The sequence below is a fragment of the Labrus bergylta genome, chromosome 21, assembly GCF_963930695.1.
Source record: "Labrus bergylta chromosome 21, fLabBer1.1, whole genome shotgun sequence".
Classification (NCBI taxonomy): Eukaryota; Metazoa; Chordata; class Actinopteri; order Labriformes; family Labridae; genus Labrus; species Labrus bergylta.
Genome location: NC_089215.1, coordinates 11,212,452 through 11,325,828, shown reverse-complemented (window position 1 = coordinate 11,325,828; position 113,377 = coordinate 11,212,452). Strand labels below are relative to the sequence as shown.

The 113,377-nt window shown below is 40.1% G+C and overlaps 6 protein-coding genes across 8 annotated transcripts; 4 read left to right on the top strand and 2 right to left on the bottom strand.

Moving 5' to 3' along the window:
• Positions 1 to 2,348: 2,348 nt before the first annotated feature.
• dclre1a (DNA cross-link repair 1A (PSO2 homolog, S. cerevisiae)) lies at positions 2,349 to 13,029 on the bottom strand. The gene is made up of 9 exons (XM_020651185.3): positions 12,387 to 13,029; positions 9,526 to 10,875; positions 9,130 to 9,263; positions 6,990 to 7,108; positions 5,678 to 5,821; positions 5,259 to 5,404; positions 4,261 to 4,415; positions 3,546 to 3,687; positions 2,349 to 2,888 (listed from the first exon to the last, which is right to left on the bottom strand). The coding sequence occupies exons 1-9, from the start codon at positions 12,772 to 12,774 to the stop codon at positions 2,722 to 2,724; spliced, it is 2,745 nt and encodes a 914-aa protein (XP_020506841.2). The 5' UTR covers positions 12,775 to 13,029; the 3' UTR covers positions 2,349 to 2,721.
• A 249-nt stretch (positions 13,030 to 13,278) lies between these two features.
• nhlrc2 (NHL repeat containing 2) lies at positions 13,279 to 34,445 on the top strand. The gene is made up of 12 exons (XM_020651214.3): positions 13,279 to 13,455; positions 15,548 to 15,700; positions 20,664 to 20,713; positions 21,384 to 21,789; positions 22,856 to 22,977; positions 23,066 to 23,195; positions 25,620 to 25,713; positions 26,046 to 26,277; positions 28,624 to 28,746; positions 28,907 to 29,116; positions 29,335 to 29,548; positions 32,519 to 34,445. The coding sequence occupies exons 1-12, from the start codon at positions 13,293 to 13,295 to the stop codon at positions 32,779 to 32,781; spliced, it is 2,160 nt and encodes a 719-aa protein (XP_020506870.2). The 5' UTR covers positions 13,279 to 13,292; the 3' UTR covers positions 32,782 to 34,445.
• A 7,074-nt stretch (positions 34,446 to 41,519) lies between these two features.
• On the top strand, positions 41,520 to 42,713 carry adrb1 (adrenoceptor beta 1). The gene has a single exon (XM_020651218.3). The coding sequence runs from the start codon at positions 41,520 to 41,522 to the stop codon at positions 42,711 to 42,713; it is 1,194 nt and encodes a 397-aa protein (XP_020506874.2).
• Positions 42,714 to 52,395: 9,682 nt separating this feature from the next.
• ccdc186 (coiled-coil domain-containing protein 186) lies at positions 52,396 to 81,685 on the bottom strand. Of its 3 annotated transcripts, XR_002278520.3 has the most exons (17): positions 81,528 to 81,685; positions 78,211 to 79,201; positions 77,720 to 77,846; positions 76,097 to 76,225; positions 73,335 to 73,547; positions 72,909 to 73,028; positions 71,990 to 72,094; positions 70,038 to 70,136; positions 68,147 to 68,233; positions 67,911 to 68,053; positions 66,079 to 66,334; positions 65,332 to 65,521; positions 64,014 to 64,112; positions 63,603 to 63,831; positions 57,732 to 57,951; positions 54,764 to 55,275; positions 52,396 to 54,684 (listed from the first exon to the last, which is right to left on the bottom strand). XR_002278520.3 is itself a non-coding variant. In XM_065949476.1 (16 exons), the coding sequence occupies exons 2-16, from the start codon at positions 79,146 to 79,148 to the stop codon at positions 55,192 to 55,194; spliced, it is 3,039 nt and encodes a 1,012-aa protein (XP_065805548.1). In that variant the 5' UTR covers positions 79,149 to 79,204; positions 81,528 to 81,685; the 3' UTR covers positions 52,396 to 55,191. The 3 variants fall into 3 exon arrangements, 2 of the variants coding, with proteins under 2 accessions (XP_065805548.1, XP_020506871.1); XM_065949476.1 differs by having other exon boundaries at positions 52,396 to 55,275; positions 78,211 to 79,204; XM_020651215.3 differs by having other exon boundaries at positions 52,396 to 55,275.
• A 1,212-nt stretch (positions 81,686 to 82,897) lies between these two features.
• tdrd1 (tudor domain containing 1) lies at positions 82,898 to 96,257 on the top strand. Its single transcript, XM_020651211.3, has 26 exons — positions 82,898 to 82,954; positions 83,287 to 83,451; positions 83,744 to 83,781; positions 83,892 to 83,952; positions 84,466 to 84,580; positions 85,205 to 85,271; positions 85,387 to 85,467; positions 85,556 to 85,735; positions 85,846 to 85,989; positions 87,095 to 87,260; positions 87,371 to 87,451; positions 87,810 to 87,986; positions 88,072 to 88,179; positions 88,485 to 88,655; positions 89,993 to 90,259; positions 90,353 to 90,484; positions 90,696 to 90,803; positions 91,424 to 91,591; positions 91,698 to 92,042; positions 92,118 to 92,234; positions 92,804 to 92,932; positions 94,328 to 94,495; positions 94,614 to 95,027; positions 95,274 to 95,339; positions 95,499 to 95,542; positions 95,676 to 96,257. Exons 1-26 carry the CDS (start codon positions 82,903 to 82,905, stop codon positions 95,745 to 95,747), a joined length of 3,636 nt encoding a protein of 1,211 aa, XP_020506867.3. The 5' UTR covers positions 82,898 to 82,902; the 3' UTR covers positions 95,748 to 96,257.
• A 272-nt stretch (positions 96,258 to 96,529) lies between these two features.
• On the top strand, positions 96,530 to 113,092 carry vwa2 (von Willebrand factor A domain containing 2). Its single transcript, XM_020651199.3, has 14 exons — positions 96,530 to 96,739; positions 100,237 to 100,298; positions 104,885 to 104,959; positions 105,612 to 105,745; positions 105,823 to 105,932; positions 108,216 to 108,413; positions 108,498 to 108,631; positions 108,848 to 108,977; positions 109,222 to 109,277; positions 109,392 to 109,499; positions 109,621 to 110,199; positions 111,070 to 111,621; positions 111,837 to 111,959; positions 112,687 to 113,092. Exons 2-14 carry the CDS (start codon positions 100,247 to 100,249, stop codon positions 112,815 to 112,817), a joined length of 2,382 nt encoding a protein of 793 aa, XP_020506855.2. The 5' UTR covers positions 96,530 to 96,739; positions 100,237 to 100,246; the 3' UTR covers positions 112,818 to 113,092.
• Positions 113,093 to 113,377: the final 285 nt, after the last annotated feature.

Below are 113,377 nucleotides of genomic sequence, written 5' to 3'. Positions count from 1 at the left end.
AGCTTGTTTAGCTTTTCTAGTCTTATAACTACACAAAGCGCTTTTACACCGCAGGTCCCACCTACCCATTCACACACTGATGGCAGAGGCTGCTGTGTAAAAAATAGAGAAAGACTCACACAAGAAGCAGCATCCATCAGTATTAAATAATCCATTCATATACATTCACACTGAGCAGACAAAGCGGCGACAGCAACTTGAGGTTAAGGACTAATTTGACATGTGGCTGCAGGGGCTGCAGAATCCCCCCGACCTTCCATCTGAGACAACCGACTCTACCAACTGAGCCACAGCCGCCCCCAGGATGACAGGCGTATAAAGTAACTACTCAATCTTCTCCCTGATGGTCTCGTGTGTTGTTACAATTCATTCCAATTCACTTAGCAGACGTTTTTATCCAAAGCGACATACATCAGAGAGTAAGTACTAATCCATTCATACACCGCCACTGAAGCAGCGGGAGCAATGCGGGGTTAAGTGTCTTGGCACACATCGGATGCATGTTGCTCAGCTGGGGATCAAACCCTTGACCTTCTGGTTGAGAGGCGACGACTCTACCAACTGAGCTGACATATTAGGTCATGTAAAGGCAGTAGTTTACATCTCATCCTGTTAAAAAAAAACTCCTCTCAGACGGAGGTCGCAAAATAAGGTAAAGATGCATATTTTTTTACATTAAAATCCCAAAATGAGGCAGCGATAAGATAAGCCCACTGATTGAATTAAAAAGATAATTTAGTCTGTCCAATTTCTTCTTCCAAGAGTTAATCAATATACCGTTAATGCCAAAGGGAAAAATACATCATGGTATTATTATTAGAAGTGACTCCCTGGAACAGACATGTCTGTGGGCACACACACAGTCATAGATAGTCGAGTGTGTGATAATGACATCTGCATGCCGGGAGATGGTTTCAAAACAGAAACTTCAAGGGGAAAACTAATCATTTACACTCTGTGGTAAAAATGAAGTAAGTGTGATGGAATTTTAGGCCAAGCTGCAGGTTTACATATACTGTATAGAAGAGCAAATAAAAAGGAAATGACATTGTACAACTTGTACTGCAGTGGCTGCACACCCTGGCATATATATATTGCTGGATTCTACAGAAAAAAAAAACATTGTCAATGTGTAGACTTAGATTGTATCACAAACATCCTGCTCCCTCTGGCCTCTAAGTGAGAACACGCTGCTCAGGCAGATGGGATAAGCTGAAGTCGTTCTACATAAAAGAAGAGATCAAGCTGTGTCTCTGTGAAAAAGCCAGTTCCACAGAGATAAAGATTCAGAGAGCTCAGTCTCTGCTGCCTCAGAGATAAACCGCTGACAGATCCGACAGCACTCTGCCAGACACTTTAACCTTTTTAGAGCCACCACAGAACAGCGATTCTTACTTCTTTAAACTGCCTGAGGAGAGTTCAGTGTTTTTCTTACTCATTCATCAATATAAAAGATTAGAATGGCGGAGGTGTCATCTTCAATTGCTGATATTATAACCCTGAGTTCCACTAAGTTCTACGTTTTTACATTTTTAAAGAAGAATATGCTAATATTGAATTTCATCTCTTTCCGTACGTCTCTCTCTCTCTCTCTCTGCCCACTTTCCCACCTTCTCTATATTTATTTATCTATAAAGCTCAGCCTGATCTCATCTCTCTTTAAAATCTGAAGATATATACACACAAGCACACACATAGCTATAAAGTTATATACAGTATGTCTTTGTGTTCACATATCTCTCTCTCTGAAGCTCACCTTGATCCTCATCTCCTCTTAATAAAAGAAAATCAATCTACATTTGTGTCTGTACCTTAAGGGGTCCTAAGCAGACATACATCTAAACATTCCATTTACTCTTTTCCCGTGATAAGTCATTTCTTGTTTTTTTTCTCAAGACCTTGAATTTCTCTCATATCCCTAAATCTGCAAAAGCACAAAACAAGCAGAAAAAGGCCTAACTCACCTCATTAGTGTGGGTAATGGCAGCGTGGCATGTCGGGGTCTGGTCTATTAGAGTGACCAGCATATGTCCAGAAAATGATCCCGTTATCATGAGAGAACTAGTGTTGTTATCTTGCCGCTTATGAGATAAATAAATCAGTTTAAATGGTAGAATTAGCTTGTTATCTTGTGACAAATAAGTCTGAATCTGAAATAAAACAATAACGAAATTACTCAGTTTTATGAAAAACAGTGTAAATATACAAGGTATGAATGTCCACATAAGGCTTTTGAAATACCATTCACCATCTTCCTCTGTTCATATCGTGCTAACTTTATAATACATCAGGGTTTTTCTTGACATGAACAGGTTAATGTTGCAGACAAAGACAAAGTGGGAGATGTGTTAAAATAATGTTTTAAACATTTATTTACATTTAAAATACTTTACAGATAATTAGGAATTTGCACAGTTTTAAGCAGCACTTATTGGAAGTACAACAGGCAGTGACACATCAGCTCCCACAGTATGTGTGATACTTTGATGACCCTGGTCTAATGGTTCATGAAAAACCTTTATAATGAAGTGGATCACAGCATGTATATAACCTTTCATAATAACACTGGATGTATTTCATGTTCACCTGCTTCATCATAACAGATTGCTCCATATTTTAAAGCAAGCTTCTTCAATCAAAGAGGTAAAAAAAAAAAGTAGTGTTCATATGTAGCAGCATTTCAAGTATTTAGAGGTGATCTTGAGGTTTTGTGTGTAAAAGTCAAAGGTTAGCTTTAGTTTCCGTCAGCCACTCACTGAAGCACCTCTCCATGGCCTTCCTGCTCGCCCAGCTGCCCACGTTGACGGTCGGGATGATCTTGAGGGGCTGAAGCCACTGGACAAAACGTTTCAACTCCAGAAAGCCGCTGTGTTCACTGTACGGGATTCCTGTTAGGACGACAGAGAGGTGGCCTTAAAATGTAGGCTTCTGTTTAACCATACTGAAAAGACTGATAAGCATGAATGAAAATGTGAACTTTTGATTTTCTCAAGCAGCTTTATTTTTTGTCGCTCATTCCTTCAATTTTTTTTTCTTCTTTCTACTTTCACTTTTAAGGATCATCAGGCAGTGAGAACAGAGCTGATTTGAAATAACAGGAGGAAAGAAGCCATCTGTCTATAAAGCATGAGAGAATCAATCAGACAAGGGCGAAGTCTAACAACAAAGACTGGAGCTAACCCACTCAGATATTACAGCTCGTCTCCCCCCCCCCCCCCCCCAAGTAGAAAATCAGAGACATCTTTTGGTCTTTATTCAGATCTAGCTGAGATCCTTAATTCAGCATCAATGCTGCCACGTGCTGAGAACAATATAAGGAGCGAGTCAGGGAAGAGCATGACACAACCCCGTCATGTTCCACTGCCATATGATAGACTACTAAACATCGACTATATCTGCCAATAGAGGGCACTGCAGGCTCGGTACAACAATGAGATTAACAGTCAACTTTTTGTTAGGAGAAAGATGCTGCTCTTGTGATCAAGGGTTTGCAGTGTTTGGTAAGGGGACACTTTACATGTAATTGAAGAAGGATGATTTTGTACCGTAGATAGAGATGTTGCCGCTGATCTCAGGCTGAATATCTTCCACCGAGTCCACCTGCTTGCTGAAGGTCCAACCTGTGGGCTTGAAGGCCACCAGCTGATCGTACAGTGAAGAAAAGCGGGCCAGGTAATCCCGCAGTTTCTGGAGACGAGATGAAGGCAACAGGGAGAAATTACAAATTAACTTACAGTTTGTCAAATTTTAGGAAGGAATTGAAGTAACATTTATCATGATTACACACTGCTGCTACCAAATCAAGCAGCTCAATGTGTTCATTGAACTCCCAAAATAAATATTGATAGCACTCTTGTTTACAGGTGACTGTACACGTTATCAAAGCTTTCTTTGCAGAAAGACCCAAAAACAAAGCTCTTAATTCAAAACCTAAACAGTCTAAATTATCATCCGGTCAGCCTCTCTGTTTCAAGTGATGCTTAAAAAACAAACCAACTTCCGTGTTTATCTGGGATTATACAGATGGAGAATTTAATGCTTTAGTCCCTCGAGGGAAATTTTGTGCTTCGCCAACACAATAAGCAAATCCTAATAATTGCATCCCCTGACCTAACTGCTTATGAATTAACCATGTGCAGAATAAAAATAAGAGTCAAATACAAATATACTTAAATAAGCTAAATATATACTTTGTTTCCTAAATATACTCTCAAAAAAGACATTTGTTGACGGGAAAAAAAAAGAGGCCGCTGCACCTACATTGAAGTTGAGTTGCATCATGGGTAGCACGTGGACCTGTGCCGCCTTCCAGTCAGTGGTTATATGTTGTCTAACCTGCTCCGACTCCAGACAGCACATGGTGTTGTATTTGTCTCGAGAGAGACACACTTTCGAGCCCAGGACTTCTGCCAGAGCTGCGGATAAAACAGAACACCGTCTGTGTGAGAAATCCAGCCTCTTCATTTTCAGACCCATTACTTATCCCGTCATTATCCTGCGCTAACTATGTGTTCATTCATTCAGGATTCAGTTGATTTGTATTCTGTTTCACACCAGAAAATACTTCAATTAAAAGTTGAGTACAGTTCTACAGATATTAAAGTTGGCTGAAGTTTTTCCTTGAGTCAGTCTCATGCAGGTTTAAACTTGATTACAGGATGAATGCATGTTGTTCGCTTCCTGTGAGGACATCGTCGCTTCCGATTACTGCACTACACCGAAAGAGGAACAAGAGACCATTTCTCCAGCCTCACCAGAGGACCGACACATGAGGACAACACAGATCGAGATTTCTCTTTTCTCAAAGCAAACTAATCCTCAAGTCTGCTCCCGTTTCAGTGACCTTTAAACAGGAAGGAAAGGTCAGGACTGATGCAAGGATACAGACGGCTCTTTGTACCTTAAGGTTTAGACACAAGTCACATGGATTGTGGTGGTGGTGATGCTTTTCTTCATGACATTATCATAATGAAATGTAAATATTGCCTTGTCAATTTGAATGATATAACTGCTATATCAAAACTTCTTTTGTGACAGCGTTATCAAGTCCAGACATTTTCCCAGAAATTTTGTGGAGTCATCATCATATCATCATGATTAAAACCCACAAAAGGCCACACAGGCAGTAGCTCAGTCTGTAGGGATTTGGGCCTGGAACAGGAGGGTCAAACCGCCGGTTCAAGTTGAGACGATGTTGCAAATATAAGATATTTCTTATGATGCAAGACTGTGAGAATAATCCTGACACAAAAACTCACCCAGAAAGACCTTCTCTTTCCCTATCGAGTAGGACCCACACACCACAAGTGTTCGTGGGTTGAGCGTCACCAACTCGAACGCCGTGTTGGCAGCAAAGTTGATGACTTCTTGCTGTTTGGGGAAGGTGTACTCAGGGCTGCAGTAGCTGTAAGGAGAAGAGAGCTGAGAGTGAAAATCAGAGTTCCCTCAGGGTTCTTTGCTTCAGAGAGCTGAGGACATGGACAGAAAACCAAGCGTTCACATTATAGTGAACACTGATCCACATTGGCTGAGGAGAGGAATATAAACAATAAAAAAACCACAAAAGGTCACACACACACACACACACACACACACACACGCAATATAACCGTTAATCCTCTGTATTAACCTCACTGGTTTATTCAGTGTGAATGAGAGGAAGCAGACAGGTACTAACGTGGTGTCCAGGTAGAGCGTCTGAACCCTGCAGCTGAGCAGCTCGGGGTACGTCTCCATCGAGGGATCGGCTCTGAAGTCTCCAGTGTGGAGGACTGTCTGTCCATCAGACAGGAAGAACAGCAGCATGGCAGCTCCTGGACAACTGAAAATAGAGACGCAGACCAAGCGAGGAGCTGGATACATGATATGAGAGGAAACACTTGTTTGATGATCTAGAGCAGTGGTACTCGGCCTTGTTCGACTTAAGAGCCACATTGACCAAAAAAATAGTTCAGCAAGAGCCACAATCAAAAAACCTCTTTCTTTCCTAAAATATGTGTGGGAAACACAGTGACGTGACTTGCAAAGAATCATTTCTGCTGACAATGTTTCCCTTTGTATAAAGAATATTAGTATATCATAAAATAAACAGTCTTGTTTGTTTGCTTGTGGTTGTGAAGTTAAAATGTGTCAAGATATTGGACTAGAATTCAATCTGCTTCAGTGTCCAAGCTCCTCGCCAGTTTTAAACTTTTCATAATAATGGTTTCCTAACAGACTCTGTAAACCAGTCATCAAATCTATGAACCTAAAAACCAAATCTGAAAGTTGTCTTAAATGTTCAATCTGTAGAAGAATGATGTAGATATGGAAATCAAAATGTTCCTATCCAGGATCAGGTAATCCATCTCACTTTTGTCCCATTTTTTCCAAAGAAAAACTGGACAGCATCAACCTTAACCAGATACAGACTTTTCTGAGGACTACACCGTTTGTCCACAGGGGGCGCCAACGTTCATACAACCTGAAAGCTGCTTAAAGTTTAAAACTTACAGTTTGATAATCGCAGGTATTTGGTGAAAGGTTTCGTCTAAACCTTATACTGAGTGATTCAGCAATTCAACGGCAAGATATTAACATAAATAACTCTGATGTATCAACATTTCCTTTGCATCGTTTGACCTTCTTAAAGGTTTTCTTACACTTTGTTCCTGTTATCCAGCCCTCTGCTGGGATCAGGATTATCCAGATTTTTTTTAAATCAAAGTTATCTTAATCCTACTCTAACGTTTTGAGTAAGATTGGAGGTTTTATCAGGATTAAAAAAACAAGAGTAGAGGACCTGATCTTAGAAACCGTTTTATGTCTTTTGAACAAATCCATTTCAAGACTTGATCCAATACGATCCAATCAGATTACCTTTGAACAATATGGCCCAGTGGCTGCTCAAACAACATCCTCATAATTTAAAAGAAGCACTCCTATGGCAAACAGTATGGCCCTTAAGAAGCAGATCTGTGAAATACATCGAGGGCTGGGTGTTGACTCACTGGTTGGCTTCCAGGAGGATGACCTTGACTCCCTCCACAGTGACCTTGGTGTTCATGGGGAGGATGTGGACGTACTGCTCTGCCACCTTCAGTTTGCTCTTCACCAGGTTCCCTGTAATCTGACAGGAGAGGCAACTGTCAGTCAATCTGTGTGGGTTATTTACATACAGTGATGCAGCATCAGTCAATGGAAAATGGACTAGAGCTTGCAAAGCACTTTTCTCGTCGTCTGACTACTCAAAGCGCTTTTACACTGCAGGTCACACAAACCCATCCACACACTTGATGGTAGAGGCTGCTATGTAAAGAGTCCATCAGTATCAGCTAATCCCATTCATACACTTTCACACGCCACTCACGAAGCAGCGGGAGCAACATGGGGTTAAGTGTGGCTGCTGGAGCTCGGGAACGAAGTCCCAATTTGAATTAAGATTACAATATGTTGTTGTTTATTTGAGTGAGTCCCCAAAATAAAACCCCTAAAATCTGATTTCCTCTGAGATTCTGGTCAAACAGACCCACCTAAGATCAAAATTGAATGTGTGAGACCCACCAAATAAACAAACCCCAACGGAGTCCAAATCAGTACTTGCAATTCTGTTTTTAGTTGTCGGCCCAAGAGAACACTCACTCAGCTGTGATGAATCCCGACCCATTTGACAGGAGAACCTACATTATATCTAGACTCTTTCTAGACACTAAGTGTATGTCTTCGGCTGTTTTGATGTTATATCAATATTTTTGCAATATCTGTATTTGTGGCAGGAATCGCAGGGAAACTCACAGTACAATTGCAAACCAATCATATAATGATACATCACAATGCCTGATTAACTGAAGACTACAGAATGACTCTAAAAAGCTAAAGAGCAAGTTTCAGTTTCAGCTCTTATCACGCTTCAACCTGTCAGACAATATCCTGCTGTGCTTGTCTTCTATCTCGCTGTTTTGGGCCAACTAACATCTGCTCATGTTACCCTCATGTCATAAACACCGCTGTGAGAAGTCATGTAGTAGTGACGTGGTGAGTCCCATTGTCAGCGAAGTCTCTCTAGATCGTCGTTATTTAAAATCATTCAATCAGTCTTTATTTGTACAGACCTCACTCACTGTTATGTTACAAACACCCAACGTTAATCCATCATGAGCAATTAAATCTATATTTTGCACCTGCAATCACTATTTGTATCTCATGAGTCAGGACGACGATATATCGCTGAGTCCACATTTTGTTCCACCACTTAATGAAGCTAATTATCTTTAATGTGCTGGAAAACAAACATGTATACTTGTTTGCTTATAGACCTTATATATATATATATATATATATATATATATATATATTTTATTTTTTTTTAAATATATAGTTACACATATTTTGTGCAACATTTGCACATATACAACAGCGATGATGTTATCAAATAAAGGACCAACTGAGACAAAAACTAAACTAGTTTTTATAGATCTGTTTTTGTTCAGATTTGTGTCAAAAACACAAAAGTCTTTGGTATTCAAAGCGCTCCCCCTTGTGAGGTATTTTTCATTAGCCTGACTCTATGCACAGCATTGAGATAACTGGGGCATTCAGGCATTCACTGTATAAACTCTACATTAGAGAGCAGTGGGAAAGCTTTTTAAGGGAGGTGCAAATAATAGGATTGGAGAAAAAAATAAAGGGGGCCTGTAGCACCTTCAAAGAGTGATCCCTTCGTTAGTATTCAAGGACGAGCAGGCTCTGTGTTCAGCTTTCAAAACTGCACACATATCAAAAGTGACACCATTGTCCTTCCTTTTGCTGTATGCAAACGAAAGGAGGCCAGTTTATGGAGGATACTGATTTAGTTCAGTGGTGGAGTAACATGAAATCTGGGTTAAAAAAACACCATCGTTGACTTTTTTCTCCACTTGACTGAATATGAATCTGTATATCATTATAGTGTTTTTTGGCCTATCTATGGAGAATGGTATAAATCTTTAGCTTTAAGCTAACTCTGGCTTCTTCTTGTTTTACTCTTCTGTTGCTCTTTTATATATTCTGTCATTAGCACAACAAAGAAATCAGCGAATAAAAAAGAACTTGTAAACAGGAGCTGAAGTCACTACAAGACACACATTCAGTACGAGACAGATCCAGACTCACTTTGTTACAGTAGATTGGAAATGTGGATTTCTTGGTCAGCCCTCCGTAGTGGTCTGAGTGGAAATGTGTCAGGAAGTAGGCAGTGATACCTGGAATGTCTCCGTAGTTAAAAGCATCTATTGCAAACTTTGTTCCTGAGAAAACACATTAACAAAAAAAGATTAAATTCATAAAAACACACAAACCTTCCATTTTACGCAGTAATAGCACCCAAAAATATAAAAGGAGCACATTTAAACCTCTGGTTTAATGTAGAATTTTGAATTCATAAAGTAACAGGATGTTTTGGGGATGGAGTGTTATCGCGTTATGTCTTTAGACTTCAATTGTAAAAAAGATTATAATAATAATACAACTATGCATTGTTTGTTTTTTTTTGCCGGGCAATTTTCTCACCTGGAATTTTCTTGTAGAAAGGACAACGTGGCCGCTCGACTTCTCCATCAGCGTTCACTCTGTTCCACCTTCCTCTCCATCCTCCTCTCCATCCTCCTCTCCTTCCTCTCCCTGCTTCTCCCTGAGCCTCCCCTGCATTCTCATTGCCTACAGCATGTGAGGTGCCTGCAGATGCGTCTGTCTTACTTTTTCTTTCTCTCCTCTGTCGACTCCGTCCTTCAGGTAGCGGAACAGAGTTTGTGTTGAGTCCGTTTGGTCCACTCTCAGCCTCCTCCTTCTTCTTCTCCTTCAGGGGTTTGAGGCCAAAAAACACTCCGATGTCCGTCTGCTTCAGACCGGAGGCCTGACCTGCCTTGCTGAGGTCCTTTTGAGGCGGCATGCTTTGAGATATTTGCACACCGGCCGCTTGTGATGATGGCACTTTTTCCGACTGAGCACCGATGTTATTCAAGTTTTTTAAATGCAGGTTATCTGAGCTGCAAATAGTTTCTCTCAGTCTATCTAAAACAATACTTTGTGGAGACTGAATGCAACTCTTGACGGCACTGGTGGATGCACGGGGAGTTACTTTTTCACATGTGAAAGCAGAAGCAGCAAGCTGATTGGTCGGTGACAATGAGTTAACTGATTCCAGCTGTGTGTTTAAGGAGGAAGGTTCCTTTACCTGCTCATTTTCAGATTCCAAATGGTCGATGAATTGAGTGAGGAGCTCGTCTTCACTTGAGAAATCGTCACTGAAAAGATCCCTGGAATTTTCAGTCTCATTTTGAGATGTTTTATTATTAAAAAGGGATTTTTTACATTCGCTAATGTTGTCATCAGTCTCTGCAGGGAACTCAGAAAGTGGAGAATAAGATATATAATCATCAATGTCAGGGAAAGGTTCACTTTCAGGTAAATGTTCACAAGCTTGTGATCCACTTTCTGACTTGTCAGGGGTGGATGAAAGCTCTGCTCTACTTTCCTGGGAAGAACTGAGAGACTTTTGGCTTTTCGTTAATCTGGACCAGCCTTTCTTTTTCTTAAAATCCTCGGGGCCCGGTGAGCGCAGGAGCAGAAGGCCATTTGTACGTCTAGACGGAGGTGTTCCAAGATGATTATTGATAGGGGAGATACTACGATTTGACAGAGCGGAAAGACTGAGAACACTGTCCTGAGAAGACTCTAAAATAAAGCCACCTTCGTTCTGTTCGATCATTCCTGGGAGAACACTGAGGCTTGTCTCTGCCTGCTGGGACAGACTGAGGAGTGGTGTGTCACTGTTTGCACGACTGTGAGCCAGGAGTGAGTGGTTAAGTTTCTTGTAATGGTTTGGAATGGTGGAGGAGCACTGGAGGCCATCTGGACATTCTGCGTAAACAGATAAACACATAACTCAGGTTGAAAAGGGGCATGAAATTAAAGTAGTTTTAAAGGGGATAAAAAAACAAACATTTTTAGATGCCTTGACATTATTCATTACCTGAGGGTACCCCCAAGATGCTCAAGGTTTAAGACGGGCAAATGTAGGAGGTTACTCAAGACTTTTAACATCATAATTTGAGACAATTCAATTTCAGACCTGAAAGACCCCTTTTGGGTACCCAGTACCTGAAGTAAACCATCATTAAAGTAAATTAAGTTATTAAATTCAGTCTCGCTGGGGCTGGGGAGGGTCAATGTGATGGGGGGGGGGCTTCTTGCGTAACTCCCCAAGGTCCCTGTGACCCCCTCTTCTCGGCTTCTTCGTAACAATACCATAAACCAGATTCATGTGCATGTTTGTATGTATGTCTATATAGGCGCACATTGTTCTTCTTATTATTCTTCTTATTAATTATTATTATATTATTATTATCTCCCTGTTCTCTTCTTTTCCTCCATCTTTTTTATGATGGCCACATTAACACCAAACATTTTAGTTTATTATTTCTATATATATAAATTACAATTTTAAATGTTCTTCTTTCCTTTAATGTTGACACATACATATCTTTTTTTTTCTACCCTCTTTTCTCTTCCTCTCAATTAGCTTCAATTTTGTTGCTATTTATTATTTAGCCGCTCACTTTAATGTATTATACTGCCACACACACATTCACACGCTTCTTACACACTACTTCAACTTCCTACTTGACTTTTATTATATCTACTTCAATTGTATTTGTCTTTGCTAATGTTTGCGTGTTTTGATTTTGTTTTGTTTATTTCTGTTTTTGTTTATTTGCCGTCGCTTTAATTGTCATGTTTATATGCACATTTTTGTTTTGTACTTGTTCACCTTATCACAATAAAAAAAATAAAAAAGTAGTTCTTAAATTAAGTAACCCCCCGTTTTGACCATTGGTTTATGTGTTTGTTTAAAAAAAACAAAAAAAACTGTCCTCAGTCAGTCCGAGAAACAGAAAGAAAAAAAGTACTCAATCACTGGAGTTCTCAGTGATTTATTTTGGATTCATGAGTTCCTCTTCCTCCATTTGGAAGGGACAAAACAGAATGATTACGACACGGCATTGCCTCTACATGAAGGCCATAGCTCTACAGTAACTTAAGAAACACGTAGATCAGGGATGGGCAACTTTGGTCACAGCAAGGGGCCACATTCATTTAATTCTGACTGCCAGGGGGGGGGCAAATTGTAGGATACAAAAAAAAACAGTTGATCATGTCTCAAATTTAACTCAACGTAAAGCAGTGATCAAATATTATTATGGAAATATTTCTGGTTTTCATGATTTCATGGCAGATTTTGTCATGTTTTGATATGTAAAAATTGACCTGAGGGCCACATGTGTCTGATTTAGATGCTCTATGTTATTTACAAGGAATTGAAGAGGAACCTAATCTTGTTTAGTTACACAAAGTAGAATTGGTGTCTGTACCTTTGTAATTGTCCCTGGAGGTGTCCAGACATTCAGCAACATGCCATCTCTGAGTCTGAACCACCAGAATGGAAAAGGGCATCTGACACATGGGGCAGAAGTCTCCAGATGATGATCCCTCAGCTGCAATGTCTGTACACACGTTATCATGAGGAGGATTATTCACTTCTCCACTGCTGTGTCCCTTATTCAAAGTACTGTCAGCTGTCCCGTTTGTCACGTCAGGTGACTTGACAGAGACAGAAATGTCTTTCTTGGAGTTTTTTTTGACTGTGCATCTTCTTTTAGTGACAGCTGCAGACGAAGACGGTGATTCGTGTCTCTTCTTTTTCTTCTCAAGTGGTTTGTAATCCCAAATGTCATTTTCAGAGTCACCCCTTTGTGACATTTGGAGCAAAATGAACGCAACGCAACCTCAGCTTAACCCTCGTTATAACACACGATAATAATATGTTACAGGACATTAACTACTGCTGGAGTTACCTCTATAGCGTGAAGGAAATATGTCCATGTTTAAATAGTTTCTCATCACTTGTGTTTTTCAAATTGCTCTCATGTCTTCCCCGGCTAAAGACTGTTAGTTAGCAAATGCATCTTTACGCTTACCGCCCATAGACTGTAAATACCGCCACAGCACAATGAATGCAGCCAGCAAATGCAGCTGAAGAATCAGAGGAGCACATTCCGTATATATTTATTTTCGAGATTATTTACTTATTAGCGACAGTAACAAACAAGATAAAATATGATACATTTTTTTCTCGATGATTCACTCACGACATGTAACAAAATAATATTTAAAAAGTAATTCTTAAGAAACTTTTTTTTTTTGTATGTGTGTGTCGAAATGTGCGGCACGAATCTTAGTTGAGTTTCACTTAAACGAGGTTGGTTGTTGCTGGAAAGATGGCGTCCCAGTCTAGTCTCTCGACTTTATTTCCCGTTCAAAGTCAGCTGGATTGCGACTTAGATGAAGCCACGACGCGACAAGGGAAAGAAAATCTCGTGTACCAGTATTTGAGCAAACTAGACGAGGAAGAGGATCTGAAGATACCCGATTTCCAGACAGGTTAGATGATGTTCAAGCTCTATGTCGCTCGGTAGAGAGTTGCAGTAGTTCAAGAGTTAAACCGGAGTTCATGTCGCGACAAGTCTGCACTGTCTGAACATTTTTTCCTCAATTAACTAAATTAAGTTTTTTTACTTCCTTCCTATTTGCCGTGCACCTTTAACAGCCTCTGCTTTATCTGGTCTCATGCACTACATCACTTTATTCTATCCTTTCTATTTCAGTATTCATCCAGTTCTGGTTACTTTATTCCTGTTGCTTCTTATCTATCATTGCACTACGGTCACTTTATTTATCTCATATTTACCTTTACAGTTATATTGTTTATATTAGTGCTCTTGTTCCATTATTATTCACCATGCACCTTAATAACTTATCATTTAGTATTTAGCCTACTTGCACATAGCTCTGTGTATATATATTTATTTCTTGTTTACTGCACATAGTTCTGTTTACATCTGTCAGTCCGATCACTGTCCACTTATATCTACTCTTTTTATATTTTGTATTTTTAAGTTAAGTCTAAGCTTTAAGTTGTATTTAAATTGACACTTTATATTTAGGTTAAAATGTTTCGTTTACTTGCACTTGTTGTTATTTTACTGCTCTGTGTGCCTTTGAATTGCCCTCCTGGGGACAAATAAAGTTTTTTGAATTGAATTTGAATTGAATTGAATTGAAGCCACCATGTCTGAAACAAAAATTCGAGCAAGATTTTGCCTGGTCGTTGGTAAAAGCATGCACACAACTACAGACTCCAGTTTCTTATTGTAACAGTACTAGATTATATGAAGCGTTGAGAACAGTTGTCAGTGTTTACCAACACTACTGGGAACTATATTACAGTCAAAATAATATCATGATTCTGAATCCAACACTACACCTTAGCTACTCATATGAAGCATGCAGCCTGTTGACTATATCTCATCACACCAGTAGATGGGGGTCTGCAGTAGAACAACAAACAGGAGAATCAACAAGGCTGTGTGGGATCATAACAGGACACCAAACCTGTTTACAGTCTACGCGCCAACCACAACCCACCGACCATTCTTTGAAGTGCAGTAACGACACACGTTTTAAACATTACCCGTCTATAAATAGAGACAGTTATTGGGACATGAAAACAAAAAGATGTGATTTGCCTTAATTGGAAAAACGTCGCTGAAAGTTTTCAAACCCTTCAGAGCAATAATAAGGGATAGGTGATTAAACTCTTGTTTATATTGTGTGCTTTGATAAATATATTTGTATTTACTGTATATAGCACTTTTCACGCACAATTTAGAACGTGCTTTACAATCAAAACAAACCATGAATTAATAAGACACATTATTAGGCAAATGATCAAGCATTTGGAATAAAAACAAGATACCAGTAAAGACATTCCCCATCCCAACCACGAAAAGAGAAGAGGGACAACGGTAAGGAGAGTCTGCAGAGAGAATGTTAGAATAGAAAGAGAACAGGGAGGGCTCAAGATATTATGTTAACAGTAAGTTTTCCTACATGTAGACTTTACATTTATACAAGCTCAGTTCATATCATTACAAAAAGGAAGGGGATTATCAGATATTATTGCCACTCTATTTACAAGTTATATTTACAGCTGCATATGATACCAGGCTGTTTAGGGTGCCAGACATGACCCATCATTAATCTCTTGTAAAGATGATTAGATATTAAAATCAGAAGAGCAGGTTTTCTTCTTCTGCCTCTCGGTTTTTGCGAAGGTCAGGGTCTTGAATGTGAACTGTTTTTGATTTTTGTTTCTAATTATGCTGTAAAATTTCAAATTAAAGTTTCACTAAGTGCATGTGCACGGCAAACATTATGAATTAAGTTCTTAAGTGCATATCAGACACGAATCTAGATCCATGGAAATTAATTCATGGCAATTAATGGCTTAAAACTCTTCTGAAGTCTTGAGCGTTTCCATGACGATGCTTTAATCTATCAGCTTTTTCCTCCATGTGACAGAAATTCAGAATCAGGCCAGACAGATAGACCCATTAAAGCGTTTGCCTCCACTGTGACTAAACATTCATTATGAGGATGACAGCATCATTTTCCACTCTGTGATTTGCTCCAGGCTTGGAATGGCTGAACACGGAGGGTCCCCTGTCTCTGAACAAGGAGCTGGCTGGGAAAGTGGTGCTGCTGGACTTCTTTACTTACTGCTGCATCAACTGCATGCACATCCTGCCTGACCTGCACCAGCTGGAGCATGAGCACTCTGTCAAAGGTATGGACTTAAACTGGCTTTAAGGCAGAAGCCACGTGATCCTGAAGGGCTTGAGAGACTTTATGGAGGCGTAGAGTTCAATTTCACGACTGAAAATGTTGTTTATTAAACTTGCAACGGATAATCTTCCTTTTCATAACATTATTTGACCTCATTTCATGTGGGAAAAATGAGATGGTACAAACCAAATTGAAGTCACGCACTACAGAAACAAAAAGCCTTGAATGAATAATGTGTCAATAAATACAGTTGTAGAATGATCATAATGAGAGGTGACATATGACATTTATAAAATCTGCTGTTACAAGTCACCTGCCACCTTGTAAAGCATAGTTAGGTGAGGTGAGATTGTTTTAAGCTGTTTGGCAGAAGGGAAAACAAGTCACCTCAAGTTTCTCATTGGTCTACTTCTGGTCCATCATATTCTGAGATTAACAGTTTTTTATCACAAAGAAATAAAACTTGGGGGGGAAATGTCATTGTAAAGCGTGTTTGTAATCGTCTTTAGCGGTTTATTAGCTTCAATCTGTGATAATAAGCATTGTCAAAATGAAAGTGGAAGGATAGGACTGATATTTTTCTTCCTTTCTTATTCTTATTTTTTTATCTTCCCAGCAAATGCATAAAGAAGACCCCAAAACCACGTACGAGTTAGTCCTTCTCTTCATTCACACTAGCCCTTCCTTACATTGTCTGCAACTTGGGTTTCCATTACAAAATCAGCACAAAATCCATTATTAAGCCTGTCTGCAAAACCCATTCTGTGAACGCCTAAATACTAAACAAAGACTGAGTAGTTCCAATTGAATGAGAGCTAAGCCACTTCATGAAACAGTTGGGCAATGTAGTGTTTTGCAAACATAAATGAAACAGTAGTCATTCATGTATTTTGTTGGGACTTTCTTCAGCTATGGATTTTACACATCGGTGCTTCAGCGAATACTTAGGTCTAACCAAGAGAGAAGTGTCTGTAGGAATGACTTGAAGAAGACCACAGAGTTCATGGGCATGCAGGGAGAGGTCACTAAGTGCATAAATGATTCATCGATTGCCTCGATATTACTTTTTTTCAGTTTTTTTTTTTTTAGAGGTCCTGGATAGTACACCGACAATACTGTCATAGTTAGCCTTCTGCGAGGACAATAAAAACAGCCAAGGTCAGGTCCTTGATGACTTTATCAAATGGTGTGAGGAATCTTATCTTCAGTTAAGCATATCTAAAACTAAAGATGTGACCATTGATTTTAGAAAAAAACTCCCACACACATGAAGTCTCACTTGTTAATGGTCAATCAGTCGAATGTGTACAGTCATACAAATATCTCGGGACAATTATCGCCTCAAACTTTGACGCAGTGTGTGAAAAGGGGCATCAGCGTTTGTTTTGTTTGAGGAAATTGGCCCGTTTCCCCTTTGACTAAACCACAATAAGAATTTTTTATGGTTTTGTTGAGTCGATTTAACTTAACACTGTTGTGTTATGGAAACCTCTCTGTGAAGAACAGAAACTCTCTGCTCCAGATCGTGAGGTGGTCCCGTAAGCTGATCGGAGAGCAACAGCTTAGTCTAAAGACCTTGCTGTACATCAGGCAGCGTTGGAGCGGATCAACAGCACATATTTAAAAGATGAATCCCACCCTCTGAATTGTGAGTTTCAGCTGTTTCCTCCTGGACAATTACTTTCCGTTCCAAAGTGCAGAACAAAGCACTGTAGGAACAGCTTTGTCCCAGCAGCCATCATTGGGCGGAACAAGTCGTAGGATATCTGCGAGTATCATGCTTTTCTTCTTTGCTGCTTGATGAGGTTGTTATAATTTCATGAAGGTCTTGTAGGGACAGAGACAGCAGGCTGGGAAGCTGGTTCATTTATTTATTCATCTAAATCTTCTCCACCCTGTAACCTTTACAGATCATCTTGTTTATGGAATTTTAGGTTAGAACTGCACACTTTATGCACTTCTGCCTATGTACCGTGCATTTGCACTTAATATGTTTTCTGTATGGTCTGTGCTTTGTCAAGTATATGTGACTCTCTCTTCAGCCAAATGTACCTACGTGGGTACAAAGAAAGTAACCTGAACATCTGTAAAGAAGCCTTCTAGCCTGGGCCCAGACACTTGAGTCCACAAACTCCACCTAGTGGACTGATTTGTTTTGCAATGTGATGCAAAACAATGTTTTTTGTCTGGTTACATATTAAGTGATCTGATAGGGACCTCTGATCAGCTAATCAGCTGTTTTCAAGCTGTTGGCAAGATGTAGAAGAAGACATAACAACAATGGTGACCACTGTGGACAAGTGACGCTTATTGAACAATGTCTACTCAATAAGGCCTGACATCGTAATTGGTCATTCATTGCTACATTGTCATGGATCCTCTTCCGTGTCCACTTTCTTTGAATCCCCTCCGCCCCCCCACAGGCAGTGTCAGAGGACATGTGGAGTACCAAATCTAAATTCTGTCGGATATGACGAAAATAAATCACATCCAGTAATGTCACTTAAGTCAGAGTCAACTGGAGCCAAAGACTGCAAGTTAGAAACGAAGCAACAACACAAAAAGGAAGAGGTCTGGATTAAGAGAGAATTGATCATTTTAGTCCTCTGTTGCCCCCTCCTGTTCAAGTTCTACTGCATGTCATTCAGGCTTTTGTTAGCAACAAAGAATCTGAAAAAGAAACATAAAACTAAGCGTATATGTGTTTTATTCTTCTGCAATATATCCTTGTCTCCACATAAGTGCTATGCTGAATTATATGTGATGTCTTTTAATATATTTAGTATCACTATACAGTGGAGTCCCAAAGGTATAAGTTGTTATTGGATTTACACCATAGGCAATATGTGTTTGTAGGAGCAATTCATCATTGATGTTGGTGCTTTTCATGGGATTTATCAACAAGAAGAAAAATATAGATCACAGCCAGATTTTGTCTTTAAGGAAGCTTTAGTTTACCGTTTGCCAAATAAAAAAGAACCAGCAGGAAAGACAAGAAGCTGATTACAAGTCAAGACTACAGGTACAGTGGGTCCCTGAGGTGGCAGCAGCCCGGCAGGCCTTGCTGAGGGAACACCAATTTCACAAACATCGTATTACATGTCACCCTGTGTCATAGGATTATGATGAAAGTTCAGTGGGGCGGAGAAGCTGTCGTACATCAACTCCACTTCTCTCCTTTTTCATTTCCAAGTCAAAGAGGTCTCTTATCTGCGCTTTGAAGAGACAGTAGCTATAAATATTCACAAGCCACTGTGTCATGGGGCCCATATTTGTCCCTGGATGTACTTTCACTGTATGGCTCTTTATATAGCCGCTCCTTGTAAAGCGTAATCACATCCGACTGACTCTGGCATCCTGCTGACCCATTCAAGGGATCATCTGAGGAAGCTGTACGGCCTGAAATTCAGTTCCGAGCGAGGCTGGGGGCACAAACACACACACACATACAATGCCGTGCCACCGCACATTATCTCACTCCCCTTATCTTTGGCACTGCTGTGGGTACATTCTGTTTGCTGCTCTGGTCAGTGAGGTGTGGGAGCCACCCAGTCCAGTCACTCCCACAGTCCACCAAACCACCCACCCATCGTCACTGCAATCTGTGCCTGTACCATACTGCTTGGCAGAGGCCATGGGTGACGAAGTACACCACAGATAGTGTGAGTTTTAAAGGTTTGGAAATGAGTGTTTTAACTTATGTTGAAGGACGCCTCGATGATGTGAGCAGAAATGCCCGGTGGTGTTTTGTGTCTAAAAATCATGAAAAGATAAAAAGATAAAAAGTCCTCACAGTAGCTTTAAATAAACTTAATAATGCATGTTTGTGCTGATTTAAGGATCAAAGTGGGTTTAATTTTATAATGGAAAATGATAAATGAAAAATACCTTCAATCCCTGTTTGTTCTGCATTCCTGAAACTGGCAATATAGCATTTATACTGCTATGCAAAGTAACATGTATATGAAGACTTAGTATGTATGAATAGATGAAAAGGCTGCTTTTGTTTTTTTTTAAATATGCTCATAAATCTGCTACAGAAACTTGTTATAACAGGGATAGAATTGAAATTTGATGATTTGCTTTAATTGGCATTAGGGTCAAATGCTTAGCAGTTACAAAGTATGACTAAGTTGTGGTAGATAACATTTTATTTTTATGGACCGTGTAAATCTTTCGGCCAGCGATCATTTTTGAGAAAAATGTCTTCTCTGAGCGACAGGTCAGCGTTGGCTCTTCTGCTGCTCCACTCTGTGTTTCCTGCAGCATTTTGAATTGAGAAATGCAACTAGATAACAAAAGAGATTCGCACGCGCGCGCTTCAACAGAGCGTCGGGCTGATGGCGGGGTTAAGAGGAAGTAAACTTATCAGCACATCTGCTAACACAAGAGAGTCTTATTTAAAAAGAGCAGCATCACAATCATTTTGTTGTGACACTGCTGGGTTGCATAAACGTGGAAACATCCGCTGGCATGGTTTAAAGTCGTACACTCTGAAGGGATTAGTTCCACTGTCTTGTCTATACAACAAGCATAGTGTTAAAAGTCTCTGATGACTTCAAAGAAATATCTGTGATCAACATTTAAACAGCTAGCAGCACTAAAACGTTTCCTAGTAACTTCACATAATAGAAAGACCCATTAAAACTTTTGTTTTAGTGTGGAAAATCACATAATTTCCCTTCTTCTACCCAGGTCTGTTTGTGTTTGTGAATGTGTGTGATCATTGTCTCTTTGTGGCCTTATTGATCATGTTTATGTAACTTGTTGACACAGTGATTTAGAGGGAGGTATTTATTAGGATATTCATTGGATAGTTTTAATGGACACACATTTTCAACTCGAGTATTTATTGGGTCTTTCCAGTTACTTTCACAAACTCCGTTTTGATGAGTCTAAGCTCTCAATCGACTGTTTTTTTTCTTCTAATCTTTGTATCTTCATGTGTTCCTCTCCTCCCTCAGATGGACTGGTGATCGTCGGCGTTCACTCGGCTAAGTTCCCCAACGAAAAGGTGAGTGTTTTTATTGAGCGTCATCAGTTAAACCATCGTGTGAGCAGCTCATTGTAAATGAGAGAAACCTCAGTGATTTTCGAGGCTTAAATTAAGGTTGATGATGAGGTGCAACTTTAAGAAATGCTGTTAGGTGTGATGCAGTTCGATCCTTTCTATACATGAGCCTTTGTCCTCCAGCGTAAATCTGAAGTCACCTGGGTTTGTCAGATGCTCTTTATAGGTGTCTTTTAGTTTGAATAACATCATTTTTTTTTTTATCAGTATTGTTAATGCAGTATTCTTTTAATCTACAAAAAGAGCTGTACAATGTTTTTTTCGTTCAGTTTTGGACTTTTGGTAGAAGAAAAACGGCTGATGTTACCTGGAGCACCATTGAATTATAATATTTAATTTTTTCTGACTGAAAATTAGAAGAATGATCTGGAAACGGGCAGATCATGAAGTAAATGCATTAGTAAAACTGCTCTTGTGTTCTGCAACAGATTCTCAGCTCTCACTGATTTCTCTGTGTGTGTGTGTGTGTGTGTGTGTGTGTGTGTGTGTGTGTGTGTGTGTGTGTGTGTGTGTGTGTGTGTGTGTGTGTGTGTGTGTGTGTGTGTGTGTGTGTGTGTGTGTGTGTGTGTGTGTGTGTGTGTGTGTGTGTGTGTGTGTGATGGACCCTTCAAAGGTTCTAGACAACATTCGCAGCGCTGTGCTCCGCTACGACATCTGCCATCCTGTGGTGAACGACAGCGAGGCCTGCCTCTGGCACGAGCTGGAGGTGTCCTGTTGGCCCACGCTGGTCCTGCTGGGCCCGCGTGGAAACCTTCTCTTCTCTCTGGTTGGAGAAGGCCACCGCGACAAGCTGAAGCTTTTCACTGACGTGGCCCTCCGTTACTACGGGGAGAAGGGTCTGCTGAAGGCACACGCGGTGGGGATCAAACTCTACAGAGACTCCCTGCCTCCCAGCGTCCTGTCTTTTCCTGGGAAGGTGGCCATAGACGACAGCAGGAAGAGACTGGCCATAGCAGACACCGGGCATCACAGAATACTGCTGGTTACCGTTACTGGACAGCTTGAACATGTCATAGGAGGTGAGAAGTAGGAAACAGAATTTAGAGATTCTGGACTACTCAAGACAGGACATAATGTCCCAAAAAAAATGCATCTTTTCTTGGATTGGTTTTTTTTTAAATAAAAAGGAAGCTAATGTTTTTGCTTGTAATCTGTTAGAAAACAACAACATGAAGGCAATACTAATATTTTTAGAATACTCACATGCTTCAGTAACCCTCAGAGGAGCCACATGGTACTCTGTGTAATCCAAACAGAGAGGTTGGCAACAGCCAGGACTAGAGCATGCTGGGAACTGGCACTGACCTATGTGTGGACAAAGTAAGGGGGGGAGGGAAAAAAAACATATCTGTAGGTTGACCATTTATCACTGCTCACACATATTATGAGGCGTTCCTAACGTGTATTTGAGTTACAGACGTCTAGAAAATCTGTATGTAATTTATGAGGTCTTCATTTTGTTTTTCTTTTGATATGGACTGACAATGACCTTTGTCCCAGAAATGTTATAGGCCACAATTCCCAGAGCAAGAACACTGGGTTAGATAGACCAAAGTCACAAAAGGTTAAGGGGATACTTCACCCGTCGAAACATGAATCTGTATTGACATTGGGTCATATATGTAGTAGAAATGTGAAATACATTTTGAAGTTCTTGGCCGAGAAAAGGCAGAAAGTGTCTTTTTGGCTCGTGGATGAAAGACACCAAATCCCAGAATGCACAGCACCGCAGGCCAATATGGCGGACGCTAAGTTTCGATTCTGGGAGTGAGTTCCCACCCACTGATCTGTGATTGGTCTGTAGCTTCAGTGGGCGAAAATATGAGGAACTAGCGTTGTAGTTTCACCCCGCTAACCGCAACAGCTTCCAGTGATGCAAAAATTGTCATTTTGCATCACTGGAAGCTCCTTTTCAGACTTAGAAATACAAAGATTTCCCATCTCAGGGGAAAATGAGGACGGGATGCACCACCATTCAAAAATACTACCAGGTTTCTAATAATACAAAGCAAATGGGTGAAGTATCGCTTTAGTAAGGTTTGTAGGTGAGGTATTTATTGTATGTATTTATTATATGTTTCAAAGGGCCTGAAAGTGGAAGACAAGATGGCGACCTGTCCAAAGCTTCCTTTAACTCCCCTCAGGGTGTGGCCATTAAAGGAGACACTGTATATGTGGCTGACACAGAAAACCACCTGATAAGAAAGGTAGCACCTTTAACTTTCACTTTAAACATCTGCATGTTGACCTTCTGTTTCTGCCTCTTGATGTTTTTATTTTCTTTGTGTGTTTCAGATCGACCTCTCAGAGCGGAGAGTCAGCACTCTAGCAGGAGTAGGCACTCAGGGCACAGACAAAGAGGGCGGGGCCGTGGGACCCGAGCAGCCCATTAGCTCTCCTTGGGATGTGACTCTGGGCTCTGCCGGTGAGTCTTGTGGCGCCTTCAAACCGGAACGTGAAGGACGGTGTTTCAAACATGTCCTCTTCTTTCCTCCTCTGTGTCTTGCCGCCCACACTGTTTTTCTGCATGCTGCCATACGATCAATAAATACTGAGAGGCCGCTCAGCTCCTCCCTCTCTGTCAGATTACCTGGACATGGTTAGATTACAGTGAAGGTTGAAGGAGAGAAAGGACTTTTAAAACACTTCAGTCTGCAAACTTGCGTCTTTATAAAATCCAAAAACACACATCGATACATGACAAGATAAATGTTCTTAAAGGAAACCAAATTACTTTTTAGTGCAAAAGCAATTTTCTTATCCTTCCAAGTGTTTAGCATTTCAGTTGATAACAATTATTTGGATTTAATTAAAAGATGTAGACAGTAGTTGTTCAAATCTGTGTCTTAAAATGTGAGAATATATCCCAGAACCTGAGTGTTTACAACACCCAAAAAAATCAGTTAGTTTCTGTGCAGAATTCAAACATCACATCAAAGGAAGCTTCAGAAGGGGAAAGAAATACTGAACAGACTATTTGAATTCCTTTCCAAACCGTGGGATTGGCCTTTTTTTTTAATTATAATTTGTTGTAAATTTGCAACCACTATTTATTGTGGACTGTAGAGCACGTTGGTGAACACTGCTGTGTTTTAAAACGGGCTCTATAAATAAAGCTGGACCGGATTGTGGGATTCAATTTGCCAGAAATGTAGTTCTACTGAAAGATGTTGAGGACTAAAATAGATATTATATAATAAAATACTTTATACTTTACTTTTTACTTTATACTACCTTTATGGATTTAATCACTATAATAAATTATATTGTTGAAGTAGATATTTGGACTGCTTATTTCAATACATAAAGAAGTGCAAACAAAGGGTTTATTTTCAAACAGTGACTTCTTTTGTCTCTGCTGCCTCAAGCTGACCGTGTTTACTAAAAGGCGTCGTAGTGGTTCCTCCAGCTGGAGGCGTTGTCGTTTGTATCTGAAGTCAAATTGTGGAGTGTGTCGGACCGTCCCTGTGACGTTGTGCACTCTCATCAGTCAAACAAAAGATTAAAGTGTTGATTGTTCTGCCTGTGGCCACCTCTGTTTTCATTAACAGTCCGTTTACGTTTCAAAAATAATGCTGATTGACTCATCTATCATCGACTTGTGCATTTAAAATATTAATTTTGAAACACTTTAGGGGTCCTGATTATTTTCACCATAGCGCTCAGCTTGTATGCAAAAGGTAATCAGTCTTTGTCCGCACAGGTTAGTGGGTTGACACAGCCGGCTGGTTTTGCACATCACCACATGTTCTGAAGATGTGGAGACAGACGTTTAACATCGTCCTCTGAGAGTACATCCAAACACTCCTCTGCATATTCATATTACTCACCATGGTGTGTATGAATAATTAAAGGACCAAATCAAGAGGAGCAAACACCTTTTTGTACAGTCCTACAGTGACGTTGACGCTGTGAGTCCTCGGTCAGTCGTCCAGACGTGACACAGATGAGCTGAGCTCTGCTGCATTAAAAAATACAACTGAGATGCTGTACATCTACACACGGGCTGTGTGTGTGTTTTTTTTTTCATTAGAGTAGAGGTCATCTGAGGCGCCGTGTGGCTTCTGTCTGAGCGTCTGCTGTCACTTTGACCTGCAGAGCTGCCCTGACGCTTCTTTGTGAAAGTCTGAATTAGGTCTTTCGATTAGACAGGAAGAGAATTCTGGAAAGAAGAAAATCTCAGCTTCCACTTAATGTAGACATGTTGAAATGAAATCAGGTTTGGCAAAACTACCCGAGACTAAGTGAATACAGGTTGATTGTGGGCCTTTAGACAACAATGTAACTTAACATACAATACAATACGATATGGTACGATACGATGCACTTAATTGTCCCCTTAGGAAACATTTTCTTGTATGTATAGCTGCCTACATAGTACAATCAAATAAATACGTAACTGTACAAATGAACGACAATCCAGATGTAAACAGAGAAGAACATGCCAATGAGGTAGGAGTGTGCAAGGATGGAAAACCAATACTTGTTGGAAAGAAGAGATGAGCGCTTGAATGAATTGGGAATGTTCAAAACAAATCAGCTGGACAACACTTTCAAAACTACCAGCATTAGCGGTGGTATTTATCTCTGTAGATGGCGAAAAGCAATAGATATATTTATTTTGCATCACTTTTATGTCCTCAAAACATTTTATTGTCCACCATATAGCTCAAAGTAAACTCACCAAACACATCCAAAATGACCTTTTTTACCTTCAGGAACTATATTTGCACAGACTTCTGGATGATATTGACAGTGACAGTGACAGCCAAAAGCAGTGACACAGGGTTTTCTGCTTTTCTACTGAAACTGGAGTGTGTGTGTGTGTGCATTTCATTTGTATGTGTAGGTGCTGATGAAGATAACGTGCTGTGGATAGCCATGGCAGGTACCCACCAGATCTGGGCTTTGTTCCTAGCAGATGGGAAGCTGCCCAAAGGAAGGTGAGAGACTGCTACACAAACACAACGGCTGCTTGGTAACAGCAATCATTCAAAAGCACTAATAACTCCTTCAAAATAAGAATGACGTAAATAGAAAAACTGACTCCTTCACATGATTTATTTTTGGCATGTGTGGCAGAAAGTCATTGACAAAAAGGATGCAATTTTTGTGTCACCATGAACCCCAACAAATAACATCTCCCTCCGTCATGCAGAATAATTTAGTTTTAGAGAAATAAAAAAAAAAACACATTTATGATATGTCTGCTTTGTTTGAACTGTCCAGCATTATACTGAAGTATTTTCGCATTGTCTTCTATTTTTCTTATTAGCGAGTCTAAGGCCGGGACATGCATAAGATGGGCTGGCAGCGGTAGCGAGGAGAACCGGAACAACTCGTACCCTCACAAGGCGGCTTTCGCTCAGCCTTCAGGCCTGGCTTTGGCCCCTGAGGAGCCATGGAGCTGTCTGTATGTGGCCGATAGTGAAAGCAGCACCATCCGCACACTGGCGCTGAAGGATGGAGCCGTCAAGCTGCTGGTCGGAGGAGAGAGAGACCCAATGGTGAGTGTGCGTCAGTAGATGGATGGATGAGTGAACGCCCTGGATGAATGTGTTCTTAAAAACTGTTAACATCTACAGAGTTTAATCTGTCCTTTTCACTGTCCGTCATTTATTTTGGTGGTTTCTTCTCTTTTTTTTTTTTAGTCTTAATTTGGGAAACCATTCACTTGACGTTCAACATTTCACACAGTATCAGGATTCCTTCAGGTCTATTCTTACGACTACAGCCACTGACAGATTGCAGTTCTGCGACAAAGTTCCGTCATCAGTACCTCTTTGTACTTTTGCGATATGTGACGGTGTAATTGGACCCAACTATTCCTCCTTCAAATGGCAGTCTGTGAGCGCCAATTGTTTGTATTTCAAATGTAAAAGAATTGGGAGTACATTTGACAAGTGTGGCAATAACAATATTTTATATATAACTACAATCCTGCTGTAGGTGGGTCAGATTTTAGCCATTTCCTTGTGACAGCAGATGTAATGGTGTCACTATCTTCTTATCATCTTATCATTCCATGCTTCCAATAAAAAGGCACCCATATAAACTGTGTTGCACCTAATGTAGGTTTCAATATCAGGACACAACTACTCTTTAAACCTGGAGGGATTTTCTTTATTTTAGGCGATTTTTTTTTTCCTACTTGTTCTCGAGGATTAACACATTAGATTCTGATGATCATGCTGTTTATGCACCTCGATCCATACAGTATCTTTAACCAACTGTGTGTTAACCAAAAATGATGTCTAATGTGATCAAACAAACAAATCAGCCACAGAAAACAAGCACCTAGTGTATTCCACATAGCTTTAATATAGTTTCCCTCTTGAGTTGATTTAGGATTAGAGTTTACCGATCATTTTAGTGCTTCAGTAAAAGGAGAAATTCTTATCTATTATCAAAGGCACAGACGTGAACAGAAGCTCGAACAGAAGGCGGAAGAAAATGAAAGTCCATTCCCAAAGCAGACTGCAGGAACTCTAAATAAATAACCTCTAATGAATGACCTCTAATGCAGCACTTTCCATGATAATAACCCACCGTGAACCACCACCATCCATCAACAGCTAACACACACTTAGAAACCTGCACAGTAGTCTTCCACATAGGCAGCTTGAGAAAACCATAATGACAGTTCTGAAGAGAAACACTTTGGGTAACTCCTTTTCAATCAGATGGTTACAAGGCCATTTCTCCTCAGATAGAAAGTATTGATGAAAGGAGCGCCATGAATAAAACACGGCTCCTCTTGCCTGTTGCTTAAGCAAAGAATGGAAACACTTTCTTGTACTTTATTGTGCTCAAAGCCTTTTTCCTTCTGGTATATTTTCGACACAGAGAATTCATTATTATTGATCTGTTGTCCAAAGATATTTAAGAAAGACAAAAAGCAAATGTGTGTCTGAGGTGGTGTGTTTGTACTTCAGCTGGCACTATCATTATATTGAAGACATACTGTGGTAATCAACAAACTTGAGAGGTGCTTCAGGGAAGAAGATTGTTGTCTTGAGAGAGAGAGAGAGAGAGCCAGGCTAGCTGTTGCCCCTTTTCTCAAGTCTTTATGCTAAGCTAGGCTAACTGTCAGCTGGTTATGGCTTTGTATGAAGCTAGATGGTATCGTGTTCTCCTCTGACCCTCAACAAACGGGAGTATTCCCCCAGACGTTGAGCTGTTCAGCTGAAAGTTCAAGTCAACCAGGAGCAGTCGATATTTCAATTAGTGCTTTGCGCTTCCTTCAAACTGCAAAACTTTGTCACCGTCAACTCTGCAGCAGTGGAGATTGAATGAGCTGTAGAGGATCATGGGACATTTTGCACGGTTGTTATGTAATTATTTGTGCTTCACTAAAAAGCTCTTTATTTCAAAACTGCCTTTGAATTCTAAATCATCTTTTTTCCCTTTAAGACATCAATAAATAATCAATTTAGAACCGTAGCCTGAGAATAATTATGAAACACTCCTCTTTGTAATATTTGATCACATTTATCCATAATGCTGGCGTGATCATCTACTCTGCATGTATTCCACGTCTTTACTTCTCAACAATTGTTCTGATAATGAAGCCAGTGTTGTTCTAGTGTTTTTTAAAGTGTCACTGTTCATTTACACTTTGTGGATTTGATTAGCTTTGATTTTCTGTCCTTTGTTTGACTGACTTAAAGCCTCCCTTTCTTCGATTTCTAGATCTGAAATAAATAAGAAGTGCTCTACAGATTCAGATCGGACACTATGTTCTTTCCAGTTTGCTAATTTTAAACAAATGGTGTCACATGCTGCAGTTCAGGCGTTTGTAAACTTTCATATCTACATCTGATCTCCTCTGAACATATCTCTCTTTGAACCAGAACCTTTTTGCTTTCGGGGATGTAGACGGGAAAGGGGTCGACGCCAAGCTGCAGCATCCTCTCGGTGTTGCCTGGGCTCCTGAACAAAGCCTGCTCTATGTGGCCGACTCCTACAACCACAAGGTAACTGTTGCATGTCACAAGGGAATCAGCTCAAAGCTGTTATGGGCTCAGACTTGATGTTTTTGACCTCACAAAAAGCCTTCCCTATGGTTTCTCAGTGGATTCACACTGCATGTATCTGTGTTTGATCCAAACTAGAGACTGACCTTTGATTTTTCAGATCAAGTTGGTTGATCCGAAGACGAAGCAGTGTAGCACATTAGCTGGGACTGGCGAGGCTGGCGAAACTCTGGGCCCTGAATTTGACAAATCCTGCTTCAATGAACCTGGAGGAGTCTGTGTAGGCGGCAGTGGAAAACTTCTCTTTGTGGCCGATACCAACAATCACCAAATCAAAGTGCTGGACCTGGCCTCCAAGACTGTCTCACTGGTCAGACCAATATGTGTGTGTGTGTGTGTGTGTGTGTGTGTATATGTGTGTGTGAAAGAGCAGTTAACATTTTGTCCCTGTGTTTGTTATTAACTGTCCTAACAGTGTTTGTACTGGAGGATTTTGCCTCAATGGAAACAAAGAAAAGACATAAAAAGTGTCATTAGCCATCTCCTTGATACTTTCAAACCAAACATACAAATCTCTCTCCCCTCCAGTTCCCCGTCTCCATGGACTGCACAGACACGGTACCGTCAAAGCCTACGGGTCCAGCCAAAGCCCCGACGCTGCCTAAATCAGCTCCCAGGAAAGAAATGCCTGCAGTGGTGGTGTCTGCAGGCCAGACTCTCGTCATGTCAGTCACTCTGTCGCTTCCAGAAGGAACCAGACTCACTGAAGAGGCCCCCAGCTGCTGGGCGCTCTCTGCTGAGGGTAAGACCAGTTTAATCGGCGCACCAGCAATCCAATGTGGGCTCTCAAGTGTTTTCAACCAAATGCCGGATATGAAAACTTGTGAGCATGAATGTCAAAATCTTCTTAAAAACTGTGGGTTTTAAGAACTAAATGGCCTCCTCATCTTTTTAGCCTAATCTTTTGAACATTTGGTTTTGTAAACACTACTTAAACATTTGTCAAAGACAAATGTTTGCCAGGCCTGCTGTGCCTTGTAAAGGTTTCTGAGCCGTGATGTGTCAGTCACTGGTTAGGAGGATCAGTTTAACAAACAGGCAGATCCGGCAGAGACAGCAGCGTTTGACAAAGACTTTACAAAGACTCTGCTGCTGATGATTGAGGATAATGACGTTTGTAAAAGGGAGGAAGACAATCAGGATTTAGTAGTAAAAACAGACAAAATCTCATTTTCACACTTAAAGAATTAGCTGATTTTGTGACTGGGTATTTGTTTCTTTTTCCCCAAAAATTATAGGGATCAAGACAGGATTATTTATATTAAAGAAAAGCCATGCCGTTGTATTCCACCCACATTACTTCTCTACACGTCTAATGACCCTGCACTCCCCTCTAGCTCTCCTATTGGCTTTGCTTTGGGCTGTTATTCACAAGTCTGTCTATAAATAATGCCGATGAATTGTGATTAAACTTAATTTCCACTGTACAACAAGCAGGTGGTCACTCCGCCAGCCCACAACACTGCGCTATCTTCCTGAGCGGAGAGAAGACTGAGTGTAGTCAGAGGCAGAGACGGGTTTATTCATGGAAATGTCACATAAAATATCTGATTTGTACGACTTCAGGGCTTTTTGTTTGATGTTATTACTTTGTAATCAGCTGAAGACTGACCCATGGCTTGTGTGTGAAGTGATTTAAGATATCATGTGGTTGATGGTCCATTTATTAGGTTTGGAACAAAAGTGTTTCCATCATTCAGAGCGACGCAGCATGCAGTGGGCGATAACAGTGACCTATTTTTAGAGCATTTCGATAAGACGACATGCCTTGGTTCACATAATTAGCTAACGGGCTATGTTACGTGATCCTCAGCTGTCCGATTACACTCGGTCTAGACTTATGCCGATCACATCAGAGCACAGGCAGGAATTTTAATGGATCGAGTAAGAACAGTACGGCACATCTAAACAGTTTTTATGAGCTTTTTGGAATGACGTCCCTGGGTCCCTGATGTTAGCCATTGGTTTCATTAATCACAGCTGGCATGGATTTAATGCTCTCCCTGGTATAATATTTTCTCATAGTTAACGTTCTAGACTTTTTTCTTTTTTTTTCATGACTTTCATTCATCTTTCAGTGGTCAAAACTCTTTACCAAGTGTGTCTGTTTCTAAAAATATCCCCCGCGTTTTCAGTGCAGTCATGTCCTCGTCTTCACTCTGTTTGATTCAGTGGGGTTATCTGGGAAGAGGACTCCATTTAGCGCTGATGTGCGCTGCTCAGGCTGGAGATGGAACACAGGGAGCACCTTGCCACACTCAATTTCAAAAATGTCGATGTCAAACAGACATTTTCATTCAAATACAGTACATTTCTGCCCTTTCACGGCAAGACACAGTGTTCCTGATCTTGTTTTTTAGCCCTGCAAGGAGGGCGTCTCGGGGGACGGCAAGGTCGTTCTGTGCATCCCTCAACAAGTCCTTAATGAACTGCCATGAGGTCTTTTACGGACAGTCATTCGCCTCTTGGAATAAATCTCACTGATCTAGGTTATGGAAAAACATTGCCACCAGCAGGTTGACATTTTTATGGTTTGAGTAAAATGTCAATTGTTGGATGAATTGCAATGGCATTTTGTGCTCCCATAAACCTTTAATGGAGCAACATCATCAGGTCAACGTTTAACTTTGTCCAAATACCGAACCAGGAAGTCAGACAAATCTGCCGCTCCGCTCTGGCAGATCAGCACCCTCCTCCTCTAGTTCAGACATATTTCAGCAGTCGGAAATTAAGTAAGACCCTTCAGAACAGTTCATCTGATATCAGGCAGACAATGTTGACTTATCTTTGGAAACTACCAAGATGGTCGCCAAGTGTTTTACAAAGTTCTGCGTCTGGTGGTGCATCAGTAAGTCATTTAGAGTGCAAAACAGACGGAAGATGTTTGGATCATATACATAATCGACATAAAATAATGCTTTTACAATTACTATTTTCACAAAAAATCATATTAAATATCAGAATCAAAGTCTTATTACAGAACCAAGAAGAAACATTTAAAACACATAACAGACAAAAAAGCAGATGGACTGGGGCGACCGTGCCTTGTTGTTAGTTTGCGTGCCCCATGTACAGAGGCTGAAGTCCTTAAAAGCAGGCGGCCCGGGTTCAAATCTGACCTATGGCTTCTTTCCTGCATGTCTTTCCCCGCTCTATCCTCAATTCTCACACTTTCCACTGTCCGGTCTCTGTAATAAAGGCATAAAAAGCCCCCCAAAAAGACATTTCTAGAAGCCGTTGCCTGTCATACTAACACTTTTTCACACTTAGGCTGGTTGTTCCAATTGCTTGAGACATCCAGAGGCATTGAGGCTGTCAGCATTGAAAACACTGCTTGGAAAAACGAAAAAACTGTGCTCAAACTCTCACTTTCAAATTCGATTCAGACGATGCTAGGCTACCTTAAAACAAACACATTCTGAAAATGCTAGCGTGCTAACAGACAAAACAGGTCAAACTTTGTATCTGCGTTCCGATTGTGCAAATGTGTACCGACATACTTGCCTTAATTTAGCATGTTAGCACTGTAATCAGGTGTATGTTGGCATGACTATAGCGTTTAACTCAAATCAGAGATGTGTCCAAAAATATCCACGCAGAGCTGGTAGGAGGTTTTTTATTTATTTTAATAACCACATTTTAAGAGAATTAGTGTTGATTCTCCACTTTGACAGCTCTGGACTGATTGAATTCTTCTTCCTGTTTTTGGCAGGTAACGAGTGGCTTCTAGGAGGTCAGGTGATCACTGGTGACATAATAGACGTGTCGAAGCCCATCTCCATCACTGCCAAACTTCCAGCTGTTATAAAGGACTCAAACAGCAATCCAAGCCTCACTCTGGGTGTGTGGGCGTACTACTGTATGGAAAAGGGTAACGCCTGTATGATGAAAGCTGCCTCCTTCATCCAGCCTCTTCAAATAAGTGCCAATGCTGTAGACGGAGATGTTACTCTATCTTTTGCTCACACCTTCTAAGACCCTTTTTAATTGTTTAAGTCGCATTAAGTGCAGAATCAATACCTTCTACACACACATATTAGTTTTTCATTTCTGTCCTAGCTAACTCCAGCTCCTGTTTTGTTTCAGGGATGCGTAAGAAGAGAGCACAGATTGTTTCTGACTGTCACTTCTAACAAAAATGCAGCTCATACAAATGGGATTTTCTGGGGAATTTCATTTCAAACTGCTCAGAAGCCAAACACAAAAGAAAACAAATAGTTACAGCCCCAGGCATCTTACAAATCATGCACAGGGAAGTAAAGTGAAAACAGCAAAAAGAATCTGTTTCATATCATATTAATGCAGCAAATAAATATGAAAACACACAACATACTGGAGGAGGAATTTTTAAAAACAGATTTAGTTCAAATGGGCTGATATATGATCCAGCAGAAGATTGATTCGACCTCTCCTTGCACAAGCATTGCTTTTGAATGCTAATACAGAAAAAAGGCCAAACCTCAAAGATATAATGTTGGAATCCCACGAGGCTTTCAGTTGGATTATTAAGATCCCAAATCAAAACTCTCAATCTTTCTTTATTCTTAATTCGGGGAGAGAAGAAGAAAGCTGAAAAGGACAGGTCAGGAGAGGCTATCTATGCAGTAGACTCACATTGGTATTATCATGACTAATTAGAAAAATGACTCGCTTCAGAGGATTCAATCAAACATTAACTGCATACTTCTCTGTTATATATACATGTCCATGTTTACGTATGGTTTCTTTGGTTTACACTCCTCCATTGTGGCTGCAGTCTTCAGGCACACTTTTCTAACTCATACATATTTGTTTATGTAAATTTACACACTCTAAAAGGTTTTGCTTTTCTCTTATAGTTTTGTTCTGGGTCTCCACTGCTTGTTTCATACTTTTGAAATGCATTATTCATGACCCAAAGGAGATGTTCTAGAACATAAAGTATGACTCTTATCTAAGTAATGAATGAAGTGCCTGTACTCCGAAAGTGGACGCAACCTCCTGCAAACTAATGATCGGCTTTCTGCTGCCTTTGCACTGTGAGCGATATCATATTAAGAACGTCTTATTCAACAACCTCTCAAGATTAAATACATTTCATCTCATGATAAAGAGATGCTCTAATACTGTGACATGCTCTGAACTATGTGATGATAATGAGCAAGGTGTCATTTCCCATCATTGGTTTGTTGTAAGAAATGGACCAAAGAGTTCTTTTTTTTTGTCGCTGTCATCATGTCTCACATCATGACGTTTCTTTTCAGACTCTTTTTATTTGGTTTGGATCACTCGGCCCGAATGCCTCAAGAAGAGGTGCCACTGTATGGATGGTGAAAAACTGATGACACTTAAACTGTATCAAAAGCAATAATATTTGTGTAATGAGAGGAATGTTTTATTCCCACAAGTTATTTATTTCAAATGAACTAGAAACGACTTTCTAGCTGGATTCCTCAGTATTCTGGCTTTTTTTTTTTTTTTTTACTAACCATGATGAGCTTGAGTTGCTGCCTGTGAGCGTTAAGTACAGGTGTGATTTGGGACCGTCTGTGTTACTACTTCTTAATGCTGCAGTTTAAGATTAAACGAAAAGCTAAGAAAACATTTGTATGTCTGTTTTCTGTGTGCAATGAATAAAGAGCATTGCTTTACAAATCCTTTACATATTCACGGTGTCTGAGAATCAAGTCTGAACAAAACATTTAAAACACTGATACATTCAAAGTAGGGCTGTCAAACGATAAAAAAAAAAAAATGTTAATCACGATTTATCACATTTTTAATCGCATGTTTTTTAAATACCATTATTTCGCATTAAAAATAAATTTTTACATCTTTGTTAACCTGCTTTTATTTTGAAATATAGTAAGGACCATCCAGAAGATTCTAGGTAACGACATTTACTTAACCATGGAAAAAGGTAAAGCTCAAAGGAATTGTAAAAAAAAATGAAATGCTACATGCCACAAGGTGGATATTATTTTTGACTCAGCAGTCCAGGACTTTGTTTTTTTAAGTTAAATGACAAAGCAGTGTCATTTTTTTTCCCTTCACTGTAACTACAAAGGCTTATCCATGGTGCGCCTAAAGGACAAAATAGCATGCGATTTAAAAGAAATGCACTCATTTCAGACCTTAATTAATCGCGATGAACTAGCTAATGCTGACAACCTTAGTTCAAAGACATTATTAAAAGCCTCTCTAATGGGCTAACACCTTCACTACTTTGGCAAATGCCTCATTACATGTTAGCTTGCCTCAAGGGATAGACTCGCTCACAACATGTAGTAAATACCTTTCATTCGTCTCATTCCTGTTACCAAGGACAGCACATTATCCAAGATCAGTATGGGAGTAAAAACCACTTAACTCAGCTTGGTCTTAAACAAATCATACACCATATCATTTCAGAGGCAAGTCTTAATATTTAAGAACACTTAAGTCCAACACTAGTTTGTGGCTGAAGATTTAATAAAAACTACCACACCTGAAAAAGACACGCCAAGAAAAGTCTAAACCCAATAACAAAGGAATGAAAACTGTAAGAATTTAAAAGTTTTTTAAACTCGTACTTGTCACTTGATGTCACACACTTATTGTAGAAAGGGTTTAGGGAAGCTGGTCCAAAATTAAAGCTTCTGCGTTGGTACACCAATCAAAGTGCGGGGGCCAGAATATAGCTTCATCACAGTTTATACTTTGTAAAAATGATTTCTGCCTGTAGTGACGAACATAGCATTCAGGTGATTTAACGCGTACAGGGGAAAAAAAACACTCTTTATGGCCACACCAATAAATCTAATAAACAAACTAAACCCTCCCTTAAATGAACAGGAGCATATATTTACACAAATAAACAATCTCACTCAAACAATGTACCTAATACAGTCAAAACTCAGAGAAGTCGTCAACCGGTCATGTAGCTCAGCATGCTGCAGTAAGCAAAGGGAGTGAGCATGGCCTGCTGCAGACTTACTCAGGTGTGGCCTCATAGGTTCAAGGCAGGAAGTAGGCTGAAAGAGGAAGTGGGATCTACAACTTGAACACTGACTGAAACGTTAATTAGCTAATTTTAGCTAACTCACCTCGGCTTTGATGATCAGATATTTCTTGCTGTTTACTTCTCAAATAGCAGAAATATTGACCTAGCCACATTGAAAATACGTAAAGCTGTCAGAACGTTGGTCGGTTGTCTTCCATGGCGGCTGTTTAAGGAGAAGGATTCTCCACTAGACCTATGTAAACATCACCAAAGTGAAGTTCTGACTAGGACTAGCAATTGAAAGTGTCAAAAACATGCAGTTCATCTATCTTAATCATTTTTTCCAACGTTTGTCAGGTTATGTAATCATGCATCATTTTCAAGAGATGGGAAAAAGAACAAGCCTGTGGCGATGCTCCACAGAGTGTTCAGTAGTGGACACCACTTTACTAAGCTCTTGTTCCCTTCTAGGTTCTCCGCACCAGTCACGTGACTGAAAACCATGAATTGTCCAGTGAAAGCAAATCTTTGCACAAATGCAAAAAGTTGTGGCAACCAAAACTCTTTTATCATCATCAATTTTATCATTGCAATATCTCTTGTTTCTTGGTGATCTACACCAAATACACACAGAACAAATGCCTCCAATGTTAGAAGGAGCCATCAATCTCTGCACCCGAGACAATGGCGATATAACACTTATAACACTATAACACACAAAAAAAAAAAAAGCTGTCGCGGTTCCATAGTTCTCTTGCTGTCAACAAACAGGGAGGCTGGAGTCGACCCCAGCTGCCATTGTTTTGTTTTTTCTAATTTTAAAAAGATCTAATAATTTCCAAAAAAGCCGGGCACTTGGCTGTGCATTTTGTTTGCGAGTTGGTAGCAGTAGCAGTAGTGTCTTATATGACACTAGAGTGACACAATGTCAGGCTTGTTCTTTAAAGTTTGATCAGTATGTTTAATGTGTGCTGTGGTAAGCAGAAGGGGTGTGGTGTCCATTCCATGGTTGGAGCAGCCCGCTCCCTTCTGAGCATGTCTTGGCGCCAAATTACATCACCAGTGGAATATCTTAGCGCCCATTGGGATTTAGTTTAGTCTATTAGTATCCCCATTAATTCTTCCTGAGGTCCACAACAACCTATACAGTGACTGTGCCATGACATCTTACACTTCAAATCAACATAACACTAATAAACAGGTCAACATTCAATGTTGCAGCTTACAACAATAACAGACGTGACCAAAACATTAACACAGTCGCACAATAAGGACAGCTCCTGGCCACATGTTAAGATGTATTCAGTTCAGTTTAGAATATTACTAACAAATCATATTTATAAGTCGTTAATGTGTTCAACATTATGTCCACCCCTCATCAGCCAAGCGTGATAAAATCTAATTTTAAAGTCATTACTGGCTCTTCTGTCTCCCTTCACTTGTATCCGTGCCCACTGTCTCATCCCTCTGTCCCCCTTTAGCTGCCCCCCCCCCCCCCCCCCCCCCCCCTTCGCCATCGTTCTACCAGCATCATTAACCCTGCTTGATGCGTGTTGCTTGTCTTTGCTGCCAGAGGCCACTCACATACACAAACCCAGTCTCCGATTAATATGTTCCCACTGAAAAAATCACCGGGGATGACTATTAACTAGAACATTTACAAATTCACAGGTCAGGGCTATAATCAGGTGGTGCCACTTCCCCTGCTTGCTTCCAGTGATGGCCTGTTTAGTCATATGAGGGATTAAAATTAATCAAAATTTAAAAGCGAGCAAAACCTCTGAAGTTAGAGAAACCACAGGCACACAACTCCTTTTAGCAGCATAAAAAGGCTTATATAAGCTTCCTCAAGGGCTTTTTCATCCTCTTATGACACTCATATGATGCATGAGACTGACTGGTTCATTGTTGCTGACTCCTAAAAAGTATGAAGAATAAGATGACTGACTTTTGACTGGAGTTATGTTTTGTTTTTAGAAAGGAGTTGCATGGGCTTAAAGTTATAACCATATGCAGGTTTAGGAATGAGGAAAATCACATACTGTAGTTTACAGGCATTTTTTTTCTGGATGATTGGGCTGCATTAAGAGATTGTATCTGTGTTAGAGATAAAATATTATTACCCAATATCCACAGTTTGTGTGAAGGTGGGGAGAATGCTAAAAGCTCAACAAGCCGGAATAAAGGATGAATAGTTTCTCCACCTTACCTGAAAATGTCACACCAGTTTGTCTACTGCTGTTTCTACGGACTGCTCTTCCTCAACTTTGGCCTTTGACCTGAAGCGTTGACACAAAGAGGTCAAGTCAAGTTGAACCGGCTCTGCTTCCCTGTATTCCGGCATGCAAAACTTGCACGCAGATTCTGCATGTGGGAGGTAGCTGCTGTTTGGGTCTTCAAGAGCACTGCTGTTATAATATTTCTGTGAAAGCGAGGGAGCAATTGCACAAAAATGTTGGACATTTGAAGAGGTGCAAAATGCTTTATAAGTAGCCTCCGAGAGAAATCAATACACCAGAAGAGTTGAAAATGTGTTGCAAGGGTTTTTTGAGGTAACAGCTTTTGAAATACATTCAGTACGCTCGAAATCAGTCACTCAAATGACTTAGCGGTATCTATCTCTGCAGGTAGTTGTGGTTCTTTTTGTATAGTTTATAGATTTTTGCAGCTGTGAGGATATTTTAAAGAAAATTATAGCAACATAATAATTTGTTCTAAAGTGTGCACAAACCTCACATTTAATCATTTCCATTTCAACTACTATTTACCCAAGCAGACATCCAGCAGTCATAAGGCAGAAGGAGCCAGGATTATAGAAAATAATGTCACAAGACCAAGTTCTCCTTAGGGCAGTCCAACTCTGTCACCCTGCCGCAGGGTATGTTGTCAGACAAGGCGACTGACAGCCTGATGCTAAATCAGCCTTTTTAAAAATGTTGTCCTCACCAAAGATTCTTGTGAGATGCACGTTATGGCATTCGAAAAAAATTAAGGTTGTGAGAACTAACTGCAGAGTATAGGTAAAGAGGCAAATCATTTTAGATTCTCATAGAAGCTTCAAAAACAGAAGTTTAAACATCTCTTTTATAATATTAATCATTCCTATTTGGTATTTAGTAATAATAGATATTTGTAATTAGATCTGGTCCTGGTTCTCTGCAGCCCCGTGAGATGAAGTAAGTGGTTGTCCAGATTAAAGAATGAAAGGGAGCTTTCACAATCTGGCCACATAAAATGCTCTTATTTATGGCTTAAAAACTTATAAATAACATACTATGAAAGTATTTTTTTGTTGTTTTAATTATAAACCCATAAATGTCATTGCATTATTAAAAACTGGGACACGACTCTATGACAGAGATTGATAACTTTCAGAGTGAAATGAAGCCTGATGTCAGATAGGCTGTTTGGTCACTCAGAATCAACAACCTGTTTTCTCCACAAAGTATTTGAAGATTGCCACAGAAACCCCCTGAAGCTTGGTGTAGAGGCAGTATTAGTTCAGCCTCCTGACATGGACGCAACTCTCCCTTAGGTCACGTTGGGTCATGTCATGACACAGCGTCGGGTCGTAAGGTTTACAAACAGGCGTGTTTGTCAGAACAGAGAGAAAAAAACAAAAAAACAGAGATAGCAGCATCATCCATCTTTGTGTGCACACTGTGTGTCACAAGGCACAAGAGAAATGCTTCCACTTAACTGATCATCAAGATTACTGTCCTTGTGTCCGAGTTTGAAAGTCTTGCATCCGACTCAGAAGGGCTTTTTGAAATTGATTGAGGGATGTAGGCCAGCTGTCTTTTCTACACATTTTGTGTTGAATATATTAAGTCTCTGCATCCACCTCCATGCACCCTAATGTTTCTCAGTCTTCCTTAGCGTTCCCTGTTTCAGTTTGTTGACTGATTTGAAGCCCTGGAAATGCTTGTACTCCGTCTTAACCTGTGGTTTTAAGTCACAGTTGATGGATGTACACCTCTGAGTCTGGTTCAGCTCATTGCTTTGACCTGTCTAAAGGATGTTTTTTCTTACCACGGCTGAAGTGCTTTTTCTAGTGGATGAATGTAAGGTCAGTGGATACAACACAGCAAGGAGTACAGACCTGCCTTTTAATGTTAGGTGTCATGTGAAAGCTTTTGTTGTGATTTGTTGCTCTCGGAATAAAAATGAAAAGATACATTACTTGTACAAAGATTTATGACTTGCAGCCGACCCGGACTCTTTGTTTCTGTAAAATTGCACATAATGAATATTCTGGCTGTTGGTCAACCGTTGATTTCAGAGGTTTCACGCAATCCAGCTGTAGATCTGTGGTCTGGCCTGACCTCATGGCCCTGGAATGTATTCTTTGTGATAAAAATATAAAATGGTGGAATAACAGATCTTGTTTGTGATGGCAAGTGATGAAAACTGGGAAATCCCTGTAGTTCATATTGCCATGGTGGGTTTTTGGATTTCCATATTTGGCTTCAAATGTGCCCAAAGACTGGCAGATGTTTTTTTTTTTTTTTTTTTAATATTAGACACAAACAGATTCAGGTAGGAGGCTGGATCTGTTCAGCGAGATGATTAATGGAGGGTAGTTATACACACATCACATTGGTGCAATAATAACAACATTTCTTTCTTTTTTTTTAAGTGGCAAGCTTGCACACTTATTCCATGAAACACAAATATTTAAATATCCCAACATTTCAATCGCACTTTGGTCTTCATTGAGTGAAAAATGGAATCCATCCACAGTGTTTATTGGTTTTGCTCACCAATAAGATGACACACCCTTTTATGGCATGCAGAGGTGTGTCTAGAGATGGCCTGGGGTGGAACGGTCCCTCCACTAAATCTGGTCGCTATCAGAGCAACATTTGGGCCACCCCTATCTGTAAAGTCTGAACACACTTGGTTAATGGTTGTTCAGGTATGGTTAACCATTCAATCCACCCAGGGAGATAAATGTCCACAAACTATCATTCATTTACAATATACAAGAAAAATACAAATAAATAAATGGTAATAAAAAAAACACATCACTAGCAGTCTCCCAACATTTCACAGACAGCGTATAGACAAAGCTCTACATGTACACTGATCAAATGTTTTGTTAAATGAACCTTGTTTCATGATATCAAGTGTTTATCTATATTGTATTTTTGTTGAACTAACCTTCTGCTCCGAATAAAAAAATCCCCTAACAATACTTAAAATCTGTGTACATCAATCAAACTCTATTGTAGCAGAAATATAAAGTTAGGAGACAAGATGGCAAAACAAATTCTCTGGAAAAAAAAAGTCTTTTTTTTTTTTTTTTTTTAAGTAAGGAGAAAGCACATGTCGTGCTTTCATTTTAACACAAGTAGGCTATGTATTTTTGATATAGTCGTGTGTCCAAGATGCCAAACAAAACACACGAAAAACGCTTGTGAAAAATGTAATTCATCGTAAACGAAGTGTTCATGTTTAACTCTTAAATATTTGAAGTCCAGGTGCCGTTTGCCTAATCAGCTTCATTGTTGTTACTTAGCCTGAGCGGCGTTGATTGGTCCAGAGGAGCTCTGATGTCATCGCCTGCTTTGATGTCCCGGCCAGTGCAGCAGCTCGCGCAGGCTGAAGCAGAGAAAGAGGAGCTCCAGTTGGAGTTGGAGCGCAACGGGAGAGACCCGTGGCCCTTGCAGTCTGTTTAAAAAAAAAAAGGCTGCCTTGCACTTGCCTGGATGAACCCGACCTGGTCCTACACTCAGCGCAGCAGCCCGTCATGGGGGACGGTGGCGCGTCCTCGCAGGTGAACCTCCAGAATGGCTCCGGCAGCGGCGCTTCGGACGCACCAGGCGCCGCTGCGACCGCGTCCGAGCAATGGATGGCTGGGATGAGCCTGGTTATGGGTTTGATCGTCCTGTTCATTGTAATTGGGAATATTCTAGTGATCGTAGCCATAGCCAGGACGCAGAGGCTGCAGACGCTCACGAATGTTTTCATCGTGTCTCTGGCCAGCGCGGACCTCATCATGGGGCTGCTCGTGGTGCCGTTTGGCGCCGCTCTCGAGGTGCGCGGCTCGTGGCAGTACGGCTCCTTTTTCTGCGAGTTCTGGATTTCGGTGGATGTCCTCTGCGTCACAGCCAGCATCGAGACCCTGTGCGTTATCGCCATAGACAGATATGTGGCCATCACCTCGCCTTTCCGCTACCAAAGCTTGTTAACCAAAGCTCGCGCAAAAACGGTGGTGTGCGTTGTGTGGGCCATCTCTGCGCTCGTGTCCTTCCTCCCAATCCTCATGCACTGGTCCCGGGACAGCTTGGACACCGCTTGCTACGAGGACCCGGAATGTTGCGACTTTGTCACCAACAGAGCGTATGCCATCTCCTCATCCATCATCTCCTTTTACATTCCTCTTCTGGTCATGATTTTTGTTTACGCCCGCGTGTACAGAGAGGCGCAAAAGCAGCTGAGGAAAATCGACAAGTGCGAGGGCAGGTTTCACAACACTTTAACAGGACAGACCTCCAAGTGCAGGAAGAGGCCGTCAAAAATCCTTGCGCTCCGGGAGCAGAAGGCGCTCAAAACACTTGGCATCATCATGGGGACGTTCACTCTGTGCTGGTTGCCCTTCTTTATTGTCAACGTGGTGCGTGTGTTTAGCGCGGAGATGGTGGACAAGGACCTTTTCGTGTTCCTAAACTGGTTGGGGTATGTGAACTCAGCGTTTAACCCCATCATTTATTGCCGGAGCCCGGACTTCAGGAAAGCGTTCAAGAGGCTGCTGTGCTGTCCGCGGCAGGCCGACCGCAGGCTGCACATCAGTTCCTGCGATCTGTCCCGGTGCTCCGGCGGGTTCGTCAACGCTCTGGAGCCCGGGACGCTGGGGATGTGGTCCGATTGCGCAGTCTTGGACAACAGTGACAGCAGCCTGGTGGGGGGCGTGAAGCTGTCTCACTCTGAATCCCAGCTGTGAAAAAAAAAATCAAAAAAGAAAATCACTTTTTGTGCGGATTACAGACGATTAGTGGAGAAAAATAACACGGGTGTAGACTCTTCGAGGTGTCTCTTTGGGAAAAGGTTTGCGCACCTTGTAGTTTGATGGGTACTATTTGGGTGTTGTGTGTTTTTAAAAGCCATATTTATCGATAAGAAATCAGGACACCATGAGCAAACCTCTGAATGTAAAAGAGACAATCCAATTAAGCAAGAAATATAATTCGATGGAATTCAGTAAGATGGGTGCATGCACTTAAAGCAGGACGTGCGCCCTCGTAGTTTAAACCTTTAATTGTTTTATTGAATCAGATGTTTTATGTTGAACTTTTCGAGAGAAATATATTCAAGGGAACTATGTTTCCTTGGAATTAACCCCCAGGCCACTGTTTCTTTCTAAAAAAATGACCCATCGGGCGCACCGTAACAGACTGGTATATTTATTTATAAGCTTTGGACAGGCGCGACTGCACTTAGTCCTGTCCTGCTCACAATGTGTTTCACCGTTTTACCTCACGGCCATCGACAAGTGCAATTTGTACGGCAGGTATTTGTTTATATTAAACATTGATGTAAATAGAAATGTATTTATTCCACGCTGCCCTTTTACAGTTAAGAAAGTGCGCGTGGGCTGTTTCCCCACGCCCTTCGTACATATTAGAATAAGTGGAGTTTAGTACAGAAGTGAGGAATTTGAGCCTCTCTCTTTGTCCTTTAAGCTTTGCATACTGTTGTCAGGTGGTGTGTTTACTCCTGTGAAATAAAAGGAAGTTCCTTTGTTAACTGTTTGAGCTTTATTTGGATTATTAATGATTTACATCTATTGAAAACTTAAACCCCTGAAGAGAAGTATGTTTTTCCCTCTTTATGAAGGACCCTTCATTCACCATCAATAATGTGGGTTGCAAATTCCCCCACAGGTAAACAACCGCTTTACATGATTGTGCCATTTGTTGTGAAGTTGAAAGACTGTGTGATTGTTGGACTACTGAGAACAGCTGGAATGTCTGATTGGCCCCTGTGGAGAGATGAGTCACAAAAGGCTGATTTTTGAACCTTGGATTTCATACTCATTTATGCACAGTCCATTACTATGATCTAACTTTTTTTACGTATTGGATCTATTTTCAGCTGTGCTTGGAAAGAGGTGTTTGATCTGCAATTTTAGTCCAAAAATACTGAAACAAATACGCTATTATCGTTAGTTTCAGACTAAAAGCATTTACTCAATTACAGGGAAAACATGTTTGTATCGTTAAAAATGTTGAGGTTACATTACCGTTGCACATTTAAATGAAATTGGACTGTAAGTGGAATTAGTTTGTTGCACATTTACACTTCACCATAATTGTACTGTATTTTAACTTGGTTATGAATCACAACAAAAAGCAGATCCAATGTGACTCTTGTGCATGTTCCCCAATTTAAACTTTATAAAAGGATTCTGCTGCAACTTTAACTTGCACTTTAACACTCTCAGTGACTGAGACAGAATGAGATAAATAGAGCTGAATATCTGGAAAAGCTAAGGGTTTTTTTCACTTAAATACCAATGGATCCTACTTTCCCATAATGCAACTCCTTGCCTCCAACACCAACAATCTTAACATTAAGCAGAATTATTTTAAACATGTATGTTAGACAGAAGACAAATGAAACATGGTGACATCCCTTTAACATCATCAGGGTTGTACTCTACACTTGGCCTCCCAGTAACAGATCATAGAAGCATTTTCAAACAGTAACATACGTTAAAGCTGTAAAGAATGCTTGTTTGTCATTTTTTTTTAACCTTAACCAAACTAGTTGAAATTGTTTGAATCCTGATTGGCTGAAATGTTTGTTTGTTTTTGATCTCTGCGTTTGGTCCATTGACCTCGCTCTAAAAGCCTACAGAAACCGTTTAAGTAAATATGATGACAGCTGTTGTTATGGAGTGGCTCCTACAGGAGTTTCTTCTTGGGAATATAAATTAGCAGTTAAGCTGCACGTCTTTGAAATGCATTAGCATGATGTGTTGTGCTAATGATGCTGTCCCAGAGGGGCCAAGCTGTGCATGACAATTAGACTGAGAAAACTGAATGAAACTGAGCTCAGCTGTTTGGGCTGATGAACATTCCCTAGATATGATTAGCTGAAATAATATGTGTGAATGAGACTCAGCTTTCAGACAAAAACAACAACAGCCGCAGTGAAGGAAGAATCAGTGACGGCCCCCTGCTGGCAAATGCCCGTTTCATTATTAAGCTCTGTCTGTTTTGGCAGGGTGTTTTTATTTGGGAGGATCAGCAGTGAGCTCGCAGATGGAGAAGCTCATTAGAAACTTCCAGAATAATGGTTTCAAACTGCACGTGTACAAGTTGGCGTTTTTGCCGCAACCAGTCAAAGAAGAGGAATTTGTATTACCTGGGATGACTGGTATAAATGGGCTATAGGGACAAGCCTTTCCTTCCTTATACAATAATGATGAGACAAAACATATAACATGTTGATGGAACATAAATAAGTCACTGAATAATTACAAGAAAAACATGCAATATCTCTCAATGGGCTTAGTTTTTACAGCCGATAAGCACTGTAGCATCCTCTTTCATTCACTTCCATAGTGTAAATGAGTGACAGGTGTCATGACACGCCCCTTTGACTTGCTGCCCATTGGGGTTAAATATCAACCTCCTTGTTTAATTCATGGAAGGGGAACAAGTTAGTGTGTTTGGACCGTAGACTGTGAATATCAATATGGAAGTATTTATTTTATTGTACTGAATTTCTTCCTCTTTAAACTTGACCATAGACATTATATATTTATTGTCCCTGAAACACAAGTGCATTTTACAAAAGCAGGGGCAACTCAATATACAATCGTTCACTGTCACATTCCAATAATCCAGATGCTAATGCAAAGAAACAAGCAGCAAACACAGGTCTGCTTTTATTTTGTCCTGTTTGTCATGTTTTTGTTCTTGTGAAGACAAAGACCATATTCCTCCTTGTGGACAAATACATTTATATTCTTTTCTGTTCTGTTCTATAACATGGAATGAACCTCCTCCTGTCCAGACTCTGAATAATATCATCTCTGCCAGCCAACTCCTACTGCCATCTGTACTCGATCAATGACCGACAAAACCACCATAATCATGCAAAAGAATACTAAAAAATCTGATAATTACACTTATTCTCTTTTCCAAAATATTTGTTCAAATGCCTTTAAATATGTTTTTTTTCAGGTACAAATACAGTGTAGAAAGAACAAAAGCCCCTCTGATTAAAAGTCGGTTCAAAATACATTACCCTCATTGCGCACCTTTGGTGAGCCAGAGGGTCAAATAAAGGACAACTAGGATAAAAAAAATAAGCTCATTACTGCAGACATCCAGCTGAAATGTGATTATAAAAACATTATGAGGTAAAAAAAAAAAAAAAAAAATGCAAATACTGTCATTTTCTGCAGGAGGTAGATTTGAAGGGAGGATGTAGCAACACACAGGGAAAGAAAAACAAACTTCTCTTTAAAAAACAGAAATGTCAGCACCTGGGATAATTATTGCTGATTGCTGATGACGGCAACCTCCCATGGTCCATGCAGCGAGTCCATAGAGTGCTTTTTAGCCCCCATTTGGCACTGCTAAGTTGTGATAAATCTTTTCTTTGTTGACATTGGATGTATCTATAAATTTATAGAGCATACATACCAGACAAACACTGTATTTGATTAGCCTGTAAAGCTATTTTTTTAATGCCAAGGCATGGATTAGGTGGACATTTAGTAGAAAACTTAGCTCAACAACATTTGAGATGTTAATTTACATCATGCCTAAATAATGAGCATAACCTCGAGGAGACCCTAAAACTTGCACATGGTACTGATGCAAACCATTGATAAATCTTTCATTTGCTAATAATTGCCATGTAACCCTGAAAGAGTAAATTCCCCTGTGATTTTTTCCACTCTAACTCACACTGTGAGTGTTGCAGTTTCCTGCCAGAAGCAGGTGCCTTGTCCATTTGTTTGGATTCCCTTGTGAACTGGGCGCTCAGTGGCCTCCATCTGCTCTGCTTTGGCTTGCTTTGATTGTTGCTCATGTAAGAATTGGGCGACTGTGGTCCGTCATGTTCAGCGTTAAAGTTTTCCTAATGTTAATGGGTATTGACAAATATATGAACAAGAAACCAGATCCTATAGACTTCATAACACCTTTCATTAGCATATGCAATCCGGATGCTGCCAAGAAAGTAATAGCAGACATAGAGATACAACTTACTGGTACACCTGTTTTCTGTGAATTGGACCCAGAGATGCCAACCTTATCGTTCTTAACCTTTAAAAACATACTACACCTATGTGTGCGAACAGAGATGTCGTCATAAAAATAAGCAGTTTCACGTTGGATTTTAATTGAAATGGGGCATACAGCTAGCCTGAATAAGTCTGAAGGTAGTGAAGTGTGTAAATCACAACTTAAATGTCTAATCTTGAAAATAACTTAAACAAATATCTGTAAAGCCCCTACAAATGTTTTAACACATTGGTGTTCGAGTTAGTGGCCTACTCATGATGGGGCTAAAAATTCATTTTAGGTACCAAAATTACTGCAACTGAACGACTAACGGCCATCTGCAGTTATTTGGTTCTGACTAAAGTTGCAGGCAAAGAAGAAAATGGGGATGTTCAAGATTGTAATTTAGGATCTGTAGAAAAAAAGAGGATTTTGTGCCATATTAGCTAGGTGCAGACATAGGGTGCTTTTTTGTTATTTAGAAAGAGCCAGGCTAGCTGTTTCTGTTTTTTTCAGCCTTTGTGCTAGCTAGGCTCACTTAATGTGCTTCCTCATGATGAATGGACAGATCTAAAAATGATATCTTCCTCTAATCGTAGACATTAAAGCAAAAAAAAAAGTTGTTTTAACCGATGTTTAAAGAAGCAAAGACAAAAGAGTAAGGCAATGTTATCTCAATAGACGGTCAACATGGTGGGATATGATTGTACATTTCTTGATCAAAGGATTTCTGTCTTTCACTCAGCTTGAAGAGATCTGACCACTATTCTTCCACATGGAAGCATTTTAAAGTACAGATGTTTGTAGTTTAGCCTTTGTGCAGCTTCAAATCCTTCTAAAAGCCTCTTACTTTTAAACAAAGTCTTTGTTTTAAAGAACATTAATGACCATGATGGAATGAACAGTCCTTCACAAAAACATTGTTGTTGAGGAGGTGGACTTCACACACAGGATTAGCGGCTTTACGCTGCTTTAGCGGTGTTCAAAGCTCTCAGAGAGGCCAACCTGAGTCTAAAAGGGGAAAATTGCCCTTTTGGAAGACCGCCAACTGACATTTGGGGGTTTACCCCTCACAGTAAAGGCTAATGTGTCACAAAAGTAAAACATCACAGTGATTCATCAGATCCCCAAACCTTCCTCATCTCTTCACATGTTAATCTGCTGACCACTTTAAGTTCCTGAACATAGACTGTCAGAAAAATAACTTAGCTAAGGTCCAGAGTGCTAGGTGGGGTGATGAATAGAAATGAAATATGTTTAGTTTACAATAACCTACAAAATTCCTAATGTTTGGGTTTCCTTACTTTAGAATAAGCTTTTTAAATCTGAAGGGAGATCAGATTATTATCAGTTATTGTTATTTGCAGTTTTAACAAAAGCCTACAATGAACAAAACTTACACTGGCTCTTGGTATGTCAGGAGTTCCTGACCATCATAGGTTCTCCTTGGTCAGAAGAAGAGGGTGAAGAGGCTGCTTGCAATCAGCTATCTCAAAACTATATGCTGCTTAGGAGCATTATATGGTTATAAAAATATGCACGTTTTCACTTGAATGTGTGAACAAATAGTGTAAGGCTTTTACGTGGAAATTTATGCACTTAAGAGTGTGCACTTGTCAGTGTTCACTTAAAAGTAAGCACTACAGAGTTTGTATATAAAAGTATGAATCTGCAAGTGTGCACATGTGCACTTGTCAGTATTCATTTGTGCACTTGAAACTGTGCAATGTATGACATTTTGAGAAACAATATAAGCAACCTGAAAGAGCAATTTGCAGCAAGGGAGTGCACAGCTTAGGCTGTTTTGCACATACAATGCAGCTCAACAAGAGTTCACATGTGACCACAGAGGGTGAGTGATGCTATTCCAAGACAGATTATGGGGAAGATTAAAATAAAAATGAAGTCAGTTTATATGTATTTATATGTGTGGCCTTGAAAGTAGTTTAAAACAGTATGTCTGTGTAGGTTCTCAGTCATCCAGGTTTTAGGATTTGGGCTTAAAACTTATGTGCTTGAGTGTGCACTTGAAAGTAGCCTATACACTTACTCATGTGAAATTGTGCTCTTGCTCTTCACTAATTAAAACTTAATGTTTTGTCTTTGGTTATTATGTAAGGTTTGTGAGTTAAGTAAAATACTCCTGAAAGTCTTAATTTAATTTACGCAGTAAACTGAATTCTCTTATATTAATTGTGTTTTATATTTTCAATAAGAATTCTCAGTTTGAATATGAACATTTGAAAAATAATATATTTGTTGGAAAGGGGGCTTTAAGGAAGTAGTTAATTGTTTTTGTTAATTAATGAAGAATCATTTTGAGTGTTTATTTTACATGCTAGAATTTCCAACACAATTTGATGCATTAACATTCACCAGAATGTAAGGAATTAAGTATTAGGTACTTCAAATTTCATTTCGTGTCTCTCCTGTTAGAATGAAGCCTGTTTTTCATTAATCACAACTGCTCTATTTTATCTATTTATTTTTGCCCCTGTCCCACTAACAGCCTGAGTTCGCCACTAGTTACAGTAATTAAAAAATTATAATACAGACACCTCACAGGGGCCGTAATGTACCTAAACACTAACCTGTTGAAAAGCCTTCTTCACGCTCAAGGCCCTCTCTTGCTGACTGTGTGCACCCAGCACTGACCAGAGGCTGCGACTGTGCTCTCGTCTGTACAGCATGAAGATAAAGAAGACAATGTCCATACTGCTGCATGTTATATAACTAAGAGGAGTTCTAGTCTATGCATCAAACTAAATGTAGTTAGTTAAATAATCCATTCACAAAGAGCACCTTGAATTATAAACAAAATCAAAATAATAGGTTTTTATGGTACCGGCACAGGGCCACTCAATTTCCTAATGATGCGTTTGGAGTGAGGGATTAAAACAATGTCATGTCATCAAAGCATTTCAGAGCAGTTCCACTCATAAGAGGCCTGATTCTCCAGACTCTTGATTCATTTAGAATCCTATACGCAGGAAATAAGCTGACTATGATTATCCTTATTATAGAGCTTAATTCATATTCAAATGTGTTTATCTTGCAGTTGCAGCTGTTACAGTGCCTCTCTTATGGTATATAAGAACAAAAAGAAACAGGCTGGCAAGGTCAGACGTGTTATCTACACACCTTGAGAGCCACATTCATGGTTTCTGCTGCGTCTAAAAGACACAGGCGATGCTTTATGAATTCAAGGGTGGTCATCTATGCTGATAGGAGAATCCATTATCAGAGGGCTAAAAATAGCAGCAGTAATCATTGGCCTGAATTGGATACTTGAACCTGTCGTGTTCCACAGAGCCTGCAGAGAAAATGGCAAATTTCAGCCAAGCATGACAGGAAAGTCTAGGAGAGCAAACGTCTTGTTTTCCCGCTAAGTGGTTTGTTATTTTTGATCACGGAAGATATCAGTCGGCCTGTAGGTGCCTTCAAATGCCTGCACATGTGCCCGCGTGGGAAAGAGGAACAGAGAAATGTTATACATGATGATTGATTTAGATGGGTGCAGATAACAGCATGATTGTTGTAAGGATGTTGTTCAAAACTGCTTTTATGGCAAGTTTGGATTCAGATTACAGGACGCAAAGACAGCAGGAAATTCTGCATTTGAAATCAGCATGGAATCAATGAATTTGATGGATTTTAAAGCAGAACATAAAAGACAATTCCACCTGACTTCGCATTGTAGTCCTTTTACACTGTCTGGTCGACAAATAAAAACAACAACAACAAAGCAGAACCAGATATCTCTTTTAAAATTAATTTATCCTCCCCAGTCAAATGCTGGCAACTGAATTACCCAAAAAATGTAACCAAGTTAATAACCACTGAATGAAGTAGTTTGTGTTGTGTAGTTTAGTGTCCTGAAGACCGCTTGAACGAAAATTGTGACAATTCATCTTCTCTGTTGCATAATACAATTTAGTCATTTTCATTCAGAGGGTAGCGACTGGAGGCTCCATTAGCTGCTTCTAGCAAAACACACACAAGAGGGTCATATGGTAACAGCACGTTAATGTGCATTATAGAAGGGCCAGCCCTGATGCTGGGGGAATGTAGGCCTGAGGCAACATAGAACCTAATCTTGGGATAAATCCTTGAGGGAACAGCGGGATGACCCCCCCTCCCTCCCCCCCTCAAACAGAGATGAGCAGCTGGCTGTAGAGGTTGGGTAAAAGGTTTTCCTTCTTAATGCACTTCTCTAATCTTTTTTCTTTATTAAACTCAAGTGACATCACTCGAGGCAAATATCTGCTTCCTTCACTCTAAGCCACTAAATGATTTATACATTTTTCTAGGATATGCAGCTGTACATTCACAGACTTGTAAACAGACGCTCATGAATAAACAGGATTCCCATCAACGAGTACTGCTCGTTTTTTTTTGTCCTATAGCCTATTAAGATTTACAATATTTGGTGTTTTGGCTGCTTTTTAAAAACTGTGAAATAGAGATTCTAATGTCCTTTCCTTGTTAATAATAATAATAATAATAGTAATAATAATAATAAATTAGTCTTATACAGCGCTTTTCTGAATACTCAAAGACACTTTAACAAGGTATAACAACAAAAATAACAATATGATGGGCATTTTCCAATACATTTTTATATCAAAGAAAGACAATCCTGGTGTTTTATCAAAATATGACTAAAATTTAAAGCTCCTGTGAGGAACTTTTAGTTTGTGTCAGACGAAACCAGAAGACAAAATGTAACGTCTTACCTCTTTGCTGATCTTCTCCAGTATATGTATAAATTGTGTTCTGACGACTGTAAACAAAGTCTTTCTTCCGCGTGCTGTTAATCTCTTCGTCTGACACCTGACCTGCAGCAGTGTTTAGACATTTAAAGTCACTTAAAAAGGAACAACCAATGTTACTTCTTGACTGTCTTTTTTTGTAGCTCTGCCTCCTAAGAGCATCAGCTTTAGAATTCATCTCAAAATGTTCCGAAACCAGATTAAAAACTCCAAACAGGACATTTATGTTTTCAGTCTTAAAAAATTAGGTCCCCTACCCAAGAATGATGCTTTCACTTGCCCTGAGATGACAGGTTGCGGAGGAAAGTTCGCCCTTGAGTATTCCCGTAGCGCCGGGTTTTAAATCATCTGCTGAGTGACAGTGGCGCAGTGATGTTCCTGACCTCTAGCAGTGCTGACGCCGCTGCTTTTGAAAAAGGGGACCTAAAGTACATCTGCAGAACACATCCCACAATGTCACTGTGTGAGAGGTCGTCTGTGTAGAAATTCCTTTTCACCTTAAATATACTTCATTCCACTGTCACTGAATAACAGAAGTCAAGCAAACACATGTTATTGTTAACTTTACGACAAATACTAAAAAAAGAAAATACGAGACGAGACCACAGTGGAACATTCAAGAGAGAGTCACGACTCATCTCCTTTAATTCCCTGGAAACACCATATATACAAACATAATCCAGAATCAGTTATCTTTTTTTTAAAAACATCTCATTGTAATTTTACAGATAGACTTATTTACAAATGTATATTATAATCACAGTCGGAATATTTCACAAAAACAGAGCAGGGGGAATCATTGCACAGGAGGAAGGAAAAATAAACATGGCATCACGTTTTGACACTCACACATACTGAACACCATTTTCTTCATTTCCATATAGTGAATCAAGACGTTTTTGGGATTCAATCAAACACACAATGCTGCAGCATGGCTTCATTTCAAGGCTTGGGAAATGTAGGAAATCTCAGAATCAGCATTGTTTCCCCAAGCAGACCAAATCAGAAGAAGCACATAAGCGTGCCTCAGAGAATGATCAAGAATTTAATTAGGAAATCCCATGCGGTTGTTTTGCATAGGTTGGATTTTACTTCAGCAACAGAAACATTCTGTAAAACACAAAACTGCTCCGATTTGTACTTTCTTTTCAGCATTGTTAAAGATGCATGAAAGCAGTAAGATGCTGTGATAAGATGATAACAAGCTGCTGGCTTAAAATAACAAGCTGCTGGCTTAAAAGAAAAATGTAATAAAGTGTAAAGTTGCATCCTTCTCTAACCTTTCTTAGTTTATAAGGTTACTAAGTCTCAATATTACAGTAAGTAGATAAAGATATCACTTATTAGAGAGAAATCAGTTTGGGTGAAATAAAAGTGGAGGTACATCAAAAAGTGAGTGCCCGACACAGCAGCAGGGAGGCTCATGGTCTCTGTGACCTCAATCCAGGAAACTTTCATCTCTATTTATCACATGGCGGGCCATTTCCACATCGCCTCAGGGTGTACAGGAAGGGGATCGGCCCCAGAACCATTCATGACCCACAAAATCTCGTTTCTGATTTGGTGGGTGGGGGTGGAGGTTTATCTTTTGTGGCGGATTCTGAGGTCAAGATCAAATCAAGAGCAAAGAAAGTTACGTTTTCGTTGAATCAAACGCGTCGTCGGTGCTGAACCCTTCTTCCCCCTGTGTGTGTGATTGACAAAGCAGCTGTGCTGTGTACTGAGCTGCAGGTGTGCAGGTGTGTTTATGTCGCTGCAAACTCTGGTCTAAATTCAAATCATGTTTACCCCTCCAGGTGTAACAGTTGTCATGGTCAAACTGGTAAAAGCGTACAAGCCTTGACAGCTGAACCATGTACATAAAGTGTAAACTCAAAAGTTCCAGAGATTTAAAAAAAGAAGGCACACATGCAGCCAAGCACACACACACACACAATTGGGACACTTAAATATTCATACTTGCATGCTGCATGTACACAAGCATAAAAACAGACATATGACAGTATACTGGCTCACAAACACATTCAGAAATAAAAAGATAGAGACAAAAATAATAAAGGAACAGGATTGCACTTTGTCCCTGGACATATTTCTGTAGGTTCCATTGGCTTACCTGAGCTACAGCTACAACTTCTTCCATTCTCTTTACACTGCAACAGAATGAGTGGCACTACCGAGAGAAATAAAAAAAAGAAAAAGAAAAGAGGAGTGTGACATGAAAACCCAAACATTTTGTCTCCTCCTCAAACAGATCTAATTTAAAGTTTCTACAAGCTACATGTTAGCATGTCTGGACAAAGGAAAAGTGATGATGATGATCTGCTGCTACTGGGGAAGCTAAAGCGTAAATATTTAGATGCTCAGGTTTTTGATTTTATGAGATTTTTTTGCCCGCAAGAGAATTTAAATAGATTGAAGTGAACGAAAAAAACCTTGACTAAAGACTCTACGATCAATAAAGATCAAAATGCCTCATAAAAGAAAAGAAAAACTGATAATCTAACAATTTCAAATAAAAATCTAACTTTTAGCAAAAAATAAAAAATAATTAAATTGCAAAAGAACTACATTCAAAATGGCCACATTTCTACATTTCCACATGCACACGATATATTTGACGCAGATTTTCTTTAAACACACACAGCTGAACGTAAGGATACTTCAACACAGATGGCATAGTAGTTGGACTGCACTACAAGAACAGAAAGTCCCCCTTCTTCAGTGTAGCACCGGTGTCACACAGATGGGTGGATCTGCTAGTGTGAGGCACCTTTGCTTCAGCAGCTCGTGAGCGAGTGCTGTGCAAAGCAGAAGTTGATGAAATATGCTCAGGCGGCACAGAGGTCCCTGTGCTTGCTTTTTTTTCCCCACCACATATGGAGCGCTGCAGAGAAGCAGACTAAAAAAAAAGAAAAAAGACTTGACAGATGGACATGGGAAGGAAAGGGTAGAGCGCTTGCTGGGCGATGATTACTTACCGCCTCTTGGAGCATTGAGTAATTTCAGTAACAAACGTCTTTTCTTTTCTCTATTTCTAGGTAGAATTTGCTCTACATTCATTATAATGGCATCTTCAGTCAATTTACAAGGCAGACAAAGTTCCAAGCTCGAAGCAACTGACTCGTAGAGGGTTTTTTTTTTTTTTTTTTCAGATCTTGGCAAGGCTCAGGAGAAAGTTAGCCAGAGGAAGATTTGCTGTGCAGTGGGAGAAAACAGAGTTGCTTCAATGTGGATGGAATGATGAAAGTTCAAGTAAGTTCAGATAATGAGGTACTCCAAACACGAAGCCTGAGGAGCTACTGGCTTTTACAACATTCAATTTGCTCCCTCAAATGTTGGGGAACAAGCTTCTCATGGCGAGTACTTCCTGGTCCTTTGTTTCCTCTTTCCTGTGAACGGGGTCTCCTCACTTCCTCCTCGCGTCATCCTCAGGACCTCTCTGCTGTTTTATGAGCCTCTCGATCTCGGCCCCCAGAGTCTGCAGATTCTCCTGTTGAGGGAGAGGAAAGACTTAAGACTCCAACACAACATTTAAGGGATTATAAATGAGAAGAAGTGTTGTGCTGTGGCCGTACGGCAGTGATAAAATGTTTATGAGGCTCTGTGAAGACTGTGGTTGCAACTTTGAACAGAAAATGACAATGAAGACTCCATCCATCAGAGTTAAAGTTAAGTCCTAATTTGCCTCTGCCAGTGCCTTTTGTTTTATTGTCATTTTATTGTGCTCATGTCAGTTTTGTATATAATTTCTTCCTGCTTAATGCCAATCATTTCTCATCCACAGATAGAATGTTGCAGCCAGAGATACTCCCACATCACAATTTATTGTCTCATTAAGGTTTTTATGGAGTGCGTCTTAAGGGGAAGTTTGACACAAAGACAATTAGGAGCTGCTTGTTTTGCAAAAATAGAACATATAATTATCAACGCATCTAGTGTAACAATTAAAACCAAACTTCAAAGAGGCTGCAACAAAACATGAGACACGTTTGGAGGGCCCTCCTTGTTGATGTGTGCACTCTAATACAAAAATTTTTCAGAATCAGAAGAACTTTATTGATCCGTTTAAGAACTGTTTGCCGTCTTTCATGTTGATTCTGTCACTCTGTTTGGAGGAGCTCACCCACCCGGTGTATTTGATGTAAATTTACAACGACTTTGAAGTTAACACACTAACTTATATAACATTTTGATTAACCTACAACAATTCGGAATTAATCATTTAGGGTGGATGGGGCGGGGGGCAGGCAGCTCTAAGAAGAAGAAGCTGTACTAAACTCACACAAGGAGCCACATGAGGAGAAATAGTGTGAAAGTAGGTTTCAATCAACTATTTCAGGTCATAGACTAGTCAGAGAGAAAAACATGTCAGTGGGGCACAGCGTCTTTTCTTAGCAAAAACATCAATAATGCAGCTTCTGTATTAGATCATAGTTTCCGACACATCTCTCTTTCAAGAGTGTGTGACAACAAATCTGACCATCACAGCGTCCTCACAGGACGGTCAGTCTTTCAAATTAAGTGAAAAGCCAACTTCAGACGCTGAAACACAAGCTTTACCTGACTTTAAAGGTGTAGGAGACATAACCAAAATGTCAGATTACCCACTGGACAAATAATAACAGCAGGTCTGACATTTCCTGTGACGCTTTCATCCACAGCAACACTGTCAGAGTGTTAGGACAGTACATGACTACCTTTCACTTCTTGGAAAAAAAACATGATATTTTAGGGACTTAACAACCAAAGTCCCGAAAATATCACGTTAAAGAATGAAAAATGTTCTATTTTACAAGAATGAGTTCTTTGCCAACAAAAAGGCTTTGAGGAAAAATGTTGAGAAAAGACAATGAAACACAAAATGTACAAGTCTGTGAAAGGAAGTTATTTGAGATGTCTGCAAGCACGCGTTTAAAGTGTTGTAGTGTCGAGATGTTCCTAGAGTATTTTTAATGACAAAAATAATCTTCAGGTGAATGGTTAGGGGAAAGTCAAGCACAGTCAAGTAGTGCATAGAAGCATTAGTAACTGCTTCTTAAAGGCTGTGTTCACACTGCATACTGTAACGCTCAATTCTGATTGTTTTTATGCTCAGATCAGATTTTTTCAGTGTGGCCGTTCACGCTTTTTAAATATAGCTTTTATCGGTCTCCTGTGTGAGCTGGTCACAGTCTTGGACTGACCCACATGCGCAAAAGAACAACCACAAACACATCACACGCAGCACTGTGTGAAGATCTGACCTGCATGTGATTTGGATCCACATATGAAAGTGGCCCAAATCAGATTTGAGCGACTTCCATACAGCCTTGAGACCAATGAGGCCGGAGCGTGATCACTAAATCATCGTCAATCAAGTATGCTGCATGAGCTGTTCAAACACTGTGCAGAGGGGCAGTAAAGGTGGTCGTCAGGGTTTCTGCACTCTCCTGGAGCAGGCATAGGGTGTACGTTTTTGAGTCAGGAGAAAGTAAATAATGAGTTTAAAAAACAATAGAAAACACCTCAACTTTGTCAGTCGAAGTGGAGGCAGTGGAACTGTTATGAAATGAGAGACCATTGAGTTAGAAATACTGAATTGAAAGATTGTCTGATTTTTGTGTAGTGTAGGATATCTAACAACTGTAAATCAACAGAACAACATCCACTCACACCATCCCCTCTCTCTTTGGATTTGACCAACCATGTCTTTTTTTCTGTACTGATTGCTGCTCCAATAAGTTTAAAAGTCAAGTCTAATCCAAGGTGCAGAATTGCATTCACATGGTCAATTCATATTTCACTCAGGTGGTCTTGACTGATGCAATTACATACTAAATTACAACACAAGAGGGTTCTGTAGGAAACTGCATCTATCATCAATATCACCCAAGTATGTCAATCAGTATTTTCAACTTTTCAATCTCTCAATCTAGGCAGCATCATGTCCGCCGAGGGAGGACCTACCTTCAGAGTGATGTTCTTCAGCAGTGTGTCCTCCAACACCGCCTGCAGCTTCCTGTTTATCTCCAGTGACAGGTCCAAGGTCAGCCCGCTGTCCGCCGGGTGGGAGGTGTACAGCGACGCCATGATGCCCCCTCGCCTACTCAGGTTTGCCTTGTTAATGTCTGACGCCTCCGACGAGAGGGCCCCTGACTCCTCTCTCAGCACATAGCTTTGGATTATTCTGTGGCGAGGAAGAGGAGGAGATGAGTCAAACGGCATGCTCAAAGAAGGAGGAGGAAGGAAACGAAGTGGCAACAACTGGAGAGCGAAAATTGAGAAAGTGGGATTTAAAAGGTGGGAGCGTGAAGAGCTCCAACAGAGCAGGAAGAATTGATTCCAGCGGAAGAAACAGAGGATGTTTCCAGAATACTAAATCAAGTGGAATTGCTCCTTGAAATGTGCATGGGATGCATTTAATCAGAAGGAGCTGCAGGGTTCAATTTTAGCAAGATTTTATACTATTTTTTTATGACTTTTCCATTTCAACAAAAAAAATGGCTATTTAGTTCAATTCATTGCTACTCATCCCAGCCCAGTAAACACCAACATCAGTGTGCTGTTTAATTATAGGAGTGTCATTAATTGCATTCCTCCTCCATTATTACCTATAACTTTGAAAAAGGTGCAGAGGCCTGTGCACAGTCCTACAGAGAAGGTCAAAAACCTCCTGAAAGTCCCCTGAGACGGCTCAGAAATCAATAGTTTTCACCTGCCCTCCACACAGCTTTACAACTAAAGAGCTAGACCTGAATACCGTGACAAAATTCATCGCCACGCTGCCTTTGTGTAGTTCAAATTCAGCACGTGTCTAAGAAGGATATTATGAAGAAGGAGAAGATGAAGGTGGGTATCTGCAGGATGAGCTTTGTGCAAAGGGACATTCCTGACCGTAAGTGAGATTCTGCGGGAAGATTTCCACAGGGAGAAATCAGCATTTTTCTACAAAGTCAGTGATGGCCTACTTGTGGAGGAAAGCACCCAAAAGGCTGCAGTTTGTACAACTCAACTGCTGCTACAACAACTACAATTACTTCTACTACTATGACTAAATCTACTACTTCTACTTCTAATTAACTGGATCATTATCTAGCTATTAAAACTGAGATAAAAACAAAAGCAGATATACAAACAATAAAAAGGAATAGAAATTATTAACCTTACAGATTTCAAAATTCAGAGCTGAAATTGTCTTTTTTTATTGAATGTGCTAAATAAATCTGCCCTGTGATGATTTTTCATATGACTGGAATAATTGTTGGAGTCTAATTTTTTTTACTACTACTTAGAAGGCTTTCAATTGTTGTGAAAGAGATCTCTGAAGGGTTGAAACATGCAAGGGACTTCTCTTTAAAGACAGAGTATGTACCATGCATAAATGGAGCGAAGGTTGTGAGTTATTGCACATGCTACTGGGCATGCAGCCAGGGACCCTTGTGTCCCAAAGCAAGAATAAAGATATCAAAAGTGCCAACTATAAGAGAAGGGAGTGAGGAAGAGTGAAACCAGAAGTAATGCATGCATTTTAACCACTCATACTGGGACACTGTGTTTACATCTTATCCATCTTTTCTATTCTTACACAGTTAAGGTGTTTTTTTTTTGTGTATGTATCATAGATCTCTCACAGAATAAAGCACAACATCTATACACTTCATAAACCTAAAACTGTATTGTGCAGAGTTAGCACTATAAACCAACAGAGAAATATGTCAGTGGTGCAAAAAATAGAATGAAATGAAATGACACAGCAGCTATGTAAGCAAACAAAATCCCCATCTGCACACACAGACTAACACACAGAACACCTGAGCTTGCACCGACAGAAAATGAGACTTACCTCTGACTAGACTTGCAAGGGTCCATATTTGGACCCCCGTCCCATCACGCAAGTGTTTAGTAAAAACAAAAAAAAGTGACAGAAATTAAAGATGTGGCCACACGGGGTAGTGAGTGGCATGCGTGGGCCGGCGGGTGGGGGAAGGGATGTAAGCAACAAGTTGGAATCAGGCATGACAATAACTCATATAACACCTATAGATATGTTTAGAGTTGTATTGTTTGTATCTTATTATTCTCTATGGTCTGTTTCTATCTTATTCGATTGAAGTTTCTTGTAAGTAGGAGTGTTTCCCTACAGCCTTTATATTCGTTTTATTCTACTTCTGTGATCATTCATTTCACATCACGATAAAAAAGGTCAAATTGGCCATAAACCTCACTCTGATTTGAACTTTGAGTACCAATTCATTTTAATTTCCAGTTTTGAGAGTTCAAAGCAATGAAGGTGGCAGCACAGGCATGCATGAAGTGAAGGGGGCATTTCTGGGTACAGTGGCAGCTCCACAAGGTGTTCTATCTGAACATAATACAAAGCCCTGGTGGATAAATGTGGTGCAGACGCAGGGGTATATCATACTTATCATGCACACATAAACAGGGAAAAGCCCAAGAACTTAGAACATCCTTTTTATATTGAGGGATTTTAGATGCTCCATGTTCAGTTGTACATTCTTGATAAAGCTGAATAAGCCTGAATATGTCCTCTTTTTATGAAGCATCACAGGCACTACTTTAATTTCCAAGCATCTCCAGAAACATCTGCCAGTGGGTGCAGAAATCCCAGTTAACCTTGAAGGGGTTCCATTATAATATATCCTGACCACATTTAGCAGATGCGGATCCATAATGGGCTTCGCCAGAGCCTATATCGCTCCGCTTCAACGTTCCCATTGATCACAATCCTAACGGAGTGAAAGAGATGCTCTATTGATAAACACCTCCCTCCTGCAGCTTTGTCCTCACGTGCTTCATACCAGCAGCATTTTAATTCAAGTCAGATGATGGCAACATTAAGGTTTAACGGTCATAATAACCAGGTGTGGGAATTGAAGGACAGGCATCATTGCCTCTAAAGGATCCTTGCGTTTCTGCACGTTTTAGCTCATTCACTACACTATGCGAGCACTGCGGTCAATGACCTGATGATGACAGCACATGTAACTTAATCACACTAGTATAGGGGACAATTTGATCCATTAATGATCCGGAATCAAATGTAAATTCAATTAAACTGCAGATTTTATAATCAGGTTGTGTTACTGTGTGAACTACAGTTTTTATGTGCAGCTGGCTTTGGACGTGACAGAATTTGAACCGCTCTATTTGGATGTTTCTCGTCAAAATGCATTTGAGAAGATTTACTTTCTGGAAATAGCGCCTCCCACTTTACAGCTCTATATACTTTGGCAAATCGCAAATAAACATGAGATGTAAATGGTTCCAATCCTCATGCAAAAAAAAAAATCACAAAAAAAGAGTGGAATGGGTTTGTTAACATAAACCGAACATCAGCGTATTGTTTTCCTTTCTCAAACTGTCCTTCTCATGAGACCTTCTAAGCTTCTGTTCCACATCTGTGTCTCTTTCATTTATCTCCTGCTTCAGACTTACAGTGAGCTCATCACCAGCCTGTCCTGGAGGGAAAGGGACAGAAAGGGCAAATTCACATTCTGGGTATTGAAACACCCCCCGCTAAGCAGAGATCTTTTAGGGAGCTAAATTTAGTCCAGCAACCGTGGGATTCGTCCTCAATCCTAACTCTTGAATGTAGGTTGCGGCTAATGAATTTAATCTGAGTGTAGGGCTTGAGAAACAAGAAGTGGGATGATCCGAGAAGAATTAAGTCGTCTGTTGTATCTGGAAACCAGAGTCGAGGCGATGCAGAGCTTAAATGGAGTGATCTATACAGATCAATAACGGAGATTTCACAAATTTTGCCCATTGGAGAGAAATGTTTCTACGTCTTTAGAGATTATTTTATGTAAAAATCTCATACCCAACCCCATTTTTATCTTGGCATTGGCCCATAATTCACTTCAAGGTCTAGCCTAAGTAGGGAGAGTTATGATGTCTTTAAGATAGTTGCGCCGGCCTTCACACGGTCTCTGTAGTTTGAGAGATAGCCATGAATATGGATGGAAGATTACAAAGGATCCATAAAAATGCATCTGGATCGGCTGGACTATAAATAGCTCGGACTGAACTTTGTTATGAATAAGAATCGCAGAGTTTGCATGAGTTAGACACTAAAGAGGAGACACAGTGGGATGTAGGGGGCCGTAAACCGTGTGTGTAAGCAGATCCTGTCTTACAAGGTCAGCTGAAGCACTGAAACACACGAGTGTCATATTGTGTGCTTTAATATTTAAGAAAAAGTTTCTTCTTAGAATACATACATTGCATTAAGATTAACTTCTTGTTTTTATCTAAAAATTCTAACCAGCTGCAAGAAAGTGCTGTCAGTAGGTGCTACACTGGAGTGGCTTTGAATGCGATCATCTGTAGTGTTGCTACATTTCTTTGGACAACTGACGAGTTGTCGTAAAGTATTTTGAACATTTTGGGGGTGAGAAAGTGTCCTAGGGAGTGAGGAGTGATCTTTGCATTTAGCTGATAAAATATTCAAATCAATGCTTGTTGGGCTTCAGTTTGAACATATTTTGTTTTTAATGTCTTATTTTTGGTGAATGGGTTTTGAAAGGTATTTTTTTCCCCTTTGTAAATCACTATAATAATAATAATACTTTTATTTATATCGCGCTTTCAGTCAAAGTGCTATACTATACAGTAAGTTGCTTTTTGTATGACAGGTGATCTAGAAATACACTTTTCCTGCCAACACCTCTTTTAGTGCATCTGTGCAGGTACCAGTATAAAGAGTGTTTAGATGTGGTGGTGGAGCATCCTGAATTTAGCTGAAGTCTGCTGAAAGGATTACAACCTCTAGCAACACTGCACAACTGTTAGATTAAAAAAATAAAAATGCTGAAGCAGCTGAAACACTGTATAAGACATTTTCTCATGTTTGCACTGATTTTTGAAAGAGAGTTTAACATATGCAAATTCAGTCGCCAGGGGGGCTGTCAAACAAAACAATAACAAAAGCTGATGTTGAGGCTAGCAGGGAATCTTGGGAGGGATTCTCTCTGCTACTCCAACCCAAACACGGAAGGAAAACGAACTCAGAGTTAACCGTAGTCAAGACGAACGGGCGAAACAGACCGGAGGAGGAGACGTTTACAGACGAGATAATGCACCCAAGTATAATTTACATACATACAGCAACAGCAGGGCAGCTTTCAGTAGCAGTTCCTGCTTCCGTATGTAGCAAGTCTTCACCCAGTGTTTCCATGGCAACGATTAAAAATGTTGTGTCGGTCATGTCATTGCGGCCGACACGTCCCGTAACAACTCTAACGTTAAGGATTTCTCTGGCTTTGATAAGTGTTGGAAATATTTGAGTGAATGCAAGTACTCAACAACAACAATATACTTTACATAGGATTTATCATTTTTTATTTACTTTGGATATTTTAGTGAAAAATGTCTACAAATTGTATCTTTAAAGTTTTGCTTACATTTTGAATCTAGCTTTTGATTTGGAGTTATTGTCTGAGTCAAAGTTCTTATTTCTTTTTTTTTCCTTTTTTGTATATATTTAAGCTGATTTGACTTTTCACTTATTGGATATTTCCATTTTTGAGATTCATGTTTGTAGTCTTGAATGGCTTTATTCTTTAATTGCATTACTTGCTCATGTTTTCCGTCTGTTCTGCTTTCTGTCTGTGTAAGAGGTGGTGTGTAAATAAAGTTGAGGTGAGTATGTATCTGTGCTCATCCACTGCCAAGTACAATCAGCCCCCCGCTGGATTCCCTTCATGGAAGCGGTTTGGTCAGAGAGTGCACACTGCAGTAAAGAAATGTGATGAGAAGGTCCCTGTCCCCTCTCGTTCTCTCTCTCTCTCTCTCTGTACTCTGCTCCATGACACTCACTTTGTCTTTTTCCGGATCTCCTCCACCAGCTGCTTGATGTGATCCTCCATGAACTCGATTTTTTCCTGCTTGCGAGCGAGCGCCTTCTGCAACCGGACAATACGATCCACGAGCACGGTTTTGTCGACCTCTGGGAAGCTGTCCACAACCACGACTGAAGGACCCGACTGGCTCTCTGGTGACCGCTCATCGACACCGCTGCTCCCACCGTGGCGAGTGTTCAAGGAGCCTTTGGGAATTGAAGCGAGGAGAGATTGATATTAACTTAACATACTTTCTTTTATGTTGTCTTATGAGTTTTATAGATAAACATCCACTTTAGTAGGCAAATCTATCCCACCAAACTTTATAGGAAGAATATTAGAAAAAAGTATTTTCATTGTGTTACTTCTTTGTGTGTTAAATACTAACCAAATCCCGGAGCAGTACCTGAGGAACTTGAGCGGCTGCCCATACTGCTGGCATCCCGGTCACAGACTCCATTCTCAGTCTGCTCCAGTTTCCTTCGAGCTGCAAGAGAGGTGAAAACAGACAACTGTCAAACAAAGACATTATAACCAACAAGAGTGTCATTGACATGATCTGAAAGTTTGAGACACATGCTTTGAAAAATAGCTGTCTCTATCTTTAACCCCTGAATAAGACTTCAAGTTTGTAAGAACAAAAAAAAAAAGGCTAATGAGGAAATTCCATTTTTAGTATTTTCTCTTCATAGATAACTTGATTTTGAAAAACCAGCAATGCAGAAACTAATGTAGAAGAAAGAGTCCTTAAAAGCACAAGGAAAGTCAAAGCTAAGCATCATTATGTTTTCATCACAGTCTTTCTCTGTGAAGGTGTCCACCTGAATTAGTGTTAACCAGGTTTGCTTTTGAAGAAGAGTGCGTGCTCAGCAAACCTTCTATGCATAAACACAGATGAACGTCTTTGCTGTAGTTGGAAATGCAACACTGATGATGAATAATCACAAGCTCTCTACTGATATAAATGTCTTCTGTGTCAAACTAAACTAGCAAAGCTTATCCATGCAAGATAATGGAGGTGAACTGTATGCCTTAAGGTGACTGTGTGTACCCTGAGAGAGAAGCAGATGGAGCTGGATCACTTTAAGAATGCTAGACAGAGAAAAACATGAGCTCTTCTTACAACTCATTTATGTGCACACTGTCATGTTGTTTTGTTACAAATCAGCCTGACTCTAACTGGTGTAACCTGATATTAAACCCTGAGTGTGGACAGTCTGTCTGTCATTTGTGAAATCAAATGACTGACCAATTTCAAAAATGAGAAACAGAAATTTTGCAGCAGGTTGTGCTTTTCTCTCAGTCATTTTGAATCTCCTAAAAGCCTCAAGTGAAACCAGTTTTCTAGGATTCAAGTAGGACTGCAGAAAAGATATTTGGACAATGGCTGCTTATGACAAACAGAGAGGTTAAAACACCTGCACGCACATTTTCTCAGTTCATTGCAGACTCTATGTCCATTTCATATACGTTGAATCAAAAGGTTGTACTAATCTTTGATTGTCAATTGGTTTAACAGTCTACTGTCTTTAAACTTTTATTGAATCTGGGGAAGAATGGTGAGTTCATCAAGACTTTTGGTATCAAGAAAAATAGACGCTCTTAAGGTGTAATCCTCCGTATCGGCTCAGTAAATATTCAGTACTGTACGTGTAAAATATGCTGTAGAGGAACTACTGGAATTCCCTGCAAGGCGTTTTCCTGACCTTGTATTAGCTGTTTAGTCAGGTCCTTAATGTTTGCCGCTTGTTTCCTTTTCTGAGTCACCAGCTCGTCCCTCAGCTCTTCAACTCTGGTTTTCAGCTGGGTCACCTCCGCCTGCAGCGCTGTCCGCTCCTCCTGCAGGCCCTGCACCTCCTGCTGCCTCAGCACCTCCTCCTGTTTCAGGTGCCGCGTCTGCAGGATTAACGGGGACGGGGAGGGAAATTCAGTAATACGCGTTAAAAGCCACAACAGAGAAATTAGATATTGTGAAAATGTCTGCTTGCTCCGAAGAATACAAATAAAGACTAAAAATATCACAATTCAAGGACACTAGATGTTCTAGGTCAGACAACTCAGCTGTCATAAGTATGTCAGAGGCAAGAAGAACCCATTTGTTCCACTTTTGATTGGACAGGACAGCTAAAGAGAGACGAGATATGTTGGGAGGAGAGAGCGGGGGATGACATGCAGAATCCCTGTGATTAGGACTACAGCCTCTGTACTTGGAGCCTGCAAAATAACCGCTAGACTACCCGGTGACCCTGGTGTCACTTCTTGAAGATTTAAAAAAAAAAAAGGGGAAAAAACAACTAAATACACTAAAACTCAAATAAACATGTTTAAAAATTAGGCCTCTACAACCTTTGTGAGGTAGGTCAGCAGGTTTTTCATTCAAACCAGGTAAGTCGTAAGTCCTGTATCAGTTCTACATCTCACTCTTTAACTCGGGGAGATAATAGTTTCCTGACCTTGTCGTCTAGTAGCCGGTTTGTCTCCTCCAGCCTCGCTTGCACCTCTGAGTAGGTGCCACTCAGGTGGTCCAGCTGGGTCTGGAGGCCGTTGCTCTCTGACTGCAGCTGGGCGTTCTTGCTGCTCAGCTTCTCAGTGAAGCCCAGTAACTCGGCCTCACGCTCCCTGCTGCCCTGCACGTCACGCTGGAGGTCGGCCATCTGGTTGGTCAGGCCGTCCACTTCCTCGCGGAGAGACGCGACCTCTTGTTGATCCCTGAGTGTGTCGCAATGATTGCCAAGATGTTTAAACAGACTCTCAAATTAAATCACAAGATAGCAGAAACTACAAATAACCATTTCAATATAATAAGAAGAATAATCAAAAAAAAAAAGGCTTGACACAATTTAGCCATGCAGCACAGGTCAGAATGAAGGTAACAATCTTCTCTGTTACTGAAGTTGTCTCTAAACAGCAGGCATCAACTCTTTTATTTCTTGCCAATAACCAAAATGTGTTTCAAGTGGTGAAAAACTTCCTGTTTCTTCATTTACAGCCAAAAAAAAAGAAAACTTTTCTTCAAATCAATTTGGTGTTGCGTCACCTACTTATGGCACTCTGGCACACAAAAAGAACAGCGTCTCAGTAATTGGAAAAGTTTCTCTTCTTATGAAGTCGTGTGCACATGGCTGGCAGTGCCAAACACCCACAGAAGGACCCGAGTCACTCTCTGCCCTGTGTGCTATATCTGTCACTGTCCTACCTCGGAATCCTGGGAGAAAGGTGCTTGAGGAATTAAATAAAAGGGGGACAAAGTCTCTATTACAACCTGTACAGTTCTATCAGAAACCAATTAAGGTTGGATGGAGAAGAAGAGACGCTAGGTTGAACTACACAAATGACACATTTCAGCTGAGATAGGAAACTATTCAGACCTCAACGCTTTAAAAAGAGTCATTCTTTCATGCAACGATACTTTTAGAAACTTAACGACAGCATTTTGTGAAATATTTGCTTCCACCGTGAAGTGTAGAGCTTCATATGTCTCACTGTCTTTCTTATTTAAATGTGATCTTATAGTTCCGTCACAGCATCTCCTTTCTAAAAATCTACATTACGTCATCTTAAAAAAGCATTTTCCGCCTTAAACAAAGCAGCCAATTACGATATTTGATCGGTCAATGGGCTTTCACAAAAATGAACCGAAGTTTTTTGAATAGCCGCCTAGAATGTGCTATTTCTACAGCACACGTTATTGCTTGTTTTAGCATTAAGCTCTGCATTGATAGCAAAAAAAAACCCCTCATATTTACCGAGTTTACAGCAAGCAGCAACATCTTAAAAAGGTGTCCTAGCTGCAATTTAGGCTTAAAAGCAGCCCAAGGTTGTTCTATTTCTGGAATGCTTTTTGGTTACCCATATTTCTCTTTACATTATGGGTCTTGGTTGCAGAGCTGTGTACCACAATCAGTGCTGAGATGTAGAACTGATGTAAAGAAAAAACTTAGAAGTGGTTAGCAACAACCTGTGCTTAATCAATCAATAACATTTTATTTATTCTATTAACCCTTTCACTTAATGAATCCATTCACACAAAGAGAAAAAAAGAAGGTAACAAAAGCTTAACTTGCGCCTCACATTAGAATTTGAGTTGTCATATTTTGGCTTCTGTAAATTAATCTGCTCTTTCATAATTTCCTTTAGATGCTGGAGAAGAAATATTGACCCTATGGTGTGTTGATTGATTTTTCTCTAGCATGTCTCAGTGTGTGCCATTGTCCCATGAGTTTGCTTCGGTGTTGCTCCTACATGATCAGTTGCTAGTTGTGTAGTAGCATGTGTGTGTTTGTACCTTTCATGCTGCTCCTCGAGCGCCGTGATCTCCCCCAGCTTGTCTCTCTGCCGGCCGATCTCAGCTTTCTGCCGGTTGATGATCTCTCTGTACTTGCTCAGCTCGTCCTCCCAGCGTGGACGCTCGTCTTCCAGACACTTTAACTGAAGTAGAAAAAAAATTAACTCTTATTAAGCACTGCTGGTATTTACACACAGATTTTTCTTATTTGATTTTGACTTATCTGCATGACAAACCTTTGTGCGCAGAGTGATGAGCTCGTCCATGCCCTCCTTGTAGCTTCTTTTCAGGTCATCCAGCTCCTTTGCCTTCACTCGATGCAGCTGCCAGACGTATCAAGTTCTATATTAGATATTTATCCTCAATTCTTAAAGGATACCTATTTTAAAAAAGGATTCTCTTCAGCAGTTTCCAGTTGAAGATTTTGCACACAATACCGTTTCCGTGCAATGGTTATATCCACCATCGTAATCCTCAGTCACACTTAATGAAAGGTTTTTTTCTGAAATCTTGGCATTGGCATCATTTCATCACACATGCATTCCGAGGCAATCAAAGAGCGACATTCATTAACGTTATTTTGCTTTTGCCCTCATTACGTACATGAAAGCAAAGCTTATTAATGCTTCGTCTCATCTTTTCAACAAAGCCATTAATGGTACCAATGCTAGTCAATATTTCCAAGAAGCTATTAGCAGCCTGTGGTTTCCAAGACGACATGCCAGTAATAAATAGATGCCGACAAATTAACCACCCATGCCCTCCATTCATCCCCTCCCCATCCCATTTTATTTACAACCAACACAGTAATGGAAAATCAACTGTTGTGTTTGCATTCTTCACGGATGAGTTGCATCATATTTTGGGAATAACACACGGACTAAAATTAACACAGTCTTGAACTAATTTCTCATCAGTAGAGCAGAGATGTGTGTCAACATTGATGTGTCCTAATTCTCAGTTTTTAGCATCGTTTTAACCACTTTGCACAAAACACTGCGTATCAATTCTACAATTCACTCGGCATTGGAAATGTTAAAAGATATTTCACAGAGTTGATATTCTTTTTATGATCAAATCAAATCAAATCAAATCAAAAATAGAAATATAAGTAAGTAGGATTTCTGCTAAATCAATTCATGAAATATAAACTTGATGACTTCCTAAATTAAGATTAAGAGATTAAGATTTACTTTATTGATCCCCAGAAATTCTGTTTTTACACTCTGTGCATGTGTATATTTCAGCCTGTGTGTGTGTTGCATGATTAACAAACAGGATCCTATGGATATGCACTAATGGAGAGATGTCAGAGTGAGCTGGTGGTGGGGAGGGGGTTTGGTGCCTTGCTCAAGGGCACCTCGGCAGTGCTCAGGAAGTGATCTGGCACCTCTCCAGCTACCAGACCAACTTCCATATTTGGTCCACACCGGGACTTGAACCGGCGACCCTTCGGTTCCCAACCCAAGTCCCTACAGACTGAGCTACTGCCGCAAAATGTCACATATTGTTCATTTGAATGATTTGTAAACATCCTGAGTAAAGTAAACAATACTGTGAAATGATGACAAGAAACACATGGTTTGTATTCTGGGTTGTTGTTGACAGGCAGAGCTTTTGTATTGATTAATTCTAGGCCATTTATTTTTAATCGTGATTCCCTTTAGAGTAAGGCAGAGAAAAACAGGCCATTTTGTTTGGACTGAGTCCATGTTTGACGCTGTGTGCATGCTTGTGTGCCTGTAGAGCCTATGTGCCAGTGTGTTACTCATTGCTACTTAAAGCTATTACACCTCTCAAAGTGACGAAAACAACTGAAAATAAACATTTTTACTAGCAGAGCTGGCAAAAGAGCCCGAGTAAAAAAGCTGATGAATGGCTGGGTTGAGTGGACTGTAAATGTAATACTGAATTAATGACCGAGTTGCATTAGTGTTTTGTTTTTGTCTCTAGCGGATTGTCAAAGAGATGGGAATAGAACAAAAAAAATGTCTGTAGACACAAAACAAGCATATAAACTAGGATCTCCGGTGCCTTCTCATTGGACAGCTATATACATTATATGTGTGTAAGAACGTGTGTGTGTGTGTGTGTGTGTGTGTGCGCGCACACACAGCAGTATTTCACCTCTAATTGGTCTGTTTGTTCCTGCTTGTGTTTCTCCAGCTCTCCTTTGGTCTCCCTCAGTTTCGCATCCAGCTCGTTGGACTTGAGTTCCTCTGACTCCTGCAGGGACGAGGAAAACAAGATTAAAAAACAAGACGAGCATGAAGACGACAGAGACAGAGAGAATTCAACAGCTCAATCAGCAGTAACAGATGGGCTGGTTGTGAAAACCAGGAGAGATGAAGAGATTAATTAAATATAAAAAGCAGGGAGAATGCAGCAACTCGTTATAGAAATAAAAAAATAAAAATAAGTAAAGAACATTTTTCAAACGTAGATATCCGAGGGTGATTTTGTTTTTTAATTAAATTGCTGCTTGTTGCTTCTCCAAGTATCCCGCATCTGATTGACCCTACCCTTGATAAAAGTTTGACTTTCTTGAGTTCTGTGTAGGCAAGTTAAATAGAGTTTTCAGAAATACACAAAATCCCTGAATTTTGTTGGGATTGGCTGCACACGTAAATGCAGCAAGTAAAAGTCAGGAAAATTGACCGGGTGCGAGTGGGCGGAGATGATGATGTTTATATCCTACAATGGATGCGGGATACCGAGACCCCCCACTCTGTTTGTAACAGGGTAGCAAAGCATTAAGGAGATGTGACATTTTTCCTAGTATTTGCCTTAAAGGGCTAGCTACAATAAAACTGTATGGAATTTCAAAAATAAGTCAGTGTATTCCGTTATTTGTTCACAAATTGGACATGATTGCCCGAAACTAGTCAGAGGAGTAGCAAAGACACGGATTTGGAGAAAAGTCAACATGGTAAAAATTACTTTAGACCCATATTGAAGTGTCATACATGGAAATTTGTTTCCAGATCCAAGTGTGAAATCAATCTGATGAAAAGTTGTGGAGAAAATAATAATGAAAAAAAACCTACAGACATACAGAGATTCCTTCCTGATAAACCAGATGGTGAAAGTTACTGTGTAATGTCCTGTTGAAATACGATAACAGTATACAAAACTGACAAACTTCATTATATGTTTTACTTTGGGTTTCCTGAGAGCTTGATGCCAGGTTGTTGTTTATAGATATTTATACTGTATTTATCTTCCACTGTTGTTTGCTCGCACTGCTGTCTGAGTCTGCTCTGACAGTAAACTGCTGAGGAACGAATACAGCTGCTCCAATTCATCTTTCAAACACAGCTCTTTACCACCATCATAAGGTTTAAATTAAAACTGCCATTCTGCAGAGACATAATCAACCCTGTTTCATTGAGTCCCATTAAACAGACTCTTCAGCATCAGTGAGCACACAGCTAAGCACAAAGAAAACACACACACGCACAAAGAAAACACACACACACACGCACAAAGAAAACACACACACACACACACACACACACACACACACACACACACACACACACACACACACACACACACACACACACACACACACACACACACACACACACACACACACACACACACACACACACACACACACACACACACACACACACACACACACACACACACACACACACACACACACACACACACACACACACACACACACACACACACACACACACACACACACACACACACACACACACACACACACACACACGGCTGTATTAAAAGCATGATAAATAGGTCATAAATAATTATTATGAGAGGTTAAAAGAGTGGTGTTAAAAACAAATAAACACAGATCAGTCATTTATGAGCCTGATGGATGTGGGCACATATAAGCTGATTCAGTGAGTAGGCTTACTGAGTTAAGATTTTGATGAGTACAAAACGTTGGCGCAGCAAAGAAAAACATGCTATCTATCTGAATCATGTCCATGCAAACATCTCCAGTCAAACATTTAGTTTCTCCGACACAGAAAGGAAAGTTTGCTCAGGCACAAGAATGTGAGCAAACGTTAAATATCTATGTGATAAATACCACAGACCTGGTATGTTCGGATCATGTCCTGGCAGTTCTTGCGGATCTGTTCTGTCTCCTCTTTGGCCTGGGTAAGCTTGGACGTGGTCTCTCTCAGTTTGTCTTTAGTTTCCTGCACACAGAGTTGTATAAACACACTTTTAGGATTATGAAAGTGAAGAAAAAAAAAGGGTGTTTTGCTTCAAAGGGAACCAGTACTGTAAGAAGCCATAACAATGATTTGTAAAAGGTTCTTGTTTTATGACTTTGTTTTCTGGGAAATGCATATATACAACAGTAGGGAGTGATTTAAACGCGCACAAGTCTACCACACAAACAGAAACATTAGTGACTCATCTCCCGCGGCCTCCAGCGCCCACACAGTTTCTGCTTTCCCTTTTGTTTATAGCTGCGTATTTGTTTGGAGGCGGTTAAAAATAAAAGCAATATTTTGTGATAAGACTTTTTCAAAAATAGAATCATTGTTAATGATGATTTCCTTGCAGGATCATTACTGCACCACTTTCGTCCCATTTCATTTCGCCTCTGAAATAAATGAAAAAAACACATCTAATCATGTTTTCTGTGGAGCCTCTGCAGATAAAATGACTAAAGGGGGTCATTTATATCCTGGAAGCACTTAGAGGAGAGCACACAGCTCTGACTAACTACAAGGTGATGACACTTAATACAGATATCAACCAGAAATTGAAGTATGTTCTTTCAGGCTGATGTGGGCAACTTATACACTGCATTATGAAAGCTGAAAGGACTTTATGTAGACAAACGTGTCAGACATATTAATGAGTACATCCAGCTATTTTTAAACTGTTTGTTATTTCATTTAAATGTGTCTGCAGTCGATTCATTCCTGCAGCACAACATGATCGCTCCATAAGCAACAGATTTAACACAAAATAATTACAGAATGATCTAAGCTTGATTACCTTGTGTGCATCTGCCTCGCTCTTCAGTTTGTTCTGGGCCCATTTGACCTTGATCAGATGCGAGTTCACCTCTTCCTTCAACTTTTCCACTTCACGGGTCAGCCTGCTAACTTCGCCTTCCTGTGAACACAAAACCCAAACAATTTCAGAAGATTGAACAGCAAAAAGGTCTTTGGCTGAGTACTAATGAAACACATAGCATTGTACATTTTAAATGTGTCAAATTAATATATAATCAATAGACTTAGCACATAGAGGACATTGTGAAATGCTCCATTAAATACATGACAACGAGGGTGGTTTTTCCTCCATTTGAAATAAAACCTGGTAAGCCACAACATTTGTTGATACTTTATGTCAGCCTGTAAAAGGGTTTTTAGAAAAGATGCTTCCCAAAAGGCACTTCAAACTGACAAAAGTATTTACCTTCACTTCGTGCAACTGCTGCAGTCGACCTTTCTCCTGAGCCAGCTGGTTTCCTCGCAGCGCCTGGCGGTCTACCTCCTTGGTGGCTTCCCTGAGTCTTTTCTCTAAACTCTCCTTATCCCGCCTCAGGTCGAGGGCCTCCTTCTCCCCCCGTACGTACTTCATAACCATGGCCTCCTTCTCTTGACGCGCCTCTTCTGACTTCTTGTTCACCTGAAATCAGGGTCATTTATCATTTTACATTTCCATAAAGATCAGAAGAGGGTGAAGTTTCCTTAGAAATATATCACGGTGGATAGCATGATTATATATATATATATATATATATAAAATATAAGTTATGAAAGACCAACAAAATAACACAAACCCATCAATTCAGTTCATGATCAACTGATTTTCTTGGATAAGTAATTCATTGTTCATCTATAAAATGTAGACTGAAATGTTATTCTAGCAGCAATACTTCACACAGGAGAAGCTAGTGCAGAGAATAGATTAATCCATCTTCTATAGGGACACTTCATTCAGTTTTCTTCTCAGGTTTCACACTGCTGTGTTCATTCCTCATGCCAATAAATTGCTCATGGCCATTTCTGACTTTCTGGTTAAGAGCTTTTTGTTCCTGTGGTAAATCCTTACTGCTTGCGCTGACAGGTGAACATGAAGGAGAGCAGGAGGAGGAGGAGTAAGAAGAAACTGCATCTAGCTATACAAGCTGCTGTGTATTGTGTATCTAAAAATAAAAATGTATTTTTTGTATGATCAAGAATCATATTGTGGAAGTTAAAAAAAAGAAGGACTTTTTTTTTTTTTTAAAGATGACCACATTAAATGTTTGAAAGCTGAAAGTAGCTCAGGACTGGGTCACCATCATAACACAAGGCAGGACTGATATAAGAGAAAGGGCTTAAAGGAGCAGCTGAGTGCCAAATGTACCTTGCATTGTTCACTGAACTATGAAATTAAAAAATTGTGAAGTGTGACAAAACTGTCAACAGAGAAGTACCCTACATGGTTTCAGCCAGGTGTGCAGACCTCGTGGATGAAAAATTGGCTTTTTTCCACACTGTTCACTTAACAAGTGATTACATTTGCAATAACAAGAGTTTTATGTGCAAACTCCATGACCACCCACCTAGCTGCTGGTTTTGTGCGAACAACTTCAAAAGGAAACTAAAGAGACTTGCTTTTTTTTTTAGCCAGTTTCAGTTTTAGTAACCTTTACTTTTGTTATTCTCAGCTTAGGCAATCATTTTAATCAAATAAAGTAGGAGCTAATGACTGGCAGTGATAATGATGAATTAGAGGAGAGCAAATTCTATAGAGACACTTCACAAGAAGAAGAGGGACACGGTCCTGTTTTTTTCACATTTAATTAACATTTCACTAATCAATTGAGATGTTATCTTTAGGCACAAATAAAATGGATGGCATTAGAAAGCATGTTGATTTGCAGACACACACATCGGAGTGATGATGTCTGGAGTTATGGTAAAATCTAAACAGTAGCTGATGTGTGGATGTTTCAATTGTACCAAATGTGCTACTTCATCATAGACATTTAAAACATGGATGTAGTCTCAGTGATGTCAAAAATTGATGACTGAAGGGGACTTCTTAAGACCTTTAATGCCGGTCGCTATATTGAAAATGCGGTCTTAACCTAAGCAACTGGCTGCAGCATTGTTGTCAAGAGAAGTCTCAAAGATTCTTCAAATTAAACATTGAAAGACAATGTTCCACTGTATACACTGTATTTTCAAATAAATCTTACTGATGTTTTATGTATAATGTATGATTCAGAGCCCCAGCAGAGTGCTGTGCTGTGGTGTGTGAAGTCATCATTAATAGCCTTGAGTTCACTGCAGTTCATTTCTCTTTGTCGAGCTGCGGCCTGAGTGACATCTCTCTGACCACAAGAACTCGGGTCTGATTTCTCAGCACAGTGTACGCACAAAACTGGACCTGACACTGGTATACACTACTTCCCAAGCAACGTTTGGGGTCTATAAAAACAAACTTGAAAGAAAAATATGCACACAAATAAGCAAACCCATGTGAATAAAAATGCTTAAAGGCAGGGGAAATTGGCAACGCGTGTCTAAAAGTCTCATCCCATCATAATCATTCAAACAAGCAGAACTTATTTGTGTGTGTGACTGTTGAAAGCTGCTTTCCATGTGTAGGCCTACCTTTCAAAAACTGAAGAGCAGGGCATGGTGAGTTGAGTAATTTTAGTCTTTATTAATGTTTTTAATGGAAGAGCATGCAGCTACAATTACCTTTTCCCCTAAAACATCTAGATAGATAACGTTATTGTCCTATATTCATATTCAGAGAATCAGATTACGATATGTTCCACTGGGAGTCACCTGATATAACATCACAGCACAAAATGTAACATCAAACAGAGTGTACTGGGTATGGATGGATAGATAGATGGATAAATCCATGTTGAGGGGGGACAAAACTTAAGACCTTTGAGTATTTTTTGCAAAGTCTGAAATTCATTTTTCTTGTCATAAATTCAGTTAATCTATTATAGAAAAAATAGAGAAAAGAACTGCCCTTGGACTGGATGTGATAATCTTATTTTTAAGTAAAACCATGGTGATGTAATCGGTCAGTTCAGCAACATAAGGTTGCTGTAGTGCTGAAATGAAACAGGCCCAGACATGCAAATAAGGATCAGGCTGGGGTGAAACTAAGCTGCTATGACCAGCTTATCAAAGACTCTACTTGCATTTGGCTTCCAGTTTTACCTGTTCTACCCGGTAGGACGTCTCCTTCTGCATCTGCTGGAGGGCGGCCTTAGCTACGTGATCCTGGTGGGTCAGTCTGTCCCGCGACTCTTTCAGCTCTCTTAGCAGCTCCTCAACCCTCCCCTCCAACTGTAGAGACAAGGAGTATACAGACAGGGTTAGCAACTTGTTGGGCAACATGTATTGAACAGCAGGCCTCTGCCACACCTGCAACACAGCATGATGCCTGACGCAAAATGTTGGAGCCAAATACATCTAGATGGCACAAAGAGAGGAATGCAGTTTGTCCTACAAATCTGATACTTCTTCTGCAAAATATGACTGAAATGTACTGGAAAGCCCTTCAGCCTTCGGCAACATGTGACTTTCATGACATGTAAGAGACATTTTTCCTCTAATCTTTTTGTCTGAGATAAATTAGGCCCTATTTGAAAGTTTTTTTATTTTATAGTTCACTTTTTATTTTTTTTATTTTTTAAACTGCTTCAGAATAAGCACAAGTAGTAGACATTTAATATAGTACGCCTAGAACTGTGGTGGAAAAAGAGAAAAAGGAGCAAAGCATACATTGGATGTATGTGAAATTCCTCCTACACCCTTCTGCTTGCACAAAGCTTAAACAAACAAAACGGTTCTTAGAAGGCCTGACTCAATTACTGTTCCTCCTGAAGCAATGAATAAATGAGATCCAATCAATTAAAGAGCTATGTAGATGGTAGAGCTTTCTAAATCAAAGGATATGTCACACAAACATAAAGACACTCTTAAACACAGAACTCCCATAAATAAAAGCAGCCTTTCATGCAAATGATGCATGTTGAATGCTAGTAATCAGAGCTCTGTGTCCCTTTTCTTCTTCGCACTAGGCTGCTTTGTCTGGCTTCCCTAATTACCAGCTGCACAGGGCTAGAATCCAGATTTGATTGGAGCTTCAATGTGACACCATTTGTCCTCTGATTTGGCCTCCAAAAGAAGTGCAGCCTTGTTATGAGAGGAAATAGTTCCTTGAATTTTCCGTTTTAAACTTTTTCCACATTGTTTTTTTATTTTAGGAGATCAAAATCAAAAGAATGACTAGTAGGCCTGCTATTAAAATATATCTTTAATAACCTGTTTATCTACTTTAATACATATTTCAAGGTACCCTAAATGATCGGTTGTTTCTCTTCACCTAAATAATATCAGTGCATTTCAGCTGTGAAGTTTCTCAGTGTGAAATACAGTAAGGTAAGGCAAAAATAACCGTAAAAAACAAAAGAGTCTGATAAGCCACCATGTTTGTTTTAATCTGTGCGTCTGCTATATGGCAAAGCTTTTCCTTCACAATCCCTAAACTTTAACATATATGTGTGCTATATGATTATAATAATAATGAGCAGAAGTTAATGTCTGGCCCTTTTGCAGGAATTCAGACAGTCCATCCCAATGGGGCACTTCCTTGTTCATGAAAAACAAAAGATAAAAGGTTGCCATTGTTTCCAAATAAGTGTTTGAATATAGCCTGGAGAGACATTCATGGTGACCGAGGGGTAGTTGAAGGCTACATCAGCTATTTATGCTTAAAATCAGTCAGTGCCCTCAGATTACAAACAATGGGAATAGATTTTAGAAAACAAAACTAGCCTTTTTAATAGTGGACGTGAGCAGCCTTTCTGTCTCAGCCTTCTTTTTTAGCTCGTCCCTCATGTTGTCCTTCTCTGAGCAGATCCCCAGGATCAGATCCTGATGCCTCTTGTTCTCTTCAAGCAACCTGTACATTCAAATTCAGCACACAAAGACAAACACACAAACATACAACTCAGATCATACAGAGCTCTGAAGAATTCAGACTGTTATAAAGGCCAAACAACAGAGGATAATAGAAATAATTGTGGGTTACTTTGGGTCATTTAGACATTAGGTTTTATGTGTGCAAAAACAATTACTCTTTTGTGCAAGCATAATGAGGGCAGATTAAATGCAACTAAGGTGAAGTAAAACAATCCGGTTATTATAAAGATAAACCTTTTGCTAAGGTGACACGCTGTATTGAAAGTTTACAACTGTACAAATAGCAATAGCTGCAAAGTTATGTGATGAAGCTGGTCTAGTGTGCCACTGAAACAACAGTTTACCTTTGAATAGCTTTCTCTTGCTGTGCATACTTGTATTGAACACACTTCTCAAAGACCTCCTGGTCTGGAGAGAGTCCATTGACAGGCATGCTCCCTTTCCTCTCCCCTCCATTCTCCCCCTCAGGCTGCTGACAAGAGAACAGCTCAGACTCCAGCTCATCCAGCAGTGACTCCTGTGACAGCGAGCGCTGGATCTGGGATATAAGCTTTCGGCTGCAATCAGTGTCATACGGACTTGAAAAGGCGTGCGAGGGGGCTGTGGTGTTGGTTTGCGGGCTGGAAGCGGGAGAGAAGCTGACAGTATCGGAACTGGGGGTAGACGGGCCATTAGAGATCCCAGAGGTGGTTGTGGAGTCCGTTGGGGAATTTTTGGAAGTGCTTTGGACGGAAGAAGAAGGACTCCAGGGTGAAACGCTTTCATCAGCAGGTGAGGGCTCTGTGGAACAATTTGTGGCCGAGACTGATGGCTGCTCCATGCTGTTTGAAGAGATGGCATCAGAATCCTGCACTTTATCTAAAGTCAAAAAGGTTTCTATGGTCCCTTCAAGAACAGATGGAGAGCTTTCTTCCACATTATTCAAAGTGGTGAGTTGGGCTCCCAAAGCTCCACCAGCCTCATTTAAAAGTATAGGCATCCCACCTTCAATAGAACTGCTTTCACAGATGGTATTAGCACCCAGCTCGCTCACATCTACACGTTCCTGACTGCATATTCGAGCCGCCGCCTTCGTCTCTGAGTCCGTGTCAACATCTGTCTTAGTCCTGATTAATTCGCTGTCAAGCTGAGCTTCATCTTCTGCCTGACTGAGCTTTTCTGCCCCATCTGCACTGTTGTGAGAGATTTGCGGCTCATCTTCTAGTTTAGATGTGCTGTTGCGAAGCAGGTCTGCTGGTTGCAACCCCTGTGACACAGATTCAGCCTCTGATCCCTCCATCATGTTTGAATCTGAAGCAGGACCAGGCTTTTCCTCGGTCCCTCTCTTGTTCAAATCTGCTGGAGACAAGGGGAGGGGCAGACACCGGAGAAAGATTGATACTTAGTTTACAAGCAAGACCAATAAACTGTTTGGGTTTTTATAAATCATGTGACTCAAGTTTTTCTTTGAACAACCATAAATTCCAGGTTTCTTCTAGTTTTTTTGTGTCGAGACAGGAAAAACCCTGATAATCCCAACAATAAGCCTCATATTTCCTCATGTTAGTTCTCGCGCGATTTACATCTGTACTTCTTACCTGAAGAAACAAATACCCGACATGCCGTTCATACATACTTACTTGTGTTAAAACACATCAAGGGGTGTGGTCCTGTCAACACCTGAGTGTGACCTTGTAGCCCAGAACGTCATACAATTACACAGGTGTGGGCGATAACCTCGCTGAGTTTCTCTTATCTTCAAAGAGCAACAACTGATCAAAATATGTGTCCATACAGGGATTGCGCTATAAACTTTAATACTGATTATATTGCTTCATTCTAATGTTTGCTTTTAAGAACAACATTTATGGATGAGTTTCCTCAGAGAAAGTAAATTATACAAACACAGTTTCTGTAGTCACTCAAAGCATGAGAACCATGAATAAACAAATTAGCCTAGCCACAAATGAAGGATTGAAATTTAAAGGTGTACTGCAAGACCTGAAAGCCTTGTGTTAACCATAATCCAGTTGTTACAGCAACACACAGCAACACACAGCAACACACAGCAACATACAGCAACATACAGCAACACACAGCAACACACAGCAACACACAGCAACACAGAGCAACACAGAGCAACATACAGCAACACACAGCAACACAGAGCAACACAGAGCAACACAGAGCAACACACAGCAACACACAGCAACACACAGCAACACAGAGCAACACAGAGCAACATACAGCAACACACAGCAACACACAGCAACACAGCAACATACAGCAACATACAGCAACATAGAGCAACACACAGCAACATAGAGCAACACACAGCAACACACAGCAACACACAGCAACATAGAGCAACATAGAGCAACACACAGCAACATAGAGCAACACACAGCAACACACAGCAACATACAGCAACATAGAGCAACACACAGCAACATAGAGCAACACACAGCAACACACAGCAACACACAGCAACATAGAGCAACATAGAGCAACACACAGCAACATACAGCAACACACAGCAACACACAGCAACACAGCAACATACAGCAACATACAGCAACATAGAGCAACACACAGCAACATAGAGCAACACACAGCAACACACAGCAACACACAGCAACACACAGCAACATAGAGCAACACACAGCAACATAGAGCAACACACAGCAACACACAGCAACACACAGCAACATAGAGCAACATACAGCAACACAGAGCAACACAATTGCAACACATTGTGATATTAAAACATCTCCATGAGTGTAGCAGTCTGCCCTTTTACACAAATGAAGGATTGCAATTTAAAGATGTACTGCAAGACCTGAAAGCCTTGTGTTAACCATAATCCAGTTGTTAATGTAACATACAGCAACACACAGCAACACAGAGCAACACAGAGCAACACAGAGCAACATACAGCAACACACAGCAACACACAGCAACACACAGCAACACAGAACAACATACAGCAACACACAGCAACACACAGCAACATACAGCAACACACAGCAACACACAGCAACACAGAACAACACACAGCAACACACAGCAACACAGAGCAACATACAGCAACACACAGCAACAGACAGCAACACACAGCAACACAGAACAACATACAGCAACACACAGCAACACACAGCAACATACAGCAACACAATGGAGGAGGTCATGAGTGTAAAGACAGTGAAAGCACAGCAGCTAAAACAAACACAAGTGATGTAGATGTGACAGGTGTCATGCCATATCACTGTCGAAAGTAGACACCGTCAGTAGCCAGACACATATAAACACACCCTTGGTTGGTGACTGTGCAGATAGTGAGTACCAGGCCGATGTGCCATTTGTACTTACTGCCGTTTTACAATACTTTATTTATCGTCAGCCCTGCTAATTTCGACTTTAGCACGTTAGCTGCTCGCGTAGCCACGACCAGACATTGGGGAACAACACATCACACAGCACATGCAACAACACAGCAGGCCAACAGAGGATGTTTCCAATAGATTTAACGCTAAAATGTAGACTGACATGCTGTGTGGAGTCACTGGTTAAGCTTAAGCTAAGCTAACATTGATAAGTGCTGTGCTATAAGAACAATCCGCTCACATTTCAGCTAGCATCTGACATGAATGACGAATAAAAAAATTGTAATATTTTCACCCACCGAATGCGAAAACCCCATCATGTGGCTCAATGTGCAGTTGTGGTCGGAATAATATTGAACTTTGAGCTCTCTGCCTCACCAGCTGATAGCCCAACAAGTCACTTTGATATGACACATCAACAAATATGGCCACTGCGAGAGAAACGATGAAGGCTGTGTGGACCAATGACAGCCCTCGAGAAATGACGTAGGTTTGACGTCACCACACGACAGGTACAGTGTACAGTGCAAGTAGTTTTTTTTTTTTTTTAGAATATTAAAAAAATGTGACGAGCAACATTTTTCTTCATACATAAAAAAATAAACGAGACTACACTCTCCTGTGATTAAAACACATTCAGTACATTAGAACCGGTTTTATCCGGTACTCAGTTTGTTCATCAGCACTTTGTAAAAAACAAACCTTAATTTCTCTTAAAGTTATATATACACTTTAAATGATAAACTCATCATATTCGATCATATTGTTAGGAAAAATCCCTGCAGTTTTTAATTTATTTTCAAAGAAAATAAATGTACAAATAATACAGAAGTCGAAGACAGATAAGTCGACTAAATGTTAAGCAAAAACCTTTGGTTCTCCACAGTATTATTAGTAATTATTATATTAGTATTATTATTAATCATAAGAGAACATTATGATATAAACTTAATATTTTTGCCCCTAGTGCTGGTTTAATAACACAACTGGTGCAATAGCTAGCAAATAAAATAAACTGAGATTACAATATGCGAATTTTCTGTTTAAAAATTTATAATAACATGTTTTTTCCCCCTCCTAAATATTGAATAATGTATCTTCTTTTAAGGATATGGCTTAATGCTTCTAATGATAGACAAAGTTGCCAATTGAGCTAAGCTGATATTTTGTGTTTGTAAAGTTTTATTGTAGTGATTATTGAGTTCTCTAGATCTGGCTTGATTAGATGGGTCATGTGAGCCTTCATTATAGAAATGTTAATGTGAACACACAGGGTGGAGCAATTACAGAAATAAGGCCACACAATGCTTTGAATACAATAAGGTCCCCACCACACCTTTGTAAGGTAATTATGTTTAGATTTTTTGTTTTCAGTCATTACTCCAATGCATTGCTTTTGTTATTTTAAGGCCTATATAGTTGTCATGGCCATAGGGGGAAAAAACAGACATTCTCAGACATACTGTGGAAAAAAGTAAAAAAAAAAGAGAATAATTTAAATTATAAACAGAAATAATGACAAATAAAATTAACGATTAAACAATTGGCAGTCATTTCACCTGTTAACACTTTATATTTAAAAATAGTTGTTTTGATAATATTCTCAGATAAAAGCATACTTGGAATAACAATTTCTTTCTCGTATGTTGACACCATTAACTGAGCCTACTGCGCATGTGCACTACGTTCTCTCCTTTACAGACCAGTGACAGACACGTGCATTCAGGTACAGTATAGTCAATGAAAAGTAGAGCCAAAAAAAAAAAGATTTATTTAATTGTCTGTGTTTAGAATTTAGTCATATCACGTAGAATAACGTTATATCAGCTTGTTGTTGTAAGTTTCGCTCAAATATAGCCATTTATGTAAACTTTCTAATAGCGAAACGCGGTAGCGGGCTAACTTGTCTTTCACCGTAAAGTGTCCATGGTGTTAGCTGGCTGTTCCGCCGTGCATTCAGCTAGCTAAGAAAGCCGTACTTATAAAGTGTTAAAATTGAATGCGCTTTCAAGCCTACATCATGTAAAAATAAACTGTCCTGTCAACCATTGCTGCCAGCTGCCGCCATGCACCATCCTTTTGCTCTTAACTCGGTTCGTCCTAACCTGCCCTTGAGGAAACCATCGTCGAGCCCCATGGCTCTTTCCACCGCAGCGCCTCCTCCGAGGTTCACCACGCCCGATGCAGCACCTGTGCGCCCGGCCTCAGGAGCCATTGGAGACGGTAACAAAAATGTCCCTCAAATCACACAACTAGCCAGTATTGTGTGTATCAAAATAAACAATGTAACTTGCCTGGAACATCTGCTGTTTTTTCTAATTCGGACAACTTTAAATAAAACTTAAATAATATATTAGTCTCTAAATATGGTCAATTAAGTTATTGTAAAAAAAACAACATTTTTTTTAAAAATTTAATTTAATTTAATTTAATTTAATTTAGTTTAATTTAATTTAATTTAATTTAATTTAATTTAATTTAATTCACCATAATCATCACTCTTTTCTTTTTCCAGGTCCTTTACCTACGCCAGTTATCATGAATGAGTCTCCAGTGCGTACCAGTCTATACATCATATCACCTGTGCATGGTCATGTCAAGGTTTTTTTTTTAATCTAAGGAGCTTTTGCTAATTTTTCTATTTTTTAAATCTTTTTTCATAGTTGTTAGGATCCATGCCACCAGCTTTGACTGTATACTTCTGCAACTACTGTGGTCAACAAGGTAATGTTTTAGTCATTAAGTTTATAACTAAAAAAAGGGTCTTTTAAGTTTCTGTAGTATTATGGACGTTTTTGAAGAAATTGTACGTAAAATCATTGCGTTAAAAATTCTCGAACATTTACTTAGTGTTTTTTTTTTCTCATTAACATTATACTTTTTTTAAACCTTGCAATATACAATATTGTAAAAAAAATAATGTGTTACCAAAATGGGATCACATCAGGGCAATTCCAAAATATATGAAAGTCTGAAGCCTCATTTTCCATCACATGAGATTAGAAAGGCCCATCTCACAGAATCAAAAGCCTTTTTAGGCATCTAGACTCAGTACCAGAGCCTGAATTTTGTTCTGTGTTGTATATCTGATTATCTACAACGTTCATCGAATGTTGTCCTGGGTTTTTCTGGTCCGAATAAACCCTGTTTGGTCCAATTGTTCAATCTGTGGTAAGATATTTTCTATTGCTTTGCTGATCTTTGCTGTTTCTAATGAGCTAAAAAATCACTTTGAAGGAAATTTTAGGTGCAAGCGCTGTAAGAAGACGCCTTACTGCTCTGTGGTGTGCCAAACTGAAGACTGGAAGGCACACAGACACATATGCAAGCCCATTGATCCAGCACCTGCACAGTAAGCTGGCTCAATGTTAGGGGTTGGACAAAATATGGATACAGTATGGATATATACTTGTATGGATACAAGTACCAAATGACACACTGAACCACTTCATGACTTCTCACAGTGGCGTTTATGACATTAATGAGGGTAACGTTAAAGGGAGGGAATTGTCTGAGGCAAACGTTGACTCGGGGATTAAGGAAGAAAAAATGGCAGCAGGATAATGTTGGATAGCAGTCAAAAGAAACTAAACGATAGCATGTGATAAGAGGTGAAACAGCCTCCAAATTGCAGTGACTTAATACATGAATACGACACTTACCTTTTTCAGGGGACGTTTATATCATTGAGTTAATCAGATTCTGTGATATAGCATCGCATGATTATCTTGCAATCTATCAATTATTACAGAATCAGTGTATCATGATATTAACCTTATTGTGGGCCTTGTGTTGTATCATTAGTTACCCTGTTATTCCATCACTGGTCAATATTGAGATGCACAAACTGTCAACTGTGATTACTTTTTGTTAATGCTAAAATAAAAACACCTTGTGATTCAGCTGCAAAGGCTGGGATGATTATAGTATGCCTTTAAATGCACACACTCACTTTGATTTTTTTCTTTATCTGAAGAGAGAAGCCAAAGGAAACCTCAGCTTCACCTGTGACAGCAGACAGAGCTGGCCTGCTCCTGTCAGAGGTAAATTGAATATTTGAATGCACCTAAAACTGAAGATTTCCGTCTTGAAATCTTAAGTGTAATGGACTTATGACCTTTTGTCATGTACTATGTTTAACCCCTGTATTTTTTTAAGCATGATGACGCATCCAGCCTCAAGAGGGTCTATTTAAAGGATTTGCCCATGACTATAGTAATAAATGGAAAAGAAATACAGGTACAACAAAGCCATTTTGTCTGTGCTGTAAAAAATTGGAATAACCCAAAAGTGAATGTCTCTTTACTGCAAATGTGTGTGGTTTTAGGCATCATTAGTAGAGTTCTACAGCCCTGGGAGGTTTTTCCTCCTTGCCCAAAGCCCAGAGTTGCTTGAAGCTCTTCAAAACATTAGCACAGAGCTTCAGAAAATGTACAGCTGCCCCTCAGTGACAACATACATGCCCTGTGTCGGAGAGGTTTGTGGCGTGCAGTTCTCCAGTGACATGGTGAGCAGAGGTTTTTTTCAAGCAATTATCAAGAAACTCAAGTTTTACCCTGCGCTTTAGTGCAAACTTTATAAATACCACTTATCTGAAGCTCTATTTTCAATGTGTAGAACTGGTACCGAGGCCTAGTTCAGAGTTTGGCTGCTGACCAGAAGACGGCTAATATCCTTTACATTGACTTTGGTAATGAAGAGGATGTTCCTGTGGAGAGGATTAAGCCCCTAGCTGATAATATCCAGCCATATTGTCCATGCGTAAGTGCACAGTAAATTCACGCAGATCTTGTGCATCGCTGTGCTACTCACCCCCTTGCACTTCTCCATCTGTTAAAATTAGCCATTTTCCTAGAAACTCATTAAACAGAAATATGAATTGTTGGTCTAAAGGTAAAATTAAAGAAAGAAAACTGTCAAATTGAGCACAATTTCATCTAACTGGGCTTAACATTGGCTAACAACATATTTTGTGTTGCCTTTTTCATTGCTATTTGAAACAGTAAATTACATTCGTCAATAAGGAAATTGATGGTTGTTTTAAATGTAGCTGAAATGTGGAGCACTTAACAACAAGAATTATGAACATGGCACATTCTCCCGTAAAGCCTGACTGCAAATTAGTAAATAAAAGTTAACAAATATGATTTAGAATGAACAACTATCACTGAAGCGTGGCCTTTTCGCGACATGCATTGTGAACATGGCATATTCTCCGTCAAAAAGAGCACTGCTCCTTTGAGATGCCATCCATCCATTGTGCTGCTTTACCACCAGGCAGTAGAGTGGGGAGAGCAGGCTCATACACTGTGGCTACAGCCACGGTCAGGATCAGGTGGCTGTTTTGCAGCTTAGGCAAATTTAACCTGCATGTGTGCTTACATTTGTTCAATTATTAATTTATGTAACCAACAAGTAATCCTTGTGCCTAGGATAAGCAGGGGTGATGAAATTTGTAGTTTGGTGGACTTACTGTGCACATTCCTAGTTAAAACTGCGAATTGAAATTTATTTTATTGAAATGTCTGTTGTGGACCAATGAAACATAGTCTACAATGTTAAAGTAAATGGTATTTATTGATAAACTAACAAGAAACTTTGTTGTTCAAAGCTCTACCTAAAATCAAGTGCAGCCAACTGTTTCCAGGTTTATTTATGTTCCCACACCTCAGCTGTGCAGTTTGATCTTCACCAGTTTGTTATTGAAGTTTTAAAAGCTAAAATATAACTGTTTTCAATCAGGTCTGTGATGCTGTAAAATGGAAGAGGACAAGGGGGAATTCTCATGCAAAGCATTTTTTTAGGATCCTGTATGACAATAATAATGCTTGAGTTATCCTGTAACAATTACATGTATTACTTCCAGGCAATGGAGTGCTGTATTGCCAGTGTGGTATCAGTCGGTGGCAACTGGTCCAGGGAGTGCTGTATGGCAGTGAGACAGATGTTGGCCGGCAAGATTGTGACAGTAAAACTGGTAGAAACACTGGAGAATGGTCGCATCCATAAGGTGGATATCCTGCTTTCCATGGGTAGGTCACAGACACCACAGGGAGTTTATGGAAGGATTTGGTCATTAAACACAGGTACAAGATTTTTAAAGGTTGAACCCATTAAAAAAAACCTTGTCATTGTCTTTTAGGAATGAAGCTGAGCTCTTTTCTCCTTAAACATAGTTATGCAGCAGAGGAAACAGGCAACATACCAACTGAGCAAGAAATAAGTAAGTTAGCTTCATGTGTACTCTATATAACCATTCTGTGTAATTTTGTCTGTACCTCAGGGATAAGAAAATTGGAGAGAATCATCAGACATCCACTTATATGGCCCAAGATGCTTAAACATTTGATATACACTCAAACTTAGGAGGGTTTCTTGAGGCATCTTAAACAGTTGGCTTGGAGAGCAAGCAAAATTAGAATTAAAGAACTTAGTAACTATGAACACATTGTTAGTTTTGTTGTGCATTCAGTGTTTTGAGAAATGCACAAGCTTTCTCTGTGGAGGGTTGAGCAACTCCTTTGTGCCCTAAGTTAGTGCAGAATGTTTTGCTTCATGTCAGAAAATGTAAACTTTCTTAGATGCCATGGTGACTGCATCCCTTGAAAACTTTAAAAGTCGCTCTGATGGGACGGACGACAACACCTGGGCTCAACCTCCTGAGCCGCTGACCCAGGCAGTGGGCGACTCCTTCTCTGTTGTGGTAACCCACATCCAGTCACCCAACGAAATTATTGTGCAGAAGGTTGAAAATGCTGGTAGGAAGCACGTGTTCTTCAACATGTATCTTTTACTTCTGGCCTTTGATACAATATCTTTAACTGGAGAGTGTTTGGTTCACAGGAGTGATTCAGCAGTTACAGCTGCAGCTGAGGGAACACTGCGCTCAGGTCTCCACCCCTCAAAACTTCAGACCTGCCCCTGGCACAGTTTGCTGTGCCCAGTTCTCAGGTACAACTCATAAATACATAGAGATTGAGAATATACAACCCTAAAAGACATGACAGTTTGGTCAATGACAGTATGTCACATGTCTATTCTATTCAAACACATTTAAAAAAAACCTGTACGTTGTTAGTTTTTTTCCAGGTATTACTTTTGTTTTGTCTACTCACATATTATACATAGCTGTGTTTCTTCTGGTTAAAACATTTTTGCATTCAACAAAGGGAAAAAAAATTGTCCCCATCAAATCAGATTAGTTTCTATCTTTAGAAGGGCTTTATAAACACAATCTCTGTCCTCTGTGTTTCCAGAGGACAAGCAGTGGTACAGGGCTAAAGTTCTGGCGTATTCATCGGAGGAATGCGTCTGTGTCGGTTACCTTGATTTTGGAAATTCTGAGGAGGTGGATTTAGCCTACCTGCGGCCTATCAGCACCTCACTACTGGCCCTGCCCATGCAGGCTATGCCCTGTGGCCTAGCAGGTATCCACTGTGAAACTCATTTTCAATGTCTAGAACTCTAGCCATGTATTCATAGCTCTATAATGAGTCACCATTAAAGACTGTTTTATTATTATCCTTTTATACTGTAGTTATTCAAATTTTCAACACAGATCAGCCTAACCGATATTTTATATGATAATATCAGAAAGTAAATTCACCATGAGGTGGTTTTGTCTTTGCTAGAGTCAATAAGCACTCTATTCAAGTGCCTGTTATTCTTGTAATCACAAACACTCAAAAACGTATGAAATGGATTTTAATTTTTTATGGTAGCAAATCCATCCGTAATACCTCACCTGTTTGTATTTTTTTATTTATTTGAAAACATTCACAGTTAATGTCAATGTTGCACCCTCTTACAGGCTCTTTGAATGCCGTAGAATGGTAATTCAGTAAATAGAAAAAAAGAAAATCCCAAAAACTATCAAACCACACTTCAGAATTTGTGCAGAAGTAAAATATATATACCGTATTTTCCGCACTTTAAGGCGCACCTTCAATGAATGGCCTATTTTAGAACTGTTTTCATATATAGGGCGCACCGGATTATAAGGCACATAGAATAGAAGACACTGCAGTCAAACGTTTGACTGGGGTTGCGTTATGCATCCACTAGTTGGAGCTGTGCTAAAGGGAATGTCAACAAAACAGTCAGATAAAGTCAAACTTTATTAAGCGTTCTGACAACTCCGTTCACTCCCATGGTAACGATGTTCAAACGTTGATGTGCATATTAACAATATCTCCCAGCCTTGTTCACTCTTCTCCCAAACGTGGAGGGGAACTTTTCCCTGATTCAATAAACACGTAACAGAAACAGTCTGATACCACTAAATCAAACGTTAGTGCATTCACAATATAGTAACTCTCGAAATTGTTATTGTGCATTCACAATAACTCAACATTGTTCAAACGTTAATGTGCATATTCACAATATCTCCCAGCCTTGTTCAGTTGTAAACACGTAAAAGAAACACAGTCTGATACCGCTAATTCAAACGTTAGTGCGTAACTCAACATTGTTCAGTTACGTATAACACGTAAAGATCACTTTTTCAGTTCATTCCCCATCCACGAATCCCTCGAATTCTTCTTCAGTGTCCGAATTGAACAGTTGGGCGAGTACGGCATCCAACATGCCCGGCTCCCTCTCGTCATTATCCGAGTCAGTGTCGCTGAGCGCCGTGTACAACCAGTATGGATCAACCAATTAACCAATTGATCCATATATAAGGCGCTCCGGATTATAAGGCTTTTAAGTGCGCCTTATAGTGCGGAAAATACGGTATATATATCTTGTCTTTGGCTTTTTCCAGGGGTAACGGCTGTTGGAGAGAGCTGGTCAAAGGATTGTGTGTTGGCATTGCAGCGAAGAGTATCAAACAGAATACTGTGTATTGAGATCCAGGGAGCGCACGAGGGCAAAGCTTTAGTAGATATGATTGATGAGTCAAGTGATCCTCAGGCTAATGTGGCGGAGCTGCTGACCTCTGCTGGTTTTGCTGCACCTGCACCTGCTCCTGTTATCACCAGCAGTGAAGAGCAGGTCAGCCAGACTGCAAGTTCTGCTGAGGAACCCAAAGGTGGGGAGTTTTTACAGAAATCTCAGTTTGTTTGTTTTTTTACAATTATCTCAAGCTTGTTTCGAAATATGCACGTTAAAATGTTGTCTTTAGTGTCTCCTCCAGCCTGTGAGCCTCTGAAGTGGTTTCATACTGAGCTTCCGCGTGACGGCCGAACAGTGGCGCTGCTAGCTAGCGTTGTGGAGAACCCTGGAGAGTTTTACTGCCGCATCAACAATCCTACAGGTATGTTTGTACCCTCAGGAGATGAAGCCGGATATAAATACTAAACATGATTGTTCAGGATAGTGATGAACATTATTTTGCACATTATTGATGTGGAGTATTTCAGAAGGATTATTTCACATTGTAATGAACATCGTACAGCCCAGTGTTCAAAAGTAATATAATTGCCACTTGACTGTTTAACTTTTTATGTTTTGTGTTTGTTTGTCAGACCATCAGAGGCTAATCGAGCTCGGGGCTGAGTTGAAGCAGCATTGTGAAACGGAGGCTGCTGCTTTTGAGCCCAAAGTTGGAGAGCCCTGCTGCGCCATGTTCCCTGGTGAGATATCCTGCTGTAACTCAGGTTGAGATAAACTGTCAACTCACCAGAACTATTGTTAAAACAAGAGAGTTAGAAAAGGGTAGTTTATGTTTGTGATATTTGATTCTATCAAGATTTATACCAAGGTCAGACTACACATTAAAAGTATTGTTTTAGCCTGATTCATCAGACGTATAGGGATTCAGAACCTGTAGTGTGTGTGTAGTGTCATAGTGAAAGACAATCAAGGCCACATCTGTGATAGAAAGTCTAGCATGTTTGATATCCTTCTGCCTTCTACAGTGTGTTTATTACGTCAGTGCTGATGACCAATGAGAGCACTAAGTGCTTAAACAAACAAAATGGCGAAGGATTAAGTTGGTGCTGCGAGATTGGAACTATGAGACAAAGGAAAAGTATGCCGAGCTCTAGCGACCACAGCGTTTCTTTCTATTTTTACAGTCTTCTTTGAGGTCATCTAGCCCAGCCCCTCTTGCTTCCAACGTCATCACATCAGTCGTGATGATTAGTCGGGTACCATCGTGTAGTCTGTCATGTCTGTTCATTAAGTCAAAGCACGAATTTATGGCTCTGTGTTTGAATTATGAATAAAAAGACAGCCATAATTTGCCCCCCAGGTGATGGAGCATGGTATCGGGCCATGGTAAAAGAGCTGTCTGAAGACAAAGTGTCTGTTAACTTTGTGGACTACGGCTATAGCATGAAAGTGGAAAAGAACCATCTAAGATCCATTACATCCAAACTCCTGAATCTGCCCTTCCAGTCAGTTCACTGCTGGCTCCAAGGTAGAGTTCATTTTATTTGTTGCCAAAAGAAGATCTTGAGTCTTTTTTTTTTTTTTCATTGGGGATTTGACCGTGACTTATCTTCCAAAATAAATACTTAAATCAGGTGTGGAGCCCCAGGGATCAGAGTGGAGCAGTGAAGCCCTCCTGTGGTTCCAGACTCTGGTGGATGGCGAGCAGCTCTCAGCACGTGTCCTCTCTGTTACTGAACAAGGCTATGGCTTGGAGCTGGAGAGCCGAGGGCAGAATGTGGCAGCAGCCTTAATTTCTGAGCAACTAGCCAAAGCTCCGGGAGGGCTTCCCAAAGAAACACCTGCAGCCACAGGACCTGCAGACAAACAACAAGAAGAAATAGAAGAGAACAAGAATATCCAAAAAGAAGCACAAGCCTCCAACCAGACAGGAGCCAAAGAGACACCAAGTGAAGGACAGACAGCAGCACTGTCAGATGGTCAGTTGGGGCTTTAACATGAAATGCAATGGTTTATTAAATTTAGGAGCTTGATTAAAGTTGTGTCTTTTTCAGCTCCATCTTTCCATGTCGACTGGAAGACATTGGAGCTGCCTTTGAATGAGAACTTTCAGCCTTACATCGCAGCTATCGTTAACCCGTGTCTCTTCTACCTTCTCTGTCTCAGCCAAGGTCAGAACACCCTCAGTCGTTCTTGTTTGTCATAAGACGAATATATTGGCAGAAGTTTACATGTCAATTCCGTGTTTGGGGCATGGGAATCACAGGATAACTCATGATGGGATATGATGTAATACGAAATTTTAAGCTGATAAGGCAATAAAGAGCCCAATATAGCGATTCTGTGATGTATATTATATATTTTGAGCAAATGATATGTTGCACCCATGAAAAGACCAGGACTCTGTCTTCCGTTGGCAACTTTATTCTTCCTGGTGCTGTATTTTTTTATGATTATCTTTCATAAGAAGCATCGGGTCCTCACAACAAAAACGGCATACATGCGCATTCATCTCTTGACCACGACCCCAACCATCTACATCACCATCTACGTCTCTCTCTTAAACAAATGTGAATTAATATTATATACAGTACTTTCTAACTTGTAGTGTAGTGTGCTTTCTTCTGTCAAATTGAATTGCATACAAATATTTCTAGGTCGCAACAGATACATCACAATATGTGGGTGAAAATTGCTGTTTTGATATTTTGTCCCACCTCTGATGTGTGTTGATCTGTAGTGGACCAGCTGAAACTTCAGGAGGTGATGATGGAGCTCGCCGTCTACTGCAGCAACAAGCAGATCTCTTCATCTTCTGCTGTCCTGAGCAGACCAGTTCTTGGAGCTGCCTGCTGTGCCCAGTTCTCTGGTGAGGAACCTCTTATTGTTCAATAATACATGGTGCCACAGTTGAATAGGCAGATAATGTGAATATATCTTGTAACAATGACAACTGAACAGATGCAAAGGTATCCTAACTACTGAAGTGCAGAATGGAACATGCCGTGTTCAGGTTGCTTGTAAGGGCTGCCATGACCCTGTTAAGCCACTGGGTGGCAGACAGGTCAATTCTGAATGATACACAATCCAAGTAGGTGTCTGAATCCATTTCACATGTGATACTAAATACAGACAGTTTTAGCAAAATCTAAAACCTTTTTTTTTTTGATGTAATTTTAAATAGCATTTCTTGACCCAACTGGTCAAATATAAGGCATCACTCCTCATAGTTCTCCTGTAGGATCTTTAGTGAGGTCTGTTTGAAAATGTCTGCGGCTCCCACTAGGTGGAACAGTAGTGACATCATATCATGGTTTAAGAGGCAGTTGCATCCAGAGGTTAATTCATACTTTCCACATGGGAAAACCCCGTCACTTGAGCTACTCACATTACTACTCATTGTGTAATGATTACAGACAAGAGACCGTCTGATCCTTTATTAACTATTACACACACACACACACACACTCAGACAATGTCTTTTGCCCTGAATTATCATCTCTCATTCTTGTACCCTGGTCTGAAGTTTGCTCTCTGACTGAGCTTCAGACCCCACCTGCAGTTGTTGCTTTGCAGACCTAAGCTGGTAATTTGCCGTCTGCTTGTAGAAATAATTACACAGCGTGTGAGTAGCCGAGCACAGGAGCAGCTGTTTTTTAAACACACAGTATGCAGGTAGAAGACTTTTGCCTGACATACATTCCAAAGCTAACAACAGGGTCTGATTAATAGAGTTTTCAGTGCTCTCTGCAGGGTCCTAACTGGTAAAAGCTTATCAATTTTGAAGGGCAGCTATTTCTGTAGGGTCCTCTTAGTCGTTTGTAAAAGAAAAAGATAAAAAAAAGCCGGAATCAAACCTCGAATTCACTCAACCAACCATGTCATCTGCCATTTGATACATTTGTCCAACCAACAGTCCCAAACCAAGAGGCTTCTCATTTACAATCATAATTAACAAATAAAAGCTGCACAGCCTTCAGATCACATACAGACAGGCAAGAACCAGAAAATAATTTACCCTTGAGCCTAAAAACAGATTAGATAATAATTAAAACTTTGTGTTTATTAAGTTTGTCGACTACATTTTTGAGCCCTGCAGCAGTCCAAGTTTTTATGATTAATATTGCATTTCATTTCATATAGAAGTTTAGATGTTTATTGCAACATAAATTCCTGTCAGAATATTTAATATAATTTTTATTTTGGCACTCAGAAGGTTGCCATTACATTAATGTGACGTCCCTGCAACTCCTGTTTTTTCCAGCTGACAATAAGTGGTACCGTGCAGTGGTCCTGGAGGTCGGCGAGAATGAGTTGAGTGTCATCTATGCAGATTATGGAAACACTGAGAAGGTGCCATTCTCCCGTATCTTGCCTATCACTAAGCATCTACTGCAGCTCCCCTTTCAGATCACTCGCTGCACCCTCACTGGTAAGAAAATCGTCATTCTTGTTCCCTGAAATGATTTCAAACTTGAAACAAGTCTTTCCTTTAAATAAAATCTGTCTGTACTTCCTCATACACTTTTATTCCCCTCTTCTGTTTCCAGGTAAGGAACACTTCCCTGCAGAGTGGCCAGAGGCAGTGCATCAAATGTTTAAGAGCCTGCTGTTGAATGGTGTCCTTGCCACTGTCCAGTCCTTTGATGGCTCCGCTAACGTGCTCTCCCTCACTCTGCCTGCTGAGAGCGGCGGGGGTAATGTCACTGCCATGATCTCGGATGCACTGCAGGCCCAGGCCAAGATGAATCCTCACCTATCCACTGCTGCCACCAAGCCTGACCAAACTGACAGCAGCACATCTGCTCCTAGCAGCATTGCAGCTCTACCGGACAGCTCCAAGTCTAAGTCCATACCTGAAACACAAAAGAGTTTGGAAAATATAACAGCTACAACCAAAACCACAGAGCCGGCACCACGGACTAACCAGCAGAAGAGAAACACTCATGCAGTGTCAGTCCATGGTTGGTCAAAAGTTCCGTTTATGTCACTCATTCAACATAAAATCCATGTACAGATAATATTGCTCTGCTTAAAGCGGTTCATAAACATGCAAATTAATGGAAATATTGGCGCAGGTCATGGTTACATACATCATTGATTTTATTCTAATTGGACTGTTTAATCACTTAATCGAGAAAAACCTAAGATGGTTAATGATGTTTAGCAAGCGCTGAATTCAATCAGCAGTCATGATGTTTTCCTTTCAGAAGATCCAGTTAAGAAGATCATTGAACAAATGGAGCCGCCGTGCAAAATGGATACAAAAACTAATGGTATGCATGCCTGAAAACAACATGATCTGTGACTGCCTTTTTTAAATGATGGCTTGATAGTTCTTTTTTATACATTATGCTTTGTTCTATGACTTTTGTTTGTTTGTTGTTTTTGACTGAACGGTACTACATTTATTTTGTTTTCTTTTTAAATCTCAGACCCTCAGGCTTCTGGATGCTGCTGTTTGAGTCTGAAGGCCAAGGTCAGAGCTGGTTCCACTCTTTTGAAAACATTGTCTTTTTTTTTTTTTTGATAGAATCTTTAAAGTCTATAAAGCTATAAGATAAATGATTTTGAAAGAGAAACATGGGGAAACTTGTTTTTCTTCTCCACAGATTGACCACCTGGAAGAGCTGTTGCAGCTGCAGCTTTCTCTCATCCAGCGAGTAGTGGGACAGACTAAATAAGATGTAGTATATATGACTATTTTTCTTCAGCACATTGTTGAAAACAAGGATATTGTGTTTCCAGGATTATGTTTCTTTTAAGAAAGAGTTAACTCTTAATGTGGACTGATGTGGAGCAGCCACCCAGCTTCTAATTTTATGTTAACGTATTCCAGCAGCTTTTAATTTAACCTTTTAATTTTAATTTTGTCTCCTTATCACTGATTTTCAACTCGGTTCATGGCTTTTATGTTTTTAACCTGTGGTTGAATTCAAGTCTCCTTTTCACTTGTAATATTTCTGGTGGTTTTCAGAATCAATGATTAATGCACTTTTTATTTTTGATTAGGTTTGTTAAAGTTGGCAGAAAAACACGTTTCAACTATATTATCCAACTGTGTGCTGTGTTTTGCTGTTGTGCCATCAGTTCCTTTGTTCTGTCCTAACTACCTGCTCAGGTGGGATGTCCAGCCTGGCTGATCTATTTTGACATCTGTTTCAGTTATGCATAAAAGTTCTGTGACAAAAGAATCGAAAGCTAATGCTGTGTATTTATTTATTGTTTTTTATTGGGATGTGGATTATGTTTTCTCTTGCAACAAGTAATTGGGAAGTCTGTAGACAGTTTTTTTTTTTTTGATAACTCAATGAAGACAAACACCTGCAGCGGAGTGATACTAGTGCTGTCGTACTCTATATCAGCGCTCATTGACTGCCTCTTGTCCAATCAAATATCTCGATCAATTGCGCCCGTTTCCTGAGTACCCTGCCACCATCACAAGTCCAGTCCGGGGAAAGAGAAGGACGAATACGGAGGACAAATTACACCCTATCGCTGCAGGTACTGCAGGTAGCTACATCGTAGGTGGGCATGGCGAGTAGGCGGGATCCTACGCGGAGCAGAGATCCCAGGCAGACGAGCTTTAGTGCGGAAACAAAGCGGTGAACGGAGCGAGATAGGGTCACTTTATGAGAGAATAAATTCAAGGACTGTTTACTCGGAATATCACATGGTAAGTGGAACTAATTATTTTGTTTCCAAGAGGAGGCTGGAGATAATTAACTGCAGGGAGGAAGCTGTCACAGTGCAGCATGTCATCAGTGTTCAATATGCAACTATAATGTTTTTATTAAGTTAACCTAAGAGTTGATGGATAGCCTACTCCTATAATGTCTTGAATTTGTAAACAAGCCAGCTGGAGTGACGCGGGTAAAAAAAAAAAAAAAAAAAGTACATAAGACTCAACAATGAACTAATTTAAATAACTTTTTACTGTATGTCGAGTTTAAGTAGGCTAAAGTATGTAGATTGTGATTGCTGGAAATCTCCTACCTTACGTGGAACAAATGAAACGACGGAGAAATATACACATTTGTATCTATATTTTTGTGTTTATTATTAGCAGTCAAACCCAAGTTTGTTGTAAACTTACAGGTAACTAGACCCAATAAAAGCAGCTCTAAAAGCTGTTGAGTAAACCCTGGCTAATTTTGCATGTCAGGGTCATGACCTCTGATGTTGAACCTGCCTTGACACTGTAAGGATAAACCAGATGGAAGAAAACAGGCTAGAAAATGGTGAAAAAGCATGACACAGTCTATGCATGTCTTGAAAGTCTTTTGGAGTATTGTCTACACAAAACGTTTTCCCATGTTATTTCCACGAGAGGCTGATCTGTGTGGTTTTCAGCCTCAATATTTTACAGTTTATGCTTCCAACAACTCCAAAAGACAGTTGTCATGTGGTTGGAAAATTCTATTCTTCTGTTGCATTCAGAGTGACTATTTCAGGTGACTCATTCTGAAAGTTTGTCAAAGTGGCACACCTCCATGTACAGGTCAGGAGATTTTAGGATTTTGTGTGAAGTTGGTGCAAAAACTAGCAATCCTTTCCTAATTATAGACTCCATGTGGGACCATTTTCCACCCTGTAAAGTCAAAACAGACAGCACAACCAGTTCTAAAGCCTCCCTCCTTTTATTATATGTGGTTGAATTTCTGAGTTTGCACTTTTTAACTTTTATTTCATCCCTTAACTTTAGTTAATCTACCCCAAGTTAGTTATTTCAGAACATGCCCATGATTTTGATAGTTGTTTTTTTTTGTTGTTGTGGAAAAACGTGTTTAGTCCTTGAAGAATGAGAGGCAAAAGGGCTTTAATTAGTGGGTACATCTAGTTTAGCTGGGAACAGACGGGAGCAGAGAGGTGTTTGCTGACAGAGGGAAAGTGAGGAAAACCGAAAGATGAGGGATGAACAGATCCTCAAGAATGCTTGTGAAGAAGGAGCCAATTTTGAGACGGGTGTGCGTAGTGCTTGTGTCTGTGTGTTTTATTTGTAGACATGCATGACTGCTTCCTGCTTACAAGCATGTACTGTATGTGTGTTCAGGATACACATTCAGCACCCACTCAGGCAGTAATGAAATCTCTTGTCCCTCCGACGTACCAGTGAATCCACAAACACAGCATCAATAGCTCCCGGTGATGTTTATCTGCCCTGCGGCTTCTCACAGAGCCACTGCATGTCAGCTCTGCAGATCTGTATCGCAGACACAGACTCCTCTTAAAGAGAGGCTTCGTCCTGCACACAATTCTATCTCTGTCTAAGGAATACACACCGCTTTACCTGAAGCCCACACCCAACACACACACACACAGGATCTCATAGCCAAGCTTATCAGGAGAGAGAGTTAATCAAACCTTATCTGCAGCTTCTCAACTTGAAGTGAACAATGAACACACAAAACAAGGCAGGTGGGGTTGTTAATGTTTGATATTATCCTACAAATGATTTAATAAACAATAAGTTATGTCAGGTACACCTGAATGGAATTTACTAAGAAGCTTTGAATTAAGTCCTTAGGACCTGTAAGGACCTATAATGGTTGTTTGTCAGACGTTTTTCAGTTTTGAGGGATTATAATGCTCGCTATTCACATTGCAGACATTTTTCACTGACATGACACTGAGGGTGGGAAGCTCAAAAGCGTATTTTTGTGTAGATTAACCATTTAGCTCATGTTAAATAGGAGCTTCTATGAGTTTATCTTACTTGTAAGCTAGAAAGTTACTTCAGCCTTGAGTTACGTGCTACAAAGGGAAGGGGAAAACAAGGGAAGTGGTTGAATTCCATCATAGCTGTTGCTTGACTGTGGCTTACCAAAAAAAAAAGTGTTTTTACGGCCAGAAGTCTTTACAGCAACATTCTCGGTTGCAGATGATACTTGTTATTAATGATAACAATCTTATACATCAGCTTTCCTCAGCTTTCATGACTTATAACCTGTCAACAGAAATACTACATCCTAAGAAAATTTGGGCTTCTAGCCCTGAGTCTGATATCAGAAGAAAGTAAAGCTTGAAAATAGGCCTGCATGGCAAATGAAAAATGTGTGATAAAGTTTGATTTGACTTTTAGGGCTACACATTTTGCATTTTCATCATGCTATGCTCATTTCAAATCCTTCTTATCATGCAGGCCTTTCATTTTAATAATTGACTTTTGCAGCAAATGTATCCACAATGCAGTGATACAGTAAACATTCATACTTGACACCCATTTCCCAGGTGAGCATCCCGTATCCCACTGTGGACATACAGTTGAGGAAATACTCTCTATCTCTGCCTTCATTGTGTGCAGGTGGTGTGACAGACAATCTAGATGTTGCTTATCTATGTAACCCAGACAAAATAGAAAAGGTTCCACATGCTGATGTCAAGTATGTGAAATATCTGGGTATACCCTTTTGTAGTTAAGTGTGTTTTGGTATGCACCAATAGGGGAGGTTTAAGGGAGAATTTCTGTTCAGCAGTTTTATGAACACGAAATTCTGCATTGTTGTTGTGTATCTGAGACAAACTGACACATTTATCTCCCCTTAATTTGTATGGGTGAGGAACCAAAATCATAAACACATTTTTCTGATGTTATCTCTTTAAAAGCAGTCCTTTGAACATCAACATGATTTTGTCCCCTGTAAGTGATAGTATCACTGTCAGTCAACAAGTCTGGCTTCATTGAGTTCTATTTGAACGTTACACTTAGCTTCTTAAACGTGGTAATGTTGTACTCAAGATGCTACTTGACCGTTTTTTCACTGTGTCAAGAAGTAAATGTAAACTCTTGTGAACATTTTCTGAACTCTTCTCATCTTAAATGAGAAACATGACTATTTCTGTTTCTCTTTAGCATAATTTTCCACGTTTTAATGAATTTTAAACAAGACCATTTATGTATTGTAAAAACTATCCACGCTAGGTTGGAAAAACATACAAATGAAATGAGTATAATTATGATCACCCTGACCTCTGATAAAGGTTAAAAACAAGCAGCATATTGTTGTATTTGAATGGATCATAAGCCTGGTTAAAAAAAAAACAGTCCTGTTTCCACTCTGGATATTTCAATAAGACTCTACTAAAGCACAATTTCTTCGACCTCTTGAGTGCTCTTTCATGTGTTTTGTTCCTTCTTTTTTGTTAAGAGTGTGCATTTATGTATCATTTCAGGTGTCCCAACATGCACCCTCTTATCCATCTCTCCCTGCTTGTACCGCTGCTGCTTCTTCAAGGTTGGTTGTTTGATTTTATTACTGTTTTGCATTCGGTTTCAGCAGAGGAGTGTACTTTCTGTACCCCTCAGGTATTCAAAGACTTTGGATCAAGGACTTTTTCAAATTACTGTTCTGGAATTTTTGTAATGTTAGCATACCACTACTAATGTTTGGTTACTTCAATATGATGTGCAGAATACTTTGTGTGAAGGATGTGACCACAAACAACTATTTACTCTGTCACCTGGTGATTTTAGACGTTCAGGTCCTGTTAGTGCTTTGACAGCCCTTTCATCACCCAGGTCTTATCACAAACTACTTTAAGAAATACTTACACATTTTGAGAAAAACATTTTGATTTAAAGCTTGACGCAATCCTCATGTCTTTGTTATGCTAAATATTCAGAGCAGCCGGCTGTGCTAACACCTACTTAGCTTAGCCTATAGCAAACGAAAAATGTTGTCAGCAGCTACCTTAGCTGTGGCACAAGGCAACTAAATCCTACCACCAACACCTCAAAACTATTTAAATGATTTATTTAGCTAAATAAATTGTTAAAATTTGAGTGGTTTTCATGTGTGCGTTTTTGCCGTAAGTTTAGAATATTTATGTCGTTTCTCACCTGGTTAATATGAAGCCATGAATTCTGGGGGGTCAGCCCAATGGTCCCACAGCCCTATGGTCCCACAGCCCTATGTTCCCACAGCCCTATGGTCCCACAGCCCAATGGTCCCACAGCCCTATGGTCCCACAGCCCAATGGTCCCACAGCCCAATGGTCCCACAGCCCTATGTTCCCACAGCCCAATGGTCCCACAGCCCAATGGTCCCACAGCCCAATGGTCCCACAGCCCTATGTTCCCACAGCCCTATGGTCCCACAGCCCAATGGTCCCACAGCCCAATGGTCCCACAGCCCTATGTTCCCACAGCCCTATGGTCCCACAGCCCTATGTTCCCACATTTCTCAGATTTTTCTCAAAATTAAACCCTATGTTCCTACATTTCTAGGACTTTTTCAAAATTAGATCTTTTGTTCCTAGGTGAACCTGCGGAAGGATCATTACCGGTTTTGAGATCCCCGCACCCGAGGCCGCGTGGCCCCTCGGTGCTTGCGGCGGATATGTCAGAAAAACACATTTGTCTCCCTCCTTCCCTTCAATTTAAACCCTATCCTCCCACAAGATATTTTGGAAGCACTTTATAGTAAATGCGAGCTGCACTGCACTGCCATCTATGGTTTGCGTCCAGTTCCTGCGCTTCAGTCGACCGATCTGACCGGAAGCTAGTCAATGCGAGGCCTCCGTGCTACTTAGTTTAGTTTGTTTATTTAAAAGGACAATGTGCACTTACATTAAATGTTTGCAATAAACAAAGAGATGGGCGAACCAGATTTAGCTAAAAGCTACATTCCATCTGTAGTCCATTGCTACTGGATAATAGGTTGGGTGTAATTGGCTACCAAATTGGGAGAAAGGGGGATAAAATTGTGAAAATGTATGAAAAAGGAAATATGGGAACATAGGGCCTTATATTGGAAATAAATCTTAGAAATGTGGGAACATAGGGCTGTGGGAACATAGGCACGCTCCCAATTCTGGCTAGCAGCCACCCAGTAAGCCTAGCTTAGCGAATGTTTGAAAACAGGAGAAAGGCTTTGGGGAAAAGCTCTGGGAAAGGAAACAAAATCTATATACCACCTCATTTGAAACTCACTTCATAAAACTGTTCAACAAAGAATATGATTTTACTGCTAGTTAGCTGGTAACCTGCAAAAAAATCTGGAACAGGGGGGCCTAGCTTTCTTGACTGTGTCAGAACAGAAGCCTCTACTTTATGTTCACAAACATCTTGTGAATAAGCTGTTTTATACTCAAAGGTTAATGTTTGACTAAAGTTGAGATTACTAGTATTGTCAGGCAATAATTTTTCATCCAAAAAGTTTGAAAATGTCTAGTGTGTAAATCTTTTGGAGTAAATCAAGGGTTTGTTCAAATTGTGGAAAATGTACGATGCTGATGCTCTTGTTGTCGACCACAGACTTTTTACAAGATGCTTTACCGCTTGATGTCACAGAAGAATTCCCATTATCTTCTATAGTGATTTCCGAGTACTGAGTTGTTTCCCGGCGAATATCTCTTGGACTTGAGAGTTGAGCGCACAGGAATTTGCCCGAGGGCAGAGGTGGGAGTCGTCGGCCAATATAATCTTTGAGTTGTTTTCAAAAATGACAGCTTTAGGACCATCTCAAGTATTTATTAGTGGCCATTTAAGACTTTGAACTTGAACAAACCAGACTGTTTCACCTTGTCAAGACGCCCCCCCCCCCCCCCCTTGCTAGGCTGATAACACAGAGGCCTGTTGCAGAGGTAATCCAGCCTCTCTAATTAAATGTCCCAGAAAGGTAGAACCTAATCCTATGTTTAAACTCATACATTTTAATTTGCATACAATATACGTGGGATACACAGTCATTTTTTAGGAATTTGGCTGAACAGACTCACTTTTTGTTCAAAGCAAGAGGGCCTCACTGACCATGACAAAGCAGATTGCCAAGAACCAAAACTTTCTCTGTTAGGAGGACTTATGGGGCCTGACTGACGTTAGTATTAGAGGCAGATAAAAGGGAAAGAGGTGGGAACTGAGGCCCCTCTGTTTCAGGTGGTACTTTTTCTTAAGGATTAGTGTCCAGTTTGAAGTCATACTTGGTCTTACCACTAGATTAATTTTGGTTTTAGCAAGAAATACATCAGCAAAAAGTTTTTAGTTGTTGCATTCTAGCAATACAAGAACAATGATTTCTTTCTCAATCAATGTCAGCTGGACATTTCAAGGTGGGATGGTTATTGTCTCCGTACCTTTCTACACATCCTCATACTCAGGACAAATACTGTAGACATCAAAAGAAAATGTCACATATAAACTAGTAGTTTGAAAGATATCGCTGCAGATCTCGCACTATTTGCTGATGGAATTTCTGGCTGAAAGAAATACATTCAGTACCCACAGTTGCAAAGATTTCCAAAAAGTTCATTGTGCAATATTTCCTTTGGTTTTACTGTTTAAGTCTCTTTTTAAAGGTAACATTTATCATTGTCCCTTCGGTTTAAATTTCACTTCTTTAGTTTATTTAAAAATGAAAATCTTTCTTTTAAGCAAAGAAAACAATTTGTGATATTAGGCATGAAAATAGACAACCTGTTAGTCTAACATAATCTTAAACCGCTTTCAATTTTAAAAGTAACATTATTGGTGATATTAGTTAAAAACAACTTTATCTTGTGACAAAAACACTGAAGAACTGTCAAAAGTATTTTCTGTTAAACGGTAGTTGATGTTGTAAGAATGTATCTTTAATGGCACTGATTTGACTTTTTTTACAGATAAAACAGGAAACATATGCACCCTTTTCACTTTGTTCTTCCCTACCAACTTCAGTGATGGAGTAGTGCACTAAATTCTCTGATGCAGAAATGCCATGTTTTCTATCAAACTATTTTATATAGGATAGTTTCTTTCAAGCTTCTGTGCTTCTTTGTCTTTTTCAAGTCTCCACAAGACACATCCCCATTTTTAGCTGATTTGAAGAAGCTTAATCAACATGAGGCGGACAGTCTAGAGCATCACAGGAACAAGCTAACGGTTACTCTCCCTGTCCTCATTAAAGAGAGAGGACCTAAGCTGTCCAGGCAGAAGAATCTGTTCTATGGAGAGATGTATGTCTATAAAATCAGCCTCTGTGCTGAATAAAAATGCCTCTGTGATCTAACAGGGTTACCAAGGACAGCCGGCCATGTTCACATAAGTTTCTGAACAGGAAGTCACATGTCCCTCGCTCCTCTCCATGCTCTATGTGTGTCTGAATAGAGCGACGTACTTTCACTGAATGGAGTGAAAGAATGGTTTTCTTCACTTGTCCGCTCACATTAGCTGTGAATACTTCATTATCCCTCGCAAGAGGGGGATCAACAGGGAGGCAGTGAACTGTATTGGCTTCAGGGGGAGCATCACATTTAGAAATACTAATAATAAACTTTATTGTATAGAACATTTTATTCAAGACATGCAGCTTGAGTGCTTTACAATAGGTGAATAAATGAACATGAAAAGACACAATGAACATAAAAACAAGGATATGGTGTTATTATAATGACAAAATAGACAAAATAAAAAAACATTGACGTTATTAGTGCAAATAAGATTTGAAAAAAGTCAAAATAGATGGAAACTCGAATTTGAAAAGAAGAACTGTGTTTGATAAAAAAGTATAAAAACATAAAAAATCAAGCAGGAGAATTCTAAGGAATGCAATAGAAGGGAGTTTCTGTATTATTTTGAAATGATCAATACAAAAGCAAGGATAATAGTAAAAAAATTTACTTTTAAAAACATTTTTGTTGCAGCTTATTTATTCCTACTTTTACTCTTGGAAATCATCTTTTTTTTTTTTTCAACAAAAAATAAGCAATGCATTTTCAGGGTTAGGGCTTTGTTTTGCATAAGTGGTTACCATTGCCGTTGATACTTCAATCATTTTCAGGATACTGTGCACAGGCATTATGTTTAGATGTTTGTCTTGATGTCTGCGTTTTTTGTCTCTCGCAGTCCAACAGGTGACCTCTATGCAGGAGATCCACACCAGCCATGAGAACATCTTAAAGATCAACTCAGCAGGGGAAAGTAAGAGGCCTTCATCACCAAATATACAATAATGTTTTCATACACTTCAGTCAGGGAAACTTAAATGAGGAGTTAATCTTCGCTCGCTTGTATCTTTATAAAGTAGGATGGTACAGCAATCGTTAGGTTGATTGACAAAACTGTGCAAGACTTTTTTTGTTGGTGGTGGGTGGTCTTATTGGCCTTGTATCTGTCAGCCAAGAGAAAGTGTTTGTTGGTGACTTTCCCACACAGACTGACATTTAGACAGACTTACAGACAGGCGTCACACTCTCCCCGTCTGTAATGGCACTCTTCACGATCAGCTGCACATTCTAACATGACGGCAACAGCGCTGATTGTTTACGCCACCAAGCGAGTACAAACATGCAGAGAGGAAAGACAGAGAGCTGTTGCTTGTTGATGGTTTTATGAGCGTGCACCTTGGAAAAGAAAATTGGGTTCTGGCATGCTAACCATTTTTTATTTTTTTTTGAATTCTTTTATTTATTTTTTTTACCTGGAAACGCCCATTATATCTTGGAACAGGGAGAATCCCAAAGTACCCATAGACAGGAAGAGAAATTCCAGAAATGCAATACAAAACATAATTCTGACAGTACACCTTGATCTGGATATAAAATGTGTGTGTGTGTGTATTTCCGTGGTGAAGTGATGCAGTGCTCAGCAGCCATGGATATCCTCTTCCTCATGGATGGTTCTTACAGCATGGGAAAAGGCAGCTTTGAAAGGTCCAAGCACTACGCTATCAAACTCTGTCAGGCCCTAGACATCGCACCAGACAAGGTTTGTACTAGTCTAGCTGATCTTTTCTGTTTGCCTCATATTGTTTTTTTTATGTCAATCTTTATTTTTTTTTACAGGTTCGAGTCGGTTTGATCCAGTTTGGTTCAACGCCTCGGCTGGAGTTCGCCCTGGACTCTTATACAACCAAACAAGAGCTGAAGAAGCATATGAAGAAGGTTTCTTACAGGTGAGTTTCTACTCTCATCTAGTTTATATTCACAGCCGTAGTAGGACCAGACTTTTGTGTCTGTGTGTGAGCAAAAGGGCCAGAACCTCCTGTGGATCAACCACTTACACTCCGCTATAGTTCATGTCTCCAATTTGATGAAAGTGCAGCTAAGAAATCCAGTGGAAGACGTTGTTTTACCAACTGCAACCTTGTTTCTTCTAAAGTTGCTAGTCAGACTGCTAACAATGGCAACCCATGGAAAAGGAAGTCTTAACTGGCTACGCAGGAAGCCTTAAAACGTAAGCTGTTGCTCTCAAATATTTATTCCTTTGTCAGAGTATGGCCAATTGAGATTGACACTCATCTAACCGTCACACAAACCATCTTTTGGTATGGAAACAACTTAATGATAGAGTGATTTAGAATGGTTTAAGTCTTGCTGAAGCGGTATGAGTGAAAGCATTTTGATGATTAAGGGCCTCTGTCCACTTCCGATGATATATGGGCTGGCTTGTATTCGAGCTCTCCTCACTGGTGATCATTCTTACTAGGTTATGAGAGTTTTCTCCCTTTGTAATGACCGTAAAGTCTGTTTTAAATTAGTAATGCTGAGAACCTTTCTCTTTCTTTACTGGACTATTCCAAGCATCAGTGCACCACACAAATTAAACTAGTTAGCCCAAATGTCAAAACAGGAAGTTGATAACATAAACATGGGCTTCTTTAAATCTCGAACATGTAACATAATCTAAACAGGAATTAGTTGAAACTTGTGATGACAGAAAAACACACACATACCCACCCACACACACACACACTCTTAAGAGGCTTGCTGAAAAGGAAAACAAATTAATTTTAGATTAGAGGGACTGAACACAGGTGGAACCTGGTTATTGGATCAGTGCATGAGCTGAGGAGGAAGAAGGTAATTTTGCTGTTTGTGTGTGTGTGTGTGTAGTTTGGCCTGCCATCTGGTGAAACGGCTGTCAATGTTTTGAACTAATGAAGCAGTCTTATATCAAATCAAACCAGTGTCTTAAAGAGGTAAATTAAAGCAATATGCATTAGGATGTGAATGTTTATTAATATGTAATTTGTTCTAAACTGTATAAGGAAATGCTCTTTAGTTTCTAATCGTATTTAAAATCCTTCCAACAAGCATGTCTTCTTTGAACCAATCAAATCTCTCTTGATTACTGAAGTATAGAAACCCTAAGCAGACATGCATCTAGACAATTTATCTACTACAATTTCCTTTGATAATGAGCCATTTCCATTTGTTTACTCGAAATCTCAAAGTCAAGTCAAAGTCAACTTATTGTCAATTTCAAAATATGCCAGACATACAGTGGAATCGAAAGTTCGTTTGTGCAATACAACCAAAATAAGGTAAAATCAGATAAGGTAAAATAGATCAAATAAAATGAGGTAAAAATAAGATAAATAATATTTACAGTAATAAATTCCAAATTGTGCAAAAGGTACAAAATGGTAAATAAAATAAAATAAAATTGAAAGAAAAAGTAAACTTGTGCAGTAAACTGATTGTACTTTTGAAAACGAATTCATTAATTAAAAGCACAAACCGAAATGTAGAAATAGATTTAACTCACCTCATTAGTGTGGCCAATGGCAGCCTGGCATGTTGTGGTCTGGCCTATCACAGTCAATCACCACAAAGTTATCGGGCGGCTGTAGCTCAGTTGGTAGAGTTGTGGTCCCCCTGCGGTTCGATCCGCGGCTGAGCAACATGTCCAATGGGCAAGACACTTAACCCCGCATTGCTCCAGCTGCTTCAGTGGCGGTATGTGAATGGATTAGTGTTGTACTTACTCTCTGATGTACGTCGCTTTGGATAAAAGCGTCTGCTAAGTGAATTGTAACTTGTAACTTGTTATCGCATTGTCATGAGAAAGCAAGCTTTGTTATCTGGAGATAATGAGTCCATCTGTTCTGATAGAATAACTGGATTTATAACCCCGAGATAGCAAGAACAAATATTTAATCTCAAGGGAACATCTGATATGAACTCATTATAACAGTGTTGTTATCTTGAGATATTGAGCTACTGTAAGTAAGGCAGAGGAACAGAAATGTATTTGTTACTACAGGGAAATTTAATCAATGGATACATTCATTACTGCTTGGGGCTTCTGTACTGGAGACATGAAATTTTTCCAACACGATCCCATTTACATTTTCAACAGTGCTCTTATTTTGGCAGTGACGTGCAGTACATGACTGACTCTCGTATTTGTCAATATTGTTCTACCAAAAAAAAAACATTTTTCTCACACCCAGAGGAGGCAGCACCCAGACCAGCCTGGCTCTGAAGTACATTCTGCGGAAAGGTTTCCCAGGGGGCCGAAACTCCTCTTCGGCAGCTCGGGTAGCCATCCTCTTATCAGACGGGAAGTCTCAGGGCAACGCTGTGCACGCGGCAGCTCAGCTTAAAGAGACAGGCGTGGTCCTGTTCGCTGTAGGCCTCCGCTACCCCAGGTATGTCTGATGGTTGAAAAATGAGTTGTTTTAATACATTGTTTCTACATGGAGAAAACATGGAGATGTTTTTTTGTTTTCAAGGTGGGAGGAGCTACACGCTATAGCCAGCGAGCCAATAGAGAGCCACGTTTTCTTCGCTGAGCATTTCTATGACGCTATCAATGGCCTCTACACAACACTGTCCACCTTCTCCGTCTGCAACGCCACACCTTCAGGTACTTCACGTGTTTCACTATGTACTGGTGTCCGCTTATTTACATCTGTATTATTAGTCTGATGTTACTGATGATGTAATTCATCTAAAAAAAAATATTGTACACTGGATAAATCAAAATTAGTTTGAGTGTCTATATGAGGAAATTATTCACAAGCCCATTTAGCCTGTTTCCTTTCAAATTTCCCGACCTAAATATCCAGAATCTTTTGCCCAGGTTGTCATGTGGAGGTGTTTCCCTGTGAGAGGAAGACACTGGAGACAGTGAAAGAGTTGCTCGGAAATTATATGTGTTGGAAAGGAGCCAAGGGTTACTCCCCATACACGTCTCTCTGTCCACACTACAGGCAAGTGTTCATGACTGCATGGTTTTTTAATCCATCCCCTGTATTCTTTAAAACCAGAGACACCTGTTTAAAATCTCTGACTTCACATTTGAAGTGTCTAAGAAAGCATCATGAGTTTCTTGGGATATTGAAGAGGCCAAAGAAAGTTGTTTCAAATAAAGAAAGACGCTGATGACATTGTGGGTCAGGCTCCACCTTTTCTCCAAAAAGGGACTGACTCAGGTCTTTTTTTCTTTTCTTGCAGGTACAACAAGGTGTACAAGAGACACCTGACAGTTTGTCATCGGACCATCTGTCCAGGTGACATCGCTATTTCTTCACATTTAGATGATCCGTGTTATTGTATGTGCCTGTTTACATGCATTTGTCCAGCTTAATTTAAGCAATTCTCTCTCTCTCTGCGCTGCTCTGTAGATCCGTGCGACTCTCGGCCTTGCCTAAACGGTGGAACGTGCGTACCAGAAGGTCCAGAGGATTATCGCTGCGTGTGTCCACCTGGCTACGGAGGAGACCCACACTGTGGTCTGTGCCTCTTTTTACACTTAATCATAACTTAAATCGACCGACTGTCTGCATGCTATCTCAGTCTAAACTGACTACATCCTCCGCCCCCTCCCCCCCCCCCCCCCCCCCCCCCCCTCAGCTCCCGCTCTGTCTCTGGACTGCTCAGTTGACTTGCTCTTCCTGGTTGAGGGCTCCAACAAGCTCACCTTGGAGGGTTTCCTCCGCCTCAAGTCCTTCTTAAAGCGCTTCCTGCAGACTGTGATCGGATCCGACAGCCCCAGTAAAGTCGGCCTGGCCGTGTTCGGTGGAGAAACCAGAGTCGAGGCCCATGTGGGAAAGTTTAAAGGAGACCTGAAGGGTTTGCTGAAGGCTTTGGAGGCGCTTCAGCCAATCGGAGGAGAGACCCTGACAGGCCAGGCCCTCCGCTACGTCACTCGTAACGGCTTTGTCAGTGCGCCAGTGTTCGCTGATGTCACAGACGATCTGCCCCGCGTGGTGGTGCTGCTCAGCGCCACTCCTGCCGTTGATGATGTGGTGGAGCCTTCAAAATATGCCAGAGACAGAGAGATCTTCCTGATCGGGATGGGTCCAGTCTTGTTAAAGGGACAGCTCAATAACATCACAGGAAATCCTCAGAGGACGATCACCTACTCGGCTGCTGAGTTCAGTGCTAAAATCCCAGAACTGAAGGCGAAGATCTGCAGCGTGGACACCCAAGGTACTGACTCAACAACTGCAGGGTTATCCTTTAAACACAAACCACAGTCACAGTAAGGTTTACATTCAGGGTCACTCAAAAAATAAAGTAGTGTGTGTCCTCTAAGTCTAACAAATGTGTTTATAGTGCATTTTCTTAAGCATAAGTAACCCAGTAAATCAGCATTGTTTATATTAACGTGATCTTCGTCCTGTCTTTGATGGTTCAACATTGCACGTCTTGGCTTGCTATCGCCACCTTTAGGTCACTTAAACTGCTCTTAACTACTACAGGTCCTTTTTAGAATCAGCACATATGCATAGTATGCCCAGAGTGTTTTTTCTCCTCATTTCTAAATTCTATAAAAATGCCTTACACTAACACCAAATATCATATCTGAATTTCCATCAGAATCCAGTGGTTCAAAGTTTAAATCGATTTTTTTGGTATTGTGTGACAGAGATCTTTAAAAAAGCACTGGTTGAAAAAGTTAATTAATGTGTATGAGAAATATGTTTGAACATTATCCTTTTCTGGCACAAAAGTAGATCAGAGAACAGAGTCTTGATATTATAATATTATGTCAAATACTTTTTATTATGATTCTATCAGCCCTAATCCAAAAAGAAAAAAGAAACTATTTGAAATTTAGTTTTGAAGTTACTGAGATGTTGCATGCCATTTCTATATTATAGAAACAAATAATACAAAATAAAATGTTAACATTAAAAAAATAAAATAAACACACACACTGGAGATGCAAAGATCCAAACACAAAGAAAAATAAAGGAATAAAATGATTCAATGCAATGAAATTGATACATTTTTGGTTTAAACTGTGTAAATTGCAAATTCATTACTACATAATTCATTTTTTTTGTTGTTGTCCAGGGTGTCTGGGCCAAGCAGTAGACCTGGTCTTTGCTCTGGATGCTTCAGCAGGCGTCAGCCCCGATAACTTTGCCACCCTTCGGGACTTTGTACGCAGCCTCACCGTTCAGTTCGACATCAACCGGGACGTTGCTCAGGTAGCTCTCGTGACTTACGGTCGGAGAGCCACCACCGTCTTCAACCTGGACACCCACGACAGCGGCTCCGCCGTCCTCAAGGCTGTGGTCGACGCCAACTACATGGGCGGGGTGGCTTCAACGGGCTCAGCGTTGCTTCATATCCACTCCAACGTCCTCACGGTGGCTAAAGGCTCTCGGCCTGGGGTCAACAAGGCAGTGGTGGTTGTGACGGACGGTTCAGGCGGGGATGACGCTTTGGTCCCGGCTCAAAAGATCAGAGACAACGGAGTGTCTTTGTTTGTAATCGGTATCGGAGATGTGCAGAAAGAGAGGCTGCTGCAGATCACTGGATCAGAGGAACACATGATCACTGTTCCGTCTTACGAGGACCTGAAGTATTTTGAGGATGTGCTGGTGCAGATGTTGTGTTCAGGTGAGAGTGTAGGGAAAAACTCTCTCCAAATCTCCAAGGGGGGGGCACGGAAGTAGATAAGTAACTTAACATTATCTGCAATCTAATCTGTACCTTTTTTCCTTTTATATCCTTACACTTAAACTGGTGTAAACTCATAAATAGATTCTCCTTTACATTATCTGTTTGTTTTCTTTATTATGCAATAATGCGCTGTTTTTTGGTCTTTCTATCAGAGGTGAAGAAGCCAGTTAACCTCTGCAAACCCAACCCATGTATGAACGATGGGATCTGCAACCTAACTGGTGGAAGTTTCCGCTGTCAGTGCCAAGGATTCGAAGGACCACACTGTGAAACAAGTCAGTAACTATCCCAAATACCCCCCCCCCCCCCAGTCTCTATTCTTCTGACAAAACTGTAAACATTAACTCAGCAAACTTCTAGGCTGAATATCATCCAGCTAAAATCAATATAAAAAAATGTGGTAAAAAGTACTATCATCCTCTGCACGAGCCACACACAGCTTTCAATTTACCCAATATAAGCCCCAATCCTTTGAAGTGATAGAAGGATGGATAGATTCCACTTTTGGAGTTGAGGGGTCGAACACTATTTATCCTACACATAAATGTATAGTTTATTTTTTGCCTAAAGATAACAAAACAGACGGTTTAACTGTGTTTGAAGGTAATTAACGGGGGCTCATATGTTTGTCTGCATGAAACAAAAACCCTGCGCGTTTGAATGAAGAATTAAAGTGTTTGCCAAAGCAGAAGTTCCTAACTTTGTAAGATGAAAACCAGTATTGAGACTACCCTTGACAACTGCATTTGGATGCGGCTGCATCTTGCCAATAAAAATAGAAAGAAAAAGGGGTTTCCTGGGGCACGGATGGCCTAGCGGTTAAGTACTGAGGCTTCAGTCCTCCATGCAGATGGCCGGGTCTAAATCCGACCTGTGGCTCCTTTCCTCTGTCCTTTCATATAAAGGTCATAGTAGTGCCCTGTAAAACAAAACCTTTGAGCAACATTTGCATCATTTGTATACACAGAGATTTGAGAGTTTGTTTGTGGGTGTTGTCCGTAGGAAGCAGCAGGCCTTCTACCAGAGGAGATCGTCCGAGGCCGGCTGGTTTGAAGAAGAAGAGCCGGCAGAAGAAAAGTCACCAGGAGCTTCTTCATCACTACAAACTGCACCGCAGGCGGCACACTGCCTGATACAGCACACAGGGAAAAAAAAACGACTATACGCATAAAGTCTTTATTGGACATTTAATACCAGGGATGTGTTCAGGTATACGCTGGAGCAAGAGGAAAACTATGGTTACTGTTTAAATAGTTGAACTTGCACTCCGCATCAGTAAGTGCCTTCAAACTGTGTGTATTTCTACTGCAGTGATCATTTGTCACCTTTGTGTTGTGCAATTTTGTCAGCATGTTTCAATCCCAAGATGTAAACTTTAATATAATATCACAGTGTTTATTCATGTGAAGATGTTATTTTTTATTGTATAATCACCCCCAACCCTGTTCCTCTTTGAAACTTTGGCAAAAAAAAGATGCTTTATACCGAGTTTATTTTACATTTTTATATATTTATATATTCCTTTCACCAAAGAAATTTAAAAAATAAGTGCATATGGTTTTTTTTATTATTATTTATACGAGTGCTTCTTAGTAAACTATAAAACCAACATTTTTTTATAGCTTTTATAAGCCTGTTCCCTATCACTTTTGGAAAAAAAAGATCAAAGTCCTCCATCATCTATACCACTTTT

Excerpts from the sequence above, each read along its gene's own strand:
- ccdc186 (XM_065949476.1), bottom strand. The coding sequence starts at position 79,148 with ATGATGGAGGGATCAGAGGCTGAATCTGTGTCACAGGGGTTGCAACCA. Across the intron at positions 76,226-77,719 it reads TCACGTCCACTATTAAAAAG|TTGGAGGGGAGGGTTGAGGA; the intron begins GCTAGTTTTGTT and ends TTGTCTCTACAG. Across the intron at positions 68,234-70,037 it reads AACAAACAGACCAATTAGAG|CTGCATCGAGTGAAGGCAAA; the intron begins GTGAAATACTGC and ends TACGTCTGGCAG.
- dclre1a (XM_020651185.3), bottom strand. The coding sequence starts at position 12,774 with ATGTCACAAAGGGGTGACTCTGAAAATGACATTTGGGATTACAAACCA. Across the intron at positions 9,264-9,525 it reads TTTCTACAAGAAAATTCCAG|GAACAAAGTTTGCAATAGAT; the intron begins GTGAGAAAATTG and ends GTGTTTTCTCAG. Across the intron at positions 2,889-3,545 it reads CGGCAACATCTCTATCTACG|GAATCCCGTACAGTGAACAC; the intron begins GTACAAAATCAT and ends TCGTCCTAACAG.
- nhlrc2 (XM_020651214.3), top strand. The coding sequence starts at position 13,293 with ATGGCGTCCCAGTCTAGTCTCTCGACTTTATTTCCCGTTCAAAGTCAG. Across the intron at positions 25,714-26,045 it reads GGGAAGCTGCCCAAAGGAAG|CGAGTCTAAGGCCGGGACAT; the intron begins GTGAGAGACTGC and ends TTTTCTTATTAG. Across the intron at positions 26,278-28,623 it reads GAGGAGAGAGAGACCCAATG|AACCTTTTTGCTTTCGGGGA; the intron begins GTGAGTGTGCGT and ends TCTTTGAACCAG.
- adrb1 (XM_020651218.3), top strand. The coding sequence starts at position 41,520 with ATGGGGGACGGTGGCGCGTCCTCGCAGGTGAACCTCCAGAATGGCTCC.
- vwa2 (XM_020651199.3), top strand. The coding sequence starts at position 100,247 with ATGCACCCTCTTATCCATCTCTCCCTGCTTGTACCGCTGCTGCTTCTT. Across the intron at positions 108,414-108,497 it reads GTAGGCCTCCGCTACCCCAG|GTGGGAGGAGCTACACGCTA; the intron begins GTATGTCTGATG and ends TTTGTTTTCAAG. Across the intron at positions 109,278-109,391 it reads TCATCGGACCATCTGTCCAG|ATCCGTGCGACTCTCGGCCT; the intron begins GTGACATCGCTA and ends GCTGCTCTGTAG.
- tdrd1 (XM_020651211.3), top strand. The coding sequence starts at position 82,903 with ATGTGCACTACGTTCTCTCCTTTACAGACCAGTGACAGACACGTGCAT. Across the intron at positions 87,987-88,071 it reads GCAGAAGGTTGAAAATGCTG|GAGTGATTCAGCAGTTACAG; the intron begins GTAGGAAGCACG and ends TTTGGTTCACAG. Across the intron at positions 95,340-95,498 it reads AATGGATACAAAAACTAATG|ACCCTCAGGCTTCTGGATGC; the intron begins GTATGCATGCCT and ends TTTAAATCTCAG.